This window comes from Schistocerca piceifrons, chromosome 9 (genome assembly GCF_021461385.2).
Source record: "Schistocerca piceifrons isolate TAMUIC-IGC-003096 chromosome 9, iqSchPice1.1, whole genome shotgun sequence".
Lineage (NCBI taxonomy): Eukaryota > Metazoa > Arthropoda > Insecta > Orthoptera > Acrididae > Schistocerca > Schistocerca piceifrons.
In genome coordinates, this window is record NC_060146.1 from 16,050,689 (window position 1) to 16,194,867 (window position 144,179).

Genomic DNA, 144,179 nt, shown 5'->3' on the forward strand with positions numbered 1-144,179 from the left:
ACATCAACTAGTTTAACAAAAAGCATTAGACGTGTAGCTAGTTCTACTTTCCTTTCACGAAATCACTGGGTTTAAAGCAAAAAGTTATGAAGAATCCTGTAAGGCACAATACCAAAAAAGAGTTTCTGATGAAACCTTTGAGTTTTCTGAGTATACTGGATCTGGATTTCCAGGTGCTTATTAGCGATCTGTTAGAATGTGAGTAGCACAAGGAAACACCATGCATTGCCAAATACAGTTTTTATGTAATATGAGTTATAAGTATAAAATTATAATGTACTTATTTGTAACTTTTCACTTCTGCGCAAACAACGACAAGAATACTGCGATAAAACATTTCTTCTGTTTTCCAGATAGCTATTTTCTGGTTGAGAATATCAGACTAACAGTATAACTGGAAGTGAAAATGAAAACGTGTAGCAGTGTACATGGATGTAAACAACGAGTCTATTGGTTAAGGATTTATATTTAACTATGGATAAACATAACCGTCTTTATTTACTGATGTATATTCAGCTTATTCCATAATACTTTAAATTCTACATAGATATACCAGAACAAGGTTTGTTAATGCATCTGTATGTATGTGGGTACACAAGGACTGGAAAGAGCCATCAAATAACTAAGCACTGACATCAAGACAGATAGAATTTTATTAGAGGTACAGTTAATTTAACTTTTGAACGTATGTCGCAAGTTCATCACCAGATTCTTTTGTGGATGGGAAAACTACTTTTCCATCACGCTGATAAGTATCATATCTGATGGAAAATATCTTCTTGAAGCCAAAATACTCACAAGCCTTGATGGAATATATACTACTGCAGTCAGCCCTCATCAGAGGTATCCCTTTTTCTTTTCCAATTTTTCTGTAAAAAATAATAATATAATGAATATGCGTGAAACAAGTTTCAGAAGCATATACATTTTTTGTTGTTGTAGCCTATAATAATCGAATGAAGAAAGTTTAATGGCTGAGTAAATTTTATGTCTGTTCACTAATAAAAGGATGTGATCTCTCTATTTGACCTCAGCCATTCCTAAGATTTGTATCAATTGCTCTTCCGACAAAATTATTTGATCAGGTATTTCAATATGTAATTAAGAATATGTAATTATTTCTCAGTCAACTTTTACAGTGTAGCCTCTCGGAAGATTTACCCGTGTGCCAGAATAGCGCTGAAACCCAGATATTTTGAGCGTCTCATATCGTGAATCCTGTTTAGTACATAGTTTCTCAGGCAGCGCATATCTTACAGTGAACTAGAAATAGTAATGCGTTTGAAATGTTGAGAAACGTAGACTTTTTTCTCATTCTTGATAATTTACACTGTTCAGAACACTACCACTTTGAAAATAATGCGTGCGAAACCGGAGTTTACTAGAACATTGGCTGTAAGACTGTCCCATTATGTAACATATCAAACAAGAAGGAATGCGTCTGAGTCACGTTATTCAAATTAAGTTACACTGTCTGGTACAAAAAAGCGCTGGCAACGTTACGTGTACTTCACAGAAACTCAGTGGGTTTAACAATATCGCATTCAAGTGGAGGCTGGTAGTGTTAGTATACAGCGCCTTGTTTAAATTTAGGAGAAAAGTTGTTTTTTGAAGACACTGTTATATTTTTGACATTGGTAGACTTACTTTTTTGGCGTTACAAATCAAATACCATTCTTTAAGAAAGTACCCCGGTGCCTTGCACAAAAAGGCAACGGCTGTAAAATTACCATTTTAAACTGTTTTTGGAAATATCTGAAGAATTACAAATCGGGTTAATAAGAGGCATGAATCAAATTAGTTCGTCTCAAAGGGTCTCAGGAGGCAGGAGAGGAACTAGCTCTGGAATCTTAAATACGAACCCCCATTTCTTATTGCTAAAAAAAAGAGCAAATTTTGTATTAAAAACATTTTTCGTCGCGTGATACATGGCGCTGTAATACAGAAAAATGAAGATCGGTTAGAAACAGTTGAAAATGATATCATCTCGAGATCATATTAGGATCTCAGGATGTTAGAAAGGTGCTTACTCTAAATCTTTTGTGAGGAAACGGGCTTTCATAGCAAACATCTTGGCTTCATCAACACTGAGGATGCTATACAAACTTACACTCAAGCGCCAAAGAAACTGGTATTGTTACGGTATATTGATAATTTTTACTTATGGACCGTCCGACAGCAACTGAAATAAAAACAATTTCAGTGCCATACGCGTTTCGCCTTTATTTTCTGCAAGGCATCATCGGTGGCCTGGAATATGTACATATGTTAGCTATTTAATTTACATTTTTTGTCACTGTGCCTATAGGTTATAAACAGTTCTGGTGGTTGGTATTTTCTATTAAGTAGTAATGTTTTGAACTGTACTTACAGGTTGCGTGGACAATTTCTTACATATTACGCTCCTGTTGCATTTTTGGTGTTGTTCTTCTTCTTATGAATGCCAATTTGCGGTTTTTTCCCCACATTCCACAGCACTATGAACTGAACGCATGTTTCAATGCAATGTTTTGGTTTCTGTTGCCGACTGTCAAATGTTTTTGCCAAAGATCGAATGTTATTACCAAACTTTCGAGTGTAATTATTGAAGTATCTGTGATCTGATCGTGTATGCCTTTGTGTGTGTGTGTGTGTGTGTGTGTGTGTGTGTGTGTGTTTTGGTGTGATATAATTTTTTTGTGCTGCGTGTGTGTGGTTTTTTTGTGTGGCATAATTTTTTTTTGTTGTCCTTTTTTTTGGCTGTGTGTGGTGTGTGTGTGTGTGTGTGTGTATGAATGTGTGTGTGTCCAGATGGTGTGGGGAAGAGTTTTTTTGTTTTATGTTACCATTTCCTTTATTAAGTGTAGTAGGGAGCCTGCGCTGATGTGTGTTTGTTCATTTATCGCATGTTTGTTTTCTGCTATGGCTTTCTGGATGTGGAAGTTTTCTTGCGTTTGTATAAGATGTTTGTCATGGTTGCTTATTCTCATTATTTTCATTTCTTGTTCCATGTTTGTAGGATGATAGTTATGGTGTTTTAAATGCTCTGCAAATGTGAAATGGTTTGTTTCATACTTCCAACATCTGGGAAAAATCCGCAAATTGGCATTCATAAGAAGAAGAACAACACCAAAAATGCAACAGGAGCGTAATATGTAAGAAATTGTCCACGCAACCTGTAAGTACAGTTCAAAACATTACTACTTAATAGGAAATACCAACCACCAGAACTGTTTATGACCCTTAGGCACAGTGACAAAAAATGTAAATTAAATAGCTGACATATGTACATATTCCAGGCCACTGATGATGCCTTGCAGAAAATAAAGGCGAAACGCGTATGGCACTAAAATTGTGTTTTATTCAGTTGCTGTCAGACGGTCCATAAGTAAATATTATCAATATACCGTAATGTTACACGCAACTGAGGTAGACAGGACTAAAAAAGTTGAAGATGTCAAACTGGTATAGGCCTGCGTATTCAAATACAGAGATATGTAAACAGGCAGAATACGGCGCTGCGGTCGGTAACGCCAGTGTAAGACAAGAAGTATCTGGCGCAGTTGTTAGATCGGTTACTGCTGCTACAATGGCAGCTTATCAATATTTAAGTTAGTTTAAACGCGGTGTTATAGTCGGCGCGCGAAAGATGGGACACAGCCTCTGCAAGGTAGCGATGAAGTTGGAATTTTCTCATTCGACCATTTCACGAATGTACCGCGAATATCAGGAATCCGATAAAACATAAAATCTCCGACGTCGCTGCGGCCGGAATAATATCCTCTAAGAATGGGATCAACGACGACTCAAGAGAATTATTTAACGTGACGGATGTGCAGCCCTTCCTCAAATTGCTGCAGATTTCAGTGCTGAGCCATCAACAAGTGTCAGCGTGCGAACCATTCAATGAAACATAATCGATATGGGTTTTCGGAGCCGAAGGCCCACTCGTGTATCCTTGATGACTTCACGGCACAAAGCCTTACGCCCCACCTGGGTCTGGCAACACTGACATTGGATTGTTGATGACTGGAAACATGTTTCCTGGTCGGACGAGTCTTGTTGGAAATTGTTTTCAATGGATAGACGTGTACGGGTAGGAAGACAGCCGCATGAATCCATGGACCCTGCATGTCAGTAGGGGACTATTCAAGTTGGAGGTTCTGTAATGGTGCGGGGCGTGTGCAGTAGGAGTGATATGGGACCCCTGATACGTCTAGATACGACTCTGACAGGTGACACGTACGTAAGCATCCTGTCCTATCACCTGCATCCATTCATGTCCATTGTGCATTCCTACGGACTTGGGCAATTCCAGCAGGACAATGCGATGCCCCACACGTCGGATTTCTTACCGAGTGGCTCCAGGAACACTCTTCTGAGTTTAAACACTTCCGCTGGCCACCAAACTCCCGAGACATGTAAATTATTGAGCATATCTGGGATGCCTCGCAACGTTCTGTTCAGAAGAGATCTCCACCACCTCGTATTCTTATGGACAGCCCTGCAGGATTCATGGTGTCAATTCCCCCCAGCACTACTTCAGACATTATTCGAGTCCATGCCACGTCGTGTTGCAGCACTTCTGAGTTCACGCGGGGGCCCTACACGATATTACTCAGGTGTGCGAGTTTCTTTGCCTCTTTAGTGTATTACATAGCCAGACAGTTCATCTATTCCGGGAATCGAGGATACTGACGATTTTTGTCTATTATCGACATTGGTACGGGAAAGATAACGGTACCAGATATCCCAAGACTCTCGAGAATGTTTTAAATCCAAATTTGAAGTCTGATAACAAATTGCATAAGAATTTCTTTTGCCTTTGATATAATTAAAAATACCAATTTCGGATTTTTTCGGTTGCTTGTGCACTTCAACTCTGCTTCTTGCCAAATTTCATGACTAGCTCAACGGGAAGTATCCTGTCGGTTTTGATGAGTGGGTTTTTGAGTACCAGAATGTCTGACATAAATGGCTGTGTCTTTTTATACACTGACTTAGAAACTTGTACTCTATAGTCTACTCGTTCCTGAGAGAAAGGGCTCTTAACAGTTGCACAGATACACAAAACAGATAGACAGACAGACAAAGCGATCGTCTAAGGGTTCAGCTTTCACGGATTGAGCCACAGAACCCTAAAAATACGTTAAGTCTCGGCAAATCGCACGAGGTCCAGGAATTTCGAAAAAAGTGCTCTGCGCATACTGTATGAACACTAATTCTATACACATCACCAATCGTTATATCAGGAAGTAGGATGGATGGCTCCGAACTACTTGAACTTTTTTAGATAGATATAAATAGCACCCTATGATGATTTTGTTTCAGATATTTTTCTCTGATGAAACAACTTCTACGAATCGTCTATCAACTAAATCGGCATTATATCGATTATTAATCCCCACTGGTTAAGGCAAGTTGAGCGTCATCTGTGAAAGAAATTATACCAATAATGTCGACAAAGTAAAGCAGTTTTCTGCTATAAGGAACCTGATTGTAGTTAAAGATTTCAGAAGAATCACCTTTCAAACTTCCTGGGAACCTAATCTGATTTGTATTTCTTGGGATCCTTTTTTCAACGGTTTTTAACCAATTTTTATTTGTGTCAGTTAGAGGACGGAACGAAACTGGTGGCAAATACCCAAGTTACGTATTTTTTCCCAGAGAATCCGAATATGTAGTAAAGAAAGGGGATTTCTTTTTAAGATTTCCAAACTGATCCCCCACCCCTTAGAGTTTCGACGGAGGGTCGAGTTCCAGATGAACAACTTTTTTCCGAAGCTTTCTCAAATTTTATTTGTAGTTTTCGAGTTGTTTCCAAAAACAGTTTTAAGCGCCTCATCCCGTATACAGGGTGAGCCAGCTGCCCGTACTGCCGTCATCTTATGCAACCCCTAATGTTATCATAAACCAGGAGCGAGATTTTCATATTCTCTCGCTCGCTGCAGAATTTCCTTGCAGGAAATTTAATGTAGTTAAATTTTGTTATGTGATATGTTTTCGCTAGGAGCTGTAGTTTTCCAGTTATCCAAGAAAAACGTACTAAAATGACCTTCAGACCCCCATACTCACACTCACGCACCATCTCTCAAGAGTTCTAGTATGTTGTTCATGGCACTCCCTCCTACCACTGTACAAATATTTCTGATAGCACAAATTATTTCCCACATTCGACCTGTTTTGTCTTCATTGACTGGCCTCATTACGCCACGCGCTTATTCGAGCACATACAAATTGTAAAGTTGGAGTATGTGTAAATTTTACCTAACGATTTTGTGAATTTTACTAACATAGAAAAACAATTACATCGTTGCAATTGTCGGCCTTCAGACTACTAAACTACTATGCTTGTAAGGTTTGAGTTTAGATCGAATTGCCAACGTAATTAGTGTTATCGTAACGTTTACATAAGTCATATTTCGTTCTTTACTCTTACCGACACGTTTAAATTAATAATGTTAACGAAGTAGCCAACTACGCCGGTGGCGTAATAGCCAAATCTATAGAGATAAAAAATGATCGAATATTGGGAATAGTTGGTGGAGTCGCAAATTTTTGTACAGTGGTAAGAGGAAGTGCCTCAAACAACACCCTAGAAATTCTGACTGATGAGGGATAAGCGAGAGGTGGAGGTGCGTTTGGACGTCACTTTTGTACGTTTTTCTTGAGTATCTAAAACCGTTGCCATCGGCGAAAACATATCCCAACGCAAAATTTAACTGCGTTAAATATCCTAGAAAAAGCTCTATTCACTTTTTTTGTCTAGGACTAACAGTTTGCGCGTAGTGAGTATGAAAATCTCGAGAGTGGTTTACTACGGCAAGGTATAACATTGCGGGTTGTATAAAACGATAGCGGTAGAGGCAGCTGAACCGCCCCGTATAGGGTCGGCAAAATACGAACGTCCAGTGAAATATTTAAAAGACTGACTCGGAATTCACCCGGCCAATGAACAGGGGAATTGTTCCCTCACGTAATATGCTGAAAACCGTGATTTCGATGCACCAATCGTTTCTGTCACATATCTGCGCATGCGCTTCTCCTTCTTGCTCCGTCGCGAGTACCTTCCTGCGGCATGACGTTTGAGAGAGGGGAGCAGGAATGTACAGATGTAACAACAAAAAATGGCGCTCACGATGAAACAGCACGTGTTCTCTGTCGAGTGTTATGCAAAGCGTAATTCGACGAAGGCGTGTGCTGAACTATTTGCACAAGGAGTTACGACTTTTAGTGTTTTGCAAAACCTCTAGCAAAGTCTGCAGTGCAGAACTTAGCGGCAAAATGCCGCGAAACCGGCTTGGAAGTGAATAACAACTGTGACTCTCTGGAAAGTGATCGAACACCAGAAAGGATTGATCTATGAAGTGGCTGGGGCCAGTTTCATTTTGTCCACCCCATACACGTCATTATACCTCTTCCTACTCGTTATAACAGCTACAAAGCCTACATACAGTGGTCAAAATAAATGTTGCATCTTGCTTTATTGTTAATACTGGAGATGATAGGAAACAAAAACTTATTCTGTCTTGTCAGGTAGAGGCATAAGAAAACAAAAATAAAAGTAAGCACATTTCTCTCTGATAAGTACAAACAAAAAGTAAAGACAAAATTTTACAAAATGTTCCACTGCAAACATTATAATTTCTTCTCACATTTGCTTTGTGTAACACATTGTTTATGAAGCAAATTCAAAATAGTACAATGAAGGCTTTCGCGACCAGATGTTTCAACTGCTGAAAATTATTCCAGGTTCTATGGCGGTGGTCCATGGAACTCTTCTACCCCTGACGCTTCGTCCAGAGCTACGCTGGACATCTTTGGAGGTGCTACTGGTTGTGCTGAGTCTTTCTGACTGATGAGTCAGACGTCAAAGAGCAGCATAAATACTGTGAAAACTGGGCTTGGCCTGGATTTCACGTTATAGCAGAGATTAACCTTGTCAAAGATAAAATTTAACTGTCGATCATAGTATGTCAAAGATAAAAACTTCTAGTCGATTCTGTAGCACCACTGTCCATATATGACACTCAGCAATATATGGACAGTGGCACTACAGAATCGATTAGAAGGTTTTATCTTTGACATACTATGATCGATAGTTATATTTTATCTTTGACAAGGTTTCTCTGCTATCGCGTGAAATCCAGACCACGCCCAGTTTCCACAGTATTTATGCTGCTCTTTGACATCTGACTCGTCAGTCGGAAAGACTCAGCACAACCAGGAGCACCTCCAAAGATGTCCAGCGTAGCCTTGGATGAAACATCAGGGATAGAAGAGTTCCATGGACCACCGCCATAGAACCTGGAAGAATTTTCAGCAGCTGAAATTCAAAATAGAACATTGAAAAATGACAATATTAATGAAAAGGACAGACTGTTATTCACAATATAGCATAAATATTGAGTCGCAAAAAGACATAACAAAAGCTCCACTAAGCACCAAGCTTTCAGGAAAAGGTCTTTTGTTGCTCGCCATATAGCAGAGATACTGAGTCATGGAAAGGCATAACAAAAAGACCACTAAACACTAAGCTTTCTGGAAAGTTCTTCTTTTGAAACAGAAGACAGCATATACACACATATTCACGCACAAAGGATTTATTAGTGAGGGGGCGGGGGGCTGTGGTAGCCGCCGGAGAGGTGGCCCATGTTTGAGTAAAAAAAGGATTTGACATGAGGCTGGGGGTCATGGAGAATGGGAGTAGGTAGCTGCCCCCACCCCTCTTCCCACCAAGACAAACAGCAAGTTCATTACTCAGGATACCCATATGGCCAGAATCCTAAAGGAAATCAACTGAACAAGCAGAATTCCCAAGATTGGTGAGAAGAGGTCGTGGATGGCAGAGCCCAGGAGGCGGTGGGAAAAAGCACCGAGCAATTGCCTAATGGCCACTCATTGTACATAACAAAATTTGGGTGAGTGAGGACTGCTTAATAAAGCAGAGGGGCCCCAATAGATTGCTATCAATTCCACAGTAAACATATTATATGTGGCAAACGAGAGATGGTGTTCCATGCCAATAGAAAATGTAATCAGCGGATATAGGGTCATCAGTGTAAAAAAACGAGAGGAAAAGGAGGGAAGATGGAAATCATGGTGGGGAGAAGTGAAGTGGTGCCCATCCAGTAAACCCATCCGATGGTCAGCAGCAGGTGGGTGATGTCCCTAATCCACAAAAATAGGAGCAGGGGAAGAGTGAATACTTATGGTATAGAAATCAGCAGCTGGGACAGCTGAACCAGAAAGAGGGAGATTCCAGCATTAACCAGAAGACTACCAACAGGCTAGTGTGAAAGGCACCGGTGGCTAAATTGATATCATGATGTGAACTGGGTCAAAGAGGAGCAGTGTGGAAGGGGCAATGGGTCAACAAACTGGACAACCATAGTCCAAACGATACAGAACTAACGTCCGATAAGGGTGAAGAAGAATTGAACGATCTGTACCCCAAGAGTTGTGGGCAAGGAAGTGAAAACAGTGAACCTACAGATGGCAGATATGGATCAACCAAGTAAGCTGGTTGTGAAAAGGAAGACCCAAGAAGTGGAACTGGGGAACCATGGTCAGGTATTGGGATTTGCAGTAGAGCTCCAGATCAGGATGGTCATTAGTACAGTGACAAATTCATTACCCTTGACTCTAGGGGAGAGAACATATTGACGTGCACCAGATGGCACCCTGAACCTGTCATTCCACAGAGGCTCAGAGTGGGAGCTAGTCCAGATACAGAAATCATCCACTTACAGAGCAGAGTCTCATGAAGACCACAAGTTCATTAACAGAATGAGAAGAAGGACACTTAATATAGAGCCCTCTGGAATGCCGTTCTGCTGTGTCTGTGGAGAGATGAGAACAGTGCCATTTTTTTGTCACATTGATCATTCAGAGCATTAAGTAATGGGAGAGGGGCCCCAAAGACCTTACTCATGGAGTGTAAGTAGGATTTGTTGGCATCGAGCTGTGTTGTAGCCCTTATGAAAATAGAAGAAAACTGCAGCAACATGGTGTAAACAGCACCTGGGAGGTATATAGAGGGGAGTCAGCGCATTTGAAAGCCCAGCAAGGAAACCTGGCTATCAGGAGGCTGGAAGGAAATGAGAGAATCAATGGGAAATGGTCGCTGTCACAGAGGTCATCGTTTGGCGACCATTGTAAGGAAGGAAAAAGTGGACGGGAGGAAAAGTGAACGAAAGATAATGACAGAGAAAGTGCCATATGTGGCACTAAAATGAGTAAGGGAAGCATCATTAAGAAGGTATGTGTCGTGGTCTGCAAAAAATTGTCAATGAAGAGCCCCAAACTAGACGAAAAAGCACTGCATGTGCATTAAAATCCTTAAGCAGAAGGAAGGGAGGGGAGAAGTAGCTGAAAGAGGGCATTTAGTACACCAACTGTAGGTGGTCTGTCATGAGGCAGGTAGAGACTGCAAACTGTGACCGCTGTGTCCAAGTGAATCCAGGTGGCAACTGCTTTCAATGTGGTACAAAAGGGGATCCGTGTACTAACGACATTTGTATGTACCAATGTGTGAATGCCACTAGAAGCCCTAAAAGGGCCGACCTGGTTCCGACAAAGCATGGAACCCAGGAAGGGTTGGTGAGTGAGCATCAGTAAAATGAGATACCTGGAAAGTGACACAAGCTGCTTCGTAAAACGAAATAAGGGATTGAAACTGTGGGAGCTGATGGTAGTACTCGTTGCAGTTCCACTGAATAAGGATGATATGGGATCCGAAAGGAAGCTGAAACAGCTGGAGCCAATCACACTATCGGGTCACAATCCATCACCAACTAGGACAGGGTGACATCCATAAATAAGAGGTCAGACTCAGGTTATGAGGTGGGAGGCCTTGTCCTGTGTCTTCTTTTTCTTCTCCTTCTCCTCCTTCATAGGTCAAGGAGGGCAGGGCACTGAGGAAGAGCAGGCTTCTGCACTTCTGGAACTGAAAGGGAGCAGGTGACCTTGGGATGCATAGATAGTGTGTCCCATGGTCGAGTTGTGGCAGCAGGCCTACAGCCTGGGAGACATGAGGGAAGGGTCCTGGTAGGAAGCCCTATTACCAGCAGGCATCGAAGAAGGGAGACACTGGGGAAGGGAAACAGTACCTGCAGGGCAGGGCGTGGGAACTGCAGGAGAGGTGTGGGGTGGGACGAGTGACGTGGAGGGAGGAGGGGTAAAGGATATAACAGAGGCATAGATGTCATCGACACATGGTGAAATTGGTCATATTTCTGACGATCCTCATCATAGGATAAATAATCAAGGAACATATACCCCTGTATCTTCTTCTTATAAACCAGACAGTCTGGCGAACATGGTGATGGTTCTGACAATTAACACATACTGGCGGTGGAACACGGGGGCTACTCCCATGGAATGAGTGTCCACATTCACCACGTAGAGGGCCATCGTACATTGGGAAGACATGGGCCCAAAATGCAAGCACTGACAACACCTCAAGGGTGGCGGGACGTACGGTTTCACTTCACACCAGTAACACACAACCTGGACCATCTGTGGGAAGGTATCTCCCTCAAATGTCAGAATAATAACGCCAGTAACAGAGTGATGATCCTTATGACCTTTCTGAACACATTAAACAAAAAGAATGGCCCACCTTTCCAGACAGGTTCAGAGTTCCTCATAAATTTGAAGGATGAGGCCCCTATGAAAAATGACTCCCTGAAACACATTCAAAGACTGGTGAGGAGTAATGAACACTGGGACGTCGCCAAGACGGTTACAAGCATGAAGGCTTGCAGACTGGCTGGCAGAAGAGGTTTTAATCAACAGTGAACCCAACTGCATCTTATTGAGAGACTCCAATTCGCAAAATTTGTCTACGATATTTTCCACAAAAATAATTGCTCGTTGATGGTGAACGTTTTCCCGTCAGTGTTAGTGCAGAGTAGGTAGTGGGGAAAGTGTTTCAGTCCGCAGCTCGTGGTCATGCAGTAGCATTCTCGCTTCCCACGCCCGGGTTCCCGGGTTCGATTCCCAGCGGGGTCAGGGATTTTCTCTGCCTCGTGATGACTGGGTGTTGTGTGATGTCCTTAGGTTAGTTAGGTTTAAGTAGTTATAGGGGACTGATGAACGTAGATGTTAAGTCCCATAGTGGTCAGAGCCATTTGAACCATTTGAAAGTGTTTCACCCCAAGTTGACGAGCTTTGCCTTCCTCCCAGGGTGTAGCCAGGGAAGAGAAGACTGCAGGGTCATATGAACAGTTTAAATATTCCATTAACAACTGAAGAGATAGCCATGGAAGAACGTCCCGTATTTTGGAGCTTAATACGTTTCACAGGCAAAGCATCCACCCTGATACCATCCAGTCAGATTGGGGGCTCTTGTCATGAGTGCCACCCAGACATGACAAGAGTCTGTCACAGCGGCCACTGCAGGCCTTTCCGATGTTCCAGAATGACAAGCAATCTCTCCTAGGCATACACAGGGACGTGGGGAGGCAATGCTTCAGGCATCAGAAGTGTGATCCCTGTGTTGCCAGGGGGCTTGGTGACATAGTGAGGTGGAGGAGGGTCTATGGTGAGGCAGGAAGGAGGGACTGAAAGAGAGAGAGGTTTCCACATCATAAATGCTAGGGATGCTTCACCAAACGGCTCACAAAGCTATGAGGAGACAATGTAGACATGGTGGTCAAACCCCAAAAGGAAATCAAAGACGTCAAAAAGGAAGGTTGAAAAATAAAAGGCAAGGGAAACAAAATCTGAAGGAAGACAGGAAACTATGTGGACAGCCAGGTCGTCATAAGTAAGAGTATCTTGACAGGGCGAGGAGGGGGGAGAGGGGAAGGAGCGAGAACAGGGAGGGAAGGGCACGGGGAACGAAATGCAGCACAGGAAGGAAGAGTGGGCCCTGATAGCTTCGGGATTCATGTGTGCCTTGCATGAATTCACAGAAAAACCGGGAGCTCCTTGGAGGGGGGGGGGGGGGGGGAAGATCTTAATAAGGAACACTATTCAGGAAGAGCTGTCTGGTGCTTATTTATTTATTTATTTATTTGCTACTGACCTGCTGTGTTCAATGAGATCCGTGATGATCCCACGGCGCCTTACTGCTGTATCAACGGATCCCCCGAGGACTTCCACCTGGTGATGGTCGATGTCAGGGTACATGTTACGCAGCTTCTCTGACACCTACAATGCGCCAAATATGTTATTAATGACGCATTCACAAATGATACTTTACCTGCATGAATAAACACACTAACCTTACACTATGTACTATTACAGATACTGATGCAAGGTGTTTACACTTGCTGTAACCCATCCCTGCTGGGACCAGGATTGCAAGAAGAGCGGCCATAACCCCTCAAATCATTTTTGCGTTTGTGTGTGTGTGTGTGTGTGTGTGTGTGTGTGTGTGTGTGTGTGTGTGTGGTAAGCTATCGGCGTCTGAAGCCCAAGATTCCTGTATGCCATCTCCTCCAGTAACGTATACATACAGCAGCATCTTAATTCGATAGTAGTAAGCAGGTTGTCCCACAGATTAGTGATTTAATTGATTGAGGCATAGACTTAACCACATACAAATTAATTATCTTCTAATTTAAAGTTTATTTGTTTGTTTCATCAAACGAGAACACTATTGTTTGTATGGAAGAAGTGACTTTCTGACTCCAGCTGGTGGCGAAAACATCACTTTCTTTATTACGGTGAAATGCTTCTGCCACCTCTCTTAAGCAAAGGCTGTTAACAGTGAATTAAGATTTGCATAAATTAACTGTCAAAGGAACATGTCCTTCGTATATAAACATGCCTTATGGCCCTGGTTCATCCATAATAAAAGACAGACGGATATTACTAACAACCGAAATTATTGCAAAAGGAAGGCAGGTCGTGCATACTCGTTTAACAAGAATCAACACACATGGGAAAGAGCTAAACATAACGAACGTGTTTGTTCAGAATTAACGAAATGCACACGGAGTATTAAACAGCCTCAGTAACATATGACACGGACATTTCACGCGAAAGGTATAGGGAAACATAGTATCAAGGAAGTGTTACTTCCGGAGATCGCGAATGAATCGCCTTTAAACGATATGGCGGAGATAAATGTTTTACCCATGGTACACGGAGAGCTGATATTCGGACATGCACAGGAAATCTGACAAGTTAACGAGCAGGACGTGGTAACCCGGTTCACTGTACTAGACATCCACTCCAGAATCACGAAATGATTGAAGTAACTAAAATAAGACTCATCAGTACGGATTTGAGTAACGTCTAAAGTTATCGTGACGTTGCTGAAATTCACACGGCGCCAGTCTGCTAGTTTCAAACACCGAGTCGCGAATTTAGCATTCTTCACGGCACCAGATTGGAAACGCCATCTGTACTAGAGCGTACTTCACCATTATGTGACCCTGAATGTTTTCTGAACCCTGCGTATTTCGAATTCTGACGGCGCAGACAAAAGAGCACCAAAACCGGGGTCAGCCAGCGAGAGATCGTGATTTGTTGAAACGAGATTTGTCAGAAATCCCATGCACTCTTCTAATTAGTACCAGAGAAGACCGCGTCAAAATATTAGTCACCAATCGGAGCTCTAGTCTTTTCGTTAGAGTAAAGAAACAATGCTCGCCTCTTACCCCTTCCATTACAATTATTTGCGAAACAGCTTAACTTGACCTTCAAAAAGGGCACGTCCTCGATTAGTTTACAGGCAACAGGCGAGAGGAGGCGGGCGTGTGCGGTACCTCATCCTCAACCAGATGCATATTTTCTCCGGTGCATTCCAGCTAAATTTCAGCGTGCCGAACCCCTGCCTTGCATTACAGAACCAGCGGTGGACCTTCTCCGACGTAGTGTCGCCTGTGTAAATTAGGTGAAGAAGAGTCCATTGACTAGAGAGAACAACAGGTGGCCGTGTAGGGCTGTTGATGAAATATCGATATACCCATATTTTTCTCCAAGTGTAACGATATGTATCGGCGATATTCTTCTCCCTCATGTATCGATATCGAAATGGCAACTTCGAGTGCCGGTATTTTTATTTTATATTATATATTTTCGCAATTATCAATAAATATTTGAAATTGTTATAGTACTTGATTTTACCTTCGTTGTGTGAAGGAGTCTTACCTCTTTTTGAACTTTCATCACGTCCAATCTTTCTCTTTGACTCTTTGATGAAAGTATATGTTTCAAGATTTGAAACATGGCTGACACAGCAACTGTTGAAATTCTTCACGGTAATTGCTGACAGCCAAAACAGTTGCAGGATAAAGATTTATTAAAATTCTTGACCAAGGGTTCGGTATATATAAATATACCTTCATCAGAAGTAAAATATCCTGAACAGGAACACACTTTCATTAGCAAAAACTTGGCATTGTTTCCATATTTTCTATTTTACATAGATGTTTTTAACTGGTTCTGATATGTTTTATTTATTAAGAAAGAAGGTTTGAATCAGCACAACTTTTAATAATTTTGATGCGCATGTGTATGTATCCATGGATTTTAATGTGCGCGAGTGTCTGGCACATACCGCAAGTGCCCTCTCTCGGCGAAACTATCTGCCCTAGGGCTTGCACACTCTCGTCACGATAGTTAATAGGCGAAGTACTGATGCTAAACTGTGCTCGCATCGACCCTGTGTCCACTATCATGTTGTATAAAAGGAGATGATGTCTTAACTGCTGACGACGCCTTTGGCACAATTGTTTTATTAATCTCCATTGCAAAAAGTAATTTTAGTAAGTGAGTAAAAGTTTTTGTGCCTGTAATACTCTGGTAATTTTGCGGTTACCTAAGCTATAGTGTTTTTTCTTTCTCATTTCCGATGCCAAGTTTTTGCTAATGAAAGTGTCTTCCTGTTCAGGGTATTTTACTTCTGATGAAGGTATATTTATATATACCGAAACCTTGGTCAAGAATTTTAATAAATCTTTATCCTGTAACTGTTTTGTGTGTCATCATTTACCGTAAAGAAAGTATATGTGGTACAAAAGACGAAAGTTTAGGAGGAGTGTGGGGGGGTGGGGGGGTGTGGCAGCGCTGTGAATGGAATAACAAGATTTACAATGAGTAGACACAGCACGCCAGTGGCGTCAAAAAAACAATTTTTAACACTAGTGTGCTATTTCTTCATATCGACATTCTTCAAAAACAGTTGCTGAAAATGATGGACAAAGATCTAAATGACGAGGTTTTGTCTTTGCGGTAGGCGCAGACGTGTGAGCGGAAATGCTGACGTAATCGGCGCTCGGCTCTACCAACAGAACCTGCAACGTTTACCTCACCACGAAATTTTGACACTACAGTTGCTAGGTCGCTGGTGTTGGTAGAAATGAGAAAACAGAGAAGTTGACATGAAGAGTCCCAGACATATCTTGTATGTGACGATACCGAGCGGCGGACCCATCGGACACCTTTTACTGTGCCACTTACAAATACATGAAGTATCATTTTTAGAAAAGTGGTTATCGGAAAGCGTGAACGTGCATCGTTTTCCTTTCAATTCTTGCTCCAAGGGGATACGCCGTTCGTTAATGTACAGAATATCTGATAATAAATCAATACTTGAATCTACAGCTCTAAAACCGGCAGTATATTTACAGTCTGAAGCCGATATTTTTATGGGCCAGTAAGTCCATATTTTTCCGTTGATATATCGATTCTTTTTCTCAATAGGTAGCGAGGCGATAATGATATTTTTTTAACTATCGATATACTGGGTGTATTTTTTAAAAATATCAGCAGTGCTACTGTGTACATTACGTGAAGGAAGAGTCCAATGTTTGTGAATTGCTATAATAATAACTATAAAAGGTGGCAATTTTATTTACGCACTGTCTTTTAACTAGATATGATGGTATCTGATACTCAAGTACTAATGCAAAGAAACGTAATGATGCTAAAATGCTTTAAATTCTTGCTATGTTTTAATCTTTAAAATTTAATAATTCTCTTCCTGTTAATATTCAATTAATTAACTTACGTCGTTCTGATTTCATAACGCTGACGGCGTTAAAATTTAAAGTTGTTCAGTTCCTGTTTTGTTTTCTTTCAATTGTTGCATGCCAGCGATGGTGCAATGCTGTTCGCTTTCAAGTTTACACATTTATAAAAATCAGGTCCAGGAAACACTTTTGTGATCACGGTTGCGATTTAGACGATATTCGCGTAATTGTAATGATTAAGAGTTACCGTTTCCGAAAGATGCAGGTTCGATTAAAGCTGTGTGGACTTTTGCACGTATAGTGAAAATATTCCTAACACGTCGCGTAACAAAAAGTAACAAGCTAATCAGAACCGTGGTCAAACGAAGAAAACATACGATGACATAAACGTTCTTCGCTATTATTCAGGGCAGGTTTAGATTAAACACCGCAATTTTCAGTCTTTATAAATCACAAGACGATACACTTTAGAGATATTTGTTTTGAATAACTTGTATTTACCTTTTCTTATACAATATGGTGATTGTCCGCAAGGATTCTTTCTCTCTCTCCTTTTTATAGCCTTTATACAGTCACATTACATACATCGATTAAGAAACTTTTCTTTCTCTACCGACCAGTACGAGAACAAAATCTGCCCAGACAAAATGTCTTACATAGAATCAGTTCTCACTTAACAATCATATACAGTTTCGTAGTACAAACAATACTAGTTTATTCCGTGCACTAGAAAGTCTTTGATTCACTGAGGACAAAAATTAAAATAATAAAATTATAATGACATTTTTAATATCTTCAATTCTTCTTTATATCATGAAAAAAAGGTTTGACATCGTCGTAATATTATTTTTCATCGTTGTAGCACTATATCTGGGGGAATAACAGTTGGCCTTATTCAGGATGCACACGACTCAGATTACAGTCTTCTCAGGCGAAACAAATGTTAATAAAATCTGATTTGCCGATTCCCTACCTTGTTAAGAGGAACATCTACGAGGGCGTAGTTCGTTTAAAGGATTACATGTTATTATTTGGTCGAATGTCCCACTTTGCTGAAGCAAGTTGCTACTCACTACCGCTCGAGCGCTCCTAAATGTATCGCGTAATATGGTGATGTGTAACTTAACTGTATCGGAGGGTGAGAAATAGACCCTCAGCAAACTGAAAATGGGAATTCGAAGAGTTCTTCCACACATGGGGCACCGTCTCGTTCAGCATGACAATGCTGCGACATCTGCAGCAACCTTACACCTCCGATTCGCTTTCAACGATCATCCTCCATACAGTCCTGACTTGGCCCCACCCGATTTTCATGCGTTTCCAGTACGAACGCCTTCGAGGACTTCACTTTGATAGTGATGAAGCGCTGGAGCAAGCAGAGGTGAGATTGTGGCTCCGTCAACAAAGATTCTACAGTGATAGTGTCAACAAACTGGTCTCTGAGAGAGATGTGTACGTGGTGACTACGTTGAATAATGAGTATGTAGACATGAAAGATAAGGATCTAGAATATCCATATAGTCTACTTTATTCCAAAACCTTTAAGAGCTTTCACGTGACAGACTCGGGTGCGTTACTTTTTAGCACGCCCTCTGTAATTATAAGTAAATGGTGGTAAAAAATTGGCCAAGTAGAAGTAAGACTCGGCAATGAGTGTTCCGTTCAAACTCAGTTACGCACATATATATATATATATCCATTCCGGGAATCCAGAATCTCAGCGATTTTTGCCTGTTTTGGATATATATATTGGCAAGATATCATTCCCAGAAATTCCATGACCGCATCAAAATCTCTACAGCAGTTCCTCTGACTAGCCTGTACGTACAAAAAGAACCGAGCAGGGAACTTCAGGTTAAACAGAGTAAACGTTAATAAAACCGACAAACCGCAGAAACGGATTTCTGACTGGAAATGGGGGAAGAAAGGGCCTATAAACATGTGTCCGGAAATGGACGGAGTGCGTGCGACGATAACAAATCGTCGCGGTTGGTTGGCTAGAAGATGGGAGGGGAGGGGGGGTGAGGTACCAAACTGCAAGGTCATCGGTCCTGTTCCCGGTAAAATAATTACGCAACGGAAAGAAGAAAAGAAAGTAGACGTACAGCACAATGACAGGAGAATGGAAGAACTAGAAGAACGACAGAAGGCCAACCAACACTACTATGGACGAAACAGGAAAAGAAAACCACAGAGAGACGCAAGAAACAGGCAGAAGGGGTAAAAACAACAGAGCAGATAATCAAAATATCCACGGGTGTACTGCCGGTCTACAGTGTCCAACGGGCACAATATTTCGGCGATCATACATGTCGCCATCATCAGGTGAACTGACGGACTGAGCTCCTGTGAACGTGCCGGCACGGAGATCCGTACGCTATGGCTGCTCAGGGGTAACTGGGTTCGGTCGTGGCAGGGGCCGATTTAAATACCCTCCGCCCGCGGCGCACTCACTCCGCCGTCCGCGTCCCGCGCCACGATCGCGCGGTGGAACAGATTGCGACGGCGTCTGAGATGACGTCGGTGTGATGGCTCTGTCCGCCGTGGTCGTCACAACTACACGTTTGCTCGATTTACTCTCGATTAACCCAATCGCTGGTTCCCAAGCCTTGCTAAGATTATAGCCAGAGTCACGGTTTATGAGGTCGTCATTGGTGCGAATTTCGATGGCCTCTCTAACAACGCTGTCCCAGTATCTCGACGTCTGTACCAGAATCCTCGTGCGTTCGTACTCCATAGCGTGAATTTCCGACAAACAATGTTCAGCGACCGCCGACTTGCTCGGATACATCAGTCGAGTGTGCCTCTGGTGTTCACGGCATCGATCCTCGACGGTACGAATCGTCTGACCAATACACGACTTGCCACATTGACACGGAATCTGGTACACGCCGGCCTTCCTCAAACCGAGGTCATCTTTGGCGCTCCACACCAGTGCACGAGTTTTATTCGGAGGACAAAACACAGTTCCGACCCGGTGTTTCTTCAGAATGCGGGCGATTTTCCCCGAGGGTGCGCCTGTGTATGGGATAAACGCAGTGCCTACCTCCTCCCTCGTGACTTCATCCATCTCCACAGGTTGTGCTGTAGTGGGTGGGCGGAGAGCACGTTGAATCTGCCACTCTGAGTACCCATTTTTTCAAAATACAGTTCTCAGATGTTCGAATTCCTGGGGTAGACTCTCTGCGTCAGAGATAGTGCGTGCCCTATGTACTAGAGTTTTAATTATCCCATTCCTCTGTGAAGGATGGTGGCAGCTGTCTGCGTACAAATACAGATCAGTGTGCGTTGTCTTCCGATACACCCCATGGCCTAGGGTGCCGTCAGGCCTTCTCTTGACCAAGACGTCAAGGAAAGGTAGTTTACCCTCCGTTTCAGTCTCCGAATAAAACTCGTGCACTGGTGGGGAGCGCCAAAGATGACCTCGGTTTGAGGAAGGCCGGCGTGTACCAGATTCCGTGTCAATGTGGCAAGTCGTATATTGGTCAGACGATTCGTACCGTCGAGGATCGATGCCGTGAACACCAGAGGCACACTCGACTGATGTATCCGAGCAAGTCGGCGGTCGCTGAACATTGTTCGTCGGAAATTCACGCTATGGAGTATGAACGCACGAGGATTCTGGTACAGACGTCGAGATACTGGGACAGCGTTGTTAGAGAGACCATCGAAATTCGCACCAATGACGACTTCATTAACCGTGACTATGGCTATAATCTTAGCAAGGCTTGGGAACCAGCGATTGGGTTAATCGAGAGTAAATCGAGCAAACGTATAGTTGTGATGACCACGGCGGACAGAGCCATCACACCGACGTCATCTCAAACGCCGTCGCAATCTGTTCCACCGCGCGATCGTGGCGCGGGGCGCGGACGGCGGAGTGAGCGCGCCGCGGGCGGAGGGTATTTAAATCGGCCGCCACCGTGACCGAACCCAGTTCCCCCTAAGCAGCCATAGTGTACGGATCTCCGTGCCGGCACTTTCACAGGAGCTCAGTCCGTCAGTTCACCTGATGATGGCGACATGTATGATCGCCGAAATATTGTGCCCGTTGGACACTGTAGACCGGCAGTACACCCGTGGATATTTCGATTATCAAATACGCCAGGAGAAACTCAAGAATCACAACAGAGCAGATGACTGTGGCTGGCCGAGCACGAGAATTTTGTTTTTGTTTTTTTTTTTTTTTTTTTTGTTTGGGGTTTAAGGGCGCTCAACTACTGAGGTCATTAGCGCCCAGTCACAATTGTTAGAGCACATAGAATCTAGTAAAACTCAAGGGGGGGGGGGGGGGACACCAGAAAGTTCTTACAAAGATGCAGATAAAATAAGGAAAGAGTTAGATGTCTTTGGACAAGCCAGTCAAAGTAATGAAACGAAGAACACGAGCAGCTGCTCGAGCGTCATCAGCTAAAATATCCGGTAAAGTAGATGACAGAGACAGGACAACACGAAATTGACTAAAACGGGGACACGACAATAAAACATGGCGCACTGTTAATGTATGACCACAAGGGCACTGCGGGGCTGGGTCACCGGAGAGCAGGTAGTGGTGGCTAAACCGGCAATACCCAATCCGCAACCTGGTCATGGTCGGGAGGAGGTTGTCCAAGCAGTTGGGAACGGTTTTACCGCCCGGAGCTTGTTTCCGTGAAGTGATGACCAAGTATCCCACCACAACGACACAAGCCTCTTACAAACAACCCCACTAACGTCAGATGACAGGACACAATGGGAGGCTGGCCGAGGCAGGAGGACTGCAGCCTTGGCTGCGGCATCAGCAGCCTCATTCCCAGGCACTCCTACATGGCCGGGAACCCACAGAAAGCTGACAGGAGAGCCATCAGCAGCAGAAGAATGGAGGGACTGCTGGATCCGTTGCACCAAGGGATGGACCGGATATGGAGCTCCAAGGCTCTGAAGAGCACTGAGTGAATCAGAGCAGAGTTCATACGATGAATGGCGTTGGCAGCGGGCATACTGAACGGCCGACCATGAGAATAAAAAGGAAAAGCCAGCCACTCTGCGACACGTTAAGACATCCACCCGAAAGGCATTAGAGTGCCGAACACAAAGGGACAAAGGGCGTGCGCTAAAACTGATATAGAATGATAAAACCCGTAGTCACGTATAAAACGTAAAACTAAATTAGCTGATGAGGCGTTGCCAGCTAAAATTAATGGCAACGATTCCGGTAAACGAAAAGTACGTTGCAAGGCAGCCAAAGAAGGACAGCTCATCAAGATATGGACCACTGTCCCCGGGCGCTGCACCGACTCTGAGGTGGGTCATCACAGCGCAAGAGGCAGCCATGTATCACCCAAGTGTGGCCAATGTGAAGCCGGCAGAGAACCACAGAGTCCCTGAGAGAGTCCTGCATGGAGGACTGCCACATGTTCTTAGTCTCCTTAATGGCACGCAGTTCTTGTGCAAGCTGAGGTTATGCCACTTCGTCTCCCAAAGCCGCGAAACCTTGCGGCATAGTATTGAATACAGGTCAGTTACAGAGAAGCCGATCTCCATAAGCGGTTTCCGCGTAGCCTGTTTGACTAGCCTGTCGGCAAGTTCGTTACCTGGAATTTTCGACGTGACCTAGGGTCCAGACAAACGCCACTGAACGACTGGACCGTTTCAGGGCATAGATGGACTCCTGGATGGTCGCTACCAAGGGATGACGAGGGTAGCACTGGTCTGTAGCTTGTAGGCTGCTCAACGAGTAAGTACGCAGAAGAAACGACTCCCCAGGGCATGAACGGATGTTATTGATTGGCGACTCCACGGCGTGTTGTGTGTACCACGACCAAATAGTGGATAGAATTGGAAGGAAAATCAGCATTGGCCGTATTTTCTTGTTTTATTGTCAGCAAAATCGATTTTCGGTCACTTAGTGACCATCCTCAGTGCTGTAACATACAATTAAAATTGGTAGGCACTGGTATCAAGCTATAACCAACGAGCCGTCGGTGCAAACCACTTCGTGGCCTCGGTAAATGTCAAGAATCGAGAGGAAGTGGCAGCCCAGAGCCGCGAGGTTAACTGAATCCGTAAGAGCCATGTGAAAGGTCCAGGCGAAACCGTGGCCTAGGTGTACACCATGGAGGTATACGTGAATGGACCTCATAGGTGGTAAAGGCAAGTACTCCAGTTCGGAAAGAAGGAATCAGACACGAACTGCGATTGGAAGCCCTGACCTGGGGCGCCGATGTGAGAGATGAACCGCCGTGGGTGGGTAAAGGAGACAGTGATTCGGATGCGTAGGAGAACGGAAAACAGGGCAGAGCATCCACGTCACAACAGGTGTTCCAAGTGGCTCCCATAGCATACAATGCACGCGTTCTCACATCACATCATGGATTGCCGTGCTCTTTTGCACGTTCTGGCCTCTCTCTGAATAGGGTCACAGGCGTCGTGAACACGCTGTTGAAGGGACTGCATATCACGAACTGACTCAGCACACACAACGCTTTTCAGATGCTCCCACAGGAAAATATACAGAGGGTTTATGTCCTGTGATCTAGTAGGCCATGTTACAGGGCCTCCGCGTCCTAAGCGATACTCGGGGAAGATGATGATGAGGTTTCGGCGAACTGTAATGAGGAAGCACTTGCCTGAAGCGATTTAGGGAAATCACGAAAAACCTAAATCAGAATGTCTCACACGGGTGTTTATTAATGTTCACCCTGCTTATGTAGGTATAGAAGATTTGATAAAATATTTTCTATTTGGTTATTAATACATGGCAACAGCATACATTATTGTTTACATGCAGTAATAGTCGTCTGTTATGCTTTTGACGGATAATGAATGCAAAGTAGACATATCAAAAGAAGTTTTACATCACCTGGCTTCCCAGAGTTTCGGAACCTGTATAGAAAATTGTAATAAAGATCAACATAAACATCATTTCCGCCATTTTTATTGCTAATGAAAACCACACATTGTATGTTGTACCACCATACAGCGAGACCTTCAGAGGTGGAGGTCCAGATTTCTATACACACCGGTACCTCTAATACCCAGTAGCACGTCCTCTAGCATTGCTGCATGCCTATACTCATCGTCGCATACTATCCACAAGTTCATCAAGGCACTTTTAGTCCAGAATGTCCCACTCCTCAACAGCGATTCGGCGAAGATCCGGCAGGTGGTTGGTGGGCCACGTAGTCCATCAACAGCCCTTTTCAGTCTATCCCAGACATGCTACATAGGCTTCATGTCTGGCCACTCTAGTCGAGCGATGTCGTTATCCTGAAGGAAGTCGTTCACAAGATGTGCACGATGGGGGCGCGAACTGTCGTTCATGAATACCAGTGCCTCGCCAATATGCTGCCGATATGGTTACACTATCGGTCGGAAGATGGCATTCACGTATCGTACCGCCGTTACAACACCTTCCATGACCACCAGAGGCGTACGTCGGCCCCACATATTGCCAACCCCAAAACAGCAGGTAATATCTACTTTCCTGCATTCGCTGGACTGAGTGTCTAAGGCGTTCAGCCTGACTGGGTTGCCTCTCCACACGTCTCCGAAGATTGTCTGGTTGAAGGTGTATGCGACACTCATCAATCCTGAGTGGTCCATTCGGCATGTTGTTGGACCAATCTGTACCGCGCTGCATGGTGTCGTGGTTGCAAATATGGACCTCGCCATGGACGTAGGGAGTGAAGTTGCGCATCATGCAGCCGACTGCGCACAGTTTGAGTCGTAATACGACGTCCTGTGGCTGCACGAAAAAGCATTTTTGAACATGGTGGCGTTGCTGTCAGGGTTCCTCCGAGCCATAATCGGCAGGTAACGGTCATCCACTGCAGTATTAGCCCTTGGGTAGTAGCGAGGGATGTCATCGACAGTTCCTGTCTCTCTGTATCTTGTCGAGAGCCCTTTCTAGCACAAAATAATAATGCGGGTGCGATAGAACCGCGGTATTGACCGTCTAGGCATGGTTGAACTACAGTAACAGGAACCATGTACCTCCTTCCTGGTGGAATGACTGGAACTGATCGGCTGTCGTACTCCCTCCGACTAATAGGCGCTGCTCATGCATGGTTGTTTACATCTTTGAGAGGGTTTAGTGACGTCTCTGAACAGTCAAAGCGATTGTGTTCAAATGGCTCTGAGCACTATGGGACTTAACATCTGAGGTCATCAGTCCCCTAGGGAATGCTCTGAGCACTATGGGACTCAACTGCTGAGGTCATTAGTCCCCTAGAACTTAGAACTAGTTAAACCTAACTAACCTAAGGACATCACAAACATCCATGCCCGAGGCAGGATTCGAACCTGCGACCGTAGCGGTCTTGCGGTTCCAGACTGCAGCGCCTTTAACCGCACGGCCACTTCGGCCGGCATCAGTCCCCTAGAACGTAAAAGTACTTAAACCTAAGTCACCTAAGGACATCACATACATCCATGCCCGAGGCAGCATTCGAACCTGCGACCGTAGCGGTCGCGCGGTTCCAGACTGTAGCGCCTAGAACCGCTCGGCCACTCCGGCCGGCAAGGGATTGTGTCTGTGATACAATATCCATAGTCAACGTCTATGTTCAAGAGTTCTGGGAACCAGGGTGATGCAAAACGTTTTTTGATGTGTGTATGCCGCAACGTCAAAAAGATTTCTGATGTGATATAATTACAATTTAACACTTTTCAAATGATTTTACTTGTACTGTGAAACCTTGCTTCTTTCCAAATTTCATTATTCTACGTCTAAGGGAGGTACCCTACAGGTTTTGATGAGTGCGCTTTCGACATCAAAATACGAGACAAATCACCAAATCATTTGCATGAATTAATTTAGAAGCTTAAATTTTTACGCCGCAAAGAATCAAAGGGTTCGGTGTGTGACAAATTTGAACTTGATACACCAACCTGATCCAAAGGAAAAAAGAGTGTTAAAATGCTGGACAGATAGATAGATAGACAAAGTGATCCTATAAAGGCTCCGGTTTACTGATCGAGGCACAGAACCCTTAAAAGGAGCTAGCTATTAGACTGATTAAGCTGAAATAACTGGCGGAAATTAGTACTTAACGACTGTTCATCACATTTGGAGGGATATGTCCCTTAAATTAGCCGCTTGGTCTAAGGCGCCTTACCACGGTTCTCACAGGTCCCCATGTCGGTGGTTAGAGTCCTCCCACGGGCATGGATGTGCGTGTTGCCCTTAGCGTAAGTTAGTTTAAGTTAGATTAAGTAGTGTGTGAGACTAGAGACCAACGACCTTAATAGTTTGGTCCCACAGGAATTTATCACCACCGCCATCACCACTATCCCTCACAGTACAAATAGTGAGAGGTACGCCAGCATCTTTCTATCATCCCTTTATTAATTTCCCTCTGTGTTGGCTGTTGCCGGAAACAATTTTAAAATTAGCTGGCTGGGAAAAGCAGTAAGAAGTGTAGACCCATATCAATGTTAATTGTGTAAGAATACAATGGCTCGCTTCATTCTGGGAGGCTAAAAGCACAAAGAGGTTGAGAGTTGCAATATAACATGAAAAGTCAAGAAAGACAGAAAGATAAGGGAGATCTGACCGATTTCTCAAGATATTAGATTCCTCTACCACCTGCAAAATTTTGACTGTACAGATTCCGGACACACTGCAATCAGCGTTGGTTGGTCAACATCTTCAGCTGTAACATCACTGTGTATATATCAGGACTACTAGTCACCCTGTGGGGCGGCGGGTGGAATAATTGTTAATGTTCCTATTATTTACTTAATGCTGTTGTTTGCCGTTCTCAACACTGGCTCTCTAACTACAATATTGGCAACCAGAAAGTGATTAGCAAAACGTGAAGCCTGTAATTAGAATTCCTAGTGCCCACTTCATCTGAGAAATACATTTATAGCTGCACCTTACATCTCTGACGAATTAGGAGATTGTCTGGGATTCATAATCAAAAACCATTCTCTCTAAAATGTTCACTATATTCTGAAAGTCACAGACCAAAAAGGATCCACACAATCCAACTACCAGAGCAGTTCAGAGTCTAATGGGCTGATCAAACTATAACTGTTCAAATTAAATGTTTAAGTCAATGCTCGCCATAATTTGATGATAACGTTCATCAAACGCCACGTTAATAATGGCAGAATGTCTGTCCTGCGGCGGCACGTGAAAATACGACATGCGCTAACTAAAGATAGATCATTAACGTCATTCCAAAATTAACACTTCACTCGAAAACGATTTCATTGTTATGCGTATCCCGAGTAACTTATTACTGCATCTGAGGCTGTTTATATCAACGATACCGACGCGATGCGACTCCCGGCACAGGTGGTGCGCTAATCAGCGTCTGGAGAGAACTGGGGCCTTTTTTTTCTCGCGCAGCGTTCTTACATATAAAGCCGCGGTGCGGACGGCTAATGGAACGCCTGATCAAATCTGCGCTCCTGACTAGCCGCTGGGCTAGTAATTCACCACATTAAGTTATCGAATAAATCATTGCATCCTTTGCTGATGGCTGATGAAGCTCTCAATTTAATTGTGCAATCAGCACACAAGTAAGTAATCATAATAAAAGTCTGACGTGGCTAAGTCAAATATTTTGGGCGAGAGAATTAATTTAATTACACTACACGCAGTATACGAGCTCTGAACTTGCTCTTTGGAGATACGCTATCGCTATAGTTTTATAGTTATTCAGTTGAAACTTCTCACATCTTTATGATTGTAGCGGATCTCCCTTCTACGTAAATTTAAACATCCTATCCTTATTTATTCGCCTACTTAATCTATCTTACTTCCTTAATTTCTAAGACAAAAACCAGAAAATGATGAATTTCAACTAAAATTTTAATTTGTGAGATCCAGAATACTGTTTCTACTAAATTATTATGTAAAAGGAATCTAAATATAAATTTTTAAGTTTCTAGCTCTTTTCTGCTGCGCCAATGATTTTTACAGAAAAACTTCCAAATTTCGAAAATGGTTAAAGTTATTGAACTGATATTCAACGCCTATTGATTTAGTATTACTCCTGACATGCTAGAAACTTTTTAGGTTATTTACTTGATTTTTAAAGTATTGGGCAACATTTATAACGTCAGTGCTAGTTACAGCGGACTAGGCTGGCACACAATGGAAAGACTGATGTGAATTTTATAAGGCGTGAGTATGCTGCTTCCCTACAACTCAACAACACGTACAAGAATGCAGGGCTGTCACCTGGAGATCGACGAAGGTGACGAAGCGACGAATCTCGCGGAATGCCGGGTCCCGCAACTTCTCTGCCCTCCTGATGTTCTCCTCTTCGTGCCCTGCTCGATGCAGACCATTCATGATGACTCCCAGTAGCCTTCCCGTTTCCACGTCCTCCGCCTGCAGTGACAGGCCTGCCGGCATAGAGAGAGAGAGACACACACTAATCTGTTGTACTGAAACTGTGTGGCGAAGGAGTAGGAATCTTGCGGTGTACATACACCGAAGCGCCAAAGAAACTGGTATAGTCATGCGTATTCAAATACAGAGACATGTGCACAGGCAGAATATGGAGCTGCGGTCGGCAATGCCTACATAACATAAGAGTCTGGTGCAGTTGTTTGATCGGTTACTGCTGGTACAATGGCAGATTATCAAGATTTAAGCACTTGCCCGCGAAAGGCAAAGGTCCCGAGTTCGAGTCTCGGTCCGGCACACAGTTTTAATCTGCCAGGAAGTTTCATATCAGCGCACATTCTGCTGCAGAGTGAGAATCTCATTTCTGGAAAGATTTAATTGAGTTTGAAAGTGGTGTTATAGTCTAAAAATCTCATTTCTGGAAAGATTTAATTGGGTTTGAAAGTGGTGTTATAGTCGGCGAACGGGTGACGCACACAGCATCTCCGAGGTAGCGATAAAGTTGGCATTTTCCCGTACGACCATTTCTCGAGTGCACCTTGAATATCAGGAATCCGATAAAACAACAAATCTCTGGCTTCGCTGCGGCCGGTAAAAGATCCTGCAAGAACGGGACCAATGACAACTGAAGATATTCGTTCAACGTGACAGAAGTACAACCCTTGCTACAGATTTCAGTGCTGGATCATCAGCAAGTGTCAGTGTGCGAACCATTCAATGAAACATCATCGATATGGGCTTTTGGAGCCGAAGGTCCACTCGTGTACCCTTGACGACTGCACGACACATAGCTTTATTCCTCGCCTGGGCCCATCAACGCCAACATCGGACTGTTGATGACTGGAAACATGTTGTCTGGTCGGACGAGTCTCGTTCCAAATTCTATCGAGGGAATGGACTTGTACGGAAATGGACATAACCTCTTTAATCCATGGACCCTGCGTGTCAGCAGGGGAATGTTCAAGCTGGTGGAGGCTCTGTAATGGTGTGGGGCGTGTGCCGTTGGAGTAATATGGGACACCTGATATGTCTAGGTACGACTCTGACTCGACATGTATGTAAGCGTCCTGGATCATGACCTGCACCCATTCATGCCCATTGTGCATTCCGACAGACTAGGGCACAATGCGACACTCCACACGTCCAGAATTGCTACAGTGGCTCCAGGAATATTCTTCTGTTTAAACACTTCCGCTGGCTACCTAACTCCCATTATTGAGCGTATCTGGGATGCCTTGCAACGTGTTGTTGAGATGAGATCTCCACCCCTTCGCACTCTTACGGATTTATGGACAGCCCTGCAGGATTCATGGTATCAGTGAGCCGCGCTCACTCCCTACTATGCGTTTTCGTCGACTTCGCTGTCTGTCTGTGTTTGGTTTCCCACCCTTGTTGCGGTTACGTCGTGGTTCTTCTTCCTTCTACGTGTGCCAGCAGCGATGTGTATAGATATTTGCACCGTGTACCATCTTTGGTTTTGTACATATAGTTTCTGGCTAGGGGTCTGTGGTGACTCGGTCGGTTGGTGCGGACCAGGGAAGTTATCTCTGCGCGGTGCAGCCGGCTGGATCCGCTGGCGGTTCCTGCGCAGTGTCGGAGCGTGTGTGGAGCTGTCCGATCGGTACGAACTTCGTGGTTCACCGACCCAGGACGTTAAAGTTGGGTAATGGTTTCAAGTACTCGAGCCACGTCTATTCACGTTGTGTGGTTCGTTTCGGTAGTTCGCTGTTGGGGAGGTTTTCCTGTGAGCGACACAGAGTGTTTCTATTGCTGACCGTATTTCAAATTCAAGTGTACCAGTGGAATTTTCTGCCTTGTGGCCGTTAGTGTTCCGGTTACCTGCCCTGGCCACCAACGTAATTTCAAATGGTTCAAATGGCTCTGAGCACTATGGGACTTAACTTCTGAGGTCATCAGTCACCTAGAATTTAGAACTACTTAAACGTAACTAACCTAAGGACACCACACACATCCATGCCCGAGGCAGGATTCGAACCTGAGACCGTAGCGGTCGCGGGGTTCCAGAATGAAGCGCCTAGAACCGCTCGGTCACACAGGTCGGCACGTAATTTCATGCAGCGTCCTTTCCTCATCTGTTGCCGCTGTCCAACGTGGTGTGTAGTTTTGACAGCTTAAAACATATTTCATTGTGGATAATCACGTTAGTAACATTTTGTGTTAGAATTCTCATGTACCGATAGGTGGCAAGCAAGTCGTTTTGTCGGTTGGTCCGTGACTGTCCCTTGGTTGGGTTACCGATGGATCAAGTGTAGTTGGTCTCACCACCTGTCTCACCTAAGTGAACGAGAGCAGACAGACCTCCCTGGAGACTTCTGAGTGACGTTGTCTTCATTGTCCTTCTCACTGGTGTTTAATTGTCTGTTTATAATCTATGATAGCCAATGATTTAAAAATTTTGATTTCACTGGATTTTATGTATTTTTTAATGTTGGAAAATTAATTGTGGGCCTTCAGCCCTGGAACAATATTCTTAAAATTACCTTTCAAGCTTAAACATTGCGGCCTTCTGCCTTTGGAAGGTTATGCTAATTTGTTTTAAAATCATAAAAATTTTACTGTGGGCCATCAGCCGTTTATATTGTTTCTTGTTTGTTTTTCTATCCACTTTTGCCTTGAGGCTTTCAACCTAGCTGTAATAAAAATATATTTTAATTATTTTATTTGCTATTTTAACTTCATTATATCTTGTTGATTTTTAAAATTTCTTGTTTGGAAGCCTTAATTCGTGAAAGAAGTGTTTTTTTTAAAGTCATTCTAAAGGTTCGGTTATGTGCCGTTTTGGTTTAAAGGTGTTATTAAATTACAATAAATTACAATTTTGAGTGAACCTGACCGATACCTTATTTGGCCATTACCACAATCCTAATCACCTGTTCTGCCCAGCGGGTTTAGCGGATGTCTCAATCAGTTCCCTCCGGCACTACTTTAGACATCAGTCAAGACCATGCCACGTCGTGTTGCGACACTTTTGAGTGCTCACGGGGGCCCTACACGATATTAGGCAGGTATACCAGTTTCCTTCGCTCTTCAGTGTATATGAAGCAGGATTCACAATGAAATCAGCGTTGATCACTCCGTAACACGGAGGGTCAATGTTTTGACACCCTGTAATTGTCTCCCATTGCTACTCGAATTTTATGGCTCAAATGGCTCTGAGCACTATGGGACTTAACTGCTGAGGTCATCAGTCCCCTAGAACTTAGAACTACTTAAACCTAACTAACCTAAGGACATCACACACATGCATGCCCCTGGCAGGATTCGAACCTGCGACCGTAGCGGTCGCGCGGTTCCAGACTGTAGCGCCTAGAACCTCTCGGCCACTCCGGCCGGCCTCGATTTCGAAACTTGGCTCAAAGTTGCCCAGTGGTGTATGAGCGCGGCACCCTGCGACGTCATCCGCGTATTCGGTGGCACTCAAAACAGTAAGGTGGGTTAATGATGTCACATTGGCACCAAATTTCTTAAAACGTTCTACCCAACTCCATCGTGGACGTGTCAGAGGATGCGAAGGTCGTTAACCCTCTACCGTTACCCACTTTCACCCATCCTTTTGTCACTTCTGTGACTGTGATCAGAACCTCAGCGGCCAGCGTTCAAATCATCCCGTTTTCTTATGGTTAGCCCAGGAAAACATTTCAGGCACACCGCAGCTCAGAACCTACACGAAAAGGGGTGTCAAAGAAACCACCCCTTCACTAGCGGCGATCATTTTCAGATATTTTGCAGTACGATGTGCAACAGGACTACGTCCTCGTCATCTTACATCTACGTCTACATGGATACTCTCTATTATTCCAATATCTTACAGCACGCGGAAGAAACGAACACCTATATCTTTCCCGTGCGGGCTCTGATTTCCCTTATTTTATTATGACGATCGTTCCTCCCTGTGTATCTCGGTGTCAGCAAAATATTTTCGCTTTCGGAGGAGAAAGTTGGTGCTTGAAATTTCGTGGGAAGATTCCGCCGCAACGGAAAACGCCCTTGTTTTAATGACGGCCACCCCGAATCCTGCATCACGTCAGTAACACTCTCCCTCCATTTCGCGATAATACAAAACCTGCTGCCCTTCCTTGAACTTTCTCGATGTACTCCGTCAGTCCTATCTGGCAAGGATCCCACACCGCGCAGCAGTATTGTAAAAGAGGACGGACAAGCATAGTGTAGGCAGTCTCCTTAGTAGATCTGTTACATTTTCTAAGTGTCCTCCGAACGAAACGCATTCTTTGGTCAACCTCCCCCACCACATTTTCTACGTGTTCCTTCCAATTTAACTTATTCGCAATTGTAATTCCTAGATATTTAGTTGAATTTTCGGCCTCTAGAGTTCACTGATTATCGTGTAACCGAAGTTTAACGGATTCCTTTCGGCATTCATGTGGATGACCTAACACTTTTCATTGTTTATGATCAGTTGGCAACTTTTGCACCATACAGGTATCTTTCCTTAATCATTTTGCAATTTGTTTTGATCTTCTGATGCCTTTTATAGTCGATAAACCACAGCATCATCTGACAACTGCTCACATTGTCTCCCAAAATCGTTGTTATATAGATAAGGAACTGCAGGGCCTATAACACTAATTTGGAGAACGCCAGAAGTCACTTCTGTTTTACTCGATGATTTTCCGTCTGTTACTACGAACTGTGACCTCCCTGACACGAAATCACTAATTCAGTCACATAACTGAGACGTTATTCGATAAGCCCGATATTTCACTACGAGCCGCTTGTGTAGTACAGTGTCAAAGGCCTTCTGGAAATATGGAAATACGGAATCAACTTGTAAATAGCAGTCAACACTTCATGTGAATAAAGAGCTAGTTGGGTTTCACAAGAGCGATGTTTTCTAGTTCCATGTTGACTCTGTGTCAATAGACCGTTCCATCCGAGGTAGTTGATAATGTTCGAACACAATATCTGTTCCAGAACCCTGCTGCATAATGGCGTTAATGAGATGGGCCTGTAATTTAGTGGATCACTCCTGCTACCTTTCCTGAATATTGGTGTGACTTGTGCAACTTTGCACTCTTTGAGTACGGATCTTTCGTCGAGCGAAAGGTTGTATATGATTTAAGTATGGAACTATTGCATCAGCATACTCTGAAAGGAAACTAACTAGTATTAAGTCTGGACCGGAAGACTTGCTTTCATTAAGTGATTTAAGTTGCTTCACTACTCCGAGGATATCTACTTCTGCGTTACCCATCTTGGCAGCTGTTCTTGATTTGAATTCTGGAATTTTTATGTGGTCTCCTTTGGTCACGTAAGTTCGGAAGGCTGTGTTTAGAGACTGCTGACTCAACCCTTCTCTAAGGAACTGTAGGCCTGCAACCCTATTGAACGTGGTATGTTCCCTTTGGAGTGCAGGGCGCCTACAATTTTTGCTCTAGTACACAGAATGGAAACCATTAGGAACTGTTCAAAACCATTCGACGAAATTTTCACGTGGTCCAAAGCAGCCTTTTTGTTCTGGGTCCCTCCTGTGGCGTGATCATGGGGGGACAACTCGAGCCGGCCGGTGTGGCCGAGCGGTTCTAGGCGCTTCAGACTGGAACCGCGCAACCGCTACGGTCGCAGGTTAGAATCCTGCCTCGGGCATGGATGTGTGTGCTGTCCTTAGGTTAGTTAGATTTAAGTAGATCTAAGTTCTAGGGGACTGATGACCTCAGATCTTAAGTCCCATAGTGCTCAGAGCCATTTGAGCCATTTTTTGGGACAACCCGATATTCACACGTGTGTGTATATAACCGTCAGAGGCTCCCTCTGAGACGCTCCTCCCTCCCCCCCCCTCCCCCTGTTTCCCACAGTTCAGCTACACCTATTATGCCACCCACGCACATTTGTTCAGCACCTCAAATATATACGAGTCCCTATAGAGAGACTTCGATTCCAGTCACTCAGCTGCTTAGCGCTCCAAGCTGCTGTAAGTATCCTCTCGTTGTCGCCATAAACCCAAAGCAATGGATCCGTGCGACTTGAGCAGCGAACTGTACCATCAGATCAGTGAGTTTGAAAGAGGGCGCGTTGTTGTCATGAGAGAATGTGATGCATCCATCAGGGAAACTGCTGCTCGACTGGGGCGAAGTGTTTCGGCAGTGCAGAGAAAGTGTGCAGAATGGTTCACGGAAGGCCGTAGAACACGACGAGAAGGATCAGGTCGCGCCATCCACACCATCCGAACCCTGCCACCCTCCTACCTCCCCGAGAAGATCGATACCTCATCCAAATGGCACTGCAGGACAGATCTGCGTCCTTCTCATCTCTGGCCCAAGAGTGGAACAGGTCGTACACTATCAGGGGTGACAGTCCGTTGCCGTTTATTAAGGCTCGGGTTACCTTTGCGTTGTCCACTACTCTGCCTACCTTTGACGAATATGCAGAAACGTGCTAGATGGCACTGAGAGCCACAGGCTTATTTTGCCGGTAGGTGGTGTTGCGCCGTAATGTCGATGTCGCTGGCCGACAAGGTTCAAATACTAAACATTTCTGCAGAACATACTAATGTACAGTCGTGGACAAAACGAGCGAGACCCCTCGCCTTTTCGTTACGCTGATCCGCACAGCCTTAAAGTCTGCTACATAGTATAACAGGCAAGGGACGAAGTGCTACCAACATACTATGCACAGGCGTGAAACTGACAAACTATCCGAACTTTGTCAGACTGTTTTCAATCATATGTAAGACTATACGAGGGTTGGAACTTAAATAGTGGCAACTATTTATTCACAACCGATACAAAAGAGTTACATATTTGCACCTGTTACTCTACTTCAAAGTATTCACCAGCGTTGTGTAGAACCCGTTGCCCTTACTCGCTAATAATAGTATTTTGTTATTTCGATAAATATCGCGAACGATCGTCACATAAGCGGTGACATAAAGGTAGAGAATTCATATTTTAGAGTCCAGAAAGCTCCATGCAACAGAAACTGCAGATCATTTTGCCATTTTCATTGCGAAATTGCCGGCTTATTCATGTCTGAGGTAATATTAGAGGGCTGTTTACCTGGGTTGTCTGCTAGCGTAGTGAAAGGTGTTTGCTACTGCAAGGGAGGTCTGGTTTGTTTTCGGATCTGATCTCGACGGAGGCAGATAGACTATCAGTAAAGCAATTTTAAGAAATTCTCGCGCCCTCAATGCGTTTTATTGCTACATTTATTCTGTACTGGCACCCTGTGGATGTCAATATGAAACTCTTGTAGAATTTCATACTTGTTACTGCCTTCCTTTTTTCGCTTCTGTCAATCATTGAATTGATTTACGTGTGGCACTGAATGATTTTTAACTGAATTTCGTTATGAATCTTCCCGCATTGCTAAATTTGCACACTTTCATGGCAGGTCAGCAACGGTAATCCACTATGACTGGTCTGAAAGTTGACACAAGCCGTTTCGCGGCCGAATGCGCATAATATTTGGCTAATTCGGAACGATCTGGCGTACTTTGTCTTACTAGAATAGTTGTGTTATCTCTATAAGCTGAAATTCATTATTATTAGTACAGTTCATACTAATTAGCGTTTCTTCTTTCATTTATATCTTATATTTACGTGTTGTGTTGAACACACTAATCAGCATTAGTATAGTCTTGCACACGATTGAAAACGGTCTGACAAAGTTCCGATAGTTTGTCAATTTCACGCCTGTGGATAGTACGAGGACTGTCCAGAAAGTAAGTTACGATCGGTCGCGAAGTGGAAACGACTATGAAAATCCGATAAAGCTTTGCAAAGATGTGTTGAGCAGTGTCTCTAGTATGACTCTAGGTAGAACTATGTCGCTCTTTTCATTCCTGAGCTCTTAGTGAGCGCGTAAAGATGTTATAGAAAATAGTGTCTCCCGCCAAGTACGAGGCCCTGGTGACAATTTTCCCCTGAAGCTATGCAACCAACATTACATAACTGTCGTGAGGTTTCTTCTTCAAGCCAATTCTCAGCCTCATTCTGCAGGGGCAATGAAGATGTTCCTGCATCGTTTCAATTGGAAATGTTTGGTTACCCACAATACAGCCCGTAATTGTCTCCCACTGAGTTTCATCTCTGCTCAAACGAACCGCTGGCTATGAAGACAACATTTTGGCACAGACGAGCTTTAGGCCAGCGTAGGGAATTGGCGGAAAGCACTGGCGGCTGCCTTCTATGATGAGGATATTGGAAAGTTAGTAGAACGCTACGACGAATGTCTGAGTCAGAACGGCGACTACGTAGAGAAGTAGCTGAAAGGTGTAGCTAACTGTTACAAATGAAACATTTCTGATTTTCACTGTGATTTTCATTTCGCGATCAATCGTAACTTACGTTCTGGACAGCCCTCGTATGTTGGTAGCACTTCGTCGTCTTGTCTGTTATGCTGTGTAGCAGACTCTAAAGCTGTGCGGATCAGCATAACGAAAAGGCGAGGGGTCTCGCTCGTCTTGTCCACGACTGTACATTAGTATGTCCTGTGAACATAACTTCCTATCTACGGTCGTTCAATTTGTTCTGTTTTTTTTCTGTACATGTGTGTATTTGTACAGGAGAGTTAATACAAGTAGCGGTGGTAGCGGTACCGTGGGGCAGGGCGTCCAGCAGGAACTCCTCCTGCTCTGGGCAGGAGTGTCGCCCGTCGGCCATGAGGCCCACGGCTGCGTTGAGGTGCTCGTCCCTCAGGAAGAACCGCCGCAGGAAGTCCACCAGCTGGGGCCCGTCCCTCTCTGTCAGCGGCCGGATGGCGTAGCGCAGCGACGACATGGCTGGCCTGGTTACACTTTGCACAGAGACCGTTTCGTTACTTACACTATACTCCCTCTATTCGACACACACACACACACACATAAATACACACACACAGAGAGAGACAGAGAGAGAGAGGCAGGGAGCGAGAGACACACAGAGCAGACAGAGAGAGAGAGAGGCAGAGAGGGAGATAGGGAGAAAAGAGGGAGACAAGAGTGGGAGAGAGACACAGAGACAGAGAGAGAGAGACAAGGAGAGAGACAGACAGAGAGAGAGAGAGAGAGGCAGGGAGAGAGAGGCAGACAGAGAGAGCGAGAGAGACAGATACAGAGACAGATACAGAGAGAGAGAGAGAGAGAGAGAGAGAGAGAGAGAGACATACAGAGCAGGCAGAGAGAGAGAGAGGCAGAGAGGGAAACAGGGAGAAAAGAGGGAGACAAGAGTGGGAGAGAGACACAGACAGAGCAGACAGAGAGAGTGAGAGAGACAGAGAGACAGACAGAGAGAGAGAGAGAGAGGGACAGACAGAGCAAACAGAGAGAAAGAGAGAGGCAGAGAGGGAGACAGGGAGAAAAGAGGGAGAGAGAGACAGAGAGAGAGAGAAAGAGAGAGACAAGGCGAGAGAGGGACAGACAGAGCAGACAGAGAGAGAGAGAGACTGTAGGAGGATACAAGAGGACTTGGACAGGATATGTGATTGGTGTAAAAAATGACAAATGTAAATTAATGCAGATGAATAGGAAAAAGAGTCTCGTAATGTTTGAATACTCCATTAGTAGTGCAGCGCTTGACACAGTCACATCGATTAAATATTTGGGCGTAACATTGCAGGGCGATATGAAGTGGGACAAGCATGTAATGGCAGTTGTGGGGAAGGCGGAAAGTCTTCTCCGGTTCATTGGTAGAATTTTCGGTAGATGTGGTTCATCTGTAAAGAAGATCGCTTATAAAACACTAATACGACCTATTCTTGAGTACTGCGCGAGCGTTTGGAATCTCTCCCAGGTCGGATTGAAGGAGGCCATAGAAGCAATTCAGAGGTGGGCTGCTAGATTTGTTACTGGTTGTTTGATCATCACGCGAGTGTTACGGAAATGCTTCAGGAACTCGGGTGGGAGTCTCTAGAGGAAAGGAGATGTTCTTTTCGTGAATCGCTACTGAGGAAATTTAGAGAACCAGCATTTGAGGCTGACTGCAGTACAATTTTACTGCCGCCAACTTACATTTCGCGGAAAGACCACAAAGATAAGATAAGAGAGATTAGAGCTCGTGCAGAGGCATATAGGCAGTCATTTTTCCCTCGTTCTGTTTGAGAGTGGAACAGGGAGAGAAGATGCTAGTTGTGGTACGTTGTACCCTCCGCCACGCACCGGAATATGTATGTAGGTGTAGATGTAGAAAGAGAGAGAGAGAGGCAGACAGAGAGACAGACAGACAGACAGACAGACAGATAGGCATAGAGAGAAAGAGAGAGACAGACATAGAGAGAGAGAGAGAAAGACAGAGAGAGAGAGAGAAAGACAGAGAGAGAGAGAGAGACAGAGAGAGAGAGTACCAAAATTTCGGAAATACCTTTATCTAGCTAACACAAGTAAATGATTAACGTTGGAAGATCAGAGATTAATGTAATCGCGAAATAAGCCATTGCAAATGTGACATGCTGTTACACTAATAACCGGTGTAACGCCCAGAATGTTGAATACAAACATGCAAACGTGCATGCATTGTGTTGTTCAGGTGCTGAATGTCAATGTGGGGGATACAGTTCCATGCTTGTTGCGCTCGGTCAGTACAGGAACTGTTAATGTTGCTTGTGGATGATGCTGCAGTTGTCCCATATGTCCTCGACCGGAGATAGATCTGGTGATTGAGCAGACCAAGGCAACATCTCGACACACTGTAGGGCATGCCGGGTAAGTGGGCAAGCATTATACCGTTGGAAAACACCCCCTGGAATGCCATTCATGAATAGCGGCAAAAAACGTAGAATCACCAGACTGACATACAAATTTGCAGGCAGGGTGCGTGCAATAATCGGGAGAGTGTTCCTGCTCTCATACATAATTGCACCCCACACCTTAACACCACGTGTAGGTCCAGCGCATCCAGCATGCAGACACATAGTTGCAGACTCTCAACAGGTCTCCTAATCGACACACGGCCATCACTGGCACCGAGGCAGAACCAGCTTTCATCAGAAAATACAACTGACCTCCAGCCTGCCTTCCAACGAGATCTCGATTAACACCACTGAAATCGAAAATGGCGGTGATTTTGGGTGGGTCGATTGCACGGTGCAGGGAGTCTGGCTCGAAACAGTCGTTGACGTAACCGCTTTGTAACAGTTGGTTGTGTCACCGTGGTGCCACCTGCTGCTAAAACTGCTGCTGCATGTGCAGTACGGTGTGCCAGAGCCACACGCCGTACACTGTAGTCTTCCCTCGCAGCAGTGTCACGTGGCCATCCAGAGCCCGGTCTTTTGCGACCGTACATTCCCGTGGCCATCGCTGCCAGCAGTCACGTACGGTGGCCACATTCCTTCCACGTTTCTCTGCAGTATCACAGGAGGAAAATTCAGCTTCTCGCAACCTTATTACACGATCTCGTACAAACTCAGTGAGATGTTTATAATGGTGTGTTTGTTGCCGTAAAGGCATTCTTGACTAACATCAACCCAACACTTCCAATTTCAGAGGTAGCTAACGACGACGACCGTTACAGCGTTTATTTGAAGGAAACCTGATTTGCATCCTCCGACTGGTGCTGTTAGCGCCTCTCTTATGCGGTTGGTTCACCTTCTAACGACCCTACCACAACAGAGGTCAAAAATTAATTATGATTGTAGTGTTGCTCACACTGCTAAATATTGCATTTTCGGGCAACGACAAAGTTACATTATGTGGCAGGTGTCATTAGAGCAAGTTAATAAAGTCATTTCTTGAAATAAGGGATAAACTAGGCACTCATCTTTTCGTTTTTGCCACGCTGGTCTCGTTGTGAACTCATGGCTCAATCGTCGAAAATCTAGGTGATGATGATTCCAAGCTCGGATGCAAAGAGGCGTAGGTGTTATTCTGAGATATTCAAAAGTTTTATAGATGTATTTCATAAATTATTCTTGAAGATTAAACTTTTGCAAGTTAGCACAATGGTGATGTAAAAAAGTAATCATCACTCCGAATTTAAGTTACACTTCTTTTTTATTACTTTTGTTGCACCATTACTTCACAATAAAAACATACTTGAAAATATCTTCCTCGCTGTTAAAGTTCACATTCCATAAACTGACTACAATTTGCGTCTTTTCAACATGACGACCAAGTCTTGACTTTCTAATAACCGCTTACGCGCCCAAAAATCAGAGTTACAAGTACGTCAAAGATCATAGTGACAAAAGAAAGAATACACATAAGATTAAAATCATTGCAATATAAACATATCGATGTATCAAAGTACCACTAGATTAATGAAATCAAATCTCAATGTTGTCACAGAAATATGTTATCTATTTTACAGAAGCACAGTAGAATATTGCTGGTATCGAAAGGTTGAGGTGAGGTGCCGTAATGGTTACGTAACCCAAGTACCATTACAGTCGGCAACTCATGGTCTCGCGGTAGCGTTCACGCTTCTCGAGCATGGGATCCTGGGTTCGGGGATCAGAGATTTTCACCTGCCCCGAGATGACTAGCTGTTGTGTCGTCTTCATCATCATCATTCATCTCCATTACGGTCGGAGGCAACGGCACACCACTTCCATTAGGACCTTGCCTACTATGGCGGTTTGGGTCTCCCGCATCGTTCCCCAACAACATGTCAAGAAGCGTGGGACTTCATTTCCATTTCCATTATGCGACTGGCGCTAAATTTGAACTGACATAACCTTTCGGATGTGGTAACATGCTTACCAACTTTCGTTTATGTCGCACAACTCCTTCTTGATGTTGCTACTTTTTTCCGTAAGTGTTGACGTGGAAGGGCTCCACTTAATATTTACAAAAGTATGAGCTTACGCTTCAGTTTGGAAGCCTTCCAATCTTCGCCATTTCCCCTACAGAACGTTTTGACGGTCCACCCCCAACCCCAATCACTACTGCTCTCCACACACTTGCCCTGCCACGCACGTATCTAGCGACCACGTTATTCTGTGCACACTCTATCTTGTAAGAACAGCGAGTTTTTCTGTTGGGAGGTGGCTGTGTGGTGGGTGGCCACATATGAGCTCGTCAGTTCCTCAGCCGAATTAACTTGTTGGTTTGGAGCGTTACCATGGTGGAGGCTACATCTAATTCCACTACAGAAGTTCTTCACTGGGTTCTACTCGCTGTGAGACCATTGCGAACTCTCATCTGCTGTATTACATCTTAGAGCCGGACGAAATCAGTGAACTTATTTTGGTATGACTGAATGTTGATAGTGGTCGTAAACGTTTGACTGTCTCAGCGTTTAACTGTTCCTTTTATTTAAAATTTCCAAAGGGAGTGGTAGTGGCAGCTTGTGTGTGCCTTATGTGTTCCTAGTAAATATGCGCTATCTGGGTGGTACCTTACATTAGGCTGGTTTGGTGCCTAATCCTCTGAACTGGTTGTTTTTGTTGTGGTCCCCAGTCCTGAGACTGGTTTGATGCAGCTCTTCATGCTACTCTATCCTGTGCAAGCTTCTTCATCTCCCAGTACCTACTCCAATCTACATCTTTCCGAATCTGTTTAGTGTATTCATCTCTTGGTCTCCCTCTACGACTTTTACCCTCTACGCTGCCCTCCAATGCTAAATTGGTGATCCCTTGATGCCTCAGAACATGTCCTACCAACCGATCCCTTCTTCTAGTTAAGTTGTGCCACAAACTTCTCTTCTCTCCAATCCTATTCACTACCTCATCATTAGTTATATGATCTACCCATCTAATCTTCAGCATTCTTCTGTAGCACCACATTTCGAAAGCTTCTATTCTTTTCTTATCCAAACTAGTTATCGTCCATGTTTCACTTCCATACATGGCTACGCTCCATACAAACGACTTTCTGACACTTAAATCAATACTCGATGTTAACAAATTTCTCTTCTTCAGAAACGCTTTCCTTGCCATTGCCATTCTACATTTTATATCCTCTCTACTTCGACCATCATCAGTTATTTTGCTCCCCAAATAGCAAAACTCCTTTACTACTTTAAGTGTCTCATTTCCTAATCTAATTCCCTCAGCATCACCCGACTTAATTCGACTACATTCCATTATCCTCGTTTTACTTTGGTTGATCTTCATCTAATACCCTCCTTTCAAGACATTGTCCATTCCGTTCAACTGCTCTTCCAAGTCCTTTGCTGTCTCTGACAGAATTACAATGTCATCGCAAACCTCAAAGTTTTTATTTCTTCTCCATGGATTTTAATACCTACTCCGAATTTTTCTTTTATTTCCTTTACTGCTTGCTCAATATACAGATTGAACAACATCGGAGAGAGGCTACAACCCTGTCTCACTCCCTTCCCCACCACTGCTTCCCTTTATGCCCCTCGACTCTTATAACTACCATCTGCTTTCTGTTCAAATTGTAAATAGCCTTTCGCTCCCTGTATTTTACCCCTGCCACCTTCAGAATTTGAAAGAGAGTATTCCAGTCAACATTGTCATAAGCTTTCTCTAAGTCTACAAATGCTAGAAATGTAGCTTTGCCTTTCCTTAATCTTTCTTCCAAGATAAGCCGTAGGGTCAGTATTGCCTCACGTGTTCCAACATGTCTACGGAATCCAAACCGATCTTCCCCGAGGTCACCTTCTACCAGTTTTTCATTCGTCTGTAGAGAATACGCGTTACTATTTTGCATCCGTGACTTATTAAACTGATTGTTCGGTAGTTTCCACATCTGTTAGCAACTGCTTTCTTTGGGATCGGAATTATTATATTCTTCTTGAAGTCTGAGGGTATTTCGCCTGTCTCATACATCTTGCTTACCAGATGGTAGAATTTTGTCAGGACTGGCTCTCCCAAGGCCGTCAGTAGTTCTAATATAATGTTGTCTACTCACGTGGCCTTGTTTCGACTTAGGTCTTTCAGTGCTCTGTCAAACTCTTCACGCAGTATGGTATCTCCCATTTCATCTTCATCTACATCATCTTCCATTTCCATAATATTGTCCTCAAGTACATTGCACTTGCATAGGCCCTCTATATACTCCCTCCACCTTTCTGCTTTCCCTTCTGTGGTTAGAACTGGGTTTCCATTTGAGTTCTTGATATTCATAAAAGTGGTTCTCTTTTCTCCAAAGGTCTCTTTAATTTTCCTGTAGGCAGTGTCTATCTTACCCCTAGTGAGCTAACCCTCTACATCCTTACATTTGTCCTCTAGCCATCCCTGCTTAGCCATTTTGCACTTCCTGTCGATCTTGTTTTTGAGACGTTTGTATTACTTTTTCTCCTTTCATCAATTAAATTCAGTATTTTTCTGTTACCCAAGGATTTCTACTAGCCCTCGTCGTTTTACCTACTAGGTCCTCTGCTGCCTTCACTACTTCTTATCCTGTATTTCTTTCCCCCATTCCTGTCAATTGTTCCCTTATGCTCTTCCTGAAACTCTGTACAACCTCTGATTCTTTCAGTTTATCGAGGTCGCAACTTCTTAAATTCCCACCTTTTTGAAGTTTCTTCAGTTTTAATCTACAGTTCATAACCAATAGATTCTAATCAGAGTCCACATCTCCCCCTGGAAATGTCTTACAATTTAAAACCTGGTTCCTAAATTTCTGTCTTACCATTATATAATCTATCTGATACCTTTTAGTATATCCAGGGTTTTCCATGTATACAACCTTCTTTTATGATTCTTGAACCACGTGTTAGCTATGATTAAGTTGTGCTCTGTGCAAAATTCTACCAGGCGGATTCCTCTCTCATTTCCTAGCCCCAATCCATATTCACCTACTACGTTTCCTTCTCTCCCTTTCCTTACTCTCGAATTCCAGTCACCCATGACTATTAAATTTTCGTCTCCCTTCACTATCTGAATCATTTCTTTTATTTCATCATACATTTCTTCAAGTACTTCGTCATCTGCAGAGCTAGTTGGCATATAAACTTGTACTACTGTAGTGGGCATGGGCTTCGTGTCTATCTTGGCCACAATAATGCGTTCATTATGCTGATTGTAGTAGCTTACCCGCACTCCTATTTTTTATTCATTATTAAACCGACTCCTGCATTACCCCTATTTGATTTTGTATTTATAACCCTGTATTCACCTGACCAGAAGTCATGTACCTGCTGCCACCGAACTTCACTAATTCCCACTATATCTAACTTTAACCTATCCATTTCCCTTTTTAAATTTTCTAACCTACCTGTCTTCCCCCCCATGAACCATGGATCTTGCCGTTGGTGGGGAGGCTTGCCTGCCTCAACGATACAGATAGCCGTACCGTAGGTGCAACCACAACTGAGGGGTATCTGTTGAGAGGCCAGACAAACATGTGGTCCCTGAAGAGGGGCAGCAGCCTTTTCAGTAGTTGCAGGGGCAACAGTCTGGATGATTGACTGATCTGGCCTTGTAACACTAACCAAAACGGCCTTGCTGTTCTGGTACTGCGAACGACTGAAAGCAACGGGAAACTACAGCCGTAATTTTTCCCGAGGACATGCAGCTTTACTGTATGTTTAAATGACGATGGCGTCCTCTTGGGTAAAATATTCCAGAGGTAAAATAGTCCCCCATTCCGATCTCCGGGCAGGGACTACTCAAGAGGACGTCGTTATCAGGAGAAAGAAAACTGGCATTCTACGGATCGGAGCGTGGAATGTCAGATCCCTTAATCGGGCAGGTAGGTTAGAAAATTTAAAAAGGGAAATGGATAGGTTAAAGTTAGACATAGTGGGAATTAGTGAAGTTCGGTGGCAGGAGGAACAAGACTTTTGGTCAGGTGAATACAGGGTTATAAATACAAAATCAAATAGGGGTAATGCAGGAGTAAGTTTAATAATGAAGTACGGGTAAGCTACTACAAACAGCATAGTGAACGCATTATTGTGGCCATGATAGACACGCAAGCCTCCCCCCCAACAGCAAGGTCCATGGTTCATGGGGGGGGGGGGGGGGGGGGGTCTGAGCTGGTACTGTTTTGTAAGTACATTTGCGTTCTTAAATGATTAAAGGAAAACGGGTCTGGAAAGGTGACTTAAATTATGGGTGTAATTTAAGGCACTGTTGTATATATGTTAATGTCGTTTTCCTCTCTTAGAGCTCCAAAACCTAATTGGATTATACTGTATTCTACCTGCTCAGAATGAGTGGGGACTGCCTCAGGCTCCCAATGCCGAATGCAAATACCAGCTTCTGAACTAGTATTCAGGCTGAACCCTTTGTGTTCTTCACTGGTAAACCTCGGATTGTAATTTAAACTACACTCCTGGAAATTGAAATAAGAACACCGTGAATTCATTGTCCCAGGAAGGAGAAACTTTATTGACACATTCCTGGGGTCAGATACATCACATGATCATACTGACAGAACCACAGGCACATAGACACAGGCAACAGAGCATGCACAATGTCGGCACTAGTACAGTGTATATCCACCTTTCGCAGCAATGCTATTCTCCCATGGAGACGATCGTAGAGATGCTGGATGTAGTCCTGTGGAACGGCTTGCCATGCCATTTCTACCTAGCGTCTCAGTTGGACCAGCGTTCGTGCTGGACGTGCAGACTGCGTGAGACGACGCTTCATCCAGTCCCAAACATGCTCAATGGGGGACAGATCCGGAGATCTTCCTGGCCAGGGTAGTTGACTTACACCTTCTAGAGCACGTTGGGTGGCACGGGATACATGCGGACGTGCATTGTCCTGTTGGAACAGCAAGTTCCCTTGCCGGTCTAGGAATGGTAGAACGATGGGTTCGATGACGGTTTGGATGTACCGTGCACTATTCAGTGCCCCTCGACGATCACCAGTGGTGTACGGCCAGTGTAGGAGATCGCTCCCCACACCATGATGCCGGGTGTTGGCCCTATGTGCCTCGGTCGTATGCAGTCCTGATTGTGGCGCTCACCTGCACGGCGCCAAACACGCATACGACCATCATTGGCACCAAGGCAGAAGCGACTCTCATCGCTGAAGACGACACGTCTCCATTCGTCCCTCCATTCACGCCAGTCGCGACACCACTGGAGGCGGGCTGCACGATGTTGGGGCGTGAGCGGAAGACGGCCTAACGGTGTGCGGGACCGTAGCCCAGCTTCATGGAGACGGTTGCGAATGGTCCTCGCCGATACCCCAGGAGCAACAGTATCCCTAATTTGCTGGGAAGTGGCGGTGCGGTCCCCTACGGCACTGCGTAGGATCCTACGGTCTTGGCGTGCATCCGTGCGTCGCTGCGGTCCGGTCCCAGGTCGACGGGCACGTGCACCTTCCGCCGACCACTGGCGACAACATCGATGTACTGTGGAGACCTCATGCCCCACGTGTTGAGCAATTCGGCGGTACGTCCACCCGGCCTCCCGCATGCCCACTATACGCCCTCGCTCAAAGTCCGTCAACTGTACATACGGTTCACGTCCACGCTGTCGCGGCATGCTACCAGTGTTAAAGACTGCGATGGAGCTCCGTATGCCACGGCAAACTGGCTGACACTGACGGCGGTGGTGCACAAATGCTGCGCAGCTAGCGCCATTCGACGGCCAACACCGCGGTTCCTGGTGTGTCCGCTGTGCCGTGCGTGTGATCATTGCTTGTACAGCCCTCTCGCAGTGTCCGGAGCAAGTATGGTGGGTCTGACACACCGGTGTCAATGTGTTCTTTTTTCCATTTCCAGGAGTGTATTTTGCTTTAGTCGTATTTTTAAAATGAGTTCTGCTGGGTGGTCTAATCTGATTTTGGGCGCATTTAAATAATACCTTCGTACCGTTTCTTACTGGCTCCTTTGTCGTATTTTGGCTTTGGGGGTGTTCCAGTGGAGTAATAATATTAGTTTAATAAAAGTGTTCAGGTTAGCAGTGTGTACTTAATGTAAATTTATGGTACTGAAATAAATTTTTTCAATTTTGCTGCTGACTCTGGTCTCAGTAGTTTACCACTTCCGGATCCCGTTTCACATTGAAGTGCTCATTTTTACCATGCACTGTTTAATAGCGGAGTTGCAGAGATATAACGTGAAAAGGTTCGATGAACCATCTGCCAAGTACTCAAGTGTGAACTGCAGAGTAGGCACATAGCTGTAGACGTGGAATGTATATTTAAATGGAAAACATTCGAGATTTATCTACAATTTTGGAGCATTTACGAATATTCTAGAATTGACGTTTGTTTTCGAATTTTCTAAAATATTCTCGAATTTTCTAGACTAGCCCAGAGTGTTATATATTACCCCAGAGAGTACTGCATTTTTTGGAACGATCTTGTATGTTTCTGAATGTTCTAAAATGTCTTAGAAAAGTCCAAAGACTTTTAACGTCCTCGAATATTTATTAATCTTCCGAAATGTTCTCGGTGTTCCATAAAGAGATGAATGAGTTAGTGACAGAGAAATTAGATTTTTGTGGAATATTTGAGTGGATTTAACAAACGTTTGAGCATTCGAGAGTATTTCTCAGCTTGAAGCACCAACATTTTTTAGATTTTTTGGAGGTTCATTTTTCTGGTGTTTTCGAATGTTGAAGTGAATTGGAATGTTCTCAGAAAACAAATGAAAATAAAGACCAAGTGAAGTGGGCATTTTCAGCTATTAGTATATAAAACAAAAGATAACATTGAACATACAAACAAGAGTAATATTTTGTAACTATAGTTCACAGTTTTGTACACCTTTTAAAAAAGACATCAGGGTCGCCATTGACTAAAATCTATTTACTCATAAAATTAACTATCGCAGTCCCAGCCAAGTGGCCATTGTCGAGTGGAATCGGCAAAAACAGAGCGCACATACAGAACTGCAGCTACATAGTGCCAAGCATATGACAGTTATATCATAAAGTAACGGATTTGCAGACGACCCATTGGTGCTATCTCAGGACAACGAAACCGTGCATAAACAAATAAAAATTCTTAAAGGAACAGCAGAAGAGTAGAGCTCCAAATATCATCTGGAAAAACTAAATACGTGCCGGGCTGCTACCAGGCACCCAAAATTCTGGACACTATAGTCTATTCACCGAGAGCTGGGACGACCACCGCCCGTTGCAGTGACAGCAGGCGTGTCTAAAATATTTCGTGTACGCTGTGCAGCTGACTGCCTGGCTGACGTCACAGTGAAACATGAGCTGCTCGTGATACCCTTTGTTGTGAACTTTGGCTACAATGTAATGAAAGAAAGCGTAAAACACCGACAGGTGGCAAAGCAGATGTACTCTGTTTTCTTCAACGATTTCTGTAGTTCTTTCTCCGACATACTGTCTTCAAAATCGATATTTTAAGATTTTAGTCATTCTGATACATCTTGCTGATTGGAATCCGCATTAAGCGCTTTTTCTTTTCGACGAGAATGGTACGGAGCCTTATCAAGAAAAATAACTGCGTTTTCCTGAAACCGAGGAAGGACACCTTTAACGCACTTCTCGAACGAATCGGCGTACATCTCCTCATGATTTTCTTGAGTTAGAAAATCTACAGCCTTCGACGAAACCTGCTTTTCTGTCACCTTTTCCGGGTGGGCCATTGTTTCCGGTGGATAATGCGGACAGAAACGCTTGTTTAGAGGATTTTATGGCATTATCTACCCAGACGTTACTTCAGATATATCCTGCATTCAACTATGTCTCTTTCAAATAGAAAATGGGTCTCCCTTCCTCTCTCAACAATTTAATGGTTCGTTAGATAACGCCACCTGCACAAAATGATACGATCCCTGTCTGTCAGCAAGCTATCGCGTCTACGCCGAATATATTTAAAATATATTTCTTTTAATTATTTATGAATGTTATTAACTGAAAATTGCCCAAATTTGGGTCTTCGTTCACGGCAGCAAGCACTTGGTCAATTGTTTGCAATTCGTTATATATTGAAAAAAAGCCTCATGTGCCTTCGTATCGCATTTCTAACGAAGTCATTAGCACTTTCTTGGGAGACCGCAAAAAGTGTCTAGTCTTGCACTCACATATAACACAATACAATGAAGAACGGCCAACGCCTGTAGAAGCAGCTGTTTTCAAAAGAATGTCAATCACTGACTGCTCTGGATAGAAGAGCTCCGTTTCATACACATTAATAACCACGTGTTAATGATTTCTTCTTTGATCGCTTCTTGGGTAGACTCAAAACGGATATATCGACCTCGCTCGCTATATCCGTGAAGGATGACATAACACGTTTAGTCGTACGTGATACTATTGGATAAAAAGGAATACCCATTGGTTGGGGGCAGAAACAGTGAATGCTGAATGTGTTTACGAACACTGACGCTTACGCAAATAATTAAAAAGTCTTTCAAACGTGGCGAACTTTACAGATTTTAAGACCACACGCACTAACGACTTATACTCGCAACGGAGGGAGCGCTCCCCGTATTGTTCACCCCACTACGGCAGTGCTGTGCTCACGCACCTTGATGTGTTTACAGTCTGTCTCTCGTTTCGGTGAAAGGAGTACAGATGCAGGAAAATCAGTTTATCAGTTCAAAGGTTTAACCGAAACCAGTCAGGAAACTGGCCTGGAAAAGACAGGTTACGAAATGGGAACAGTTTTCAGGCTTACAAAATACGAGTACATCAGCAAAAAATGGATAAAAATACACGAGACATGAATGTCACCAAAACAAAGCGTTTTCATGTAGGTTTACTCTATCGTCTTCCCGGAACGTGTCCTCAAGGTCAGACTGCCTCCCGAATTTACCGTCTTTGACGCAGAATTACATGCAATCTTGGGGGCACTGGAGCAGATGACACATTCTCCCAGTGTTAGATTTCTCGTCTGTTCAGACTCTTTGAGCGCCCTTTTTCTCTCCAGCGTTTGTGCCCAGCAGATAAAGTAACCCAGACTATCCAGGACATCCTCCTCCAACTACAGCGACTGGGGAAGGAAGTGTCTTTCTGCTGGGAGGCAGGGCACGCGGGAATTCTGGGGAATGAAAGGGCTGATCGCCAGCCGGAGTGGTCGAGCGGTTCTAGGCGCTACAGTCTGGAGTCGCGCTACAGCTACGGTCGCAGGTTCGAATCCTGCCTCGGGCATGGATGTGTGTGATGTCCTTAGGTTAGCTAGGTTTCAGTAGTTCTAAGTTCTAGGGGACTGATGACCTCAGAAGTTAAGTCCCATAGTGCTCAGAGCCATTTGAACCATTTTTGAAAGGGCTGATCGAGCAGCCATGGAGGCATGTCGTGACCGCCAGGTCTTTCAGTGTGATGTCCCACTGCATGCCGTCACCTCGCTTTTGCGGTATAAAGTCCTGTGTCGCTGGGAACATCGTGTCGTCAAGGTCACAACTCGGCCGTGGCGTAATTCCTTCCAGTCACGTCGACGGAACGAGGTCCTCCTCACTCGTCTTCGCATCGGCCACAGGCCTATGACGCATGGATTTTTACTCCGGTGAGAGGACCCTCCGATGTGAGGTGTTGTGGCGTGCAGATCACGGTGCACCACATTTTATTGGACTGCATTTTATTGTCGGCGGATCTGCAGTCTATTTTACGCAATGATCAAACGAATGTGGTTCGCGTTTTAAAGTTTCGTGATTTGTCCCACGTTTTTAACAAGATTTTGGAGAGATGTTTTTAATGTGTCATCACGGTGGCTGGCTCACCCAAGTTTTTTGTAAGCGGTCAGCCAGTCACATTTCCCTGTGCTGTTCTTTTAGCTCTTTTGTGTTTTGTTTTCCCCCTGTTTCAATTTCTTGATTAGCTATCTTAACCTCCTCATTGGTTTTAGTGCACGTGGGAGTGCCTGTGCGATAGAGTAATTGTGTGGTCATTTCGTGTGCATGCGTGTACGGCAGTTTTCGTTCTGATCCACATCCCTTAATTTTAATCATTGTTAGGGTGCTGATAACCTCGCCGTTGGGCGCCCATAAGATCCCCACATCACACACACCTCCACTGCGCGAAGCTGCTAGACTCACGTCGACACGACGTCGTTTTGCACCATTACCGTGGCCGTTACGTGGCGTCTGAACGAGGAGCGATTTAACTTGGAATTATCCGCTTTTGTCGATTTGGTATTAGTGTTTGAGTAATTTTCTGAGTAATTATTACACTAAGAATTGTATCAACATGTCGTCCGGACAAGAGGAAATATCTTATAGCTGACCCTATTAGCCAGATGAAGTGTTAAGCAAATCGCAAGCTTCGACGTTGAGAATCCAGATTGTTGACAACACAGAAGCAGACCAACACAGAAGTACTGTAAAATCTGTCGTGCAGAGCAGTGGTTTACCATGGGGCGGCTGTCCTGGAGTAAAGTTTTCAGGAGCGCAAAAAAAGTAAGACTATTATAAAAAGGTATGTATGTAGAAAAACCCAGTATATTATCGTCGAGGGCGAGTGTCCATCAGAGACAAGGGTATCGTCATGAGTTCCCCAAGGAAATGTGATAGGGCCACTATTAATTTCTATAAATATAAAAAGCCGACCGCCGTGACCGAGCGGTTCTAGGCGCTTCAGTCCGCACCCATAGTGCTTACAGCCATTTGAACCACTTTATAAATATAAAATCCATAAGATTCTGTTTTAGTAGGACTATGTAACTACGTTCTTTTCAAAACTTTTAGGCTAAGCGATATGTATTCTTTTTAAATGTTTAATGTATGTAAACTATTTATACACGTAAATTTTTGCAAGAAAATCACCTGTATGTATAACGCGAAATTCGTAATGGAGGAAGAAATGTGTTTTGTCTCACTGTTTTTTATATTAAATGTGACTGGTTAATAAAGGCGCTACGATGCCTCCTATTAGCCGTGGACGCGCACTTGAACATGAAACGCTTATCGTATGTTCAAATATGTAACGGGTATACGCGACACTAATATTTGTACTTTTGTGATACTTGAACATTTGTTGTTGTCGGTCACTGTATCAATGTCAGGTTTAGACGCATCCACATCTAAAACACGACACGCCCATTTGTTGTGGACGTTCGCTTTTACGTAAGGCGCGACGCTAGCTGTCGACATCGAGAGTTTCCTGGTGCTGTAAGTTGTGTTGATTTTCTGTTTGGCTTTGACTTCGTAAGAGGCGCGTATGAATTGTGGCATTCATTCCGCTATCATTTATAAGGTACGTGTTGCCACTTAGATGTTTACTATTAAGATCAGGCTCTGTCAGTACAGGTATATTTGTACTCATATAATATCCGTCATATTTGAACTTTTTGTTGTAATAACCGTTCACTGAAAAATATATACTGCTTTTCGTAGCCTCAGTAGGCCAGGTTTGGAAACTAGTTGCCTGAATTTTTTTTTTATTTTACACGTCTAGTTCCGTAGGACCAAATTGAGAAGCAAATGTCCAAGGTCATGGAACGTGTCGGTATATAAAATTACAACATAAAGGTAATAACAGATAGAATAAAATGTTTATGAACCCAAAGAAAGACATGCCATACGTTTAAATGAATGCAGTCAAGAATATAACATAGGAATCTGCTTAATTTTTGTAAGGAACTCCTCGACAGAATAGAAAGGGTGACCCATGAGGAAGCTCTTCAGTGTGGATTTCAAAGCTAGCGTATTACAGCTAAGGTTTTTGAATTCCTATGGTAGCTTACTGAAGATGGATGCAGCAGTATACTGCACACCTTCCTGCACAAAGGTCATGGAAGTGTGATCCAAATGCAGATTGGAATTTTGTCTAGTATTAACTGAGTGAAAGCTGCTAATTCTTGGGAATAAGCTGATATTGTTGACAAGAAACGGCACCAAAGAATCTATATATTGAGAGGCCAACGTCAATATTGCAGCTGTTGACAGAATTGTTAATGAACGCTTTCAGGCAGTAGCTACTGGGGTTGATCTTAAGCCTTGCGCACCCGAGAGGTGTCTTAGTTAACCCAAGCAAGTTTTTTGTTTATAATTTATTATTTTTGGCATTCTTTGTAGTAAAAATCAACGGCATTGTAGACATACAGTAAAATGAACCACGATCTATTTTATACACTTCACATATCTGAGACGTACGATAAACAATAACTTCTCGGCTGAAATGAAATTTTCACTCTACAGCGGAGTGTGCGCTGATATGAAACTTCCCCGCAGATTAAAACTGTGGGCCGAACCGAGACTCTAACTCGGGACCTTTGCCTTTCGCGGGCAAGTGCTCTACCAACTGAGCTACCCAAGCACGACTCACGCCCCGTCGTCACAGCTTTACTTCTGCCAGTACCTCGCCTCCTACCTTCCACGCTCTCCTGCGAACCTTGCAGAACTAGCACTCGTGAAAGAAAGGAGAATGCGCAGACATGGCTTAGCCACAGCCTGGGGGATGTTTCTAGAATGAAATTTTCACTCTACAGCGGGGTGTGCGCTGATATGAAACTTCCTGGCAGATTAAAACTGTGTGCCGGACCGAGGCTCGAACTCGGGACCTTTGCCTTTCGCGGGCAAGTGCTCTACCAACTGAGCTACCCAAGCACGACTCACGCCCCGTCGTCACAGCTTTACTTCTGCCAGTACCTCGCCTCCTACCTTCCACGCTCTCCTGCGAACCTTGCAGAACTAGCACTCGTGAAAGAAAGGAGAATGCGCAGACATGGCTTAGCCACAGCCTGGGGGATGTTTCTAGAATGAAATTTTCACTCTACAGCGGGGTGTGCACTGATATGAAACTTCCTGGCAGATTAAAACTGTGTGCCGGACCGAGGCTCGAACTCGGGACCTTTGCCTTTCGCGGGCAAGTGCTCTACCAACTGAGCTACCCAAGCACGACTCACGCCCCGTCGTCACAGCTTTACTTCTGCCAGTACCTCGCCTCCTACCTTCCACGCTCTCCTGCGAACCTTGCAGAACTAGCACTCGTGAAAGAAAGGAGAATGCGCAGACATGGCTTAGCCACAGCCTGGTGGATGTTTCTAGAATGAAATTTTCACTCTACAGCGGGGTGTGCGCTGATATGAAACTTCCTGGCAGATTAAAACTGTGTGCCGGACCGAGGCTCGAACTCGGGACCTTTGCCTTTCGCGGGCAAGTGCTCTACCAACTGAGCTACCCAAGCACGACTCACGCCCCGTCGTCACAGCTTTACTTCTGCCAGTACCTCGCCTCCTACCTTCCACGCTCTCCTGCGAACCTTGCAGAACTAGCACTCGTGAAAGAAAGGAGAATGCGCAGACATGGCTTAGCCACAGCCTGGGGGATGTTTCTAGAATGAAATTTTCACTCTACAGCGGGGTGTGCGCTGATATGAAACTTCCTGGCAGATTAAAACTGTGTGCCGGACCGAGGCTCGAACTCGGGACCTTTGCCTTTCGCGGGCAAGTGCTCTACCATCTGAGCTACCGAAGCACGACTCACGCCCCGTCGTCACAGCTTTACTTCTGCCAGTACCTCGCCTCCTACCTTCCACGCTCTCCTGCGAACCTTGCAGAACTAGCACTCGTGAAAGAAAGGAGAATGCGCAGACATGGCTTAGCCACAGCCTGGGGGATGTTTCTAGAATGAAATTTTCACTCTACAGCGGGGTGTGCGCTGATATGAAACTTCCTGGCAGATTAAAACTGTGTGCCGGACCGAGGCTCGAACTCGGGACCTTTGCCTTTCGCGGGCAAGTGCTCTACCATCTGAGCTACCGAAGCACGACTCACGCCCCGTCGTCACAGCTTTACTTCTGCCAGTACCTCGCCTCCTACCTTCCACGCTCTCCTGCGAACCTTGCAGAACTAGCACTCGTGAAAGAAAGGAGAATGCGCAGACATGGCTTAGCCACAGCCTGGGGGATGTTTCTAGAATGAAATTTTCACTCTACAGCGGGGTGTGCGCTGATATGAAACTTCCTGGCAGATTAAAACTGTGTGCCGGACCGAGGCTCGAACTCGGGACCTTTGCCTTTCGCGGGCAAGTGCTCTACCAACTGAGCTACCCAAGCACAACTCACGCCTCGTCCTCACAGCTTTACTTCTGCCAGTACCTCGTCTCCTACCTTCCAAACTTTACAGAAGCTCTCCTGCTCACACTCCGCTGTATAGTGAACATTTCATTCTAAAAACATCCCTCAGGCTGTGGCTAAGCCATTTCTCCGCAATATCCTTTCATTCAGGAGTGCTAGTTCTGCACGGTATACAGGAGAGCTTCTGCGAAGTTTGGAAGGTAGGAGACGAGGTACTGGCAGAAGTAAAGCTGTGACGACGGGGCGTGAGTCGTGCTTGGGTAGCTCAGATGGTAGAGCACTTGCCCGCGAAAGGCAAAGGGCCCGAGTTAGAGTCTCGGTCCAGCACACAGTTTTAATCTGCCAGGAAGTTTCAACTTCTCAGCTGTTTAAAGTAAAGTACAGGAACTTTATTTCAGTTTCTATAGTAATGTGTCACAACACCAACAATTTTAGTCTTGGCACAATTCAGTGCACCTTTAACTCATACGGACATAGACTCTGATTCGTTTATTTTACGACGATTCCTTGTCCTAAAAACCAACGGCATTGTAGACATATAGTAAGATGAACCACGGTGTCTGTTATACACTTCACATATGTGAAACGTACGATAAGCAATAACTTCTCGGCTGTTAAAAGTCTCCAGCCCTAATATAGTCTCCACTTCACCTCCACGAACTAGAGCCACAGTAACCCAAATATTACCATGCGCACTAGCATCAGCATTACTAAATGTAAAACTCAGTACGCATCCACAGAACACTGAAGGACCATGAAGAATAATTTGCGCACCTACTCCACTCTTCGTAATAATAGATATACCGGGTGATCAAAAAGTCAGTATAAATTTGAAAGCTTAATAAAGCACGGAATAATGTAGATAGAGAGGTAAAAATTGGCACACACGCTTGGAATAACATGGGGTTTTATTAGAACAAAAAAAAAAGTGTTGCTAGACACGTGAAAGATCTCTTGCGCGCGTCGTTTGGGGATGTCCGTGTGCTCAGCCGCCACTTTCGTCATGCTTGGCCTCCCAGGTCCCCAGAGCTCAGTCAGCACCTCCTATAGAGGAAAGCCTGCGCGCCCGCTCAGTGACGTCACGCACGTAGTCTGGTGCCGGTGCTCGCAGTCCGTTTGGCCACAGCAATAGACTGTTACGGGAACCGTACGAGGAAAATTCGTAAAGAAATCTGACATACCTCTCTCATGAATTACAAGATTTCCTTTCTCAAATGACCCAGTTCTTTTGTCTGTAACTTATTTCTGCATACCTTTTAGCCCCGACGTAAAAAGTGGCTGTAATAACTTTCATTATCTGAGGCATCAAAACTCCCAAATGAATGGACCCATTTCATTGTAGTTTATTTTAAAGGTGCTTTAATGGGGATTGTCACGACTTGTTTGATGGCAGTCTGGTTAGCCGTTCAATGATCGTCAGCTACACAAAGTGCAAGTGTTTGCCACCAGTGTGCTCTTTCCCAATACCATTCCTAAACTGTAAGTGCTGTAGTATAAATTGTAAATCTCGAAAAGGCCAATCTAAACGTCTGCAACGGTATACATTTATCTTTTATGGCTGACCACCATTCACCATTCTTCCGTTTTGCAGTTCCTGTGTAAGACGATTTTTAATGACAAAAATTTTGATTGAAAGCCATCCGCGAAAGATTCTCGTATGCTCTCGCGGACTTTCTTTTAGGGGTTTTGTTCTGTTTTTTAAGTTAAATATTGCATCACTTTGACGCAGGTCTAATAATGTGGACGGCACTTTGCAAAGTAGCACACTGGCAGCTAACATTTTACGGACACTGTTATTGCCGCTGTTTATTCCTTATGTAGCAAAATCCATTTTAAAACCTGATTGGATGATATACCTGTTAATTAAAAAAAGAAACAAGAAAATTGGGCAAATAGTGTTCGAATTATAACACCCCCTATAGAGAGGCACTGGTAATAAGCAATAGTATGAGTCGTTTCAAAAACTAACACTGCCCTGAAAGACATGTTCTACATATGTTTTAGTCCACCATTTCAGCAACCTTGTATTCATGCTTTTTTTTTAAAATTTAAAGAAATTTCTCCTGTTAATATTTTTTAAGTGAAATGCAGTTCTAATGAATGATATGATATCTCTTCTCAGTTTGTGCACCTTTCCCTAAGAAAGTTTCTTTCCATTAAGAAAATCTCACTGACCTGAGATGAGTATGTAATGGTATTGCCATAAAGTTTCGGTATGCCAATACAAATTTCAATGAATTCTCTTTTCCCAGTAAGTTAACTAAATTTCCATTATGTATTGAAATTACAAGAGGTCTCAAAATACAGATTACCAGGTTAGAATTTCGCTGCTCTAAACTGAATACCTTTGAAGAAAGAATGTTTCTGTACTAAGAAGTATATACTTTGAAACAAACTGTTTGCATGAATTGCACATAAATAAATTTCAACTACAAAGTAAACTTTCATTTCATCTGTTGAGAAGTTTTATGACGTGATGTGACCTGTGATGAAATAATTGTGAAAAATGAACACTTACCTTCATTTGGCATCACATTTGGGCTGCACTCACTGTGGCTTAGATACTTCATCCTTCCGTAAGTTTGGGGAAAGGGGTGGGGGTGGTGGTTCAGCTCTATTTAGTTGCAATACTTTAACAGATCATCATTCCAAAATATATATACTGGTAATTGTTTAAAAGTGGAAAACAAGTTTCATCTACTGACCATGCTGATATGAATGAATGCAAATTAAGTAAAAAAATTCTGTGTATGAATGAATTTATTTATTTCTTTTGTTCATCTTCCATACACTCTTGTCAATAATCACTAACACATGGAATGAGAAAAATTTTAGATTATAGTGGTTCACAATAGAAAATTATAGATGTACAGCATGAATACTATGTAGTGACAAAATAATTAAGACTTATGGACACCAAGGCCAAACATTAACAATAACCACATTCTTGAGACTTAAGTTTCATAATTTTAGGAATAATAATGATAAATTTTGAACAACATTAATGATTAAATTGCTATTTTATAATCTCCAGGGTAGTAATGGAAGGTCTTTAAGTGGGACACTAAAAGAATGCAAATAAAACACTGCACCATAAAGTTTTGTGTAGGAAGAATGCATATGAAAGCACTGTAGTAGAAAAATGGCGATGCATATAGACATTATATTAGGTCACCCTGTAAATTGCAAGTAATTACCAACTGTAAGTGTATGTTATGTGGCAAAAATGTGTCAAGTGGTGTTGGAATATGATCTGGTTACATTAATTAGATTAGGTGAGTGAAAAGCAATTGTGACAGGCTTAACCTTTTTTAATATTCTTTTATAAACAAATATATTCAAAAAGCCAACAGAAGGGCATACCTGAGAGTCCACCTCAGATATTTTTCTCCTCAGCAAAGATGAGCTAACAAGAAGGCACTTTATGGCACAGAGCAAGCATCTATTTAAAGAGCTCAGTAATTAGTCAACCTGAGAATTAGTGGCACTCAATAGTGCTTGTAACAGAAGTGAGAGCTGTTCCATAATTACATTACTATTAGATGAGGAGACCTGCCAATCATTATACACAAAGAAGGCCATGAAAGTACTGCAAAGCCCTCCCCTAACGGCTTCTCCATTTGTATTAGTAGTAAAATATATGCAAACATGATCTACATAAGAAAATGTTGAGAAAACAACAGTTATAACAGCTGCAGAGAAAGTAGTAAACTCAGAAAGAGAGAGGCAATTGTCACAGCATGCACATCTGCACTCATAACAGTGACAGTAGTAGAAGACAGAGGAACACCACAAACACTACGTGAAATCGAAATTTGTCTACCTAAAGAATCCATAAATACTATAGTACCTTTTTCAACAGTAACAATTAATGAATCATTACAAATTGGCAGATTTCTCACATGTATCACAAGCTAAGGTAATAACTTCAGTATATAAAGGCACATTTGCATGCCGAGCGTGAGTTTCCGCGGAAACGCGCAATACTAATTACATAAATAATCAGTGACAAATAAATAAAGCCTATGGCACACAACTGCAGCGCTGTGTCGCTGAGAAAACAAAAGCACAATTACGTTACTCTTATGTTTGATTAAGAAAGGGAGAGCTCTGGTTGAAGTGGTGCGAGAAGCACGTATTTTTTTTCTATTGTCTGGCACACCGCCATATTTCATGTTATAGAAGAATACTGCGAGTTGCAACCACACTAGGCACTCGATTCTGTAAAGAATTTATATTTATAAAAGTAAGTAAGATTATGAACTGTAGGCTTATTCATTGAATATATCTGATTTAACTAACTGTGTAACTTTTTTATGTTTAGTAGACAATCACCTCTGTATGACGTATTGGCATGGCTGGCAAATTATTGAAATATTGAGATTTAGATTAAGAGTCCGCACCTACCGCAGCAGTCTTTGGAAACGATTTAATTACGAAGTCCGATTATTCAGTTTTATTTCATGGTCAACTACGAGTAACATTGCCTTTACGAAAAAGCCATTGTCAAGCGTCTGATAACGAATAATTAAACGTCCACGTTCCAGATAAGCAAATATTAATTACAATTGCAATCACAATCACCATCATACAGATAGAATAATTAATATTTAAATAACAATATACATATATTTTTTATTTATTTTATTTATTTTATAAGTATACAAAGAAAAGTGTTGCAGAGAATGTAGAGAACTATAGAGCAATTTTGCTCTTGTCTCCCATTTATCACCAAAACAAAGTAACCTTGTTTGCAAAAAAAGTGGAGTCTGCTATAGCACAGTTTGTGTAAGTTTTTCTCAAAATAATAAAGGAAGGTGATCAAAATGGCATTGTCTTGTCATTGTCAAAGGCATGTGCCATGTTGGGCCACATAACTTTATTACACAAATTAGAAATACTATGAATAAGGCATGCAGCAAAGAAGTGGTTTAAGTCATACTCGGAAAGGCAAGCGAATGAATTTTAGGTTTCACATACTATAAAAAGATTACTATTGGTCCTCTCTGCCTGCCACACCCCCTCCCCTCCCTCCTGTATGTATCATTCACCACCCAACTTCAACTGAGAAAGAATTAGTGTAAGATTCTTTATATTAAAGATTAATTTCTTTGATAAAAATTTCACGTTAGGCTATTAGTGTTGATAGCTGTTAGCAGCTGTATATTAAAATATTTATACAAACTCTCAGCCATAAGTTACAATTTGGTAAGTTTGACTAGTTTCAGATTAACCTGACTAGTTCAGCTTAAGAGGCATTTGTTGATATGGCAATATTACTGATGACAGGTTTTGTATTAATGATTTAAAAAGAATCTAAGATAAAGATTTCAAAGTTATGTTGTAAGAGTTTGCAGTTTTCGCCGAGTGTTTTTTGAAATTTTTTTTCCATTAACCTTTTTACAGTAGTTGTTTAAAAATATATTGACACCAACCCAAACAACACTTTTCATTATTGCCTGGGATGAATGTCCATTGCAGCATACCCCATTAAATAATAAAAAGTCATTTTCGTGAAGAGTAGCAAGTGCTACTGCACAGGCAATAGCACGTTGATTCGTACAGGCAAGAAAATCTCTTTCACGTTCTTTGAGAAGTTTGCTGATGACAATATAAGTGTAGACAATCGTATTTAAAATAGTGTCTGATGGGTATTTTAGTCCTCCATGATCAAGTCTCTGTATCAAACTAAAATGTTCGTTTATTGGCAACTCCTTTTCAATCACAATTTCATTAAGGCAACTCTCACATTTCAGCTTCTTAATCACTGCATGAGCACAGTAGCCTGCAATGAAAGTTAAAGACGTTGCAATATCTTTCACTGAAAGAACATCGTCTTGAGTTACACTGACTTCTACGTCTAATGTGTCTGTTTCTTCAACTTCAGAAAACATAAAATTTTTTATGGCCCCTACTGTGATATTGCCATAGGAAGGAGAACATAAAACTAAAGGCATTACACTTTGAATTCGAAGCTTCTTTTCTGCTTCATAGACTTGTGTCACTGAAACATTGTATTGGGAACCTGCAAGCTGTCTATACTTTCCAAAACGCCGCTCAAGCACATCTGTTTGTAGCTTGGCTGTCAGTAAATAGCTCATACCTAGCTCTTCAGTACAGTATCGAGCAATCTCTGCAACGGCATATGTTGTATGCTGAATAGCAAAAAATGTTTCTTTTGTGAGAAACCCACTTGACAAACCTTTTGCTTTCCACACATCAAGCCAGTCTAGAAAATCTAGCAAAAATTGCATAGAAACGCTATCAGTTGTCAACGGATCCATATAAGGATTCTGTTTGTGTTTCCCTTTAAACACTGATTTCACATTCATGACATCAAACCATTTTGTTATTATTCGAATGTATTCTGCTGTTGATGGTGCATGTCTCAAATCAAATTTATCACTAGCTACCTCAAGGCCCTCTGACACATGTCGATTGAATATCTGCAGCACTAATTTCATGCTCTGTTTTTCTAATCATGTAGGGCAAAGTGATTTGAGAGACAATGTGTGACAATATTTTACTAAAGAACTGGAATCTATGTCATAAATCTGTTTCAGTGTTTTAAAAGAAGCTACAGAAAATTTATTTTCTTCCACCTCTTTTCTAACTGGAAACTGAGGATAAAACATATCTTTACCATCATTTTTTTGGTTCAGCCACACATTTCTTATGCATTTAACAATGTGTATGGCATCAATTAAAAAGAAAAGTGGGCGATTAGGATCAGATGGATGTTTAAAAACTATATTAACAGCTTTATCCAGAGAAAACATTGACATGGTTTTGCTATTGATTTTGTTGTTGTCAGTTACCACACAAAAAACCCTATAGCCTATTAGTTCAAGGCCATTTATTATGGCCAGTAGCACATCGTATAATGCATTAGATGAAATGGTTTTCACCGGTAAAATGTGAACAACATCCCTGTACAAAGACTTGACACTCTGCAACATAAATACAAATGCTGAATTTGCAGCACATTCAGAGTTATATGACATGCCCAAAACACTACCTCCTTTATATTCCAAATAAGAATTTAGATGAATTTCATCTACACTCAAAACAACATTGACATCATCGCTGTTCAAGTATTGAAATTTCTGTCTTGCATAGGACAGGAAATTACTTCCCCCAAGCCTTTCGTGAGATGGATTCACATTAAATTTGCTGCAGATCCTACGCAGAGTGCTTGGATGTGGCATTTTCATTAATGAGCTGCTACATAAAAAATTGTAAGCATGAGATGAAATTGAAAATAGCAAACAACACAGTATCATAAATGTAGAACTAAACCTATGATTAAATTTCTTTACATTTATGAGACTAACTTGTTCATATATAAAGTCTACCATCTCCTTTTCACTCTCCTGTAAACTGTCTTTCAGCACTCCTAGACTGTCTTTCACTATCTCTACAATACTATCTATAGAAGTTTCTGAGTGCCCACAATCTGTGTCTGAAAACTCCTGCAGTACACTGACAATTTCATGGATATTGGTTACAATTACAGGAAAAGATCTTTTTCCTAATGTCTTAATTTGTACATCTTTCTTAAACAATGAAACATTTAAATTACTATCTATAACGACAGAATGTGTGATTAATGGGGCTGGATTTCTTATTATCTTTAAAAAACAAACAAAATCACTGTGTTTTTCGATCACACTCCACTCGTTGGGCAAATCCACTTCCTTCGTACGCAACATCAACTCTTCTAAAGAACTGAAGCTGAAAGTGTTTTCATAGTCCTTCTGTGACGCTAAACTATATTGTAACGCTGCAGCTAACTGCTCATTTTCAAGCCTTTGCTTTTTCTCCTCTGGCCCTTCACGTCTACTTTCTTCCTTTGAAAGGTAGGAAGGACAGTTTGGGAGTAGTGATGGAACTGCATCTGGTCTCAAACGTGGTTTGAGAAGGGGGGCTCTTAATAACTGACCAGTCCTTTCATCCACAATTTTTGTTTCCCAAATAACATCATCCTTGTGGAAGTGAACATGACATACCTGTAATTAAAAATGAATAAAAAATGAAAAAGGTGCTTACAACTGAATGTGATGACAATATTAATCGTGTGAAAACAATTTATGAATATAAAGTTAGTTTCTAGTTCTAAAATACAAATAGACTCCCAACTAAAATGCAGAAGAATACTCAAGTGATAAATGTGGCCATGGCATAGTAACTCTATAAAACAATAACACTACAATATCAAAACACATGCAGTTACATGTCATGGCAACAAGCTCTTAAAGAGATGGTGAAATGAAGAAAGTACTTTCCCCATCAAAAATTACAAACATTGACTAATGTTTGTAGCATAATTCAATAACAGTGACAATTTTTTTTATAAGTTAGCCTTGAAGCTCATATTTACAAGAGGGGTGGGATTTTTGCTTAATGTCTTGCTCTATTCCCCGCCACCCCCCACCCCCACCCCACACACACACCTCGGACACAAGAAAGCATGATGACACCAAACTCACACAGGTGTAATCCAAGAAGCAACTGTGACACAGTAACAGAATAATACAAAGTAATTGTCAACACTGTGTAACCTTTAGAACTATGAAATACTTAAAGGTAGTGCTTTTTATCAGATAGACACTGTTTTGCTTTTGATATCAGTTCATAACTTACATAAAAACTGACAGTATGATGAACTAATACATTGCCACTTATGTGCTACCTATTAGGCTAAACATGAGCACACAATTGCTTTCAAGTACTTTAGCTGTGTATCTATAAGACAGCTGTGTAGGCCACTGGCATGTATCTGAAATTCCATACCCAGAAAGTAAGAACTTGTAAAATCCACAAGTATTTTTTATATGTTTTCACAGTTTCTCCCTTTGCATTTTGTGATGGCCTGTTAATCCATTCATGTACTCATTCATTTTTCCTGTCTATGGTTCACTGTTAAGTCTAAAGCCTACTATATTCCCTAATAGTAACATTCCTTGCAATGACTTCAAATTCCCACCAATAATTTATTAAAAACAAGCGACTGAGACACTGTTTTTACTTCATTTTCAATTTCTGGGTACACCACATTACTTGTTTTTGAACAGGCAACTTCCTAAAGACTTTTACAGCAAAAAGAAACACTAAATACAGAAGCAGAATACATCGAAAATCGTCTGTATCTTAAGTGCACGTACTTAATTATAAACCGACTTTTATTCCTAACAACAGGCAGCATAAACAGTAAGTATAAAGATATACTGAGATATTTAACTACGTAAGTATGACTGTGCTTAGGCTATACTGGTTGAACTTGCAGAATACAGAATTCATATAACCAATACCAGCTAAACTGTAGAATTGCCAGGGCAAGAAAACGAAACGCTATTTTCTTGGGCACTTATTCAGTTAAGATCTGATATATTAGTCAAAATGTCGCTGACCTTCCTTACTGCATAAGTGCCTATTCTTTGTTAGCACACTTAACCTCTTTTAAGAAATAAACAAAACAAATACTTACTCTTGAACTTGAAGAAGGAGTGAAGTTATCTCTGCGAATACTTGACAACCATTTCTTTCTCATTGCTTCATCCTCCGGAAATTTAAACACGGTTACTTTTGGTCCACCGTCGTAATTTCCTCTACAATTCGGCACACAACAACGATACGGCATTTTGCAGGCAACGAAATTTTCACAGGCAAGAAAAACAGATCACCAGTTTAGTGCACAGAAACTAAACAACCAAATCACGTACACTAACGCAGGAACACCATTCACTATAATAGTAAACTGACGCGAAACTCGCCGAACGACTATTCACAAGCACTGTTCCGTGAAACTGTTGAAGAAAGGACTATGTGTGTAGCCATCTTGTGACGTCACGCACTACGTAGACAGGCTTTCTTTTACAGGGGGTGCTGGCTCAGTCCGTGCGATTATTGGCTTTGGGGTTACCTGAAGTCGCAAGTGTGTTGTGATCGCCCAAAATCTCTAGGGATGCTGAAAGACAACATCCGACGCCAATGCCTCACCATAACTCCGGACATGCTTTACAGTGCTTTTCACAACATTATTCCTCGACTACAGCTATTGTTGAGGAATGATGGTGGACATTGTTGTGACTTGGCAAGACAGCCAAGTCACTAGGAGAGGAAGCCGAACGGCACGCGTTTAAGCTCACGCAGGCTGGCGTGAGGTCTGGAACAGGTAAGGGAATTTATAGTAGCAAAGAACGTAAGTAAATACTGGAATACTTAACTTTAATTCATAATTGGTGAACATCGGTCTGACGGTACATGTATCACAAGATAAATAGCAAATGATAATGGCACCTTGCTAGGTCGTAGCAAATGACGTAGCTGAAGGCTATGCTAACTATCGTCTCGGCAAATGAGAGCGTAATTTGTCAGTGAACCCTCGCTAGCAAAGTCGGCTGTACAACTGGGGCGAGTGCTAGGATGTCTCTCTAGACCTGCCGTGTGACGGCGCTCGGTCTGCAATCACTGACAGTGGCGACACGCGGGTCCGACGTATACTAACGGACCGCGGCCGATTTAAAGGCTACCACCTAGCAAGTGTGGTGTCTGGCGGTGACACCACAGACATATTGAGCATTTCCTGTAAAGTACATCACCTTTGCTTTGTCTTACTTCGTTATGCTGATTATTGCTATTCTGATCAGATGAAGCGCCATATATAGGACATTTTTTGAACTTTTGTATTTTTTTGGTTCTAATAAAACCCCATGTCATTCCAAACATGTGTTTCAATTTTTACCTCTGTATCTACATTATTCCGTGATTTATTCAGTTTTCAAATTTATACTGACTTTTTGATCATCCGCTAATATGAGTCTTTTGTATTTCTCCACTGCAATGTCTGTCAAGTGAGGAAAGAAGATTGAAACTTAGAGTGTGCCGGAAAAATAAATTATGGGAAGAAATAATCTGCCTTAACGTGAATACCCACACAGTGCTCCTCTGAACACTGATTTCTTGCCAGTTATTGGACTTCCACTGAAGCGATAAAAGTCATGGGATTGGATTGTTTTGGGGGAAGAGTCCAAAGTGCGAGGTCATCGGTCTCATCGGATTACGGAAGGATGGGGAAGGAAGTCAGCCGTGCCCATTCAAAGGAACCATCCCAGCATTTGCCTGGAGCGATTTAGGGAAATCACGGAAAACCGAAATCAGGATGGCCGGACGCGGGATTGAACCGTCGTCCTCCCGAATGCGAGTCCAGTATGCTACCACTGCGCCACCTCGCTCGGTAAAAGTCATGGGATATCTCCTAATATCACGTCGGAGCTGCTCCTCCCCAGGGTAGTGCACCAATCTACGTGGCATGGACTCAAGTCGTAGTACGTCCCCTCTAAAAATATTGATCCATGTTGCTTCTATAGCTGTGGAAAATTGTTACGAAGTAGCCCAAAATAACCATTTCCAGTCAATGATCGGTTCAACTGGACCAGAGGACCCAGTATATTCCATGTAAACACTGCCACACCATCATGGAACCAGTACCATCTAGCACAGTGCCTTATTGACAATTTACTATGAAACGGTTCAAATGGCTCTGAGCACTATGGGACTTAACTTCTGAGGTCATCAGTCCCCTAGAACTTAGAACTACTGAAACCTAACTAACCTACGGACATCACACACATCCATGCCCGAGGCAGGATTCGAACCTGAGACCGGAGCAGCAATACGATTCCGGACTGAAGCGCCTAGAACCGCTCGGCCACCGCGGCCGGCTCAGTCGTATAGGGTCCAACTCGTATAGTCACTGCAGTCGATTTCGTGCTGTTAGCAAAGGCGTCAGTCATGTGCTGCCATTGCCCATTTTGTCGCACTGTTGTAACGGATACGCTCGGCGTACGTCTCACATTGATTTCCGGGGCTGTTTCACGGAGCGCTGCTGGTCTGTTAGCACTGACAGCTCTACGCAAACACCGCTGCTCTCGGTCTTTAAGTGAATACCGTCGGTGACTGAGTTGCCCGTGCTGACAGGTAATACCTGAAATTTGTTGTTCTCGGCACACTCTTGACTCTGTGTATCTCGGAAATTTGAATCCCCTAACGATTTTTGGAATGGAATGTTCCATGTGTGTAGCTCCAGCTACGATTCCGTGTTCAGAGTCTATTAATTCCCGTCGCGTGGGCGTAATCACTTCGGAAACTTTTTCAACTGAATCACCTGAGTATAAATGACAGTTACACCAATTCACCGCCCTTTTATACCTTGTGTAAAAGATATTACCACCGTCTGCGTATGTGTATATTGCTATCCCACGACTTCTCACCACAGCGTATTCTGCAAGTCCTGTTCTGTTTCTCGTTCCTGACATGACTTTTACGTAGGTAAGGTCAGCGATTATAGCCTGGATTATCTTGTTGCATTTAGTGATACTACATCGACTATGAAGTTTCCAAATTAGCCAGCTATTAGTGTTTATTAATTTATATCCATTTTTACAGTTATTTAATATTTTTTTTAGAACTTATCAATAATGAATTAAGAATGAAATCTGATTTCCTCAATCGCTCCAGGCAAATGCTGCGATGGTTCCTTTTAAGGGTGCGGCCGACTTTCTTCCCCGTCCTTTCCTAATCCGATGAGACCGATGATCTCGCTGTCTGGTCTCCTCCCCCAAACAACCCAAGCCTCTGGTCCTCAGTGCAGCAAAATATGAAAAATAAAACAGGGACATTTTGCTAAACTATTATGAAAAACTGCAGGTAGCACCGGGTCTGTAGGTTCATTAGAATTTGCGTGTTCATATAATCCAGAAACCTTAAGTTGTTTCCTCTCTACAGTGAAAGCAGAGAAGCTTTGCCTGAATATCCTCCAACATCTTCGCAGAAAATCAATCTCAAAGCAGACTGATTTGAAAGTTTTCACTAGTATTGGTTAGTGGCCAGAAAATGCAAGCTAAATTTCGAACAAGAGATTGTGAAAGAGGGACGACTGAACTAGAGTATAGAGGTGCATTTTTTCATCATCGGCAGATCATTTTCTAAGGGCTGGTTTTATATGAAGTTGGAAAGTGGCGAGAAAGTTTTAAGGACATGTTTATTGTATTCGCCTGTGCGTTGTGCTATACACGGTGGTCCATTAATAGTGACCGGGCCAAATATCTCAGGAAATAAGCATCAAACGAAAAAACTACAAAGAACAAAACTAGTCAAGCTGCAAGGGGGAAACCAGATGGCGCCATGGTTGGCTCGATAGATGGCGCTGCCGTAGGTCAAACGGATATCAACTGGGTTTTCTTAAATAGGAGCCCCATTTTTTATTACATATTCGTGTAGTACCTAAAGAAATATGAATGTTTTAGTTGGACCACTTCTTTCGCTTTGTGATAGATGGCGCTGTAATTGTCACAAACGTATAACTGCGTGGTATCACGTAACATTCCGCCAGTGCGGACTGTATTTGCTTCGTGATACATAACTCGTGTTAAAATGGACCATTTACCAATTGCGGGAAAAGGTCGATATCGTGTTGATGTACGTATATTGTGATCAAAATGCACAACGGGCGTGTGCTATGTGTGCTGCTCGGTATCCTGGACGACATCATCCGAGTGTCTGGACCGTTCGCCGGATAGTTACGTTATTTAAGGAAACAGGAAGTGTTCAGCCACATGTGAAACGTCAACCACGACCTACAACAAATGATGATGCCCAAGTAGGTGTTTTAACTGCTGTCGCGGCTAATCCGACATCAGTAGCAGACAAATTGCGCGAGAAACAAAAATGTCGGTGTGGAGAATGCTACATCAACACCGATTGCACTCGTACCATATTTCTATGCACCAAGAATTGCATGACGACGACTATGAACGTCGTATACAGTTCTGCCACTGGGCACAAGAGAAATAACGATGACAGATTTTTTGCACGCGTTCTATTTAGCGACGAAGCGTCATTCACCAACAGCGGTAATGTAAACCGGCATATTGGGCAACGGAATATCCACGATGGCTGCGACAAGTGGAACATCAGCGACCTTGGTGGGTTAACGTATGGTGCGGCATTATGGGAGGAAGCATAGTTGGCTCCCATTTTATCGATCGCAATCTAAATGGTGCAATGTATGCTGATTTCCTACGTAATGTTCTACCGATGTTACTACAAGATGTTTCACTGCATGACAGAATGGCGATGTACTTCCAACATGATGGATGTCCGGCACATAGCTCGCGTGCGGTTGAAGCGGTATTGAATAGCATATTTCATGACAGGTGGATTGGTCGTCGAAGCACCATAACCATGGCCCGCACGTTCACCGGATCTGACGTCCCCGAATTTCTTTCTGTGGGGAAAGTTGAAGGATATTTGCTATCGCGATCCACCGACAACGCCTGACAACATGCGTCAGCGCATTGTCAGTGCATGTGCGAACATTACGGAAAGCGAACTACTCGCTGTTGAGAGGAATGTCGTTACACGTATTGCCAAATGCATTGAGGTTGACGGACACCATTTTGAGCATTTATTGCATGAATGTGGTATTTACAGGTAATCACACTGTAACAGCATACGTTCTCAGAAATGATAAGTTCACAAAGGAACATGTATCAGCCGGCCAATGTGGCCGAGCGGTTCTAGGCGTTTCAACCCGGAACCGCGCGACTGCTACGGTAGCAGGTTCGAATGCTGCCTCGGGAATGGATGTGTGTGATGTCCTTAGGTTAGTTAGGTTTAAGTGGTTCTAAGTTCTAGGGGACTGATGACCTCAGATGTTAAGTCCCATTGTGCTTAGAGCCATTGGAACCATTTTTACACGTATCACATTGGAAAAACTGAAATAAAATGTTCAAATGTACCTACATTCTGTATTTTAATTTAAAAAACCTATCTGTTACCAATTGATCGTCTAAAATTGTGAACCATATGTTTGTAACTATTACAGCGCCATCTATCACAAAGCGAAAAAAGTGGTCCAACTAAAACATTCATATTTCTTTACGTACTACACGAATATGTAATAAAAATGGGGGTTCCTATTTAAAAAACGCAGTTGATATCCGTTTGACCTATGGCAGCGCCACGTAGCGGGCCAACCATAGCGCCATCTGGTTTCCCCCTTCAAGCTAGACAAGTTTCGTACTTCGTAATTTTTTCGTTTGACGCTTATTTCGTGAGATATTTGGCCCGGTCAAGATCAATGGACCACCCTCTATATTGCTTCCCTTGCACACTTTTTTAAAAAAAATAGTAAAGGGCCAAGTTGTACTCGTCAGTCTGTCAGCACAACGTAGTTGAAACGAAATGAACATTCCAACGTCAAAGAGGCATGTGTGTGTGTGTGTGTGTGTGTGTGTGTGTGTGTGTGTGTGTGTGTGTGTGTGTGTGTGTGTGTTTAGTTTAGGTGGAATTTCAGAATAACTCTGTCCGTGATGCAGAACGCCTCCATGATCGAAGGTGCACTTTTACATTGTACTGAAGGCTACCGGAATCTTTCTGAATTGTGGGATATAGAATATGCAGCTCCAGCCAACCTCAGAAAACGAAAGAGCGGGCGCGTAATATGTTTAAAAGCTTGACGTGACGCGTAGTGTAAAAATAAAGAACCTGCTACCCGATTTGCGAAACAAATTAATGAAGCTACGCAGCTGCAACTACACAGTGAGGCATTTTCGTCACTCATTGTCACATTAGGGTCACGAAGATTGCACGGAAGTCGCGAAGAGTGCAGAGGAACAGAGCCCAATGCGGACAAGTATAATAAAGAGAATGGCAGCTGGTGGTCTACAAACGGCCTGCCGCAACGGGCACCGACAACAGAACGTTGAAACTTCCTGGCAGATTAAAGCTGTGTGCCGGACCGAGACTCGAACTCGGGACCTTTGCCTTTCGCGGGCAACCAACTGAGCTACCCAAGCACTACTCACGAATCGTCCTCATAGCTTCAATTCAGCCAGTACCTCGTCTCCTACCTTCCAAACTCCGCAGAAGCTCTCCTGCATACCTTGTAGAACTAGCACTCCTGGAAGAAAGGATATTGCGGAGAAATGGCTTCACCACAGCCTAGATGTTTCCAGAATGAAATTTTCACTCTGCAGCGGAACGTTGTTTTGATCCGTTTGCGTCATGGACTTTTTTTGTGTTGTGTTTTTTCATAATACTCAAAAGAATATCTGTAGCTAATAGCGAAAGCTAGCAGCGAAGTGTTCAAGCTATTACGATCCCGCAAAGCGACTTCAGTACTGCAGATGACGGAATTCGTACGAAACAGTTCGGTACCGCATTGCACCGCTGTTTCCCTCGTGGTCTTATTGGGTGTGCGAATAAAGGCTAACCGAGTAAAATCGGTCCTTTCGCCGTCTGTGAACCACTTTGTTATTCCAATCCAAGCACGCACACTGTTTCGGATAAGTGTACAGATTTCTACGAGTATGGATAGCTGCACAGTTAAACTGCAGGCGTGGAGGCCCCTTTAATCACCTATAAGACTCCTACATTTGCTTGCACAGAATTAGCCCACGGACGGTGAAGCATGCTCGAACAAAAGGCTTGGCGCTTGTCAAGCTTGTAGGTGCTTGAGATGGGTACTCACCGATGTCGTACGACGCGGCGGACGAGAGAGGCAACACGGAGCTGCTGTTGTCGCCTCGGCTGTGTGCTGCGCGCACGGCTAAGCCGCCTGACAGGGGCGCGCGCGGTAATGACCCTCTCACAGTTCAGCGACCTCTTCCACGTGACTGCCCTGTTCGACCTTCGACGTCGCTTTTAAGGACTCTACACATACACGCACATATACCAACGGACCGACCGGACCGACAAGCTTGACGTGTGTAGGCGTTTTGACCGACCGACCATCGAACTTCCCTTATCGGAATGTCGGACGGGTAGAACCACCCGACAGCCGAAATCCTACCCTCCCCTCTACCCATCAGTCCACCCAATACATAGTGTCGTGTGCAGCAATGCCGTGCCAAGCACCCGACAAAAGTTCCTCCTTTGTCACTGTGTACGGGGTTAAATGCTGTTCTGATGTAGAGGACAATGTGCGAGGCGGAAGAAACTTTAAGGGCAGAGTTTCAGAGAAATTTAAAGACGGCAAACGTTTGTGGGACACGTCGTGCTAGGAGTATACCAATAAAGATGAGAGAAATGAAGCACATTTTCATATTTTTTTTTTTTTAATCACTCCATAATGGTTTCGTCTGGCATATAGATTGAATGAAAGTCTGTCGACCTTCCGTATTTATGTTTTTAGGCTTTCTTTCCGAAACTTATCGGAAATAAACTCTAAAAGCCGAAATATCGACATTTAATGGACATTAAGAGCTGACAAATGCGAGAATTATCGCACAATCAGCTCAACAGCTCATACGTTGAAGTTGCTGACAGGAATAATATACAGAAGAATGGAAAAGAAAATTGAGGATGTGTTAGATGACCATCAGTTTGGCTTTAGTAAATGTATGGGCGACAGAGAGCCAATTCTGATTTTGCAGTTGATAACGTAAGCAAAACTAAAGAAAATTCAAGACACATTCATAGGATTCGTCGACCTGGAAAAGGCGTTCGGCAGTGTAAAATGGTGCAACATGTTCGAAATTCTGAGGAGACGTATAATATACAATATGTACAAAAGCGAAAAGGCAATAAGAGTGAAACACCAAGAACAAATCGCTCGGAGTAAAAAGGACGTAAGACAGGCACGTAGTATTTGACCCCTGCTGTTCAGTCTATACATCGAAGAAGCAATGACGGAAATTAAAAAAAAGACTCTAGTGTGGAATTAAAAGTCGAGGTGAAAGGATATCAATGGTAAGATTCGCTGATGACATCACTGTATTCAGTGGAAGTGAAGAATTACAGAATCTGCTGAATGGAACGAACAATCTAATGAGTACAGAACATGGGTTGAGAGTAAATCGAAGAAAGACGAAAGTAATGAAAACTGGCAGAAAGTGTCTCGCTGTTTTCATTTCTGCTAGTTTTCATTACTTTCGTCTTCCTTCGATTTACTCTCAACCCATGATCTGTACTCATTAGCCTGTTCGTTCCATTCAGCAGATCACGATAGATGGTCACGAAGTAGATGAAGTTAAGGAGTTCTGTTACTTAGTAAGGAGGAAATAAAAGGCAGACTAGCACTGGCAAAAATGGCGTTCCTGTCCGGGAGAAGTCTACTAATATCAAACATAGGCCGTAACTTGAGAAAGAAATTTCTGAGACTGTGCGTTTGGAGCGCAGCATTATGTGGTAATGAAACATGGACTGTGGAAAAACCGGAACATAAGAAAATCGGAGCATTTGAGATGTGATGCTACAGATGAATGTTGAAAATTAAGTGGAGTGATAAAGGAAGGAATGAGGAGATTGTGCACGGGATTGAAGAGGAAAGGCATATATGGAAAACACTGACACAAGAAGGGAGAGGATAATAGGATATCTGTTAAGACATGAGGGAATAACTTCCATACTGCCCATACTGCTAGAGGGAGCTCTGGAGGCTGAAAACTGTAGAGGAAGACAGTGACTGGAATACATCCTGTAAATAATTGAGGACGTAGATTGCAAGTGCTACTCTGAGATGGACAGGTTGGCACAGTAGAAAAATTCGTGTCAGGCCATTTCAGACCAGTCAGAAGACTGATAACTAAAAAAAAAAAAAAACAATAAACTGACTTGCTTCATTGACAGAATTGTTAAAAAAAGTCCAGTCTATATCCAAGCCCCTATTTATTTATTTATTTTACGGTTCTAACAGTTGCTAAATGCTTAATTTCTCATGTATCTGTTGTTGTATTTATTAGATGATGTGCGCGACCACCATGTGTAGTCTTTCTTCGAATTTGAAATGAGTTTCTTAAGCTTATAGGTCGTCGTTTATGCCTCAGCGAATGCGGGCTGGTTCCCCTTATTCCGCCTCAGCTACACTATGTCGGCGATTGCTGCGCAAACAAGTTCTCCACGTACGCGTACACTACCTGTACTCTACCACGCAAACATAGGGGTTACACTCGTCTGGTGTAAGGCGTTCTCTGGGGGGTTCACCGGGGGCCGAACCGCACAATAACCCTGGGTTCGGTGTGGGGCGGCGGAGGGGTGAAGTGGACTGCGGTAGTCGTCGTGGGGTTGCGGACCACTGCGGCTTGCAGTGGGGATGGAGCCTCTCCATGATTTCTTGGTCCCCCAGTTAGCATACAATACAATATAATCATGTGCTTCAGCTGCGTTGCCGGTGAGAATTTTGTTACTTTTCCAAAATGCATCTAGCTGAGCACTCAATAGCCTATGTCCTGACGGTGGAGAAAAATTTTACTTTACATAACAGAGTGAGGAAACACTTCACTGGAATATTTGCAGATGAATATAAGGGTATTCTGAAGTTATATTGAAGTCCTTTTGATAACATAGAAGCGACTCATACTCTCACGAACTATGGTTTTTTCTTACCTTTGTCATACACTATAAAAATAACTGATACAAATAATATTAAATAAAATTTACTCTTTCCTTTTCTAATGAAATACTTTTAACTAAAGGTGGAGGGTGAAGAGTAATATTTAGGATTCTGAAGCCATGACCGATGAGTTACTCTGGATACCAAACTGTATCTAACATCTTGCGACGTCATTACTTCTACCGCATCGTGCCATCCTGCTGCACAATACAAAAACGCCTTTTCCCGTTCCATGATAAACAGACTACTTAAACTGTCATTACAGGCTAAGGGAGTTGACGAGAAACGTGGCTGATTACGAAATAGAGCATGGAGTGACAGTTATCATAGCACATCGCTGATGAAATTTACAGTTTTCACGAAGTCTAAAATGAATCAATGACACAAAACAAGATACAGGTACTACGTAATAAAAATTTGTTTCTTTTCTTTTCAATGGTCAGATCGCATACAACGTAACATTTTTAAAAAAATGTACAGTACAGATCGCATCTCGAACTCAACCTTCACTTTTATGCCTTTTAAAACACGACATTATATACTCTAAAAATGTGTACCAAAACACTGGCATGTATAAAATTCACTGTTCTGACTCTAAGGCGAACTACATCGGGTAAACCGGAAGAGATTTTAATACGGAGTATGAGGAACACGCAAAATTAAAAGAAAAAAGACATAAGAAGTAAATCCACATTCGCAGCTCACCTTATGCAAGGTAGACAGTATCGAAAATAAATTTTGTAATGTCACGCGGAGTGTCCGCGTGGTTTGAGGCGTCCTGCCACGGATTGCGCATCCCCTCCCGCCGAGGTTGAATCCTCCCTCGGGCATGGGAGCGTGTGTGTGTTGTCCTTAGCGTAAATTAGTTTAGGTTAGTTTAAGTACTGTGTAACTCTTGGGACCGATGACCTCAGCAGTTTGGTCCCTTAGAAATTCACACACACACACACATTTTTGAACTTTGTAATACTTCATATAATGACGAAGAGCTACTTGTTGGACATTTATGACGAGATTGAAAATTACACTCACCTGAAGAAAAAAAAAAAAAAAAAAGGAAAAGAAATTTAGTGAGTAATTCACATAAAGGAGCAGCACCAGTGTCTTGGGTATCTGCCGCCCAGTTAATGACTTCCTTTAAATACATTCCGCAAATTCAAAACTGTAGTTAGCTGTTTGTAAACATATGTTGTAAGCAATCGACGATGCGTCCTAGGCACGACAGAGCTCTCAACGGGTCTCAGTGGTAGCAGAATTCCTTAACTTCATTGACTTCGTGACCATCAATCCTGATGTTAAGATCCTCGCTGTTCTCATTTCTACTACTTCTCATTACCTTCGTCTTTCTCCGATTTGCTCTCAAACCATACTGTGTACTCATTAGACTGTTCATTTCGTACAGCAGATCATTTAATTCTTCTTCACTTTCACTCAGGATAGCAATGTCATCAGCGAATCGTATCATTGATACCCTTTCACCTTGTATTTTAATTCCACTCCTGAACCTTTCTTGAATTTCCATCATTGCTTCCTCGATGTACAGATTGAAGAGTAGGGGCGAAAGGCTACAGCCTTGTCTTACACCCTTCTTAATACGAGCACTTCGTTCTTGATCGTCCACTCTTATTATTCCCTCTTGGTTGTTGTACATATTGTATATGACCCGTCTCTCCCTATAGCTTACCCCTACTTTTTTCAGAATCTCGAACAGCTTGCACCATTTTATATTCTCGAACGCTTTTTCCAGGTCGATAAATCCTATGAAAGTGTCTTGATTTTTCTTTAGCCCTGCTTCCATTATTAGCCGTAGCGTCAGAATTGCCTCTCTCGTCCCTTTACTTTTCCTAAAGCCAAACTGATCGTCACCTAGCGCATTCTCAATTTTCTTTTCCATTCTTCTGTATATTATTCTTGTAAGCAGCTTCGATGCATGAGCTGTTAAGCTGATTGTGCGATAATTATCGCATTTGTCAGCTCTTGCCGTCTTCGGAATTGTGTGGATGATGCTTTTCCGAAAGTCAGATGGTATATCGCCAGACTCATATATTCTACACACCAACGTGAATAGTCGTTTTGTTGCCACTTCCCCCATTGATTGTAGAAATTCTGGTGGAATGTTATCTATCCCTTCTGCCTTATTTGACCGTAACTCCCCCAAAGCCCTTTTAAATACCGATTCTAATACTGGATCCCCTATCTCTTCTAAATCGACTCCTATTTCTTCTTCTATCACATCAGACAAATCTTCACCCTCATAGATGCTTTCAATGTATTCTTTTCACCTATCTGCTCTCTCCTCTGCATTTAACAGTGGAATTCCCGTTGCACTCTTGATGTTACCACCGTTGCTTTTAATGTCCCCAAAGGTTGTTTTGACTTTCCTATATGCTGAGTCTGTCCTTCCGACAATCATATCTTTTTCGATGTCTTCACATTTTTCCTGCAGCCATTTCGTCTTAGCTTCCCTGCACTTCCTATTTATTTCATTCCTCAGCGACTCGTATTTCTGTATTCCTGATTTTCCCGGAACATGTTTGTACTTCCTCCTTTCATCAATCAACTGAAGCATTTCTTCTGTTACCCATGATTTCTTCGCAGTTACCTTCTTTGTACCTATGTTTTCCTTCCCAACTTCTGTGATTGCCCTTTTTAGAGATGTCCATTCCTCTTCAACTGTACTGCCTACTGCGCTATTCCTGATTGCTGTATCTATACCGTTAGAGAACTTCAAACGTGTCTCGTCATTCCTTAGTACTTCCGTATCCCACTTCTTTGCGTATTGATTCTTCCTGATTAATGTCTTGAACTTCAGCCTACTCTTCATCACTACTATATTGTGATCTGAGTCTATATCTGTTCCTGGGTACGCCTTACAATCCAGTATCTGATTTCGGAATCTCTGTCTGACCATGATGTAATCTAATTGAAATCTTCCCGTATCTCCCAGACTTTTCCAAGTATACCTCCTCCTCTTGTGCTTCTTGAACAGGGTATTCGCTATTACTAGCTGAAACTTGTTACAGAACTCAATTAGTCTTTCTCCTCTTTCATTCCTCGTCCCAAGCCCATATTCTCCTGCAATCTTTTCTTCTACTCCTTCCCCTACAACATGCATTCCAGTCGCCCATGACTATTAGATTTTCGTCCCCCTTTACATACTGCATTACCCTTTCAATATCCTCACACACTTTCTCTATCTGTTAATCTTCAGCTTGCGACGTCATCATGTATACCTGAACTATCGTTGTCGGTGTTGGTCTGTTGTCGATTCTGATTAGAACAACCCTGTCACTGAACTGTTCACAGTAACACACCCTGTGCCCTACCTTCCTATTCATAACGAATCCTACACCTGTTATACCATTTTCTGCTGCTGTTGATATTACCCGATACTCATCTGACCAGAAATCCATGTCTTCCTTCCACTTCACTTCACTGACCCCTACTATATCTAGTTTGAGCCTTTGCATTTCCGTTTTCAGATTTTCTAGTTTCCCTACCACGTTCAAGCTTCTGACATTCCACGCCCCGACTCGTAGAACGTTATCCTATCGTTGATTATTCAATCTTTTTCTCATGGTAACCTCCCCCTTGGCAGTCCCCTCCCGGAGATCCGAATGGGGGACTATTCTGGAATCTTTTGCCAATGGAGAGATCATGACACTTCTTCAATTACAGGCCAACATGTCCTGTTGATACACGTTACGTGTCTTTAATGCAGTGCTTTCCATTGCCTTCTGCATCCTCATGTCGTTGATCATTGCTGATGCTTCCGCCTTTAGGGGCAATTTCCCACCCCTAGGACAAGAGAGTGCCCTGAACCTCTATCCGCTCCTCCGCCCTCTTTGACAAGGCCGTTGGCAGAATGAGGCTGACGTCTTATGCCGGAAGTCTTCGGCCGCCAATGCTGATTATTTATCAAAATTTAGGCATTGGCGGGGCTCGAACCCGGGAGAGAAGACGTTTTGATTATGAATCAAAGACGCTACCCCTAGACCACGGGTCATAATGTAAGTCTTTTAAGCTAAAGCGCTTTTACGTTTTAATGTATCGGATTGTACAGTTCTCGAAATTACGACACGCCCATTTTATTGATGACATCATGGAGCCCGAAAGTTTTTAAAGCTACTTGACTGTTACTTTTTCTCGTTTACCGGCGGATATCGGTTTATTTATCGTTTTTCACTTTTTATTTGTAGTTCACTGTTGCCGGTTCAGTTTACACATTGTCATTTTTTTTTATTTGGAGACAGTAAGTGAAGCTGTACACGCTAGAAAATGGAATTCCAAGTGGAGAAATCGGAACAGTTCCGACATATTCTTCTGTCTGAGTTCAGTAGAGGGATGACAGCAGCGGAGGCAGCAAGAAACATTCGCTCCATGTATGGGGATAACGCCATTCGACAGAGCACGGCAACAAAATGTTTGTGTCGATTTGAGGAGTATCGTTTTGACGTAAGTGACTACACGTTAGGAAAGACCTTCGGCCTTTGATGATGAACGTTTAAACGCATTAATCCACAATGATCGACATCGGTGAGTATTCTAGAACTGGGAACTGTGATGAACTATGAGCATTCTAAAATCGTGCGACATTTACGTGCAGCGGGGGAGGTTCAAAAATCTGGTGGGTGGGTACTGCATGCTCTCAGCCAAAATCAGAAAAATCAGTGAATGGCCATATGTGCGTCTCCGCTAGCTCGCCATCAATTGTCTCCTGAACAACACCGAGTATTCCTATTCTGTATCGTTACCGGTGACGAAAAATAGCATCTATATGCTAACATAAGAAAAAGACAGGAGTAGTTGAGGCCAGACAAAGGAGAAACATCCCTTACAACGACCTGTGCGCATCCACTAAAAATAATGTTATGCGTCTTGTGGAACAGCGGCGGTGTGATGTACTACGAATCGCTTCCCCGAGATGCAACAACCACTGCTGACATTTATTGCCAACAACTGAGACATCTTGTAGACGGAACCCACGAATGCGAATGTTGCTACTTCTAGACTGACTAAAAACATTGTGTAGGAGTTTGGTTGGGAGCTCATTCCGCACCCTCCTTATTTATATGACCTTACACCCTCATATTTTCACCTTTTCTGCTCTCTACCGAACAGCCTTAGGAACTTCCTTTCCGGATGAAAATGCGCTCCGAACGTGGCTCTCGCAGTTCTTCACCTCAAAATGGCGGGATTTCTGCCGTCGGACAATCGAAGAGTTACCGCAGCGTTGGTAGACTGGTGTAAGTAGCGAAGAAAAATATATTATCCACGACGTTCTGTTTATTAAAGTATTGGAAAAACGCTGCGAACTTGCGTACCAACGGAATATAAATGCCGAAACCGGTTGTGTGTGGACCTGGCAAAGTTCTAATTAGGCATCTGGGGCCGCTTTTCATTAACTGAACAGCAGTTGCGGAATCAACATCATCCAGACAGGAAGAAGTTAATAAAATCATTTGTACTGAGGAGCTCAAGGAAGTGGAGAGTGTGATACGATGACACCAGTCGGATATTCATGACACTTGGCGGAGATGTTCATCACATAACGGGTACTCAGTTTTCAAAATATAATTCCATTCCTAACTTGTGTCCATCATCAGTATGAGTCGTGCCCCTCCCATGCGTTCATTGTGGCCTGGAAGCAAACAACTCTCCAAATGTGATCTTGAGCAATTTGCCATGCCTGAAACACATGCAGTCAGTTCATGACATCTGATGCCTGGACACTCGTGTGAAAGTATACGTCTTCACATCATATCCCATACTTGCTCCACGGGTAGCAAATCAGTGTGTAGGCATACCTGTTCCACCGTAACTATCCGACTGTAAAATGTACTCACCATCCTTTGATGTCATTGAGAAGTACGGTTTTGCCTAGGGGGTGATTAAAGTGGACCAGCAAGCCGGTAGTTATCACAAAGAGTCCAGATCTCCTCGGTTAGACGTTAGAAAGTAATTAATTTTAAATTCATAACTTTCAGTCTCAAATGAGCAGGTTCAGGATTCATAGACATAAATAAACCGATAACTTTTGGCACAGTATCTTAATACGTAGCACCACTTACATTCACATTTTCGTACTATTTTAGTTTCTACTTTTGTTTCATATCCATCACGAAAATAATTACAACAAACATTGACTCGTGACTATTGAGTTGTGAAGTATACAGACGTAAAAGTGGAAATGAAATGACTAAACTTCAGAGGTGGCACGCCATTTTCTCAATTTAATGACACTGTTCATCAGATTAATGTTCGTATTTTACACCATGATCTCCGTGCTCCCCAGTGCTACATTTGGTATGTGTGGTTTACGATTTTTTACGTGGGAAAATTGTGGGCAACATGTTCATATAACTGCATGTGTAGCCTGTAGAGAGCTTGCACTCTAGAGTACATAGTGGGGGCGAAGGAGAACAGGAGGAAAGATGGATTGTGGGCCATAAATGTTGTGTCCAGCGATTTTGGGAAGCAGCGCGCTGTGAACTGTACCTGCAGAGGGACTTGGGGCTGTGTCACTTAACTCTTCCCACTTAGGGTTGGAGCAAGAGGTCACCGGATTGCAACACATTTTACGTGAGCCAGGCGAGAGACCATCGGGAAGACGGCCAGTTGGCGGAAGGTCAGTGAGACTGCTGTATTCTCAGCTTTTGTGCAAATGGTGGGACAGTCGTAAAACTACAAGCATTCTCATGTTAGAAGCTGGGACTATATGAACAGTGCGGCTGGTGCACATACTAAGTGGAGGCAAGACTGTAACTCCCTTTTGCCAGGACGTCACCAGGTTGTTTTAGTGAACAAAAAAATATATTTCGTGTGCACGACTCTATGGGAAGCTTAATAGCCTTCTTTCAGAAACTGGAAATGATTGGCCTGGAAAGATAAAAGCACTGTGTCCTCAGGCCACAAGTAGCCGATCAGGACCATCAGACTGCCGTTTCATCCTCAGCGGATGATGCGGATGGGAGGTACGTGTGGTAAGCACACCGTTCTCCTAGTCATTACGATGGTTTTCTGTGACCGGAGCTGCTACTATTCGGTCGAGTAACTCCTCAATTGTTATCACGAGGCTGAGTGCACCCCGAAAACGGCAGCAGCGCCTGGCGGCCCGGATGGTCACCCATCCAAGTGTCAGCCATACCCGACAGCGCTTAGCTTCGATGATCTGACGGGAACCGGTGTAGACACTGCGGCAAGGCCGTTGGAAAGGTTAGATCTCTCCATAAATGAAGGACTGTCGACCCATCTAGTTAGACATTTTTTTGCCGAAATGTGGCCGTTCTTACGGTAAAAATGACGCCTATCTAGTCTAAAAATCTTATTTTTTCAGACAAGAGAGATTTGGTGTCACTGATTGGCTCCTCTCAGAATAAGCAAAGCAGAAGCTTTCTCCTCCAGCATGGGAAAATCAGTGCTGTGTCTGGGTGTCTGGATTGTCTACCAGGCCAGTAGAATAATCGAGAGGAGAGAGTCAATGGGTAGAGGGTAGTTCGATTGCTTTGTACAACGTGGAGACGGTTTTTTTTTCCTACTAATTCGGCTCCTGTACCGAGGCTCGGTGGAAAATAATTGTGATTCTCTGCTTTCTTCGTCTTTTGGTCATCTCCTGATGGAGAACTTTAGGTCTTTCCTTAGTGGGTCATACTTGTGGCCTGCAACTTTGGTAGACTAAGAGCTAGTGGTAGATCCAAACTGTACAGTCAGTGGAACTGCATATCGTCTTGGCCATATCGTGTGTCATCAGGGTGAACTTTTTCGTCCTGAATCGGCCATGTGAAACCTCAAAATTTCAGCACACGCCTTCTTGCCTGCGAGTCAAATTGGTTGGCCAGACCAGCGAACGAGTGCACCTCACACTGAAATCTGCCGGGATTTTAAGACTCTGATAGGGAAGTTTCCCGCTTTCTAATAATCAGAACGCCAGACGGCGTAATTTGCAAGTTTTCGTGGACGCGTCAGAACGTCACAGCTGCCGAAGCGCGCCGCTCCTCGCCAATGGTGCGCCGTTTTCTGCTGCCGACTGAATCTGGGTGAAAGGCTGAAGTACTGCTGCACCAGCGTGGACTTGTTACATGATATTCACGGTTCCCCGTTCTCCGTGAACCATAGTTTGCGGAGCACTTGGTCTTTTTTTTTCTTTATTGATATTTTTAAACCCGTACAAACAGGCAGGCTATCAGCAGCATGTTACGCCGCTCTTCAGCCGTAGAATAGACACAGAAACAAAAGAAAGAATACACGTAAGTTACATAACAGTGGGTAATAAAACAGTAGACACATAAAGACAAACACGGAGCCGTTCACACTCGACGATAATCCACACTACAAACAGTTGACACAGCGCACAAACACTGAAAATGTCGATGACACAGGTGAACGATGGAGTGCGTTGGTGAACACTGAACACTAAACACGACGGCACACACGAGACACTGATGGCGATGATCTCTGGCGCGCAAATGTCCACGTAGCATGTGCGAGTCCGGGGACCTGCCAAGAGGGGAAGAAGGGTGAGGGGGAGGGAGAGGGGAGAACAAAGATGCCAATGGCTGAGGAGATGGGGGGAGGAGTAGAGGGACAGCAGAGGGGAAGCCCGGGGGAGGAGTGGGGAGAAATGGAGGAGGGAAGGAAGGGGGATAGATGGGAGGGAGGGTGCCCAAAGGAGCAAACACAGGAAGAGGGAGGGAGGATCAAAGTTGGTAGGAGGGGTAGATGGAGGGGAGGAGGGCATCATCAGGGAGGGGGAGCTGGCAGAAGCCACCTCGGAAGAGGGTAAGGAGGGTGGAGAGATGGAGAGCAGGTGGGACATGGGAATACAGGCGCGGCAGCGGGCGGGGCTGGAAGAGGATGGGGGAGACAAGCGGGTGAGGAGGATCGAGTTTATGGGAGGTGTAGAGGATCTGTATCCTTTCATGGAAAAGGAGGAGGTGGGGGAACGCAATGAGGTCGTGCAGGATCTGCGTGGGGGAGGGGAGACGGATGCGATAGGCGAGGTGGAGACCATGGCGTTCAAGGATCTGAAGGGATTTGTAAAAGGTAGGGGGGGGCGGAGATGCAGGCAGGATGGGCATAACAGAGGATAGGGCGGATGAGGGATTTATAGATGTGGAGGATGGTGGAGGGGTCCAGACCCACGTACGGCCAGAAAGGACCTTGAGGAGATGGAGTCGGGGGCATGCCTTGGCTTGGATTGTCCGGAGATGGGGGGTCCAGGAGAGGCGATGGTCGAGGGTGACGCCAAGGTACTTAAGGGTGGGGGTGAGAGCGATAGGACGGCCATAGATGGTGAGATAGAAATCGAGGAGGCGGAAGAAAGGGGTGGTTTTGCCTACAATGATTGCCTGGGTTTTGGAGGGATTGACCTTGAGCAACCACTGGTTGCACCAAGCGATGAACCGGTCAAGATGGGATTGGAGAAGGTGTTGGGAACGCTACAGGGTGGGGGCGAGGGCAAGGAAGGCGATGTCATTGGCAAACTGGAGAAGGTGGACGGGAGTGATGGCGGTGGCATGTCCGCCGTATACAAAAGGTACAGAAGGGGGGAGAGGATGGAGCCTTGGGGCACACAGGCGGAGGGAAAAAAGATGTAGGAATCCATGCTATGGACGGTGAAGTAGGAAGGATGGTGGGAGAGAAAGGAGCCAATGAGATGGACATAGTTAATGGGAAGGGCGAAGGTTTGGAGCTTGAAGAGGAGACCGGAATGCCATATGCGGTCATAGGCACGTTCAAGGTCGAGGAAGAGAAAGATTGCAGAGTGACGGGAATTAAACTGTATGGAAATGAGATGAGTGAGGTGGAGGAGAAGATCATCGGAAGAGCAGGACGGCCGGAAGCCACACTGGGTAATGGGAAGGAGGCGGTGCTGGTGGAGATGCTGGTGGATACGTCGGGTGAGGATGGATTCCAGGACCTTGCTGAAGACTGAGGTAAGGGTGATGGGACAGTAGGAGGAGATGGCAGACGGTGGTTTACCGGGTTTAAGGAACATCAGGATATGGGAGGTTTTCCACAGGTTGGGGTAGTAGCCGGTGGACAGGACTACATTGTAGAGCCTGGCCAGGGTCGAGAGGAAAGAGACAGGAGCTTCACGAAGGTGGCGGTAGGTGACACGATCGTGACCAGGAACAGTGTTGCGTTTCATGCGGAGTGTAGCAATGAGATCCTGTGTAGTGATAGGGGCATTGAGTTCCGTGTGGGCAATGTTGTCCAAGTACTGGAAACCAGGAGCGAGGGGAGGGACAGAGGGGTCAGTTCGATCGCGGACATCCGGGAAGAGGGAGTAATCGAACTGGGGATCGTCGGGGATGGAAAAGACATCAGAAAGGTAGGAGGCAAAGTGATTGACCTTACTAAGGGTGTCAGGGAAGGGGTGATCATCATGGAGAAGAGGATAGTAGGGGGAGAGTTTAGTTCCGGTAAGGCGACGGAAGGCTGACCAGAACTTGGACGAGTATATAGGTAGGGCAGCATTTAAACGGGTGCATGTCTGTCGCCAGTCCCTGCGTTTCTTAGCCGCGAGCAAATTACGAACGTGTCGCTGGAGTTGCCGGGTCACGCGTGTGGAGGAAGGCACGGTAGAGACGGCGGGATTCACAGAGGAGGAGGACGGCCTGTGGGAGTAAGGTAGGACGGTGGGGGTGGATAGCGACGGTAGGGACGTGGGCCTCCATGGCCTCAGACAAGGTCTGCTGGAGAAAGGCGGCGGCATGGGTAACATCGTCAGGGTGGTGGTAGGTGAAGGGATGGCCTTTGACCTGGGTGGAGAGGGCATCCCGGTAGGCATTCCAGTCAGCACGGGAATAGTCATGGACGTACTTTGGGGGAGGGTCATTACGATGGTCGGGGCGGGGGCGACGACCGTCTGAAATGGTGAGGAGGACAGGGAGATGGTCGCTGCACTTTGTCGTAGTTGATTCCATTTGAATAGGATTGGGCCTCACAGTGGAAATAAAGACAGTTTGCATTGTAAGAGGGATTAATTCAGGGAATGATCTGTATCGATTCCACCCCAGTAAATCCTTTGCCAAGCAAGCACCATCCCTTTTTCTGATTTATGTTTGTCTTTTTTTTATTTATCAGCTCGATTGTGAGCCGTGGTAAAAATTGCTGTGTTGAAGAGCGCGTCGCAGCGCATAGTGTAAAGCAGTCGCCTTCCGTTTCTGGCGGTGGCAATCGCGGCTTTGGTGTCTCTCTCTGGTGGGAAAGGGGAAAAGTTGTCTGTTCTTGTGCATTTAAGGGGCGCTATGAGCTAGTCGGTTGGTCAGTCTGAGTCGGTCAGTCGGAGACAGGTGGTCAGCCAGGGCAGTTTGTCAGACTGGGCGAGTCAGGCCAGCGGTCAGCCAAGCTAATCTGGGTCTGTCTCTCGTCCGCATTGGTGAGGCGGATAGTGTCTGTCGGTCGTCCGGAGTGCTAGTATGTGTTAGGCCGCCATTCTGCTCGAGTTTGCTCAGGCAATGGGCATTGGCGGTCGGATCGATTGGTTGGTCGGTCGCCCACTGAAGCACAAGATGACTCGTCCGCCTTGAGCGTCGGCGCATGTGAGGTCGCCACGTGAGTCCAGTGGGCCGCGCCGTATAGCGAGGAGGGGTAGTGGCTTAGCGGTCGACGCGAGAGCAGCAGGAGTCAACCCATGACATCGGTCTGACCGTGAGACGGGAGATCGGCGCGCCTTCCTGCGTCCGTTGAAGCGGCTGGCAGCGAACGGTTCGGGAGAGCGTTGGGGTGCTGCGCCAGGTCTTCGCCAGACGTCGCAGTTTATTGAAAGTTAAGTGAGTCGTGATATGTTGATTCATTTACTTGTTAAATTCTACTTGTTTTCTTGGTCAGTCTCTCGTCCGCATTTGTTACGCATTTAGTGTCTGTCTGTCTGTCTGCTGTACGTTAATAGCTGCCTCTGTCATGTTTGTCGGACTCGGTGTTAACGAATTTATTGCTTAAAGGCCGAATTCTTGAAATATGCTTTTATCTTGCCTACCATTTTGCGAGGTGGTATATGTGTAATGTAGAGCATGTTGTACATTTTATGTAAGTCTGCATTTTATTAGTTTTATTTAAATAGTCATTTTTGGTTATAAGGTTGCCACGCTTCCACCGTAAGAGTCTAAAAAAAATAAAAAAAAATAAAAAATTGCACTTTCGGTGGCAAATAATTTGAGTTTTGTACCATTTCCATCCCTCTTAGGAGGTGCATAGTTTACGTGTTTGTGTGAGTTGTTAAAAAATTATTTTAGTTTAAAGTAATCTGGTGTGTTGCAGATTTGCACCAGTGTACTCTTTCAGAGGTTGTTCTGAGCGGTCATGACTACGGCCGTGTTGAAAGGGCGCAGGTAAGCTTCTCAGCCCGAAGGCCCATACTGTTAATATTGCTCTTTCTGTCTATAAATAAAATTGTAACTTAATATTTCGAGGGTGCATTTCTGCTTATAATTTTAGATCTGTTTTTGAAAAGGCTTTTATGAATGAAATTCACATTTGTTAAAGGTAATTTCATTTTCCATCAGTTACTTCCTGGCAACTACTTCCACGCTCACTTAGTGTGATTAAATGTGTTAATGTTCTTGATGAATCGCTAGTAAATAAAGTAAATTCTTTAAGAAAAGATTTTGAAAGTAAATTCACGGTTCAGATTGTAATTATAAAAGGTTGAATAAAAACATGTCATTATTTTTTTAAACGTAAATACGCCACTGTTCTCATTCATATTCCTCAAAACATTGAGTGTTTTTATTTTATTGTGCCGACAGCTGCATAAGCCAGCAATTCGAAATTCAGTCGTGTTAAAATAGTTAATTTGTTTATGGATTCGACTTCTGAAAGTGACTGCAGACATAGGCAAGAAAAGTGCCATGGGTAAATTCACTAATCTCATATATAAAAATTAAGGATGTAGTTCACGGTTTGAAGATTGTCGAGAAGATAATACTTTTCTTTGTGCAAAGGTAATAACATTTTGCATCACTTGGACATATAATGACGATAAAGGAGTCGACCGCTTGCAGTTGGCGGCCCTTGGCCAGGATCTCAATCCATGGCACTTTTCTGAGGTAGTTGGCGCGTTAACTTGCGGAACAGGCGCGTTTTTTCTTTCTTTAAAATCAAAAGTGACACTATTGTGCGCTGCGGACATTTAGACCTGGTTTTGGCGCTAAGCGTTGTATCTCAGTAATTTAAAATATGTTGTAGTCGGTTTTATTTCAGTGTACGTATTGGCTGCGTCATCTATTTGTTGTTTCTCATGTCTTGTCTGTGACTTCTGAGGCACTTCTTGTCTGACCTTGCGTCGTTTCTAACTGCGTTGTGCAAGCTTTCGTGGAGCAGATTTGTTTATTGGGAACTGTACGACATTTGAGAGTAGGTTTTGTTTCATGGGCCTAGGCATAAATCTGTGCATTACTTGAGAAAAGGTCAGAGTGGAGTTGTGGCGCGTGACGCATTGGAGTCGGATGCTTGCGGAAGTAGCAATCGATTTGAATGCTTGCGAGAACAAAAGCTGTTGTGTGTAGTGAGAAAGGCTGCGCGCTATTGTCGTCCAAAATGGAACACGAGCCAGTCACTGACGCAGAACAAGATAGGACGGAGGAAGTAGTTCATTTAAATCACTGGGCAAACGGGGCGCAATTGTCAAATGCAGAATGCTCCGATAATGAGGGTTCAGTTCACTCAGGAAATGAAAGTGAAAATGACGCCGAGGTGGCAGGTCACGTAGGTTCTGTAAACACGGAAAGAGGTACAGTCGGGGAAAGTAACAGCCCGATTTCGCGGCCAATGCGCCACAGAACAGCAGAGTCGCGCGCATCTACTCCAGGCTACATTACTGGAAGTAAGCAGTTAGAATCGATTATTCAGTTTATGCAAGGCACAGAGAATAGATGACGACAGGAAAAAGACCGAAACAGGAGATCCTCATTAATGAAATTAGGCAAGCTGAGAAGACAAGGAGGAAAAGAGGCAGGACGAAGTAATGAAAGAAATTACGAAAATTCAAAAGAGGACTGATGAGTTTGTTGGAAACGTAATTTGGGTCAGGAATGTAGTTCAAGGTGTAAAGGCAGAGGTTGAAGACAGGAAAACTTCAGATGAGATGCGAGAACTAGCAATAGATTACAGACAGGCCAGGGCAGCCAGATCAGACACACGAGATGCAGTGAAAAATGACCAACTTGGGAGAGATCAGGCGGCGCTTGCAAAGGTCGATGTGAGAGCAACCAAGAAGGCTATTTCTGTTCTTAACCCTCCTAATACCTTGGGGTCTATAATTACTCCAGGCCGTAATTCTCTGTAAAATATACATTATTTCCTATTCCTAAAAATTATGAAAAATTAGGACTTTTCCTGAATTAAGTAATGGGTTCGTAATATATTAATATAACTTTTTTTAAATATTAAGTTTTGCAAAAAATTAATAGAGAACCACTGAATACCATTGGGGTAGCTGCATCACAGTGACTGCATTTGCACAAGATGTACAGCACCAACTCAAGATCATATGGTGTGGGTGCTATTGGGTACAACCGCAAATCACAGCTGGTGTGTGTTGAGGGCACTGTGACCAGTATGGTCCACGTGAGTGACATCCTGGGGCCCATAGCCGTGTCCTTTCTGCGTGACACCCCAAAAGCCATTTTTCAGCAAGACAATGTACGACCACACATTACTGCACGAACCTTTTGTCCTCACCCCCCCCCTCCCCCCCCGCCCCCAGATCACCAGACTTGTCGCCAATCGTAAACGTCTGGGCCATGGTGGAACGACAAGTGCACCGCTGTGACCCAGTGCCAGCCACCACAGATGGACTTTGGAACCAGGTGAATGCAGCATGGGTGCCATTGGCGCCCCCACACGCGTCGATGCCATCACACATGGAACAAGTTATCAGGACCCATGGCGGACCCTGTGGCTACTAAGCAATAGGACAAATGCGGAACCGAGGTGACTGAAATGTTAATCATGTCTTTAGAAAGTACTAACGTACATGTCCTGTGAATATGGACGTTCTGTCTCTAGTCGTTCAAGGGACTCGTTTCTACCTGAACATGAGTGTGTGCTGCAAGATCCTACTGCACATCGACATCGGTGTGACTGGTGTAACTTCTCAGTCCTTATGTACGAACCTTTCCTCGAGCTGGAAGTGCGGAGATGCAAGTATTGCATCAGCATACTCTGAAAGGAATCTAATTGTATACAGTTTGGACCTGACGATTTGCCTTTATTAAGTGATTTAGGCTGCTTTGCTACACCGAGGATAACTAATTTTAAGTTACTCACCTTTGGAGTAATTCTCGGTTCGAATTCCGAAATATTTACTTCGTTTCCTTTGGTGAAGAAGTTTCGTGAAACCGTATTTCGTAAATTCGCGTTAATGGTAATGTCATCAGTAACACTGCCATTGCTGTCGTGCTGTGAAAGAATTTGCCTTGCTGCTGCTGTATTTCACTTATGAACCTTTGCATTTTCTGTCAGATTTAAAGATATACTGTAGTTCCGTTGTGGAAACTATTAAGAGCATCTGGCATTGAATTTCACGCTAGATTAGATTAGATTAATTATTCATTCCATAGACCCACAAAAGAGGGGATCCTCCTGTATGCGGAACATGTGAGATAAACACATTACAAAAATGAAATTAGAAAAACTTGAGTTTCATTAATTTTAATGATCCTCAGTCAATAAACAGTAAAATTACGTAAATGAATTAATATTTAGTTTTAATACTTACATCTGCTTTCAATAAATCCATCATTCACATAGTAGCTAGTTACAAGCAAGTATTGTCAAAAAATAAAGTAAATTATTCATTTAAATGATTCTTAGTTAAGAACTGTCATATTATGTACAAGATTTAAAATTAAACTTCCACTATTTACATACTTAGGACTTACATCTGCTTTCCATACATCCATCATTCACACAGTAGGTAGTTACTTGGCTGTTACAACCAAGAATTATCCAAAATTAAAGTATAATAAATCTTCATTAAAATGGTCTGCTGCACTTGTTGAGAAATTCATGGATGGAATAGAGTTGGCTACCAAAAATTCTTTTAAATTATGTTTAAATTGTGCCTTGTCTGAAACTAAACTCTTAATGGTTGCTGGTAACTTATTGAAAATTTGCGTTGCTGAATACTGGACTCCTTTCTCGGTAAGAGTAAGTGATTTTAAATCTCTATGTATATTGTTCTTATTCCTAGTATTGATGCTGTGTACTTAGCAGCTAGTTGGAAAACGAGATGTATTATTTACAACAAACTTCATTAAGGAAGAAATATGCTGAGAAGCTGCGGTTAGTATGCCTAATTCTTTGAATAGGTTTCGACATGATGTTCTTGGATCTACACTACACATTACTCTTATTAAACACTTCTGTACTCTAAAAATTTTTTCTCGGTTTGTGGAGCTACCCCAAAATATGATACCCTATGACATAATGGAGTGATAATAAGCAACATATGCCAGGTCTTTTTATATTTATATCCCCTATATCTGACATCATTCGCTTTGCAAACACAAACCAAATTTCGAGCTTCTGTAAAACTTCGCCAATCCGGGTATTTTTGTTTTTTCGTTACTGCTGCCAGTGTTATGACCCGTTTCATGTACCATGGTGGTTGAGTGGGGGTTCAGTTCCGTCTGTTATTAATTGATTTGGTATAAATTTCTCCATTACTGCCAATACTATTTCTTCGAATACAACCTACATTTAGTCTACGATGAAATCGTTAGTTTGGAAGCAACAGAGGCTCTCTCTTATGAAAGCGTCAAGCGAATTTTTATGTGCCTTTTTAAATACATATACTTTGCCGTTATTTCTGGTGGGTTTCGATGTTGCGGTGTTTATCTTCACTACGGCGATCTTGTCTTCACTATCCCCGCCGGCCGGTGTGGCCAAGCGGTTAAAGGCGCTACAGTCTGGAACCGCGTGGCCGCTACGGTCGCAGGTTCGAATCCTGCCTCGGGCATGGATGTGTGTGATGTCCTTAGGTTAGTTAGGTTTAAGTAGTTCTAAGTTCTAGGGGACTGATGACCTTAGAAGTTAAGTCCCATAGTGCTCAGAGCCATTTGAACAATCACTATCCCCTGTAACCGTTATAATTCTCCCTATTTGAGCGGGAATGTTTGCTGCTAAGAGGTCGGGTATGTTTTCGTAACTACTTGCATTTCGAGTGGACTCCAGAACTAATTGTTCAACATGAATTTCTGAGAAATTATTCAGTACGGTTTTGAACGACGTTTTATGTCCATCACCTGATTATGTACTTTCGTCAACATATCGAGGTGTAATTGAAGTCTACACCAACTATAATAACATGAGTGGGAAACACACACACATCAAAAAAAGTTTTGCAACACATCGGGTCCGACACTTCCGGAACCTGTGCTTAAAATTGGAATAGAGATCAACACAAACATCATTTCCTCCGGTACCTTGTATTCGTCGTGGCATATTATCCACAAGTTCATCAAGGCACTGTTGGTTCAGATTGTCCCACTCCTCAACGGCGATTCGGCGTAGATCTCTCAGATGGTTAGTGGGTCACGTCGTCCATAAACGGCCCTTTTAAATCTATCTAGCCATGTTCGATAGGGTTCATGTCTGGAGATCATGCTGGCCACTCTAGTCGAACGATTCGTTATCATGAAGGAAGTCATTCACAAGATGTGCATGATGGGGGCGCGAATTGTCGTCCCTGAAGACGAATGCCTCTCCAATATGCTGCCGATATGGCTGCACTGTCGGCCAGAGGGTGGCATTCACGTATCGTACAGTCGCTATGGCGCCTTCTGTGACCACCAGCGGCGTACGTCGGCCCCACATAATGCCACCCGTAAACATAAGGGAATCTCCAAATTGTTGCACTCAGTGGACAGTGTGCCTAAGGCGATCAGCCTTCAAACACGTCCATGACGGCTGTCTGGTTGAAGGCATATGCGACACTCATCGGTAAAGAGAACGTGGTGCCAATCCTGAGCGGTCCATTCGGCATGTTGTTGGGCCCATCTGTACCACGCTGCTTGGTGTCGTGGTTGCAAAGACGGATCTCGTCATGGGCGTCGGGAGTGAAGTTGCGAATCATGCAGCCTACTGCGCATAGTTTGAGTTGTAACACCTCGGCATGGTTGAACTACAGAAAACACGAGCCGCGTATCTCCTTCCTGGTGGAATGACTGGAACTGATCAGCTGTCGGACCCCCTCCGTCTAAAGGTCCGTCCGCACGCAACGATCTGTCTGCGCAAATGTCTGATGCGCACATCACATCTTCGCAGACAAATCGTTGCGTACGGACACGAGATTTGCACCGGCACGAGGTGTGTGCATACCTGGAAGTTGGAATTGGAGGTTCGAGCGAATCATCTCAAATCTGTGGGTTCAAACCATATCTGCGCAGACAAGTTGGAGCATGTGGACAGGAGATCGCCGCAAATCTGGCCCGAAACAGCTACTTGTTCAGTCTAGTGTTTGTCTTTGTGCGCACGGAACATTAAAATAGCTGACGCTCGTCAGTGTTCTAGACAGTTTATCAGTGAATTAATTGAACTTTATAGAAATGACCCATGTTTTTGCAAGATTAAAAGTAAAGAGTACAGTGACAGGAACAAAAAGACAGCTGCATACAATGCATTAATTGAAAAATTACGAGAAGTTGACGCACCGGCGAACTGAGAAACGGTAATAATAAAAATCGTTGTGGACTGTTTACTGTAAATAATTATGAAAAGGTCAAAAATCTCGAAGATCTGGTGTTGGAATGGATGAAATATACCAGCCAAGTTTGTGGTATTTTGTGATTCAAACACGTCTAAAACAGCAACTATATTGTGATTCTTCATCAGCAAAAATATTATTTGTAACTTGACAAAATTAATGTACTTGCCTTCATGAACTCATCCTTCAGGACAGCGTAAATAGCTTCATTTGTGTAGGGTATAATATCACTCAATGCTTGTTTAGAAATTGCAGTTGAAAATTTAAAGTCCTTATAGCTCGTTCCTGTTGCCAGGACTCTTAATGTCAACGTCAGCCGTTCATGGAGAGAAATTGCTCTTTTATTCAAGTATTATTTCGTATAATATGAGAGGTTACGAGCGCTAAGAGACAATTATAAGTTTCGACATCCATCTGTAAATAATTACGCCAGTCGGGGTGGCCCTGCAACTCGCGCAGTAAATGTACGTGCGAAAAATGCTTTCGCTTTAGCAGCCACTATGTATAGCATTTTGACCGCTGTCTGTTTCCTGCATTTTGTCTGAATGTTTTTTTGCAACACGAGTTGCGAACACAGACCACAACAGGATTTCTTCAATTTATAAATTTCAAAATAAATTAATTAAACTTCTGACGTTTTCGGCGAGCGTAGTCGCTTGTCACTGATATTTCTTTTCTACACTGACACATGGCAGGCGAGTAGTAGATTGGAGTTTGTGTCATGTGACATTTGCAACAATCTTTTGCATGTGCGGACATCTGCGCCGATATCTACGCAGACAGATCGTTGCGTGTGGGCCGGCCTTAATAGGTGATGCTCAAGCATGGTTGTTTACACCTCTGGGCGGGTTTAGTGACATCTCTGAACAGTCAAAGGGACTGTGTCTGCGATAAATATCCACAGTCAACGTCTATCTTCTGGAGTTCTGGGAACTGGGGTGATGAAAAACTTTTTTTGATGTGCGTATTTGAAATGAGGCTCAAGTTTCCTATTCAGCAACTGTATCATCCGAGTCATGGGGTAGGTAAAAGAGGCCAATTATTAATTTACTCCCATTGTCAAGTATAACTCGTATGAACTATATATTTCAATTACGCTACTGGCAGACTATTCCCTCTTCCCTGACGTCATGGACCGTACGAATACCTCCGTTCCTACCCTTGCTCCTAGCTTCCAATAATTGGGCCACACACCACCATCTGAACTTCACACTCCCATCACTACACAGGACATCAGCTCACACTCCGCACTAAACGCAACACTGCTCCTGTCCACGACTGCATTACCTACCGCCACCTCAAACGCTGCCCTCCCTCCTTCCTTTCAGTCCCTGCCACCCTCTACAATGTCATCCTTGCCACTGGCTTCAATCCTGACCTGTGGAAAACCTCCCGTATTCTGATGTTCTCCAAACCCAACAAGCCTCCATCTGATGCCTCTTCCTATCGTCCTATCTGTCTCACATCGATGTTCAGCAAGCTCTTGGAATCCATCCTTTCCCGGCGCATCCATCACCACCTCTGCCAAAACCACCTCCTCCCCAATACCCAATGTGGCTTTCGACCTTCCTTCTCTGCCGATGACCAACTCCTCTGCCTCACTCATCTCCTCTCCCTCCAGCTTAACTCCCGTCGCTCCGCCATTTTTATCTCCCTCGACTTCGAAAAGGCCTACCACCGTGTCTGGCATCCCGGTCTCCTGTTTAAACTCCAAACCTACACCCTTCCTGTCAACTACATCTGTCTGATGGCCTCCTTCCTCTCCCCCCCGCCCCTACTATGTTACCATTCATAATGCCAATTCCCACACCTTCTACCCCTCTGCAGGTGTGCCCCAGGGCTCTGTCCTCTCCCCTCTCCCCTCTCCTCTACCTCCTGTACACGACAGATATGCCCCACCAACCCCCCCCCCCCTCCGGTACACCTCTTGCAATATGCTGATGACACCGCATTCCTTGCCCTCGCTCCTACCCTCCATACCCTCCAACGGTCCCAATGCCTTCTCGAGAATCACCTTGACCTTTTTGCTGCGTGGTGTAACCAGTGGCTCCTGATAATTAATCCTTCCGAGACCCAGGCAATCATCGTAGGTCGCACCACTCGCTCCTTCTGGCTCCTGGATTTCGCCCTTACTGTCTGCACCCGTCCTGTCCGCCTTACCCCCACCCTCACCTACCTTGGCCTCACCATTGACCATCACCGCACCTGGATCCCTCATCTCCGCTCCATCCAACCCAAAGCCCACAGCCGCCTCCGACTCCTCAAACTCCTCTCTGGCCGGACATGGGGGTTGCACCCCTCTAGCATCCTCCACACCTACAAATCCTTAATCCATCCCATCCTCTGTTATGGCAGTCCTGCCTGGATATCTGCCCCTCCCCCCCCCAAATTCTATAAGTCCCTCCAGATCCTTGAGTGTCGTGCACTCCGCCTCGCCTTCCGTATATGCCTCCCCTCCCCCACGCGGATCCTCTATGACCTCATTCCTTTCCCCTATCTGCTCCTATTCCTCGAACATATCCACATCCTCTACACCTCCCGCCACCTTGATCCCCCTCACCCCCTGGTTCCTCCTCCTCCTCTCCCATCCCCGCCCCCTGCCACGTCTTCATTGTTGTGTCCCCCCTACCCTCCGTCTCTACACCCTTCATCTCCTTTCCCAAGGTGGCTTCCATCAACTCCCCCTCCCAGATGATGCCCTCTCTCCCTCCATTTATCCCTCCTATCAACTCTGATCCTCACTCCCCCTCCTCTCCTCTGTCCTTTTCCCCCCCTACCATCCTCTTTTTTCCCCACCTCCCCTCTCTCTGCCCCCTTCTCTCCCCTGAGTCCTTTTGCATTTCCCTCCTCTGCCTCCTCTCATTCCCTCTCGTGTCTGCCCTGCCCCTCCCCCTCTTTTATTAGTCCTCTCCCTCCTTGGTTCCCCCCCTTTTCGTTTTTTTTTCCTTCCTCCCTCCTTGTTCTTCCCCCTCCTCCAGGTCCCCCCCCCCCATCTGCCTTTGGCTCAGGAGTGTCATCTTTGTGCCGCCCTTTTTGTGCAGTGTTTTACAGTGAGTGTTCCGTGTTGTGTTTTTTTTGGGAAGTGTTGCGAACGGCAATCATACTGTCGCTGGGTGTGCTTTTTATCTCTTGCGAACAGAAACCAGACTGTCGCTGTGTTTTTTTTTTAATTGTGTGTGTACTATGTTACTTGTCTGATTCCTGTGCCTTTTATTAACATTGCCAACCTCTTTTGCTTTCTGTTTTAACTTTCCGCATTTTTCCGCCATTTTACACTTTGTCACCGTTTTATCGCCTGTTTTTCTTGTTTCTTTTCTTCTTTCGTTTTTAAAATACAAGTCTGCAGGCTGTAGAGCAGCGTACTAAGCTGCTGCCAGCCCGCCGCGCCCCCTTCGGGGGGAATTGAAAATAAATAAAGGAAAAAAAAATTGGCAGACTACTTCTGACAGGGACGCACAGGCTGCCACCAAGTGTATTTAATCTATCCTTACTGAACACCGTTAGGTCCTATGTAAAGATTTCGGCTGAGCTTATCTATGGCTTTAGCCGACTTACAGCATTTTCATTAAGCGCTTGGAGCTCTGGCTCTTTCCCATTACAGCTACGAAATTTATTGCTGTAACACCTGTGGTTCCTATGTCTACCCTTGCCTTGGTTGACCTGCACGCTTTGGGACTGAATCCCTTTCCACTTTCTCCCCCCCCCCCCCCTCCAACGTAAAAAACCGCCCAGTTCTCTCCGACCCATGTAGCTACTTCCTGTGTCTACTTGGCACCTGACTATAAAGCGGGACCCGATACTTCTTGCACTTAAAAACAAACGATAATCTTCAGTAAATGTCTGTAGTCACAAGAAAATTTTAACTATGTACAGTTCCTGTAGTTTTAGGGAACCGTCAAGATGGAAATCGTGGTGTCTTATTTTTGTTATTACCATAATTTATCACGCTGGTACGTTCTTTTGCACAAACCACATTAAAAACTATATAAACGATATTATTGATATCGTATTCAACAGTGCAGGTTACCGTCCGCTTGGGGCGCCACTGCCGCAGCGTGTAAGAGAAATGAGCAGAGCAGTTGAGCTGTCGCAACAGACGTAACGTTAGCGACAGCCCCGGGCGGTGCACAACTCCTGCCCAATCACCCCCCTCCACACCAATCCATATCCTAAGCTCTGCCCATAGTCTGCCTCATGTTCCAACATCAAAGTTGTTCGTATCACAGATACGCCAGTCACAACAAGGGAGAAAATCAGTAGTTAGTACGAAATAGTTTTTCCGGTACCACTGTGAAAAGAATTAGAAATATGTTCATTGAATATGCGAGTTGAAAAATCATCAATAAGAAAGAAAAATAAAAATGGTATCCACACTGTCTTTTTTATTTCATGAGCTTTCATCTGCACTATATCAAAAAATCTGATATTTGTTAACTGCAGTGACCGCCAATTTCCGTCACCTCGCGTAGTGTAAGAAATTATGTTGGGAAATATTAATTGGTAGTATCGCCAAGGATGCTGTACATTATCTCGATTGTCTAAAGTCAATGTTGTGCATAAACAAGGCAAAGTCGATGTCTTGGGTTGTTTCTGATTACCTCATTAAGACTAAAGAATATAAGAGTGGGATAATGTAGAAATGCGTAATGCAAGCAGTCAGATATTTATACAGTGACACTTCATTAATATTTGCCTGTGTAATGGAAGAATTTTTACTTGTGAACTCTTATGACTGCTTGCTTATAGCAGACACGAGATTACTTTGAGTTGTTCTTCAATGTTTGAGAGCTTTAGAGCTGCCTATTGTTAAACATATGTACATAATTTCGTCAGTGTCATTCCAACACATCTTATCGTACTTAAATGTCTGTTAGATATCAGTTTTGACAGCAGTTGGCCACAACAGTCAAGATTATGTACCTTGTGTATGATAACTTTATTGAGAGTGAATATCTGTTTCATTTTGACAGTATTACACAAACTGCTAAGAAGTACTAACAGCACAACACTGCTAGTATGAACAACCGCGGTAAAACAAAAAACGACAAACAAAAACACGACAGCGACGAGGACTACCAAACATCGCATTAATGAGGTCTTGCTTGGTGTGGCGGGGGGTAGACGTGGATGGGGTAAATGGGCGGGGCTTGTGCAAATGTCCGGGGCTGTCGCTAACGTTTCCTTCGCAACAGTGTGTGCTAGACTATGTTTCAGCTGCTTAGACCCTCGTTAGTTGACAAATGAATGTGGCAACCACAGATAAACCGACGTGCGCCTTACACAGATTACGAATATTTATGGAGTGGGCGTGCAGATATGCAAAGTAGACTGTTTATCGGCTACGTACATTCACTCCAAATGCCACCTGACTATATTGCGGCGTAAGGTTTGCCCGTAAGCAGATTTTCAACGTCTTTACATCGCTATAGATCAGGTCCAAAACTACTGTGGATTTCACACACTCATTTCATGGGTATCTTAGAAATTTGCTTTCGATATCTGGAGTGAACATGGCTTAAACATTCGAAGAGATGAATGCAAGGGAATTTCGATTGTTTACGACGAATGTCACAGCTTAGATGTCGCTAACTTTTTTTGGCGTAGGAGAATTGTTTCTTAGGTTTTGACTCCATTTGGTCCTTTTCTGAGTCCTGTTTTTATAAATTACTAACACAGGAACTCGGCGATGTTCAAATATTTATAGCCGTGCGTCCATGCCCGAACCACGCAGTTCCTGACCGTTTGCTTCGTACAGTATTTATGACATCATATCTACTTGAACTGTCTGTCGTACAGTGATATAACATTGTAGTTACATTCAGCGACATATGTGGACACTGTTTGCGAAATTTATTCCAAATACAGTTAGTAAAAAAATAAATAAATTTAAACCCCATGCAAGATGCTGCAGTTTTCCACTCATCTCATTGTTTATGAAGTCATATCTCCTGAATTATGTGTCGCACAATGATTAATTTTGCAGTTGCATTCAGTGCTATGTGTGCATACTGTCTGCAAAATGTGTCGCGAATACAGTTAGTAGTAAAGAAATTATAAATTCATGCCTTATGAAGTACTCCTACTGCATGAACTGCGAGAGAGTAGTAATCGATAAACTTTTTTTTTTCGTCAAATGTAGGGGTTGTCAGCGAGAGAAAGTTTCGGAAAGGTTTGAAATTCTGGGTAAAGTTTGTTGCAGGTCGCTAGGTGCTCTCATTCTGGGTGAAAAAGGCTGGGAGCGCACGCATTGATAGCTAAGCTTCTTTTCTTTCCCCAACTGCCCCCCTCCCCCCCTCCTCCCCTCACCATCCCACACACACACATTACTCTGATAGGTAACATCAGTTGTCTGAAAGTAAGAATATGTATACCAAGTTCGTTTGAAATCGTTCCAGTGGCTTAGGACGTATGGAAAACACGCACGCACGCGCGCGCGCACGAAGGCGGGCTAGCATATATATATATATATATATATATATATATATATATATATATAACGTGGATACCACAGAGTCTTTGAGAAATGGCTTCCGGTACGGAAAAGCGGTAGAGTCTCGAAAAATCATGGAATTTGGAGCTATCACATGCAGAAAATTGGCGATAATATATATTCAGCGACGAACTAACGGGTGTCCGGAAAGTAAGGATGAATTTGAATTTTGCGCCATTTTGTCATATGACGGTTGGCAGCCGTAGTTTTTCCATGTTTGTTACATGCGATCCTTCCCATTTGTAGACGGATAGCTTAGGTGTGGTGAGCATTGTTATTTGATGTTTATTTTCGTCCTGGAGCAGATGACAACTCAGCAATGTATCCAAGTGAAAAAAAGTTACTACAAAAACAGTGAAAGTCCCACGGAAACAGTTAGTGAAGTGCTAGTGATGTTTGGACCTAATGCTGCTCCAACCAAATCATTAGTTCGGAAGTTGATCCGGAAGTTTGGGAGCACGGATTGTGTATCAAACGTCAAGAACACAGGACGACCGCGTTTTGTTCGAACACAAGAAAACCTTGCGGCCGTGCGTGACAATGTGACCGTAAGCCCCAGAAAATCGAATCGCCGACGAGCTCAACAACTGAATTCATCATCAAATTCACTGTATGAAATTCTTTCAAAAGATCTGAAAATGCATGCGTACAAAACTTACACAAGAGTTGAAGCTTGCAGCTCATGGAAAGAGACGTCGATTTGCTCAATGGGTCTTCGTTCCACAAACGTGGAACGAAAACTTCACTTCGCTCCTAAACAACATGCGGTCATCACTGGCACAAGAGGCAAATCCGGCTTTCATCAGAAAACACAGCAGACTTCCACCCTGCCCTCCAATGACCACTCGCTTGGAATAAATGTAAAACCAGGTGAATTTCACTGTTTCAGAGACATAAGCTACAAATGGTGTATAACTGCAGCTGCTCCATTGAAAGCAATAGAATATGAACATATTTCACGCGAGAGAGACATTTCTGTTCTCAATTTTTATTATGATGAGGAGTTTCTTCCACGCATAACAATTTTATATGGGGTAGAATGATATGCACATACTTATACTTCGCTCGACTTTATAATACACAAATATTTTTGAAAATGTAATTACTCTTGTTTCATCGGGTAACGTGTTGCAGATTGTCATTTGTCCCTCAGATGTGGCAGCAGTTGTGGAACTGGTTTCTTCTGTGCTCCGAAACAGTTCTATTCCTTTTGACGTTTTATTATCTCGCCTGTGTGGCTTTCCTTTCGGTTACTGTTGTGGTGGCTTATTTCTTACACTTAATGTAAGTATTGCACATCATAAAAGATTCGTACAATCTGTATTCACTGAATGCAGTGAAGAAAACTTCACATTGTTGTGTAGACATACGTCTTTCTGCAAAAAGTCAGATCTTCTGCTTTTTTAGCCATTTTATTGTTATTGAAAGAAAGACACATACTTCATTAAATGTCTGTAAGTTACAAAACAATCCAAAATAAATTGTTCTGCAATGATTCTACCGTATCATAGCACCCAGAGAGTTTAGGAAACTAAAAAACCAATGTGGTGTCATCTTTTATTTGTTGACGATTTTAAGGCTCCCTGTTGTGAAAAACTATGTTACAAATCAATATAAATGATACTACATGCACTCATCGATATCATATTCTGAAGTGTAGCTTCTGTCCGCTTGGAGTGGACAAAAGCAAGTAGGAGTATAATGACTGTATGTGTTAGACTGAGTAAAAGTATGACACAGTTTAAATTTAACCACGACGCATCTCAGGCGTCGCAGACATGTGGTACTAGACCAGAGAAGCAATTTGTTCTCTTTCATAAACATAGTATATGAAATTACTTTCGGTTGAAACCAAGCGGGTAAAAATTAGTGGAGTTGTCTGGACTTCTTTATAGAGGGGACCAGAAAAATCTGGACACTCTTTGATAGTCAATATTAATGGGACAAAATGACTTACCGTTACAATTCTTGCAAGGGGGAGGGGGAGGGGGAGGGGGGGGGTAGGTTATTTTGTGTGTTCAAAGTGACCCCATATCAGCAGCAGCCTAACAACGCCAATGCTGCTGAACTGTTGACCCAAATGCGGTTATCAGTGTTGCAGGTGCGATTGCTGCATTGGACGCATCGGTAGTTTCCAGTAGCACGTCCAGTGTATCTGGCTTCTGTTGATAAACTTCATTTTTCAAGGTCTCCTATAGGTAGAAACCAAGATATGTAAGGTGGACACCGTGGAGGGTATTCAACAACTCCTCTCAACCTATTCATTCTTCCAGGTAGATTTTCATCCAAGTAGACTCTGACATCTCTATGTTAGTGAGGCAGAGCGCCGTCTTGTTCTAGGTAAGATCTTTCATTTCCAAACACCTCTCTGACGGCAGGTGAAATAGATGTTTGCAAAGTATGAAGATACCCTCACCAGTTACTGTACCTTCAAAGACGGATGGGCCAATCAAACTGCGTGATGACGGACCACACCAGCATTAACACCTGGTAGATTAAGACGTTTGTCTATGTGAACCAGGGGGTTTTCAGAAATCCTCGTCCTCCATGTTTTCCCCAGCTATGAGGATTTGACAATGTTTACATTTTGGATGGGTAACATTCACATAGATTTTTACAATAATCCTTACAAATCATTTGCTATTGCTTATATGAAGTATAACAAACAGTAATTAATATGTGTAAAGATGTTTAGAACGTCCTTTTCATATAGCTGAAAAACTGAAATGCAATAATGTAATGTTACACAGCTATAGAAATAAAGGTTCGGAACTTGTATGGTAGTTTGTAAATATTAAATGTAATGAGTTAAGAACTCGGTACCAATGTCTTCAAATATGGTTATTACCGGTACGCAATAATAGCCTTTGCATACTTATTAGTTTTTGCCTGTATATAGGCACTTGCAAAAGTAATGTTTATTTTTTAACCATAAGTACGTAGTTTAAGAAATGCGGCATTTTTGTTATGCAGAGGAGGAAAAAGTATTGTTTCATGTTACAGCGACACAAATTTATTGGTTGTTGAGTTATCCTCGGAACGTTATTCCTTGAAGGTTATGTTTCCTGTGCAGGTTCCCTCACAGTGACAAATCCCACACAAAAATGTGAATTCTCACTTGTCCTGCCATACTTATATAAGAAATGGATTCAAGTATTATTCAATTTTCATATGTATGTTTATAACAACGACGTTTAAATACAAAAATGGCTCTGAACACTATGGGACTTAATAACTGATGTCATCAGTCCCGTAGAACTTAGAACTACTTAAACCTAACTAACCTAATGATATTACACACATCCATGCCCGAGGCAGGATTCGAACCTGCGACCGTACCAGTCGCGCGGTTCCGGACTGAAGCGCCTAGAACCTCTCGGCCACCGCGGCTGGCGTTTAAATACATCACAATAAATATTCCTCTCCACTCTGCAAACTGCAAAAATTTCTCAGGAATCGAAAAATTGTGAGACAAACTGCTTCAGTATAGTTATCGACTAGGGGAAGAAAAGTAATAGTATACAACTGGTTTCATCTTTCTAACTACTTTTATTAACATATACTGGCAATACACAACTGAGCGCCATGTTCTGGTGCCCAGTTTTCTCTGTGGCAATATGACCCATCTTTTTCTTTGTTTGGTCAGTGCAGTTCATAGATTAGATTTACTTTCATTCGAATTGATCCGTAGGGAGGAGGTCCTCCAGGATGTAGAACAATGCAGAAAAAAAAATAATACTACAGAAGTATTTACAACTAAAACAAATAAGCTAATGTACCTTCCACAGGTCCCAAGTGGAATGATCATCATTTTTTTTAATGAACACTAAATGGAAAGATCATTTTAAACACTCATTTACTAAGATCACATTAATGCACTGAGTTTAAACTTGAAAAAATGTTTTTTTTTTATTTATGAGGTAATAAACATATAATAGAACTACTACAATACTTATTTACAATGAACACACTACTGCACTGAAATGGTGCAGACGTTAGATACATACAAAATCAGTTGGTTCTACTGAGAAATTCGTCAGTGGAGTAGAAGGATCCGCCATCTAAGCTGTCCTAAAAAATTACTTTCAGTTGTTTTCTTTAGAGTCATGAAAGTTGTTGGATCAAGAATGCCATCTTGTGTCGATTATTGATGTACTACTCATTCTGGTCGTAGTCGTAAGCCCTTTGTTGGAAAGTCTTTCGTCGTAAGTACAAAATACAAATTTCTCAGATGGAAGCAAATTAATATTGATCAAATGATAACTGTTTGCGGTAATATGCTTCATTGACTGAAACATTCGGAAGCGGAAGCTTTTTCTGGTATTCCAAACAGACTGCTTTCTTAATCATAGATTTTCTGGCCTTCAAATGTTCTGAACGTTTAATCTCATACACCTATATGCTTTCCTCTTGCATTATTCATTTTAAGTCGTTAGATGTTGTTTCTGCTTATTCAAGCTTGGTATCTGACTTGTATCTTTCTAATTGTTCATCTGTAAATCAAGATTAGAAGCGTCGCTGTGAATTTATCACACGCTGAATGTGCGCCAATTCTAGGCTACCTAAAAGTTACGCCATAGTTTGTCACAAAAATGCGTCGATATTGTTTATGTGATACAGCATTTGGATGATTTTTCTCTTTTTATAAAAGGTGTAACTTTAGAATATTAAGCTCCTCTGGTAGATACAACCGTCTGCTGCTATGAGTGCAATAATGTGGTTTGCAGTCTGTCATTGGCTGTATATGAGGAAAAAATTTTCAAAACGCATGATATCACAGAAAGTAAAATTTTCAGAAGAAGCAAAAAACATGTTGTTTCGTTGTTGTGGTCTTCAGTCCAGAGACTGATTTGATGCAGCTCGCTATGCTACTCTATCCTGTGCAAGCTTCATCTCCGAGTGACTACTGCAACTCACATCCTTCTGAATCTGCTCAGAGTATTCATCTCTTGGTCTCCCTCTACGATTTTTACCCTCCGCACTTCCCTCTAATACTAAACTGGTGATGCCTCAGAACCTGTCCCACCAACCGATCCCTTTATATTAATCCTCTTCTCCCCAATTCTATTCAGAATCTCGCCATTAATTACATCGTGATCTACTCATCTGATCTTCAGCATTCTTCTGCAGCACCGCATTTCGAAAGCTTCTATTCTCTTCTTGTCCGTGTTTCACTTCCACACTCGACTATACAAAATACGCCATACAAATACTTTCAGAAAGTATTTCCTGACACTTAAATCTATATTCCATGTCAAAAATTTCTGTTCTTCAGAAAAGCTTACTTTCCATAGCCAGTCTACGTTATATATATCCTCTCTACTTCGACAATCATCAGTTATTTTGCTCCCCAAATAGCAAAACTCATTCACTACTTTAAGTGTCTCAATTCCTAATCTAATTCCTTTGGCATCGCCTGATTTAATTCGACTACATTCCATTATCCTCGTTCTGGTTTTGTTGATGCTCATCTTATATCCTCGTTTCAAGACACTGTCGACTCCGTTCAGCTGCTCTTCCAGGTCCTTAGCTGTCTCTGACAGAATAACAATCTCATTGGCAAACCTCAAAGTTTTCATTTTTTCTCCATGGATTCTAATTCCTACTCCAAATTTTTCTTTTGTTTCCTTTACTGCTTGCTCAATATACAGATTGAATAACATTGGGGATAGGCTACATCCCTGTCTTACTCTCTTCTCAACCACTGCATCCCTTTCATGCCCCTTGACTCTTATAACTGCTATCTGGTTTCTGTACAAATTGTAAATAGCCTTTCGCTCCCTGTATTTTACCCCTGCCACCTTCAGAATTTTAAAGAGAGTATTACAGTCAGCAGTATCAAAACCTTTCTCTAAGTCTACAAATGCCAGAAACGTAGGTTTGCCTTTCGTTAATCTATCTTCTAAGATACGTCGTAGGGCCAGTATTGCCTCGTGTGTTCCAACATATCTATGGAATCCAACCTAATCTGCCCCGAGGTCTACTTTACCTGTTTTTCCATTCGTCTTAAAGAATTCGTGTTAGTATTTTGCAGCAATGACTTATTAAACTCATAGTATGGTAATTTTCACGCCTGTCGACAGATGCTTTCTTTGGGATTGGAATGATTATATTATTCTTGAAGTCTGAGGGTATTTCGCCTGTTTCATACATCTTGCTCACCAGATGATAGAGCTCTGTCATGGCTGGCTCTCCCACCAGTAGTTCTAATGGAATGTTGTCTACTCCCAGGGCCTTTCTTTAACTCAGGTCTTCCAGTGCTCTTTCAAATTCTTCATGCAGTATCATATACCCCATTTCATCTTCATCTATGTCCTCTTCCATTTCCATACTATTGCCCTCAAATACATCGCCCTTGTATAGACCCTCTCTATACTCCTTGCACCTTTCCGCTTTCCCTTCCTTGCTTAGGACTGGTTTTCCATCTGAGCTCTTCATATTCATACGGAAGTTCTCTTTAATTTTCCTGTAGGCGGTATCTATCTTATCCCTAGTGATGTATGCCTCTACATTCTACATTTTCTTTTACCCATCCCTGCTTAGCCATTTTCATTTCTTGTCACTTTCATTTTTGAGACGGTTGTATTCGTGCTGGATTTACTGCATTTTTATATTTTCTCCTTGATGTGTTGGTAAATGTGCCAACACCTTGTAGATAGAGGAAGCCTAAATGCACGCTATCTAACGCAGACGGGCGTGAATTCTGGAACAGGATAAGTAGTGAATTCTAATAAGAAAAGTATGCAGCTCCTCGAATACTTATCTTTTATTCTTTGATGTGAATACAGCAGTCTTGATGAGACATTTCATACGATAACTTTCAAACTATGTAAGGCTAATGGCGCCTTGCTAGGTCGTAGCCATGGACTTAGCTGAAGGCTATTCTAACTGTCTCTCGGCAAATGAGAGAAGGCTTCTTCAGTGTAGTCGCTAGCAAAGTCGTCGTACAACTGGGGCGAGTGCTATCCCGTATCTCGAGACCTGCCTTGTGGTGGCGCTCGGTCTGCGATCACACAGTGGCGACACGCGGGTCCGACATGTACTAAATGGACCGCGGCCGATTTAAAGCTACCACCTAGCAAGTGTGGTGTCTGGCGGTGACACCACATTCCTATCATCAATTAAGTTCAATATCTCTTCTGTTACCCCAGGATTTCTACTAGCCATCGTCTTTTTACCTACTTCATCCTCTGCTGCCTTCACTATTTCATCTCTCAAAGTCACCCATCCTTCTTCTATTGTATTTCTTTCCCCTGTATTAGTCGATCGTTCCCTATCGCTCCCTCTGAAAGTCCCTACAACCACTGGTCCTTCCAGTTTCTCCAGGCCCCATCTCCTTAAATTCATACCTTTTTCCAGTTTCTTCAGTTTTAATCTACAGCTCATAACCAATACATTGCGGTCAGAGTCCACAATTATCCCTCGGAATGTCTTATAATTTAAAACCTGTTTCCTGTCTTACCATTAGATAATCTATCTGAAATCTTCCAGTGTCTCCAGGCCTCTTCCACGTATAAAGCCTTCTTTCATAATTCTTAAACCAAGTATTAGCTATGGTTAAGTTATGCTCTGCGCAAAATTCTACCAAACGGCTTCCTCTTTTATTCCTTACACAAAATCCATATTCACGTCCTACTTTTCCTTCTCTTCCGTTCCCTACTATGGGATTTTTTAGTCTCCCATGACTATTAAATTTTCGTCTTTCTTAATTATCAGAGTAATTTCTTTTATCACATCATACACTTCTTCTATCACTTCATCATCTGCTCAGCTATCTGGCATATAAACTTGTAGTAATGTGGCAGGCACAGGCTTCGTGCCTATCTTGGTTACAATAATGCGTTTACTATGAGGTTCGTATATTTGAAACGGCAATAAAAACTAAACGAGCAGCGATAGAAATACACCGTTTGTTGCAATATGCTTGGGACAACAGTACATTTCAGGCAGACAAACTTTGGAAATTACAGTAGTTACAATTTTCAATAACAGATGGCGCTGCAAGTGATGGGAAAGATATAGAAGACAACGCAGTCTGTGGGTGCGCCATTCTGTACGTCGTCTTTCTGCTGTAAGCGTGTGCTGTTCACAACGTGCAAGTGTGCTGTAGACAACATGGTTTATTCCTTAGAACAGAGGATTTTTCTGGTGTTGGAATTCCACCGCCTAGAACACAGTGTTGTTGCAACAAGACGAAGTTTTCAACGGAGGTTTAATGTAACCAAAGGACCGAAAAGCGATACAATAAAGGATCTGTTTGAAAAATTTCAACAGACTGGGAACGTGACGGATGAACGTGCTGGAAAGGTACGGCGACTGCGTACGGCAACCACAGAGGGCAGCGCGCAGCTAGTGCAGCAGGTGATCCAACAGCGGCCTCGGGTTTCCGTTCGCCGTGTTGCAGCTGCGGTCCAAATGACGCCAACGACCACGTATCGTCTCATGCGCCAGAGTTTACACCTCTATCCATACAAAATTCAAACGCGGCAACCCCTCAGCGCCGCTACCATTGCTGCACGAGAGACATTCGCTAACGATATAGTGCACAGGATTGATGACGGCGATATGCATGTGGGCAGCATTTGGTTTACTGACGAAGCTTATTTTTACCTGGACGGCTTCGTCAATAAACAGAACTGGCGCATATGGGGAACCGAAAAGCCCCATGTTGCAGTCCCATCGTCCCTGCATCCTCAAAAAGTACTGGTCTGGGCCGCCATTTCTTCCAAAGGAATCATTGGCCCATTTTTCAGATCCGAAACGATTACTGCATCACGCTATCTGGACATTCTTCGTGAATTTGTGGCGGTACAAACTGCCTTAGACGACAATGCGAACACCTCGTGGTTTATGCAAGATGGTGCCCGGCCACATCGCACGGCCGACGTCTTTAATTTCCTGAATGAATATTTCGATGATCGTGTGATTGCTTTGGGCTATCCGAAACATACAGGAGGCGGCGTTGATTGGCCTCCCTATTCGCCAGACATGAACCCCTGTGACTTCTTTCTGTGGGGACACTTGAAAGACCAGGTGTACCGCCAGAATCCAGAAACAATTGAACAGCTGAAGCAGTACATCTCATCTGCATGTGAAGCCATTCCGCCAGACACGTTGTCAAAGGTTTCGGGTAATTTCATTCAGAGACTACGCCATATTATTGCTACGCATGGTGGATATGTGGAAAATATCGTACTATAGAGTTTCCCAGACCGCAGCGCCATCTGTTGTTGAAAATTGTAACTACTGTAATTTCCAAAGTTTGTCTGCCTGAAAATGTACTGTTGTCCCAAGCATATTGCAACAAACGGTGTATTTCTATCGCTACTCGTTTAGTTTTTATTGCCGTTTCAAATATACCGGTCATTTTTGAAACACTCTGTACTTACAGTATGACAAAGGTTACGCTGTCATAACTAAAAGATGAGTTACACACTTGTTGAAGCAAAATATCCATTATACAGGGTCTAAGCTCTTGAGACCATTCCATTACCGCCAGTGCGGTCTTTCGCACCAACTAATATAGGAGTTACTAGTTAATTGGTTGAAATGTTCATTAATACAGTCAGGACTGCCTCCTAGTGACTTTTTATTGAATTGCAAATTAATGGAACATGCTTTCAGAAAGGAATTCATCGTTTTTTGATATCGTTGGCCACAGGCTGAATGACATTAAAGGCAAGAATTCAAAGCTAGAAGACATGTAAACTACAAAGACGCTGGCGCACAGACAGTCTGAGCTCTGAGCTAAGCTCTGAGCTCATTTCTGCATGGAGGTGCTCCTTCGATATTTCAACAATCTTTCGCTTTGATATCCGCAAGTCATGATAGCACGTGTTGCTTCCTTCTTTCGTCATTGCACACGTTTATGGGCTAACAAAGAAAACTTACGTAATTTTTTGCAAACGTGAACCTTAAACATGTTGTGCATTTGGAAGTTGAAAATGTACAAGTTAGAATTAGTATCCTTAGGCAAACAAGCATTGTTTTCCAAGTTCTACCTTCTACGTATCGAAGCAAGTAGAGTAAAAGAGGATTTAAATGAATTACAGAATCATCTGTTTCAGATCACAAACTTCTCTTCTTGGTTATTTGAAATGTATAAGAAAAAAGAAAGTGACATTTACGACGGCTAATGGCTCGTATAACTGGATCAAATACGCGTTTAAGACAAGAAAAACGTTTCAAAATGCCCTCCTGACACTCTTTTCAGCGTAAGAACTGTAATATTTACTACTTAGAACAGCTGTCGTAAGCACACGGCAGATATTACGAACAAAAATCAATCGTAAGCAGACTCCAAGTAGACAACAGTCTGCTGGTGTTTTGGAGCGTATGACAGTGCGGTGCCAGCTTCAAAACAACGTACAGCCTAAGTCTGAAGCGCCATCACGTGTTGCTTTTATCCCCATGATTGGGAGCTACCAAGACCCTCCTATCAAATGACATTTGAAGATGGCGGCTGACGCTGCACACTCTGCCATGTTGCTGATTTTGCAAAGATTGCGTAGCTGCTTACTTGAATTTACGCGAATGTACATCAGAATGATTAATAACGGTCTTGGGTATGGATTTGGCTTAAATTAAACAGCTTTTGTGATGAAGAGAAATAAGTACCGCATATGAAAGACTACCCAAGTGAGACCATTATTTTCAAATTACTCGCAGTCGCCGATTTGTAATGACGTTTGATAGCAACGCCTGATATACAGTGAGGAAAAAAGAAAGAAAAAGAAAGCCGCAACACCAAGGAGTTGTGCGGCATTCACGAAAGCTGGTAGGTGTGTTTCTGTATCTGAAAGATTGTGTGTACCGGTACCGGTATTCAAATTTCGCACCAGTCACATAAGAGTGGCGCTAACAGTGTCACTAAGAGCATACAAATCAGTTTTGCTTCAAATACTCGCTGTAACGGTTGTGTTGGTTACCTTTAAGATTGGACACGGTGCGTTAATGTTTGTCAAGAATGCCGTCAAGGCGACAAAGACGCCGTTATCAATACCACATTGAACTTGATCGTGGTTGTGTAATAGAGGTAGGAGAAACTGGATCTTTCTTCCGTGATACTTGAAAAAGACTCGGCAGAATGTAGCCAGTTTACATGATTTCTGGGAGCGGTCGTCACGAGAATGTACACTCGCAAGAAGACCGGGCTCCGGACCACTACTGAGAGGAAAGACCATCCTGTTTGGCGTATGGCTCTGGCACAAAGTGCTGCACCTGCAGCATAATCTGAGCAGCAGTTGACACCACAGTAATACAAGAAACGTACAAATCCATTCCTGTAAGGACAAGTACGAGCCAGATGCCTCGTAGCGCGCGTTCCACTGACCCAAACCATCGCCCTTTTTGGCTTCTGTGGTGTCAAGCGATAACTCATTGGATGGCAAGGTGGAGGTCTATTGTGTTTCCTGGTGGCAGCTGGTTCTGCCTAGGTGCCAGTGATGCCCGTGTGTTGGTTAGAAGGAATCAGTTGAGGGCCTGCAAGCAACGTGTCTGCATGCTAGACACAATACACCCACACCTGTAATTTTGGTCTGGGGTGCGATATTGTGTGACAGCAGGAGCATTCTTATGTTATGTCACGCAACCTGACTGCAAATTTGTATGTCTTTATGGTGATTCGACCTGTCATGCCAACATTCAAGATCAGCCTTCCAAGAAGTGTTTTCCAACAGGCTAACGCTTACCCACATACTGCTGTTGTAACCCAGCATGCTCTACACCGTGTCGATATGTTGTCTTGGCCTGCACGATCACCAGATCTGTCTTCAATCGAAGCACATGTGGGGTATCATCGGAAGACAACCCCATCGTCATCCACAACCAGCGATAATCGTCCCTGTACTAAGTGCAACAGGCATGAAACTCCCTCCTATAAACTGACAACCAGCACTTGTACAACACAATGCTTGCACATCAGCATGTTTATGTCAACAGTCTGACGTTTACACCGTTTACTAATGTACCAGCATTTCACATTTGCAATCGCTTATATCGCGCTTACCTTAACCTGTGATCTTGCAATGTTCATAACTTAAGTATTTTACCTAGACAAATGCATTCCCGAAATTTCATTACTCTACATCAATTATTTTTTGGTGTTGCGATTTTTTTTCTCCAGTGTAAGTAATAACTGTAAGCCTGCGAATATTTAGAGGGCGTGCTGAAAACTAATGTCTCTGAATTTTTTATGTGCAAACTGTTATAGCTTTTTAAATAAAACGCTTTATTAACATTCTGCATCTTCATTCTTCGTATTTACGTATTTATTTCTCAGTATAGTCACCCTAGCGGCGAACACATTTGTCGCAACGAGAGACCAGTTTGTTGATATCGTCGGTGTAGAATGTGTGAATTCGTTGATGGAGCCACTACCTCACGTCTGCTTGAACTGCTTCATCAGTATCAAAATGAAGTCCTCGAAGGTGCTCTTTAAGTTTTGGAAACGATGAAAATCGGATAGAACCAAGTCAGGATTTTATGGAGGATAGGCCAAATTTAAAAAAATGGCTCTGAGCACTATGGGACTTAACATCTGAGGTCATCAGTCCCCTAGAACTTAGAACTACTTAAACCTAACTAACCTAAGGACATCACACACATCCACTCCCGAGGCAGGAATCGAACCTGCGACCGTAGCGGTCGCGCGGTTCCAGACTGTAGCACCTAGAACCGCTTTGCCACTCCGGCCGGCGGACCAAATTTCAGAAATGTAGGTGTAGATGATGATGATTTTGATGGTGGTGGTGGTGGTGGTGGTGGTGGTGGTGGTGGTGGTGATGATGATAGATCACAGTGAAGTAAATTTGCTGAATTGTTGCAGATGTCGCAGCGCTCGAGTGTGGTCTGCTATGGTCATGGTGAAGGAGGGGGTGTTAAAGGTGTGAACGAACTCTTCAAAGTCGAAACTCGATTACAGCGTGCTATTCCTTACACACCAACATAATTATGTTACGCACTACAATTCGAAACCCTCAAGTGGCAGAGCGCTTCAAATATGCAGACGTGAAGAATAAAGATCTAGAATGTTAATAATGTTCATTTTATTTAAAAAAACTTTAAGAATCTTCACTTTAAAAAGTCAGAGCCATTACTTTCAGCACGTGCTCAGTCTGTTGTCAGCTGTAGAGAAAGTTACATGTGTTTTGATAGTATCGGCAGTTATTTATTTTGTTTAAAATTTGATCAGAGAATTTGTATTGAATTTTGGTATAAGAATGGAATGAAGTGGAACCAAATTTTAGAAATGTTTAGTTTCCCTTTTTGCCATTGGCCTTGCCACAATGGTAACACCGGTTCACGTCAGATCACCGAAGTTAAGCAATGTCGGGCTTGGCTATCACTTGGATGGTATAACAGGTGTAGGACTCGTTATGAATAGTAAGGTAGGCAGAGGGTATGTTACTGTGAACAGTCCAGTGACCGGGTTGTTCTAATCAGAATCGACAGCAGACCAACACCGACAACGATAGTTCAGGTATACATGCCGACGTCGCAAGCTGAAGATTAACAGATAGAGAAAGTGTGTGAGGATATTGAAAGGGTAATGCAGTATGTAAAGGAGGACGAAAATCTAATAGTCATGGGTGACTGGAATGCAGTTGTAGGGGAAGGAGTAGAAGAAAAGGTTACATGAGAATATGGGCTTGGGACAAGGAATGAAAGAGGAGAAAGACTAATTGAGTTCTGTAACAAGTTTCAGCTAGTAATAGCGAATACCCTGTTCAAGAATCACAAGAGGAGGAGGTGTACTTGGAAAAGGCCGGGAGATACGGGAAAATTTCAATTAGATTACATCATGGTCAGACAGAGATTCCGAAATCAGATACTGGACTGTAAGGCGTACCCAGGAGCAGATATAGACTCAGATCACAATATAGTAGTGATGAAGAGTAGGCTGAAGTTCAAGACATTAGTCAGGAAAAATCAATACGCAAAGAAGTGGGATACGGAAGTACTAAGGAATGACGAGATACGTTTGAACTTCTCTAACGCTATAGATACAGCAATAAGGAATAGCGCAGTAGGCAGTACAGTGGAAGAGGAATGGACATCTCTAAAAAGGGCCATCACAGAAGTTGGGAAGGAAAACGTAGGTACAAAGAAGGTAGCTGCGAAGAAACCATGGGTAACAGAAGAAACCATGGGTAACAGAAGAAATACTTCAGTTGATTGATGAAAGGAGGAAGTACAAACATGTTCCGGGAAAATCAGGAATACAGAAATACAAGTCGCTGAGGAATGAAATAAGTAGGAAGTGCAGGGAAGCTAAGACGAAATGGCTGCAGGGAAAATGTGAAGACATTGAAAAAGATATGATTGTCGGAAGGACAGACTCAGCATACAGGAAACTCAAAACAACCTTTGGGGACATTAAAAGCAACGGTGGTAACATTAAGAGTGCAACGGGAATTCCACTGTTAAATGCAGAGGAGAGAGCAGATAGGTGGAAAGAATACATTGAAAGCCCCTATGAGGGTGAAGATTTGTCTGATGTGATAGAAGAAGAAACAGGAGTCGATTTAGAAGAGATAGGGGATCCAGTATTAGAATCGGGATTTGAAAGAGCTTTGGAGGACTTACGGTCAAATAAGGCAGAAGGGATAGAAAACATTCCATCAGAATTTCTAAAATCATTGGGGGAAGTGGCAACAAAACGACTATTCACGTTGGTGTGTAGAATATATGAGTCTGGCGATATACCATCTGACTTTCGGAAAAGCATCATCCACACAATTCCGAAGACGGCAAGAGCTGACAAGTGCGAGAATTATCGCACAATCAGCTTAACAGCTCATGCATCGAAGCTGCTTACAAGAATAATATACAGAAGAATGGAAAAGAAAATTGAGAATGCGCTAGGTGACGATCAGTTTGGCTTTAGGAAAAGTAAAGGGACGAGAGAGGCATTTCTGACGTTACGGCTAATAATGGAAGCAAGGCTAAAGAAAAATCAAGACACTTTCATAGGATTTGTCGACCTGGAAAAAACGTTCAACAATATAAAATGGTGCAAGCTGTTCGAGATTCTGAAAAAAGTAGGGGTAAGCTATAGGGAGAGACGGGTCATATACAATATGTACAACAACCAAGAGGGAATAATAAGAGTGGACGATCAAGAACGAAGTGCTCGTATTAAGAAGGGTGTAAGACAAGGCTGTAGCCTTTCGCCCCTACTCTTCAATCTGTACATCGAGGAAGCAATGATGGAAATAAAAGAAAGGTTCAGGAGTGGAATTAAAATACAAGGTGAAAGGATATCAATGATACGATTCGCTGATGACATTGCTATCCTGAGTGAAAGTGAAGAAGAATTAAATGATCTGGTGAACGGAATTAACAGTCTAATGAGTACACAGTATGGTTTGAGAGTAAATCGGAGAAAGACTAAGGTAAAGAGAAGTAGTAGAAATGAGAACAGCGAGAAACTTAACATCAGGATTTATGGTCACGAAGTTAAGGAATTCTGCTACCTAGGCGGTAAAATAACCAATGACGGACGGAGCAAGGAGGACATCAAAAGCAGACTCCCTTTGGCAAAAAAGGCATTTCTGGCCAAGAGAATCTACTAATATCAAATACCGGCCTTAATTTGAGGAAGAAATTTCTGAGGATGTACGTCTGGAGTACACCATTGTATGGCAGTGAAACATGAACTGTGGGAAAACCGGAACAGAAGAAAATCGAAGCATTTGAGATGTGGTGCTATAGACGAATGTTGAAAATTAGGTGGACTGATAAGGTAAGGAATGAGGAGGTTCTACACAGAATCGGAGAGGAAAGGAATATGTGGAAAACACTGATAAGGAGAAGGGACAGGATGATAGGACATCTGCTAAGACATGAGGAATGACTTCCATGGTACTAGAGGGAGCTGTAGAGGGCAAAAACTGTAGAGGAAGACAGAGATTGGAATACGTCAAGCAAATAATCGAGGACGTAGGTTGCAAGTGCTACTCTGAGATGAAGAGGTTAGCACAGGAAAGGATTTCGTGGCGGGCCGCATCAAACCAGTCAGTAGACTGATGACCAAAAAAAAACAACGTAAGGCTCATGTTTTCGTTTAATTCTGAAGAAGATAAGTCTGTTTTCACTTAAGGTGAGTGAACAACCATATAAAGTTCGTTGTAAAAAAGGGAATAATTCTCGGTCGGAGATTGTTCTTATGCTGATTGAAATGGTTTATAAAGTAAGGACTAAGCTGTCCTAGAACGTTGAATAGAGGTTCAGTGTAGTATCTGAAGCTAATTACAGAATAAATTTTGTTTGGGTTGAAAAGTGATGCAGGTGATTTTGGTTGAATTTTCGTTGTCTTTGGGGTAGTAGATCTGTATTGTAAAATACGCGAACCTATCAATTGACGAGAAAGTGACGGCAAGCGTAAGTGAAGCCTCTGTCGTATACTGATTTATTTTTATGACAGGTGTCGGTATATGTATGGTACATTTGTTGGTGGTTGTGACTACCCCTGGGGAGAGTGTAAACGATTGTGCGATTAAATCCTGGTCATTTCACCTAAAGAATTTATACTATTGTAATAGTTGTTCTTCCCATTTCATACTGAAATACGCAATTGCGAGTTCATTAACTGTGAGCACTTACGGTGATGACATTACTATTGGATAGTAACTGAACTGAACAATTACCGGGCATCCTTAAAAAAAAGTTCTTATTCTACATTGCGGGAAAAAGATATTTTAAAAAGGGTTAGTAACCACGAATGTCAAACGCCTGAAGAGGTTGAGTCTTGTAAATTATTTCTTACAGGGACAAAAAATTAACGTTCATCGTTAAATTAAAATCAAAGTTCCACTGGTGTCCGAACTTATTGTGTAGTTGTGTAGTTAGTTATATTCTTGTGTCAATGTCTCTGAGCAGTTTAAATGCAGAAATAATAATACAAATACTTCTGAAGAGAAATATTTAGTCACTTTTTCTCTAAAGTGAAAAGAAAAGCATAAGACTGAAATTAGACAGTTACGATATAAAGTTTAAGCTGTCAGGGAGGTTAACTGCCACTGGTAGGAATGATATATTTTATCACATCTAAACGCAAACAGTAGTCATTTGTCTATCAGATTAGCTGACCGCAAATAGGCGTTTTTGTGTCGTTAATTTTCTTTAATGTTGATTTAACAATCTGATGGAAATAACGATTTCTTTTATTATCTAAAGAAATACCTTTTTATATTAATCCTCTTCAAATACAGGGCACAGACATAGGATTGTTTTATCGTAAGCAAACATGACTTACAGATTGCAATACTCGGGTACGTAACATTTTGTGCGTCTATGCAGTGAGAGTCCCACTAGTATCTATACTGGCATTTATTTGGGCGGAAGTTATAAATAGGGCAGTAATTTGTGATTTGCCGACTTGGAATTACAACGTTGTGAGTTTTTAGTTGGGTGTTGAATTGAGGCGGAGCTGGACATCATCTGAAAAGAAAAAAAAACTCTTCATCCAATGTGTACAGGTACAGGTTGCCTACTCTTTTCAACACTAACGGCCTAAATAAAACTGTGGTGTTACATTACTGAAGGAAGTTGTTGTTACCAAAGTATAGGCCCAACGAATATACATTAGTTTTGAGCATCCATCTCTAAAGATTCTCTGTAGTGTACTCAGAAGTTTTCTTATATATTGTGGATTGATTTACGATATTGATCTTGAGAAATCACAACTGTACATCAATATATTTTAACACCGCTAATCGTTTCTAATGATTCCACAACTAAGAAGGTAGATTGTATTATGTTGTGATTGGCTATTGACACTATTCTTTGAAAATCTGTTTGATACGCTAGTCGGGTAGTGTCGTCAATTTATGGTGTTAGCCTATACCCTGTCAGTATCTTCTCTTGATATCTTCACCGGAATCTTCAGATACGTCAGTCAGGCAACCACAGCTCAGAAGTGGTGTGCTGTTTTCCTTAGAATTGATGATGTACTCTAAAGTGATTATCTATTGTCATCCTCTTTGGGATCTTCTGTTGAACACTGACTGGTAATAAATTTCTTCAGGGGTAGCAGTTCAACTACATCTTGTGGCTGCAACTTTGTCTGATCAAGTGGAATGAAATGTTTCTGCAGCAGCCACAGGGCTGCAATGGATTATGGTATGTACAGCCATATAATAACTCTGCTGATGACTTTATGTCAGGTGGCTAGGAATGATAGGAGGACAGAAGAATCTAGCAGGCTTGCTTCCATTTGTGGGAGGAATAGAGTTTCTCCATGCAAATTTTGAATGTTTGAACAATTCAGCTTCACTGTTAGACTGAGGGTGAACAGATGTAGCAGTCACACGGTGGATGATGTTGGTGTCACAAGACTGTTGAGAATCAGCTGACATGAATTGTGGCCCACAAAAAGTAGAAGACAAAACAGATAAATGTACTCAAGTAATGGTGGATCTACCACCAACCAGAATAGACCAGCACAATCAATGTGAATATGGCCACTTCAAAAACCATTGTGGCAGATATGATTGATGTTCTACATAAACAGTCTTATTGTTTCTATAGGTTTCCCATAACATTGTTTTAGTTTATCAAGTGTAAATGTGTTTATCTTTGTTATTTTTGTTCTCTTGCAACTGTGTCTGACACAACAAAACCTATTATGTCCAGTATTGACAATAAAGCAATTTGTGACATTTATTTTGACCACTGTGCTTCGACCGAGCGAGGTGGCGCAGTGGTTAGCACACTGGACTCGCATTCGGGAGGACGACGGTTCAATCCCGTCTCCGGCCATCCTGATTTAGGTTTTCCGTGATTTCCCTAAATCGTTTCAGGCGAATGCCGAGATGGTTCCTTTGAAAGGGCATGGCCGATTTCCTTCCCAATCCTTCCCTAACCCGAGCTTGCGCTCCGTCTCTAATGACCTCATTGTCGACGGGACGTTAAACACTAACCACCACCACCACCACTGTGCTTCGAGCAGTGGAATGGCTGAATGAATGAATGAATGAATGAATGCAGATATTTTTGGACTCAAATGGGCCCTAGTTTGAAGACAACCACCACTGACAGGAACATATTACCTAATTACATAAATTGGCAGCATCAGCCTTGTTTCTTTTGTGTTAGAATTCAGCAATGAAATTTTCCAGTGGAGTGCAGGAACATGTCTGCATAACCACTGAATGTATGTGATCAATTTGGAAGTGAATTGTTGCTGCATAAGGACACAATTCAAGGCCAAAAAGTCATGTGCTAATACTACAAAGCAAGCAGTCTGTTTTTTAAGAAAGATAGTATGCACATGCATGATGAAATGAGGGATCCAAACTTAATTAAATGTAGTGATTCAAAAGGTCACACAAAAATGGAAGGAGCTAATACACAAATAAAGGAAGTAAAAGAAAAATTTGGAATAGAAATTAAAGTCCATGGAGAAGAAATAAAAACACTGAGGCATGCTGACAATATTGTATGAGTGTTGTCCACAAAGTAATGCACTGTATTTTTTTTCTCAGACGAAAACAATGCTACAAATGCAAAATGCTACGGTTGTATTGTATGAAGTCTCCTGAGTGAGCACGCCAAGTTCTGTCACTTCAGAGAGATAGCATAGCTGCAGGCAGTTTCAAAATGGTGTCTACTGGTGATGTTCATTATAAGCAACATGCCATTGAATTCCTCACTGCAGAGAAAGAAACTGTGAGCAATATTCACAAACACTTGTGCAAAGTCTATGGAGCATCTGCTGTCAACAGAAATACAGTTAGTCACTAGTTACAGAGGGCAATGTCATCAGAGGGCGGTTTGTCAAAGCTCCACGATTTGCAGTGCTCAGGGAGACCATCCACGGCTGTCACACCTGACATTTTGTAGCGAGCTGATGTTGTCATTTGTGAGGATGGGCATATTAGGACTCAGCAGTTGGCACTGCATCTGTCAATTAGCAAAGGAAGTGCGCATGCAATTATCTGTATTCTTGGATGTTCAAAAATGTCTGCAGGATGGGTCCCACAATGTTTAATGGTGGATCACAAATCACACATAAAAATATTTGTCTTGATTTGTTGCAACATTCTGAGGCCGAGGGAGAGGCCCTCTTGTCCTGGATTATGACAGGTGATCAAACCTAGGTTCACCATTTTGAGCCTGAAACAGAATGACAGTCGATGGAATGATGCCATTCCCACTCCCCACAGAAGAAAATATTCAAAGCAACTGCTTCCACCAGTAGGGTCATGATCTCTGTCTTCTGGGACTGTGAAGGTATGATTTTCATTGATGTGATTGCAAGAGATGGTACCATTAATTCAGAAGCATATGTCAATACATTAACAACACTCAAGATGCCCTTCCATTGACTTCAGCACCACAGCAACCCAGGACGTGTTTTGCTACAACACAATACTGCTTGGTCCTACACAAATCTGAGGACTCTGATCACATCGCAAAACAGGGTGTTCGACAGTGTTACCCCATCCACCCTACAGCTCTGACCTAACCGCCTCAGACTTCCAGTTGTTTGGACCATTAAAGGATGCCATTCGTGAAAGACATTTTGAGGATGATGATGAGGTGATTCACACAGTGAAGCACTGGCTCCGCCATCAGGATAAGGATTGGTACCAACAGGGTGTATGCGCCTTGTTTCACACTGGAGGAAGGCCAAAGGACGGGATGGAGATTCCGTGGAAAAAAAGGGTGCATAGATAAAACACTACCATTCTTTTGTGTGTGTGTAATTCTTATTATGTTCAGTAAAGAATTGCTGAAGAAAAACAATGCAATGCATTACTTTCTGGGCAAACTTCATCATTCTGTCAGACAGAGACAGCAAAGGACTTGGAAGAGCAGCTGAATAGAATGTACAGTGTCTTGAAAGAGGGATATAAAATGAACATCAATAAACGAAAAACGAGGATAATGGAATGTAGTTGAATTAAATCAGGTGATTCTGAGGGGGTTAGATTAGGAAATGAGACACTTAAAATAGTAAGAGAAATTTGTTAACATAGAGTGTAGATGTGTGTGTCAGGAAGTCTTTGTATGGAGTTTAGCCATGTATGAAAGTGGAACGTGGGCAATAGACAGCTTACACAAAAAGAGAATAGAAGCCTTTGAAATGTGTTGCTACAGAAGAACACTGAAGATCAGATGGGTGGATCACGTAACTAATGAGGAGCTACTGAACTGAATTGGGGAGAAAAGGAATTTGTGGCACAACCTGACTAGAAGAAGGGATCGATTATTAGGACACATTCTGAGACATCAAGGAATCACCAATTTAGTACTGGAGGGAAGTGTGGGTGGGGAGGGGTGTGGGGTGGGGGGCTAAAATTCTCGAGGGAGACCAAGAGATGAATACAATAAGCCAATTCAGAAGGATGTAGGTTGCAGTAGTTACTTGGAGCTGAAGAGGCTTGCACAGGATAGAGTAGCATGGAGAGCTGCATCAAACCAGTCTTCAGACTGAGGACAACAACAACAACAATGTCTGAGTGAAGATACAACTTTGTAACAGAAACTTACATTCTTGGAACTAATCTTGAACCAGTGAAAACTTTGGAATGTCAGGATCAACAAGGACCACCAATCCACACTTACTTTCAGTAAAGATAATGTACTGTTTGTGTGTATGCACAGTTGGATGCAACTAGACAGAGCATCTGTACACTTTTCGGTTCAGGATACTTGCAATGTCTATTTGAGGTTCATGCCATGCCTGGTCACTACTTTGCAGAGTGCATCTACATTTTCAATAATGAACGTGTCGTGTTTATTGGCTGTGGTGTCTGCTATATTGGACACACTCTATAATGTACAACACTATTGTGTGAACAGAATATTATCTTTGTTGGACTTAAGGACTATTGTTCTTAACATAAGAAATTTTTTGATGGCTCAGGATTTCTTTCAAGGACACAAATTCCTATTGCAAAGTGATTATATTTTGACTCCCTTATAATATCCTTCAATTTATGTGCATCATTTTGTAGCTCATATATGTAAAAAATTGTTATTTGTTATCTCTTTAGCAATACAATTAATTAAAATTTGGCATATTACTGCAAAAATTGGTTTTCTGCTTTTGGAATGGAAATTGAGTCAGGTCCTGTTTCTAAATTTTGATTGTTGTTCATAGCTTTCTGAGTTTTTTTTTTTTTTGATAGGATGTATATTGTCCAGTGGACTGTAGGAGGAATAAATCATTCCCTAAATTTGTATGTTCCACTTAAAATAATTTTTTTATATGAATTAGGATCAGTAAAAAGAAGAAATTAACTACTATTATTATGTAAAACGAATTGATTTATTCACAGCTTAACACTTTTATCACATTTTTCAAAACACGGCCAAAGACAGAGTGGTACTTTTTAGTAGCTACCAATGAAATTAGCCCTTACCTCTTTCTTCTTTGTCCTACAGTGTCTGCATCATCTTCTTGAGCTCCTTGTTAAAAAATGTTCTCAAACTGCATGTAAGTGCACATCATCATCGGCACAAAGGGATGTGTATCTGAAGTGGAATGGCAAGACAATAAGTGAGTTACAGTTTTGTCAACCCCTCACCACCCAATAGATATAAGATCCATCACAATAAAAAATAGAGATTGTACAACCTCAGCTATATCCTGCACTGCATCCATAGCAGAATACACAGCTTTAGTGGGAGCTGCAGACCAGTTCGACCAGCAGAGGGAAAGATATCGTATAGGTAGGCAGTCACTCAGATGGTGGCATTGCCTTTTTTATTTTCTTTTGGGTGGTGCAATAGTAAACAGTTTCATAATGTGGAACTATAATAATGGAAGAAAATGTAACAAACATTCTTTTCATCTTGCTTGTAAGGCAGCTTTAAACTGGGAGCAATAGTCCACCCCCTGTAGCTGAGTAGCCAGTGCAACAGACTGTCAGTCCTAAGGGCCTGGGTTCGATTCCCGGCTGGGTCGGAGATTTTTTCCGCTGAGGGACTGGGTGTTGTGTTGTCCTAATTCTCATCATTTCATCCCCATCGATGCACAAGTCGCCTAAGTGGCATCAAATCAAAAGACTTCCACCTGGCGAACAGTCTAGAAAAGGGAAAGGTAAGCATTTGTCACAAAAACTGAAGCAATAACGTGTGGAGTTTTCTGTTTCATATCATATCAAGGGAAATCAAATAAGATTACAGCATAAAATAAAATATTTAAAAGTAAAACTGTAGGCGTAAGTATGAACAAAAAGCACGAACAGAATTTCCTTGCACTGGCCATTAGAGAAAACCATGAAATGAACTAAAAAGTGTTTTATCAATAAATATGTGCACAAATCTGTATATTTTTAACGAACAGTGTAAATAAGATAACAAACATCTTTACCAATCAGGCTACAGTTTCAAGCAAAAGCTTGAATTTTGTGTGTATGTTTGTGTTTGTTTGTGTGTCTATCGACGTGCCAGCGCTTTCGTTTGGTAAGTATATATATATATATATATATATATATATATATATATATATATATATATATATATATATATAAAAACAAAGATGATGTGACTTACCAAACGAAAGCGCTGGCACGTCGATAGACACACAAACATACACATAAAATTCAAGCTTTCGCAACAAACTGTTGCCTCATCAGGAAAGAGGGAAGGAGAGGGAAAGACGAAAGGATGTGGATTTTAAGGGAGAGGGTAAGGAGTCATTCCAATCCTGGGAGCGGAAAGACTTACCTTAGGGGGAAAAAAGGACGAGTATACACACACACACACACACACACACACACACACACACACACACACACACACACACACACACACACACACACACACACACATCCATCCACAAGTATACAGACACAAGCAGACATATTTAAAGACAAAGAGTTTGGGCAGAGATGTCAGTCGAGGCAGAAGTGCAGAGGCAAAGATGTTGTTGAATGAAAGGTGAGGTATGAGTGGCAGCAACTTGAAATTAGCGGAGATTGAGGCCTGGTGGATAACGGGAAGAGAGGATATATTGAAGAGCAAGTTCCCATCTCCGGAGTTCGGATAGGTTGGTGTTAGTGGGAAGTATCCAGATAACCCGGATGGTGTAACACTGTGCCAAGATGTTCTGGCCGTGCACCAAGGCACGTTTAGCAACAGGGTGATCCTCATTACCAACAAACACTGTCTGCCTGTGTCCGTTCATGCGAATGGACAGTTTGTTGCTGGTCATTCCCACATAGAATGTGTCACAGTGTAGGCAGGTCAGTTGGTAAATCACATGGGTGCTTTCACACGTGGCTCTGCCTTTGATCGTGTACACCTTCCGGATTACAGGACTGGAGTAAGTGGTGGTGCGAGGGTGCATGGGACAGGTTTACACCAGGGGCGGTTACAAGGGTAGGAGCCAGAGGGTAGGGAAGGCAGTTTGAGGATTTCATAGGGATGAACTAAGAGGTTACGAAGGTTAGGTGGACAGCGAAAAGACACTCTTGGTGGAGTGGGGAGGATTTCATGAAGGATGGATCTCATTTCAGGGCAGGATTTGAGGAAGTCATATCCCTGCTGGAGAGCCACATTCAGAGTCTGATCCAGTCCCGGAAAGTATCCTGTCACAAGTGGGGCATTTTTGTGTTTCTTCTGTGGGAGGTTCTGGGTTTGAGGGGATGAGGAAGTGGCTCTGGTTATTTGCTTCTGTACCAGGTCAGGAGGGTAGTTGCGGGATGCGAAAGCTGTCATCAGGTTGTGGGTGTAATGGTTCAGGGATTCCGGACTGGAGCAGATTCGTTTGCCACGAAGACCTAGGCTGTAGGGAAGGGACCGTTTGATGTGGAATGGGTGGCAGCTGTCGTAATGGAGGTACTGTTGCTTGTTGGTGGGTTTGATGTGGACGGACGTGTGAAGCTGGCCATTGGACAGGTGGAGGTCAACATCAAGGAAAGTGGCATGGGATTTGGAGTAGGACCAGATGAATCTGATGGAACCAAAGGAGTTGAGGCTGGAGAGGAAATTCTGGAGTTTCTCTTCAGTGTGAGTCCAGATCATGAAGATGTTATCAATAAATTTCAAGTTGCTGCCACTCATACCTCACCTTTCATTCAACAACATCTTTTCCTCTGCACTTCCACCTCGACTGACATCTCTGCCCAAACTCTTTGTCTTTAAATATGTCTGCTTGTGTCTGTATATGTGTGGATGGATATGTGTGTGTGTGTGTGTGTGTGCGAGTGTATACCCATCCCTTTTTCCCCCTAAGGTAAGTCTTTCCGCTCCTGGGATTGGAATGACTCCTTATCCTCTCCCTTAAATCCCACATCCTTTCGTCTTTCCCTCTCCTTCCCTCTTTCCTGATGAGGGAACAGTTTGTTGCGAAAGCTTGAATTTCATGTGTTTGTTTGTGTGTCTCTCGACCAGCCAGCACTTTCGTTTGGTACGTCACATCATCTGTGTTTATATGAAAGGGTTCTGAATTTATTTGTGAGCCAGTGGGATACATATTATTTGCTTTACACTTATGTCCTGGAAGCCTGTTGGTGGTAAAAAGAAATGTAAAGATCAAAATTTTCCACAGTGTTTATCCATGTGAGATTTTCTGCATCTTAAATACTGTCTGCATAACTATGGAACATTACCAGAATTTACAATTAAAATTCATTATCAATACTGTCTAGTTTCTTCTCACATAATACATCTCATTGTATTGCAAATTCCTTTTAGAGCATCCACATAAATTTAAATGATTTGGTTTATGGGATTCATGAATCAGCTCATTATTATGCAGTTGAACAGTCTATTTCATAACAGGGTAATTAACTTCAGTTTTAAAGCTGCAACATTAAGCAAAAACTATTTTTGTTAGTGAGACTGAAGGAGATACATACAAGAATAAGTGTTTGTTTAGTTAACTACCATACCATAACAATATCAAGATTAAAAATATGTTAAATTAATTCATAGGATCATAACCAAAATAAATAAATAAAAGTTATTCTTCTCCTTGTCTACTATGTAGAAGCAATAGAGAAAAGAAAGATGACTGTACTTAACATTATGTTAGTAACTACAAAAGATCAATCATAGTATAATCTATGTAGGTCACATCAATGAATAATAGAAGTGGTTGTATTCATGATGATTCACAATTGCAGTGTAGAGTGGCCAGTGGTATCAGCAATGAATTTAGCCATTTTATTAAGTGTCTTCCAGAAGCACCAACCCACTACAGGTCATAATACACATCCTGTGTCAGAAATTAGTCAAGAGATGAAACAGAAATATTTGATTTGACAAAGTTTCCTACAAATGTTGTAGTGTTGGATATCTCTTCATATTTCACACTCTACAGTGGCATTTCTTCTTGTGGTACAGAACAATACCCCGTACCACTACAACCAGGAACATTATTCTCTTCAGTTAAATGACCACCAAATTTGCCAGTACTTCTTTCAGGCCATGTTTATCACCTGAAAAACAAGACAAGAGTGCCAATACAATATTTGTGGAGCACAGATTAACCTGAAATACTTCATGCACAGTAATAAAAAGCATATAACTAATATAATAACTCTGCTATTTTATGTAGTGAAACAAACAACAAGACAGTAGCATGGCTCGAGCCACTTCTGTATCCAGTCATCTCTGCTAAAATCTGTGTAGATTTCAAAAGTAACTACTTGTACTATGAAATCAAACTAGCTGTCTCTTTTTCCAAAATGCAATCTAGTAAAATTATGTCGAAGTAGGACACATCGACATCCTAGAACCCCTACCAAATAGTGTATGGCAAGGTTATATGTGAATCATTTTATTGCTTAGAACAAATTTACAGAGCTTCCACACCATTACAACATCACTCCCAGTCTCTGGTCCCCCCCACCCTGCTCCAAAGTTCATCTCCCTGGGATGTCAGAGAGGTTTCAGAATCTCAAAAATCTTGATGTTCCCACAGGTATAATAACTATCATCTGCATGCTCTGTAAGTCCTTTGAGGCCTTTAATACAATGCTGCATTATTGATTAACCCAGTAAGTTGCAAGCTCATGAAAAATTTGATCAGAAGTGACACTGGATCATAGATTTGAAGTTAAATAGAATACAGAACAGAATGACAGTCTGAAATACCTTATCAGAAACATAAAGTAGTTATTTCATTTCTATAAAACTTATTGAGAGTTATTTGCAGAAAATCTGTGACTTCCAAATGATCCTTAACAGAATGCAAATGTGTATTTGGATAATAGTGCCTGTATTGCTTAAATATATCAACAATTTGCTGGAAAGTGAAGTACTGTAATTCAAAGATATTTTTGCATCACAGTGGATGTATTAGAGGGAGGATCATATTAAAACTATTCAGTGGGATGTTGTTGAGGAGTTAATTTGTTGGAGGGTGGGGGAGGAAGAAAAGAGGGAAAAAACTAGCAGAAATCACACCACAGCTGTCCATATGCATTTTACTACTTATACTCAGAGGATGTTTAAAGTATAATGTTGGATTAATCTAAAGAAATGTTGCCAATTTATGACAGTTGTAAATGAGCAACATGGATGTTACATTGTTATCCATGAAACTACAGTTTGGCCCAGTACAAGAGATATACATCAGTGGGGAAAAAGTAGCAACATCAAAAAATTATTAATGTAGAGTAATGAAATTTCAGGAACACGTTTCTCTAGGTAATGTATGTAAGAGATTACAATTACTAGATCACAGGTTAATGTAATCATGAGATAAACCTTCAAAAATGTGGAATACTGGTACATAAAAAAAACCAGTGTAACCACCAGAATGTTGAATGTAAGCATGCCAGTGTGCATGTATTGTGTTGTAAAAGTGATGGATGTCAGTTTGCGGAATGGAGTTCCATGCCTCTTGCACTTGGTCAGTCAATTACAAGGGTGGTTAATACCATTTGTGGATGACGCTGGAGTTAATGTCCGTTGAGTCCCATATGTCATACACTGTTTTGCATGGTCACTTGAGTAAAAAAGGAGCTACTCATGTAACTTGCTTTGTTTATTACAAATAATACAAAGCAAATACATGAAACATCATTTTATTATATTTGTTAGGACATCCTTAACAACAAAAGATTGCTAATAATGTTGGAGTGGAAGTGAAAAAAATATGCAAACAGAAGAGCATTTCAAAACTGAATAGGCCATTAAGTGTCAAAGATAAGCCAGGAAATGTGGAGTAACTTTTCAAAACAAGATTAGTCCACAAATAAAATCTTTACAGAAGAAGGAAAGACTAATATTAGGCAAGGTTGTGGAGTAAATTAGGAGTTGTGTATGACAATTAATTAATCTTTAAGAAAGAAGAATGGAATGAGTGAGACAAATCTCACTCTTTATTTAAAGGCAGTGTTGCCAACTGAATTTTTGATATCCATGGACGTTTCTCATTTTGCATCAGCCAAATGGACATAACGTGTTTTGAAACAAATTTACGTAATTAAAAACAAGAATCCAATCTTTGTCTTTCATTTACACCAATAAGACACAACACAAATGAAACAGGAACAAGTGTCCAGTTGTTGAAAGAAAATAATCAAAATTAGTCATTTGATTGAATGGTTGCTTACTATAACTGTTTACATACTGTCTTTTTGTAGCAAATATATAAATTCTATATTCTTTTATCAATCACTCAAAATTAAAATTAAGCATGTCATTTTCAAACATTGTTAAAGAGTACAGGTGTAATTTTTAACGAACTTGCAAATTATAATACACAATGTTATTTTTCAAAATCATCTAAAACTTTTGTAAGCAGTTAAATTGAAATTATTAATAATTCTTTTCACACCTTAGTTTATTTATTATTTTAAAATAATTGTAAAATTCATTGTTATAAGATACTGAAAAGAAAATTATATTTTGGAGCTCACTATCAAAAATGTCATTTCAGTTTTCCCATGTTTTAATTAAAAAATAATGTTCAAAATTTACTGAGTGTTATTCTTTCAAACTTTCTTCAAAGCATTTGATATCCTGGTTCCTCCTCCAAGCAATCACACTCTACGTCTTCAGCTTTGTCTTCCACACTGCCTACCATACAATCTGTCTGAAGTATACATCAACATAAAATTTTAAGGAATCATCTTCATTCCAACTATTACCAAATCGTTGTTTCAGAAGGTAGAATAAATCCATCTTTTTTTCTGATTTTGTTGGCTGCACAGAACTAACAACATTTAGGTGATGGATCTGATCTGTTGCTACACCTCTTGTTAGCAACGTCATATAACTTTTCAATGAATCATCCAAACCACATGAGGGCTCCATCCTAAAAACAACACGGATTCTTTTCCCCTTCTGTTTCTCTTTGAGTATAATCCATTTCATGTCTCTTATCCCAAATGACTTCCTCAAATTTTGGCCGAGGTCCTTGAAGTTCAGAACATCCTAGTCTATTCCTAGTTTTTGAACAGTCCCAATTTTCTGATAAATCCTGTGATATTGTTCAGGAATTAGTAGTTCAGATTGTTTCTGAAAGCTTTTTTCCACAGTACCAAAATGTTGATCTACAGGTAAGTAGGATTGACCACCCACTGGAAATGTAATTTTTATCTCCTTTACTGAGCCTGAAGACTTTTAACAGCCACCAGTAGAGGGAATGAACAATATGGGCATTCCTGTGTTGTCCAGTGCAGGCATCACAAAATAATGTTATTGTTGAAGCATTTTCTTCATATTTATGCTCACTCAGAGCGTCTATTAAGGCTGAAGCTACTTCATTTGAACCTCTGCCAGCCCAGTCTTCAGTCCAGCAGTAAAAGCTTGGAGACTTATTGTCAGTATGTATAATTCAGAAAGCATAATATGACATTTACTGAGCATAATAAGCCTCACCAATAGGGAGTTTTGGCATGGGTTGGGCTTGCTGCAGATCAAAACGTAAAGACAAGCTGCTGGCCAGTTTCTCTTTCATAATTTTGTAAAATTGTTTAGCTTTCATTTTATAAGCAGCAAGCTCTGCTCGCACTGTTCATCTTTTGATCAACTCTTTAGTTATGTAGTTTTACTTTGTGGTTCGTCCTATAGCAGTAACTACAAACATCTACTGCAGCATCACCAAACCCCAAATTAATTTTTTTTTAGAATATGTTGCTGAAGAACCACTTTTTTACTTTTAATGAATGATGGACACTTTCATTATACATTTTAAAAAATTTTTGTGATCTTTCAGTATGAAGATAAATACTGCCTTTTACTTTTTTGTATGCTATAGTGACATTCCCTGGCCTCCAAATTTGTGATGAATTGTATCACACTATTTTTCTGTGCATAGATCTGTTTTGTTCTACAATACCCTCTCCATTTTTCACAAATGACATTATCAGCAACTACTGAGGAAGCAATATTATTAAGTTGAGTTGATCCTATACCGAACAGAGCTCTAAAAAAAATTAATACTCACAGGAACTTGCATGCTGTCTACTCCCACCTGAAACTTTGTAGTTTGAGTCTTCAGTTTTCCACCCTCTTTCCAAGGATGTCATCGCTTTGGATTAGACAGCCATAAATGAAGCCAGAATCCTGTCCTTCTGTAGTTTGTTTAAGTGTCTGTGGACCATCATCTTATTTCTCATTAGATGGTATACAGGGATGGTACAGCATTCGAATCTTCCCTCTTTGTGTCCACAAGGAGATCAAACTTCAGCATTTCAGGGTCTTTATAATGGTATCTGAAAGAGTTAAATAGTACAAATTTAAGCGGATTCCTATACAGAAATTAAAGTGAAACACGTAATTAGTATGTATAGTAAAATCAGTTTAGTAGGCAGTCTCTCAAAAAATTGTCCTTTAAAGCATCTTACCTCTCCATCTGCTCAATCTTCCTTTACACGACGTCCTTCTGCTGCTTCCTAGATCCAGAGGACTGGTCCCCTTCAAGTACAACTCCTTCCACGTCAGTCGTATTTTTCATGAACAGCAAGCTCCCACACAAACAAGATACTGGCCAACCAATCTGTTTCATGTGACAATGCACTGGCTACAACAATAAGTGGTATGGGTATACAGCAGATACAGTGTAGTGAAGTTTTAAAACACATTCTATCTTGGAGCCACATCTTTTATTTGTCTTACTGCGAAAACTTTCATTAGCAATCAGCAGTAAATGGTCTTACCATGATTTGAACCATTCTCACTGATAGGCTTAAGTCAAATTTTGCATCTGATTTAAATGGTTAAAATATTGTTTTGAATGGAAACAACACCATAGCTTGATGTAGCACACTTTGTAGTGTATAAATTCACTTCAAACTAATTGTAGATCATGAATGGACTTATCACATTTTGAAACATCACTCTTCAGATGTCAAATATGAATAAAATTTAATGAAAACATCAATAGCAGGTTGTTCTATTGACGTATCTGTCCAAGCAAAATACAAAAGAGATGGGGAAAAAATGTTATTAAGGACCAAAAAACAGCAAAGAAAAAAATAGAAAAAGTGTCAAATAAATTATTGCACCACAGGATGGAATAACTATAGCTAGACTTCAGCAGAAATACAGAGGAAAGAAACGTCATGTAAAAAGGGCCATGAGGAGAGAAAAATTGGGATAATTCACTCAGAAACTTTAGACAGAGATCATAAAAAAATATTTTCTAGCTCACTAAAAATATGAAATCAGGAAAAGACGAGATGTAAACCAAATATGAGCAGAAGAGTGGGAGTGGGAGAGGGAGAGGGAGGTTTCAAACTTCAGCTTGAAACTGTGTGCCGGACTGGGGCTTGGACTGTTGCCTTTCACAGCCAAGAGCTCTGTCACCTGAGTATGCCAAACATGAATCATGACCCATTTCACAGCTTTACTTCTGCCAGTGCCTCAACTCCTAACTTCTGGAGATGATGATTTATTTTGAAAAATTGTTGAAGAGGGGAAAGAGGGACATAATGAACCCTGAGTTACCAATCTGCTTGAGAAAGAGAACCGCCAATTAACTGCACGGGAACAGAAAAGGCTTTTAAACAAATGAAAAAAGGGATATCTCCTCAATACGATCAGTTAACTGCAGGTATGATAAAGCAGAGCGATAAACGGAAAACAGCAGTTGTACCTAATTCTGGGAGATATAGGGAGAGAGAGTGGGGTAGCAAGTGACTGGTAAAAGGACATTATTTTACTGGTACTTAAAAAAGGAAATAGATAAAGGTGCACTGATCATAGACAGATCACCTTATTACTGTACTGCCTAAAGATCATGGAAAATATTCTAGGAAAGAAGTTGAGTTATCCTAGAACCTCACTTTGAAGAACAACAGCATAAGTTTAGTACTAACAGTGGAAAAACTGAACTTTTCTTAAACTCAGGCAAATGATGACAAAAAAGTAAAAGAAAGGAAAAAAACCTTATTATGATGTTCCTAAAATTGGAGAGAGAATCTGACAGTGTGATGAGATATGAAATGTTGCAGTGATTGGAAAAAACTGGAAGTTCCTAACACTCTAATTACCTAAATTCAGATGTTGTAAAGACAAAGAGGCTTGGAACAAAGAGAGATGTTCAATAATGCAACTATCTTCCTTCATTATGCTACATCATGCTCAAGGATACTTTTGTGGTGGCGTTCGTAGCGACAACCAATTCGCTGTAGAAACGGCTTACGAAGTCACCGCCACACTTTTAATAGCGGGCCGACCGGTCCGCTGGAACAGTGAACAGAAAGATGAAAACCCAAACACTCTGATTAAATAAAAGTCGGTACTTATCTTTATTAACGAAGATACAGAAACACAGTAGTGAACTCCGTGTCTACAGAAATCTGTCTAGTTCGAGTCGGAGCGGCTAGGTCAGCGTCGGCTGACGACAAACAACAACTCTGCTGCGATGAACACACAAATGACTAGCAAGTACACAATTCGGTGGTGAGTATACAACTGAGCGGCGAATACAGAACTGTCCTAGCACTCGCGACTCCAGCGCTTAAGAAACCAGAAGCCAGCGGTGGCGCGCGCAGACTTGCGGCGATTTCCTGTCTCGCTGGCGCTGCTTATGCGGACGGCGTCCGGACTTCGATGCTGCCAACCTTTTTGGCAGCGGGCTCGGGTGGCATTACTGGCTAGGATATAACAGATACAATAATGAAGGACTTCGAGATAGTTCAAAAAAAGAAATACTTACAAAAGGAAATAGAAAAAGATGCACGGCAAATGTTGGTGAAACCAACATAGAGGTACAGGAGTTCAAAGAGTTTGGTTTACCAATGAAAAAAAAAAAACAGTGGGACTGCAAACATCCACTCCATATTATCTATTTTTGGAGGGGAAGAAGATGGAGAATGTGAATACCTGTCTCTTTGTAACGTTTTAGTAAGTGATGGGAGTGCCAAGGCAAAGGTTTGGAGTAGGGTAATCATAGGAAACAATATCTTTAATTTTGTATGAAGACATGTCTGTTATGTTTCTGTAAAAGCTAAACAGACTAAGTTCAAAACTTTCATTCTGTCCATAATATCCTATAGTTTGGACTTAGCTCTGCTCTGCTGACAACAAGGGGAGAGGATGAGAAAGAGGAATATAAAGACAATCTGGAAAGGCTGAGTGTAGTGAAACTGAAATGAGATTGGTCACATTAATCACATGCATGCTTACCAGATTCACCATCAGTACCTGGAATGGAAATATGTCAGGACAAAGACCGGTTGGAAATCCAAAAAAGACATGGTGGGAGCAAATTAAAGAAGATCTTAAAAGGAAATAAGATACATGGGATGTTCTGGTATGGAAGGAAGTGTGTAAGTACAGAAACAGATGGAGGCAAGTCATTTGAAAATGTCATACCTAGATTATTGAAACAATTTCCTGTTGACAGGGCACTTTTTCAATGACTGCAAAATCTGCATCATTCGATAGAAACCACATGACCTATTATAAATTGTTGTTTAAAACCCCTTGCCTCTTTGCATCTTAGTCTAGGAAATTAGAAATTGCTAACAACCTCCCCCCCCCCCCCCCCCCCCCCACACACACACACACAACTGTCACAATTTACAATTTATCCTTGATTTAATTTTATGTGGTCCCCTTCATGTCTTGAGCGTCTCTTCATTTCCTAGGTCATGAATTACAAAATTATACACACACAATTGTTTGCAATAGTATGCCAAGTTATCTGAAATATAAGGGCATACTAAAGTCATTTATAATTCAAAGCTGAAACATGTTTCTTGAGAAGTTTCATTCTTTGCTTTTCTGAGTTTCTCTGTTACTTCCTCTTTCTTCTGGAAATGTATTTTCAGTGTTTTCTTTTGTCTTTTATTTCCAAACTGATTATAATTTTTAAATTTATCATCTATTTTGCAGGAGTCATTTTTTTGGAATATAAAAGACAGACTGAAATCTTCTGTAGTATATTTTAATGGTGTTACTACTTAATGGGCTGTAATTTTCTTTCTCAGCAAAAACTCTAAATACAGATTGTTTCAATATGCCATCCTCAGGATGCCAAAATGTTTAGGAGGAATTTTTTTGTGTGAAAGGGATGTCAGCAGTCAAAAATCATGTACTATTGGCCATTGGTAGGTTTAATGTGGATGAAGCCATCAGAGAGGAAGAGGTCAACATCCAGGAAGGTGGATTACTGGGATGAGGAGGATCATGTGAAGTGGATGGGAGAGAAGGTGTTGATGTTGTGAAGGAATAAGGATAGGACATCTCGGCTCTGAGTCCAGGTTATGAAGGTATCATAAGTGAACCTAAACCAGACCAGGGGTATGGGTTTTGGGAGACCAGGAAGGTTTCCTAGAGAGCCCATAAACAGGTTGGCATAGGAGGATGCACCGGGTTGTGCATGGCTGTGCTGCAGATTTGTCTGTATTTCTTCCCTTCAAAAGAGTAGTAGTTTTATGGTAGGATAAAGTTAGTAAAGTGTATGCAGAATGAAGTATGCTGGAAAAGGTAGTGTTTAATAATGGCAAGACCATGGGCATGAGCGATGTCAGTGTATAGGGAAGTGGCATCAATAGTGATGAGTTGGAATCCATGAGGTAAAATGGTGGGGTGATGGAGTAAGTGAAGGAAGTGGTTGGTATCTTTAACATGGAAGGCTCGATTGGGGCAATTGGTTGGAGGTGTTTGTCAATGAGGGCCAAATTCTTTCATTGGAGGCACAATGACCAGCTGCAGTAGGGCATCCAGTATTATTGGCTTTGTAGATTCGGGGAACATGTAGAAAATTGGTGTGTGGTGTCACACATGTGAGGAGGGAAATCGATTCAGTGGAGAACTTCTTGGGAGGGCCTAATGTTTTAAGCAGGGATTTTGAAGGTTATGTTAGGCTTCTGGGATGGGATCACAGGTGGAGGGGTCAGATAATTGGCAGAGGCCTTCTGTCAGTTAGTCAGAGCAATTCATAATGACAGTGGTGAAACTTTTGTCTGTAAGTAGGATGATCAGGTCAGGATTCATTTTGTGGCTGTGTATGGCTGTCCTTCCCTCTGCTGGAAAGTTCTTAGGAAGGGATCTGGGAAGGGATTGTGAGGCCAAGCTGCAGGTAAGGAATTCCTGGAAGGTCACCAGGGGGTGGTAAGGTGGGAGGGGGATGGAGGGTCATGGTTGGATGGTGGTGTGTGTATGATTAATTTACAAACTTAATTTGTGTGGAGCTTATGACGTGACACATTTTGCAAAAGTATTTAATTTATTTTCATGAGTATATAAAACCTTTTGTTTCTGTTACATTTCTAAAAATTTTCGTTAATAAAAAATAAAATTTTATTTAAATTTGTATGTCACAAAAAGTGGAAACATTGCTGTTAGTCAGTTTGACTAACATGATGTTCCAGATGTTTCAAGAAGAAATTGTTTTATGTACCAGTATATGATCAAATTCACACCAAAGATTTCACTTTGTAACTTGTATTCAGTCAGTACAGTTGGCCACTTTAGGTAAGCATCTCCTTTAAGCTCTTAGAACAATGAGATACTGTGGAATTAGTATTTGTTTGAACATTACGATATAGTGTACATGAAAATGTTTCTGAGTTATCTGTAAATATAATTTATGAAGAGTGTATTGAAGATAAAAACAGTTCATATAAAGAATATGGCATTAATCTTCAATTTTATCAAACAAAACAACAAGGACTAATTATTCAGGTTTTGAAATGGAAGCCAAGCTTGGATGCTGAAGCCATATTCAAGTTAAGTTGAAGTAATATCATGTCTTTCCTTAGAACAATACAACTTAAATTGCAAAATTCATGTGTGACACTAGCCTACAATAAGAGTTTAATAATACCTCTAAGGAGGACTTTACTCTGAGATGACATAAGAATGAAGTCCTTGATGCCAACCAACCAGGATGTGGAAAACATTGACCTTGTAAAACCCATTTTTCTCAGATGACCTACTAAAAGCTTTGGATCAAATCAATCAAGTAGATGATGTCTTTCTTGATTTCCAAAAAAGCATTTGACTCACTATCACACCTATGCCTATTGTCAAAAGTGCAATCATATGGCGTATCAAAGGAAATTTGTGACTGGACTGAGAAGTTCTTAGTATGGAGCACACAGCATGTTATCTTGGATGGTGAGTCATCGTCTGATGTAGAAGTAACTTCAGGTGTGGCCAAGTGTGTTAAGACTCTTTTTGTTAATTCTATATATTAATGGCCTTGCAGGCAATATTAATAGTAAAATCAGACTGTTTGCAGCTGATGCTGTTAGCTATAATGAAGTACTATCTGAGAGAAGCTGTATAAATACTCAGTCAGATCATGATAAGATTTCAAAGTAGTGCACAATTGGCAACTTGCATTAAAAGTTCAGAAACGTAAAATTTTGGACTTCACAGAACAAAATAGTGTGGTATCTATGACTATTATATCAATGAGTCACTGTTGCAGCCAATTCATACAAATACATGGCTGTAGCACTTTGTAAGGATATGAACTGGAATGATCATATGGGTTCAGTCATGAGTAAAGCAGGTGCTAGACTGTGGTTTATAGATAGAATGCTGGGAAAGTGCAATCAATCTACAAAGGAGACTGCTTATAAATCACTCGTGTGACCAGTTCTAGAATGTTGTTTAAGTATGTGGGACCCACACCAGACAGGTCTAAAAGGGGATATGCTACATTTACAGAGATGAGCAGCATGAATGGTCACAGGTTGTTTAAGCCTTGGGAAAGTATCACAGACACACTGAAGGAACTGAACTGGAAGATTCTTGATGATAGATGTAAACTATCCCAAGAAGATCTATTAACAAAGTTACAAGAACTGGCTTTAAATGATTGCTGTAGGAATATACTACAACTTCTACATATCACTCACATAGGAGTCATGAAGATAAGATTACAATAATTATTGCCTGCACAAAGACATTCATTCCTCTGACACTCCATATGTGAATGGAACAGGGAAAAACCCTAATAACTGGTACAATGGAATGTATCCTCTGCCATGCATCTAATTGTTGTTTTCAGAGTATAGATGCAGATGTAGATATAGATGGGATACCTCTTAATATCATCCCTGATCTCCTTTTGCCAGCATAGTATAGCAGCTTGACATGGCACGGACTCAAGCCATTGGAGGTCTCCTGCAGGAGTATTGAGCTGTGCTGTCTCTGTAACCGTCCATAACTATGAAAATGTTGTGCATGACCCAACCCTCAATTATGTCCCACAAGTGTTCAGTGGGATTCACATAAGGTGATCTGGGTGGTCAATTCATTCACTCAAATTGTTCAGAATGTTCTCCAAATCAGTTGTGGACAGCAATGGCCCAGTGACATGATGTCCTGTTTGAGAACATGAAGTGCTGGAATGCCTGCAAATGGTCTCCTAGTAGATGAATGTAAACATTACCAGTCAATCATCAGTGCAGTTGGATGCCTGCACCATTGTGGAGCCACCACCAACTTGCACAGTGTCTTCATGGGGTATTCACCACACACAAACCCTGCCGTCAGCTCTTACCAACTGAAATTGTGACTAATCTTACCAGGTGATGATTTTCCAACAATCAACAATCCAACTGACATGGTCACAATCCCAGGACAGGCACTGCAGGTGACACTGCACTGTTAGTAAAGGCACTCCTGTATGCCACCTGCTACCATAGCCCATTAATTCCGAATTTCACTGCACTGTCCTAATGGAAACATTTATTGTACATCCCACATTGATTTCTGCAGTTATTTTATACAGTGTCACTAGTCTGTTAACACTGACAACTCACTTCATTGCTGTGGTGAGAGATAATGACTAAAATTTGGTATTACCAGCACACTCTTGACACAGTGGGTCTCAGAATACAGAATTCCCTAATAATTTCTGGAATGGGATGTCCCATGCATATATATCTAACTACCACTCTGTTCAATCATATCGGAAACCTCTTCACGCGAATCATCTGAGTACAAATAACAGCTCTGCCAATGCATTTCCATTTCATACCTTCATATCAACCACTGCCTGCACATGCACAATGACTTTTGTCACCTCAGTGTATGTGTGAGTGCTCCATCTGGGACATGAAGACTTTTTGACTGATAAATTAATGCTAGTTTCATTCTTCAGAAATATATTATTTTGTTAAAATAATTTTTCATGAGAGCTATAGAAGGAAATACAATGCTGGACAAGAATTTGAGTATTGCAGAAATATTACTAGTAAATGAGACTTAAAATATACACAGGAGATTGTCAGGCTGGGCTTCAAATGAGGAGACAAGATAAGTTCAAAAAAATTAGAAAATTACTGTTTTTTGAAAGCATCAGACATAGTGAAAGAAAAAAAAAACTTGTGAATGAAGCAGTGGCGGGAGGGGGGGGGTGAGGGGTGTGGGGGGGGGGGGAGGAGGAGAGTCATGTAACAGATATGAGTCAAGATACAGACAATTTATTGTTGAGCAATTTTAAGTCAACTAGGGGAACTGAAACTAGAAATGATATTCAATAGTAAACAAAATTGCAGTCAACAAAGTAAATTCATCAACAGCCAAGTTATAGAAGTAAAATATTTTTATGTAGCAGTAAAGTCTGTCATGTGGCTCAAGAGCATTCAGTTGAGGCAACTAGTAGTATTCTTGCTGGCACAGTCTCACCAATCATAATAATGTATATGTATATTGAGAGAGAGTTTGTAGGACAAGTGATGATTGTAGTTTTATGTTAACAAAGGTTCACAATAATTAGTATTCACCTGTGATAGATTTTTGTGAGAATTTCGTCCTTAGTAATGAACTGATGAAGTGACAAGTTGTACTGCGCAGGCTTTTATGATGTTAGTATTGCTAATAACATGTTATGGTGCAGATTTACATAAAACACAACCAATATAAAGTGTGAGTCTCATTATTCACAACATGTGATGAAGGTACTGAACAGAGAATTAGCAAAACTGGGGTTTGTTACTGAAACAATGACAATATTTGATACAGATGGGGACCAGAAAATGGCTGATGAAGATCTTTAGTAAAAATGTCCTCAGACCATCACAAACTCTGCTTCGGTGTGTGTCTTACCTTTTTAACCTTTCAAAATGATCATCTACTATCAACCTGTCTTCTTCTTCCTGTACAAAAATCATTTTGCAGATATGAGTCACTGCTGGAATCAGCCAACTTAAAGAAATATCTGAGTGTAAAACTTTGTAGGGATATGAAATGGAATGATTACATATGTTTAGTTGTGGATGAAGCAGGTGCTATATTTCGATTCATTGGTTGAATAGTGGGGAAACGCAATCAGTCTACAAAGGAGATACCTTACAAATCACTTTTATGGTATTTATAGGACTGTGGCGGTTCGATACATCGATCTGTGAGATCTCTCTTTATGATAATCTTTGAACTCACTTGACGTCTACTTTTGATCTGTGTTGCTATTTTTTGTGATCATGAAGTAAATAAAGTATATCATTATGGTAAAGTAGTATGAAATGTTGTTATTTTGGCACAATATCATTACACACCACAGGGTTATGTGGAAGCTATGGAGAAGTATTTTGTGAGATTTAGGATATAATTATCAAGTTTATGAAATTTTATTGGAGATAATAGTGATAAAGTTTTTGCGATGTATTCTGCAACATTTCTAATGATTACGATGATGTAGAGGTGTTGATGCATTAGGGACTTACAGGTGTTCTTAGTTATGCTTTCTTTTAATCTTTTGAAAAAAGAAACAAAACATAAACACACACAATATTTTTGTAAAAAGCTAATTTTTTATAGACTATTACAGAAGAGTGAATATATAGCTCTGAAAAGACTGAAATTATATTTAAATAAATCCTAAACTACCATTAAAAGAATAAAACATAAAATATTGCTGTCATGCAGTAATAGCACTTTGATTAATAAGTGAAATAGCTAATTTAAGCTTACTTTGAATAATGTTCAGGGTTCATTAAATAAAAATATTTAAGTTTTTGAAAATAACTAATGCAGTACTATAGTAATATGGCGATACTGTACTAAACTAGTACTAGTATTTCAAAACTGAAAATTTAACATTATGTATGTATTTAATCCTCTATTTTATAAAGATTTTCAATGTAGCTCTAAATGTCGTTATTAGGGCTAGAGTGTCTTTATAAATGTGCAAAATGTCGACTGTCTGACTGGATTACTGAATATGAAGTCATTGATGACTGGTCGGATAGCCAGTTCATCCAAAACATCTCAGTGGGCATGAAGAACAGCCAAGTTGTTCAATCACTTCTGTCCCATTGCTGATCAGAGCTATGAGTTTAGACATCTGTTTACTAAAAGCAAGCACTGTTATTCAACTGCAGTGACCTGTGTGAGTCCATTCGAAGCAAAAAGCTCAGTAAAGCAAGATTGCACTGTTTCATAAACTACAATGTAAATAGCTTTGTAGTATTCCTTTGGGGCTTTGAAAGTGTGCAGTGAGCTGCATTCATTGCTTTCATACTTTGGTATACTTCAATTCCAAGGAACTGAAAGATCATCAACTTGTGAAGGTTTTTCTTTTAAACACAATTGCCAAAAGTGTTCAAAACTATCACACCTTCCATTCAATATACAAATCAAGCCCTCATATATTTTTTCCAGATCAGCAACACTTAGATGAGGGCACTAAATATTTTCATTGACATCATCTACTGGGTTCATTGCATGGCAATTGATTGATTGATTGATTTCTTTATTAATCCATGTAACAATTTACATTGTGTGGATTTCGTCAGCAAAATCATATACAATACAATATACCTACAATTATACACATAAAATTAGTATTTACACACATTTTTGAGGTATCTTAAATTAGTTTTATATCCTTGTGTAATTTGTAATTTTCTTATAGTACTGTACAATTTTTGATTACATATCATAATTATTTCCTCATGTATTACAATGCAGGCTACTTTAATTACACTACATGTTTTAATTCAGATAGTCCGTTACTGCGTAATAACTTTTATTTAATAAAAAAAATTTTAGTTTTGTTTTGAACTGTCCAATTGTGTCAATATCTCTTATTTTTTGGGGTAATTTATTATATAATTTAACAGCATTGTACAACAAGCTCTGCTGAGTTTTAACTTTATTTTTCCTCTCTAGATGCAGATTGAATTGGTTTCTAGTTTCATAGCTGTGTACTAATGAATTTTTCATATAGCAGTCAATATTTTTTTTTACATACATAACACTTTGAAAAATGTATTCACAGGGGACAGTTAGGATTTCCAGCTTTTGGAAATGTTCAAGGCAGTGAGCCCTACTGCCACTCTTGGTTATTATACGAATTGCTCTTTTTTGTAATTTGAAAACTATTTGAATATTTTTACTGTTGACTCCCCAAAATATTATTCCATAGGTAATAACAGAGTGGATATAAGAAAAATATACAGATCTGACACATGTAGTATCACAAACTGCAGTCAGAGTTCTCAGAGCATAGCATGCTGTAGCGATTCTGTTACTAAGTATTTTAATATGTTCTTCCCACTTTAACTGACTGTCAACATGCATACCAAGAAATTTTGTGTAGTCTACACATTCTATAGTTTCATTGTTTAACTTAAAGTTGTTAAAGTGTGGTTTTTTGCAGACATAGAAGTTAACAGCATTTGTTTTTTTGAGATTTAGTGTTAGTTTATTATTGGATGCCCACTCACGTACACTGTTTAGTGTTTGTTCGGCTTTTTCTTTTAGTGCATCTGGTGATTTGTCACTGATTAGAACATTTGAGTCATCTGCAAACAATATTGTTTGTCCATGCTTGATGCTCTGTGGGAAGTCGTTTATGTAAATGAGGAATAGTACTGGGCCAAGGATACTACCCTGTGGGACGCCTATATTTACATAATTTGGGTCTGAAGTATACTTTACAATATAGTTTGAGCAACTTGAAATATGTGAGATTTCAGTTATCTGTCTTCTATTTTTTAGATATGACTGGAACCACTTTTTCACAAGTCCCCTAATTCCAAGTTCATCTAACTTATTTAACAATATGTTGTGGTCTACTGTATCAAACGCTTTAGTTAGATCAAGAAATGTACCTGTTGTGTGGTTCCCTTTATCTAATGCTTCTAGAATGTGTTTTGTGAGGTGTGCTGTTGCTGATTCTGTGCTTTTCCCTGATCGAAATCCAAACTGGTCAACAGACAGTAAGTTGTATTTATTTAAATAATTGATTAGCCTATCTTTCATAATAGTTTCTAATATTTTTGCAAAGCATGATAGTAGAGAAATTGGCCTATAATTTTCAATTATTCCTGCATCACCTTTTTTGAAGAGAGGTAGTAATTTCGCATATTTTAAATAGTCTGGAAAGTAGCCCTGCTTGAAAGATTGATTTATAATATCAACTAAAAGTGGAAGTAGGCTCTTGATACAGTCCTTAATTATAAAAATGGGGACTTCATCCAGACCAGCTGAGTTTTTGTTTTTCAGTTTGCTGACTGCTTGATAGACTTCTTCCTGTGTTGTAGGGAATAACACCATTGAGTGTGATACACCATTATTTGACTTTTTGACCTGAGGGGCTGTTAGAAAATTTTCCTGTAATTTTATTCCTATGCTACTAAAATAATCATTTATATAGTTTGCCAAATATAATGGGTCTTTTATTAAAGTCCCTTCCTCTTTGATTTTCAAGTTTGACAGATTCATTTTCCTGGTACCAGTTTCCTGCTTCACAATCTTCCATACTGCCTTATTTTTGTTTTCAGCAGAGTGCACTATTTTGGAGTTATGAGCTCTCTTTGCTGCAAACAATATTTTCCTATATGTTTTCCTATATCCTTTATAAAAGAGTGAGAAAGCAGGATTAGTTTGGCTGTGTTTAATGGAGCTCAGGTACTTTAGTGTTTCAGATGATTTTTTGATTCCTTTTGTGACCCACTTGCTTTTTCCTGCTGTTGGTAATGGACATAATACTTTAGGAAATGTTTCTTCAAAATTTAATTTAAACAATGTCATGAAATTTTTGAATTTTTCATTTGCATCTACCTCTGAGTATACTGAGTCCCATGTTTGTCCTGCTATCTGTTTGGCAAACTCATGTCTATTTTTTTTAGAAAAAATTCGTCTGTAAATATGCATTTTCTTTGTTTCTTTTGGAGCCACTTTTATATTAATGATTTGAGCTGAGTGATCAGATAATCCTAGCTCTGCTACCACCACCTCACAGTTTTCTTTGCCTAAATCTGTTAATACCTGATCAACAGCTGTCTTTGAGTATTTAGTTATTCTGGTTGCACTGTTAACCATTGGAACTAAATTGAAACTTTGAGCAAGACTTTGTAATGAGTCCCATGTAGAATCAGGATTCAGTTTATCCACATTTAGGTCTCCACATATGAGAATGTGGTTCTTTGGAGTGGATATCTTGTCAAGAACATGATTAAGTTTGGAGAAGAAGATATTGAAGTCTCCACTAGGAGATCTGTATATACATAAGATAATCAAATTCCTACACCTGTATTGGTCCCTGATTTCAACTGCTGCCAGTTCAAAATGTTGCTCTTCACTGATTACACATAAATCGCTTCTGGTCTTATACTGATAATTTTGTTTTACATAAATACAACACCCTCCACACTTCATAGAAGTCCTACAGTATGCACACGCTAAATTATAAGACTGCAAGACTAACTGATTAATTTCAGCCTCATTGCACCAATGCTCAGTGAGACAAACAACTGAGCACTCTGTAGACTGCAGCTCCACTTCTAGCTGTTTGGTCTTATTTGCTAGGGAACATATATTTTGGTGAACAACTGTTAAGTAATTTTTTCCACCGCTATTTGCATTCCCACTTTTTTTCGTTTTAATGTCGTTCTGTTTTGGTTCAACTACTTCCTTATTACGATTACACTCACGTTTTTTGTTTGCATATGTTATTCTTGGATAGTCACCCCCTGCAGACCGTATCAGTTTCCCTTATTTTTTATAATTCTACATAAATCCAGGAGCATTTTACTGAAAGTCATTGCACCTAGTCTGTTTAGGTGCAGACATTTGTCGTCGAGAAATTTATTTGGGTCAACAAACACAACACCAAGTTCGTCGCACTGTTCCCTAATGCCGGTGTTTATTTTGTTTGTATACGCGTTACTCACCGATCTTCTTTGTAGAATTCCGTTGATAACAATTCTGGAGCTTGTAAACAAACCTTTGGCTGACCGAATT

General features: G+C 42.1%; 1 protein-coding gene and 1 long non-coding RNA gene across 2 annotated transcripts; both read right to left on the bottom strand.

Moving 5' to 3' along the window:
• Positions 1-576: 576 nt before the first annotated feature.
• On the bottom strand, positions 577-71,649 carry LOC124717237 (arylalkylamine N-acetyltransferase 1-like). Its single transcript, XM_047244040.1, has 5 exons — positions 71,542-71,649; positions 36,833-37,029; positions 28,087-28,253; positions 13,013-13,137; positions 577-869 (listed from the first exon to the last, which is right to left on the bottom strand). Exons 2-5 carry the CDS (start codon positions 37,011-37,013, stop codon positions 668-670), a joined length of 675 nt encoding a protein of 224 aa, XP_047099996.1. The 5' UTR covers positions 37,014-37,029; positions 71,542-71,649; the 3' UTR covers positions 577-667.
• A 54,248-nt stretch (positions 71,650-125,897) lies between these two features.
• LOC124716902 lies at positions 125,898-130,513 on the bottom strand. The gene is made up of 3 exons (XR_007005666.1): positions 130,367-130,513; positions 129,994-130,234; positions 125,898-126,004 (listed from the first exon to the last, which is right to left on the bottom strand). It is a non-coding gene; the product is annotated as an uncharacterized LOC124716902 (long non-coding RNA).
• Between the last annotated feature and the right edge of the window lie 13,666 nt (positions 130,514-144,179).

Coding starts and splice junctions, on each gene's coding strand:
- LOC124717237 (XM_047244040.1), bottom strand. CDS start 37,013: ATGTCGTCGCTGCGCTACGCCATCCGGCCGCTGACAGAGAGGGACGGG. Junction 28,254..36,832: donor GCTGGACGCCCTGCCCCACG/GTACCGCTACCA, acceptor CTATGCCGGCAG/GCCTGTCACTGCAGGCGGAG. Junction 13,138..28,086: donor TCACCTTCGTCGATCTCCAG/GTGACAGCCCTG, acceptor GGCGCATTGTAG/GTGTCAGAGAAGCTGCGTAA.